The 144,179-nt window shown below is 36.7% G+C and overlaps 3 long non-coding RNA genes across 3 annotated transcripts; 2 read left to right on the top strand and 1 right to left on the bottom strand.

Moving 5' to 3' along the window:
• The first annotated feature begins 19,403 nt into the window (after positions 1 to 19,403).
• Positions 19,404 to 21,579, top strand: LOC127060307 (uncharacterized). The gene is made up of 3 exons (XR_007779196.1): positions 19,404 to 19,928; positions 20,490 to 20,696; positions 21,462 to 21,579. It is a non-coding gene; the product is annotated as an uncharacterized LOC127060307 (long non-coding RNA).
• Positions 21,580 to 47,680: 26,101 nt separating this feature from the next.
• Positions 47,681 to 49,515, bottom strand: LOC127060304 (uncharacterized). The gene is made up of 2 exons (XR_007779193.1): positions 49,110 to 49,515; positions 47,681 to 48,169 (listed from the first exon to the last, which is right to left on the bottom strand). It is a non-coding gene; the product is annotated as an uncharacterized LOC127060304 (long non-coding RNA).
• A 13,584-nt stretch (positions 49,516 to 63,099) lies between these two features.
• LOC127060305 (uncharacterized) lies at positions 63,100 to 94,757 on the top strand. The gene is made up of 4 exons (XR_007779194.1): positions 63,100 to 63,221; positions 90,640 to 90,729; positions 94,131 to 94,217; positions 94,676 to 94,757. It is a non-coding gene; the product is annotated as an uncharacterized LOC127060305 (long non-coding RNA).
• The last annotated feature ends 49,422 nt before the right edge of the window (positions 94,758 to 144,179 follow it).

Here is a 144,179-nt window from a genome sequence, read left to right as displayed (position 1 = left end):
TTGTCTGGGATTCCTGAAAACAATTAGGGAATTCCATACCCTCAAAAGGCAATTTAGCACTTTCACATGAAACCAGCTTATGTGACTGCTTACAGATGATACTTTTGCTTCATTCTACAGTAAAACTTGTCGCAAACATTCTTGCTTTCTTACTATATGCATTGAATGGAACTAAGGAAGTATTTCAATTATTAATAATGGTGAGTAATAAGCTACAGCTTATTTTCCCAGGTCATTTTCCTCTTTTATGTGGTGATGAAGAAGAAGTTTAATTTTGTCACTGTCATTACCAAGACAACAACAACAGAAGAACAGTAAGAAACCTGTCTGTATAATCAATCTGATGTTTTAATATGCATGGGTTGGCACATTTGATTCCAGGGTATAATCTTGAAATAGAACCAAAGCTGTATTTTGCAGGTTTTGAATATTTCAGTCTGATTTAAAACTACAAATCATAAAGTAGTTTTAAAAGCAACAAATTTACTTAAGAAATATTTTAATGGCTAGTAAAAATAAGCAAATTCAGGAAAGCTGTTTAGGTAGCTAGCCCTATTATAAGAATTTAAGGCTAGTCTACAGAGTCTGATGAGATTAATCCCTGAGTAGTAAGAGAGTTGGGTGAGGCAACTGTGTGACCTTTCTCAGTTATTTACCAATGGTATTGGAGATCTGCAGATATCCCAGTCAACTGGAAGCCAGTAGATGTTTTTCATACTTCAAAAAGGGCAGGAGAAGATTCTAATAATTATAGGCCTGCCAGTCTTACTTTGGTGTCTGGTAAAATTACAGAGATGATTATTCTGTGAGGTATTGAAAAACTCATGAAAGACAATGCAGTCATCTGTCAAAGCTGACATGGGTATGTGGAGGGAAAGTCATGCCTTACTAAGTGAGTATCCTATTATGAGTATCCCAAAGTTACCTTCCTCCTGGATGGAGGCAAGATAGCGAACATGTTGTTGAATATTGGGGCTTTTTTCATTTTAACAAAGCTTTTGACACTGTCTCTCACAGTATCCTCCACGACAAAATGTCCAGCACACAGATAGACATACATACACTGCAATGAGTGAACAACTGGCTGAAGGGTTGGGCTAAAAGAGTTTGTAGTAAGTGGAATATCTGGCTAGTAGCCAGATATTATTGGGATTTCTCATGACACAATTTTAGGGGCCCTTTTATTCTCTTCAATGTTTTTATCAATGACCTGAACAAAGGAGTTGAATGCACACTAACTTTGCCAACAGTACAAAATTAAGATAAGCTGTTGATTACCTTCAGGAGAGATCTTGATGGATTAGAGCCTTATGGGCAGGCACCAACCATATGAAATTTAACTAGGACACATGGCAGATTCTGCACCTGGAACAATGTGATCCTGGATATATGCATAGAATGGGGGAACAAGGGCAGGAGTGCAGAAAGGAATACAGGGGTTTTGCTGGACAGAAAACTCAATATGAGCCAACAATGTACCCTGGCAGACAAACAGTCCAATCATATCCTGGAGTGCATGAAGTACAGTTTAGCTAAGCAGTGGAAAGGAGTGATAGTCCCACAATACAGCATTGGTGCAGCCTCAACTCACATCCTGATTGCAGTTTTGAGCCCCAAAATATAAGAAGGATATAGAAATATTGGAATATGTCCGGAGGAAAGCAGCAAATATCATTAAAGGACTAGAGGACAAGACTCAGGAGGAGTGGCTGAGGATATTTAGTTTGTTCGCCTTAGAAAAGAAGAGACTGAGATGTGACCTCATTGCTGTCTGAAACTTCAGAAAGAAGGTGAGTAGAAACAAAGTGCTGATCTTTTATCTCTGGTGTCTATTGAGGCATGTGAGGGAATGGCTTAAGAAACTGTATCAGGGGGATGCATCTATTCACATTGGATATTAGGAATATGCAATTTCCTGAGTAGGTGGATCAATCATTAGCACAATCTGCCCAAGTAAGAGTCCATGGCCCAAAGCTGGTGTTTAGTGTTCAAGATATATGTTTACAATATTCTTTGATATATGTTTTTATCTCTAGTTTTTTTGTGTGGAATCAGGATTTGGACCTGATCTTCTTGTGTCCCTTCCAAATCAGGATAATCTATGATTCTGTTATTCTAATGAGAGTCTACACGCTTCAGGAATTGGTTCTTAACAATTTTTAGTTGTCTCCTTTTTCTCAGCAGGTTTTGTGCTCATAGATGCTGTTGATGTGGGAAAGACTACATAGATTTTCTGATTCCTCTAGGGAAGGAAATCTTACTGTAAATATGCTATCCTCATAAAAGAAGGATTGAGACAGAGGATGAAACACAAAACACCGAGATCTTGATCTGGAAAGTGAGTACATTTTCTTTCTAATAGGCAGAGAGAGAAGAAAGAACAACTTCATCACCTGATGAAAGCCACATCAAAAATATGGAAATAGAAAAGAGATTAATCTAGTTTTCTGTTCTTTCTGACAGGTAATGTGGGTTTTTTTTAATTGATCAGTTTTACTTACAAGATTATTAGTTACTTTCAAGGATTAAACTCTTCCCACATGATGAACATTTAATGGGATAAATAAGTTCATTAATACATTACTGGCCCCATCCCAGGAAATTATATTGGTTATGCTCTATTATAGAATGAACTTTTTTTTTAGTGATGGTAGAAATCTTGAAAATCCTTGCTAAGTTGTAGGTAACAGACACTCAAATAACACAAGATCCACCTAGCCCATGTCTTCACCAGTACAGTGCAGGGGTCCTTTTCACACTCTGATAGGTGTCAGGGACTTGAAACATACAATTTATAGCACAGGAGTTCTGATATGTACTCAATCCAATACTGTAACTTTCCAGAAATTTGCTTGCAGTTTTTACTTAAGTTCAAGACCATTTTTCATTGCTTCTTTATAGAAATATAAATAACCTTAATCTTAAATAATCTATCTGTTGTCATGGGTTTTACATAATTTAAATATGAATAGATCTTTGCATGTTTTATCTTGACTATTATTTAAACATGTTAAATATATTATCTAGCTTTTTCAGTCTTTCCCCCATGTATCATTTCCTCTACCTTCTTCATCATTTCCTCTACCTTCTTCATCAGTTGTGTGACCTTTTTTGCCATTTCCTTCAGATTTGTCAATATCCCTCACTAGTGGAGAGACAGAACTCATTGTAATGGTTTGGGTGTATGTTCTAAGCAGTTACATATCAAAGCATTATGAGTTTGTTGATTTAGGTGTGATGATTTTTGTCATGAAAGGATGGCACAAGGTCATTAAGGCAGACTTTACTGGGCTTTGTGCTAAAAAAAAAAGAGTGAGGTCATCAAGACCTCAGGAACTTGAGCCATTAGAGTTACACAGGCTTAGGTCAGTGATGCATTTACAGTTTTGGAACATGGATCTTTACCTAAACATTCTTAATTAAGGAGGTTAAGCAGCTGTAAATGTTGCTGACTATCAAGTTTATTTCAAACTATATTTTATTTCAATACTTAGGGTATTAAGACATTATTTTTCTGAAATCAAAGACATTTTACCTATTGTATTGCCTATATTCAAACCCAAAATCCTTCTTTGTTCTCTTTTCCTCCGTCCTTTTTTTTTTGGCTGGTAAGTTTGAATTCCCTCCTACAGTTGTGGCAAGGATTCATTTTTGGTGCTGGTTAAAGCACTCAGCTAGGAAGTACTGTCTACACAGAGGTGATTGAAGTTCAGTTTCTTTGGCAGTGAAAATGTTACCACCATTAAATTAGTGGGGACCAGAAGAGAGGCAGGGTAGGAAGCAGAGCAGTTGCCTTGCATTAATTCATTGTATTAATTTGAAGTCATTCAGTAACTACTAAAAAAGTCCTCTGACTCTAGCTACTAATCTCCCTGTATCCAAAGGTTCCCTGTCTATAAGATAGAAAATAATAGTATATTCAAATAATCTAAAAAACATTTTCCTTGCAGAGCTAAAATACGGTTGAATGTTCTTGAGATTTCGAGATACCACTGCAATATGGAATGAGGGATAATTAAGACCCTTCAAGAAATAGTAGGAAGCCTAAAACTCCATGGTTTTATGTGCTGCTCTCTTTCAAATCAGAGTTAATTAACTCTCTACTTTTAATTAATCGTTCACACTTCCATGGGTTTCAAAATTATTCCTTCATGTTACTCTCTCGTTTTATGTATACACACAATCTATGCATGCGTAGAGATGCAAAATCACTTATTTCCTCAATGCTGAAACATAATATCCTGAACTGTTGGTTTGGTTTTTTTTCTTTGTAGCTTATGTTTCCATGGGATCCCATCCCATATTTATATATATATATATATATATATATATATATATATATATATATCTAAAACAGATCAACAGATTCTCATTTGTGAGTTTCATTAACATGACATTAATTCCCTTTTCCAGTTCATTAACAAAGATGTTAACTACTACAATACTTAACATTGATTCCTTTCCATACTATTATTTGTTTCTTCCCATTCAATACAATGCCATTTACTACGAATATTCAGTAACAGACCTTCAAACAAGGTAATACAGGTAAAACAGACAATGCATTTTGATTAAAACAAGATGCTCTGGTCCCTTCTCCTGAAGATTTGAGAACAAGTGGAAATGTCTGCTAGAACTCAAATTACTGCATTTGCAGTTTTGACTAAATGATCTCAGAGCAATTTATGAATGTTCAGTAGCTAGAGTTTCAAAAGAAAGTCAATCTGCTCCTGAAAAGATGCAGGGAAATATTCATTATTAAATAGACAGTCCACTTCTAAATGCAATCTCGCATCCGTACTGTGTCATGCTGTACCATCAGTATCTTTTTTTTCACAAAGCTGTCTAGACATCTGCTAATGTTCTTGGCTTTGATGACAACTTATTGCATATGTGTCCTGTCTCAAAGAAATTGTACTGCCTGAAACTGGCATTTCTTCAGCTTTCTATGCTTCAGATATTGTGTGTGCTCTTGTTTTGAACCTAAATACCCCACTCCTTGATTCTAACCTGTGAACTCTTTGAAATTCAAAACAACAGATGTGCTCTAACTTGTCAGTTTTAATGCTTTGATACCATTTTCCCCTGCGTTTTTCCTCTTGCACCTGTTTCAGCCATAGGACATGGCTCACAGAGGCCTCTCTCTGACAGCCCTTCCCTTCTGTCTACATTGCTTTACTCTCTTGCCCTCCTTCATTCCTGTTTTATTCCCTGCCTTCTCAGCTCTCTTTCTTTTACTTCTGGCCTCTGTGCACTAGGCCTCTCCCCATCATTTTTTGCTTTACTCCCTCCTTTGAAATGGGAGGACAGGAGGCTGGCAAGGTGTGTGTTTCAGAGCAGAGCAGCTGTGAGGCTGCAAATCCTCCTCTCACCTGCTGAGCACCAGATGGTGCCTCAGGAGGAGCTGCCTCGACAGCACAGCAAGAAGACCTGATCCCCTTGCCACTTGCACTTGATTTGCCCAGATACCTTGATGGCTATGGATGAACAGCTGGGCCCAAGAGGGAAAAGGACCCAGGAGGGGCAGCCCTCAGTTTGAGTGGGTAGGCTGGGGCAGTGTAGAACAGCAGCCTGTCTCCTGGTTGCACCACTGCCCTTGTCTGCAGCTTTCTCTGTCGGCTGTATTTGCAAGGACAGGAGTGGATAAACTCCTGCTCTCCCCTTCACTGCCCCTCAACAAGCCAAACAAATTTGCCTGCTGGGTTTAGTTATAAGTCAACCATTTTACAGAGGGATCTGTGTTTGTGTATGCAGTGACAGCAAGGATGTAAAGTGAGCCGCTGTTCTAAAAAGGCTTCCATGAAAACCTCGCAGCATTGTTTGATGCCCTGGAGAGGTTTCTGGTGCTAACATGACTACAGCTCTCTGAGTAATGCCCTCCTTAACAATATTGCCAAGTGTTAATTAAAAAAGAAATGAGAGATAGTTCTTTGACCTGATTGTAGTCCTGCATTAGAATTGAGTTTGCAAAGTGATTTTGAATTTAAAGGGGAAAAAAAAGTGTATAAATCCTCTTGTGTTTTAAAAGGACATTGTAATTCTATATATTATGTATCATGGCCCAAAAATGTCTTGAAAATACAAAAAGAAAGAGAAGGAGAGGTATTATCCCCATGCCAAGCAATACATTTCATTGGATATTAATTTGTGGGCATTAACCCCTTTTAATTGACCTTTGGACATATGATTAGGCAGACAGCGAGCTCTGCTGACCAGCACATATATAATTAGCAAATAGCAAGGTGAGGTAGAACTGGTTTAATCTTACTTCATCCCTGAGACTTTATCACCATTTGGCCTAGTTCCCTTTATCCAGAGATAACAGCTTTATTCGGCAGTGAATTAAAGAAGCAAGTAGCTTTGCATTGTAATATAGGTCAATGAAAACCAGCACATTCGGTGTTGGATTGTTTGACAAGCAAAATGCCTGGAGATTGTTGGGGTGGGAATAAAACAGTTGCAAAGGGCTGTAGAAGATTTTTAGTCTTTAAATAGTGCAAAAAAAAAAAAAAGTCAAAGATTTTAGTTTGAGTCCTTCAGCAGGTCCAGTGGCAGTTCATTTTGCCATCAGGCTAGAAATCAGAATTTAAATTCCAAGTCAGCTGCCAAGGACTTGGAGCAATGTGAAGATTTGGGCAGTGTCGGGGAGATTGCCCCTCATGATAATTTTAAATAAAGTCTCCTATTTGACTCAGGAGTAAAAATCTGCATGAGAAGGAAGGTGAGCCTTTCAATCCTTCAGTTTCCACATGAATAGTAGCACTGGTAAACTTGTCTGAAGAAAGAAAAAGATTATATCTGAGATCATGTCCCCCTATTCAGCTGATCTTTTCAATAAAAACAGCCTGTTTTCTTACCGACAAAATAATCTAAGCATTAGGTTATTAGATTCTTGCTGGTCATCCTGATTTGGTGCTCAGCATATCCAGTAAAGAGCCCAGAACTGATTGAATAACTTCTGTGATTTTCAAGATTTGTAAAGTCACCTCTGCCCATGGAGTATAATGGTATTAACTCATCTGATGCCACACTGGGTTGTTTCAGATGCTCAATCCCATGAAACTAAAAATATTCCAGTGACTCATAAAGCACTTAGCAGGTTTTATTAGAATTTTTTGCTATATCATTTCTTTAAAAGTGGATGGCTGCAGGTATTATTCATGAGCATCAGATAAGGTACAGTGCTACAACTCCCACTCCTACAAGCTTTCTCAGCTTCTATTGCAGCTGTGACTGTCTGTACTCAGTAATCTGTCCCAGACAAGTGTGTTGCAAGTTTTGTTCGGATTTACTAAATATGACACTGTTAACAAACTGATCTGCAGAAGCGTGCCAAAAAATTAGGGAAAGAGCAACTGTAGGTAAAGTAGATTTGGAGGATTTTTCCTTTTTATTTGATTATTCACATAAATAAAAATACATTTCTTTCTGGTATGAGGCTAGAGAAAGGGAAATAGTATATCTTTGATCTGTTGCTGGGACAATCCCATTATTGGGACTTACACCAATGACCATTAAAAAGAACTATCTCTTATCCAATGGGAAAGCATTCTGTGCCTCTCCTCAGAACACTTAGCAATGGGTTGATCACTGACCCAGAGCTTTGCTAGGGAGATTGGATCTAGGACATGTGGCTCTTTGGAGTTTAGTTCTTTACTGACTGTCATCTAGAAAACCACCTTGTGTCCTTGGTTGCAGGAGAGGCAGTGGACCCTCCACAGCCTTGACTGTCTCCTGAAACTCAATGCTTCATGTGTGTATTTGGACATTAAGCATAAACATTGGGTTAAATTACAAGTACAAGCCTTATTGGTGAGTCTGGGTTCATGTGGGAAAACACTTTCTGCATATCCACGTGCTCTGAAGAAAGCGACATCGGCTCCCTAAATTTTATTTGGAGAGCTAAATACCCAAAGTTCTACTGCGTCTGCACAAGCACAATTTATTCTATGGATGGAGATTTAGTGGGGCAGGAGGTGGTCTCTAACTCCACTGAAGTAGCTGTGTAATGGAGCAGACAATGTTCTTCAATTATTCCATGTGCTGTATGGAGGCGGCCCGTGGTTGCATTGAAACTCCTTCAGACTAATTTAACAGAAAAAAAAAAGGGAGGGCCTAAAGCTGCCTTCATGCATCTATGCATGTTTTTAATAGAGAACTAGGCTACAAAAACTGACAGAACAGGAACAACAGAAACAAATTTAGAGTGGAACTTTAATTTGCAATCACACTATTGAGGATGCAAAATCAGAAAAAAATAGCTGTGAAATGTACCCTAGTTAAACAGGAGTAGTAATGCAATTTTTAGAATTCAAGGAAGCTTAGTTATTTTAATTTATTTTCCTATTTCAATAAATTATGATATTTAATTCTGCTAAGTCTGATATGTTAGTGACCTCTGATATTGTAGTGTAACCTTTGGTCCTAAAGATATTAATAAAAAATTTTGAATATACAAAGACATTTTAAATTATTCTGCAAGGAATCAAAATGTACAATAATGCCAATAAAGATTATATTCTTTCAGATTTTACTTCTACTATTGTTTCTGAGAATTGGGGAGCAAAGGAGTGTGTATAAGGAGCTTAGTGTCTATTAGCTGCTAGGAAGATATTAATGATTTTGTTACTAGATTTCAGAATTATGTTCCTCAATCTGAATAAGCAGATAGATTTAGGTAGATAGTTATGATACCACATGCATAATCCAGTGGATTTAGGGAGCTTCTTACATTACCCTGTGTGAATGCAATATAAATACCACTCATCAAAGAGCACAAGTTTAAAAAGATGGCACATGCACATGGTACTAATAGATCTTAATGTGTTTTTTTTCCTCAAAGTAGCACATTTCTGGTTTATATGAAAATGTCACGTAGATAAACTTTAGATTTTGAAATCCTCAGTGATGAAGGAGAATCAAAGAAAACTACCTCAGACTTGCCTTAAAGTGCTAAGAAATGTGTCTGATAATCTGAATTTCTATGTACTTTCTCTTGGAGTCTATCAGATAATGAATGTAACTTCTACAACAATGCAAACAAAAGTAAAATTTGAAATATGGCTTTAGGAAGAAATGTCAACATAATAAGATTAATTACATAAAAATATCATCAACAAGAAAAAAAAAGATTTGATCCTTCCAAACATACCTCCAATTTTTAAAAAAGTTAAAATAATTTTGGACAACTTATCCCTCCCTTTTGCTAACATTCAGGTAAACAAATGACATTTCTGTAAATGATTCCAAGAAAGCAATATTGGACCTACAGATTTTAGTCATAGAACAAAATATATTTCGTGACAGGAGAACTGCCTAAATTCAAGATTCACATTCCAGACTCAGACACATAGAGCTAATCCACACACATTATGGCTCACTTGAGATGCCTTACAGCTTCACACTGCACTTCCTATTTCTACTCCTTGTAAGTCTTTTAAGAACAAGATCATGCAGCCAATTCTTGAAATCTTACAGCCCCTAAAATGAGCAAATTCTTAAGACTGCTTGTATAGGAAAAGTTGGGTACTTCTGTTTGTCCTTCCCATATAGAACTGGTGAGTGTGCAGATTTTAGTCTCCTGTTTTGCACAGCATGAGAGCAAGCAGGGATGTAACCCATCTAATGTTCTGAATCCAGGGTTTGGTCCCCCAAGTCTGGTGCAGATGTGGAGCTTCACACTCTAGTGCATGGAGTGGTGCCTGCCCTGCAGGGGCACAGCCCCCATCCAGTGACACACTGTGGTGTCCATGGTCTGCCTCCTGCCTTCCTTGCTCCTAAAACTTAAGCTCTGAACAGTCCCAAAATAGGGTTGGGTCTCATTAGTGCAATTTAAATCTACCTTTTTTTTCCCCACAGGAAGTTATGCATACAGATTTATTTCCTATGGTTCACCCTCAAAAGACCATAAGTTTCTACACAATTATGCAGATGACTGAATAAAAGGCTTACTTTTATTAGGAAATAAATGCCATTTTACTTCAGTCAGGACATGAGAGGGAAAAGGTAAAGTGATGTGACATAAAAGGACTACAGCCATTGAATGAGAAATTTTGAAATTATGCTGAAAGAAAGAAAGTGCAAAATAGGCCTTGCAATGAAATCCATATTTAACTGGATTAGCTAAGGTTCATAAGCCTAGATTTTTAGAAATTTTGAGTGCTTTCTTTTTGGTGCTCAGCTACCAAATTTTAAATTGGGCTCTGGAAGATGTTTATTTTTTTTTCAAAAACTGTATGCAAAAGAATATTTACAATATTACTTTAGTTCTGTAATACCCCAAATTGTCCCTAAACACCAGGGCTTCACAGATAGCCAAACTGTGCCCACATTTCTCATATATTTTGGCTGCAGGATGTCACTATGGGATTTCTAGATTTCTACATGTATTTCTGCATATAGCTTAATTTAAATCTTGTCCAGGAGTTCAAAATAGAACTGAAAATAAAAGTTTGGTTTATTTTGCCTTCTAAGCAATCTCAGAAAAAATATCAGGAAACACAGAGAAGTTGAGAGTTTTGAATTCAGAGTCCCAGAGGAAGGAAAATTATTTTAGGGTTTATAAACATGTCAAATCCAAGGTATACTGTCATTGCTAAGTGACTCTCCTACACACATTCATTTGGCTCAGAACTGTGAGTGATACTGTTGTTCATGCTATTCATTTGTCTATCAGAAAAAAATAATAAAAAGGGAAAAAATAATGAATGAATAAGGTTAAAGAATAATATGGTGTATGAAAAAGGCACTCATCTTGGCAGAGTAGAAGATAATTGTTGACCTGAGTAGCCAATACTGCTCATTTTTTTTCCAGGTAAACCTTTACTATTTGCCATCCCTTTGATTATAAAGTTCACTGATTCCAATACCACTCTTGGTTGTGCTTCACTCTGTAATATGTCACATTATTTGAGGATGTTCAGCATAGATAATTAGCAGATGACCTTTAAAGTTATCTCTAAAACTCTTCTAATTTATTTTAACAGAAAAAATCTAATAGTGCATGTGTAAGCCACCCATGCATCAAACCCAGTCATCTAAAGTAAATTCCAGTTCACCTTTAAGTATCAAAAGGTTTAAGGCTATTTACAGCTTGGATTTACTAATATTTAGAGAAAAAATATAGTTTAGCAAATCCTGTCTGAAGTTAAAAATCACACAATTCAATGTTGACTTTTAAATGTCATATTGAAGGAAGCTACTCTGGTGGATGAGAGAACAGTATGATGGTTAAAACCATTTTTTAAAGAATCCTTGAGAATCAAGATAGAAAAGTGGTGTATGCTTAAGGCACACATCTTTGTAAATGAGTGTTTTCCTTCCCTTTAACCACAACTTTTGACATGAGTAAATGTCCTGAAAAATTATTTATTTGGATTGCACTGTACATATGCTCTTCATTATTTAAGATCCTCAACATTATGAGGAAAATAAATTTGCTTTGAATATCTTTTTTCAGGAAGTGCTTAATTTTACAGATTTTTCACTTCAGCAAATTGTACTAATATAATGTATAAAAGTAATGTAATTTCTGTTAAAAATAAAAATTAAAAAACACATTGCATTGACCTGTTCTTCCTCTTTTCCTTTCATACATACTGTAATAGCTATCATACAAACATAAATACTCAAAGACTTGAACACATCAACTTGTTCTTATAAACCCTAAATAGCTCAACAAACAGTTACATTTGTTATACCTATTAAAATATATATTATTATTTTATTATTTAAATAATTATTATTATTAAGGACCCAAAGTGAAAGGCTTAAGCTGAAAGACAATTTTTCATGTCAGATACTTTATGTACTTTAGGGAAGATACAGGATGTTGTAAATCATCACAATGTTTGCTAATGAATGTTTGCTCCTTTTTTCATAAAGATAGGTCCAGAGTAGAACAGAGTAGAACAAAAAAATTAAATTGTCCATGGCCCTTCTAATGCCCCCTGGATCTAATATCTTCAGCTTTTTTTTGCACTTACCTAGATCTCAGTTAAGAAGATGAAGCAGTTCTCTATAGCTATGATGTAAAAATAGCAAGGAACTGCTCTAATCTGTTCTGACTGTTACTGAAGACATTATACTGGTGTTATTTGGCCAAAAGTAGCAAGATCCTACGTTACTGGGAGGGCATCTCCCAGTTTGAAGGGTTTTGATTCCTTCAACCTTCTTTAAAGACATGATTGAAATATTATCTGTGTGTGATGTGAAGTACTTGCTTCAAAAACATTGAAAGTCCTGAGACTTTGTAGAAAATATGAGCATATACTCATTTAAGAGATCAGCCATAACTGTCTGAGATTTCTTGCAAAATGTAGATAATTAACTCTTTCTAGATGATGATGATGATGATGGTGATGATGATGATGATGATGATGATGATGATGATGATGATGATGATGATGATAATTCTCTACGATATCTTGGCCTCTGTAATATAGAATAGATAGAACCACCTATCGGTATAACTTTTATCAAGATATCATCTTGCCTTATTGATCTGTTTGACAGGGGACATCATCCAGGAAAAAGAATTTCCTGGCCATACTAACAACTAATAATGTACCAGTTGAATGTGCAGTATAGCTACACACTAGCAAGGTTTCTGCTGGCTTGTCCTCACCAGCTGTGCTTACTTTAAACACTGGGCTTTAGTAAGAACTCAAGAAAAAGCATGTGTTACACATACCTACCACTCTGCTGCCTTAGCTGGATGCCTTAGCTGATGTAATATAAGCTTCTGCAAAATAAGAAAAATTATTTCAACACAGCACTCTAAGATTTGAGTAAAGTATATTCAAATGCTTCATACTTAGACCAGTCCTCCTACTATGCCAGTGATGTCATCTTTAATTTCCTTTCAGAGAACTGACATTTCTGGTTCACAAAGTGCTCAAGACATTCTCAGATCTAAGCAAGTTCTAAAATACATGAGACCAATATAAGCAGTAAGAATAATGCCTGTAAAAACAAATGAGAAGGATTTTAATGAAAACCTCTGCATACATTTCAGCATCTGAGAGCCTTCCTAGGAATTAAATTTACAAAGCAAATTTTCTTTACTCAGTTTTCAAAACAGTTAATTATCAACTAGGAGACCAATGTCTCACCACATGCAAAATGCTAGGAAACTTAGAAAACAACATTAATGCTTTAGATTAAATTTCATAGCTCATTATAATGTGGCTATATTCTGTGGAAGTCATTTACAGTGCTCTTTTTCAGCTGTATAAATATCAGCTGCATTTTGCAGTTTTGGTCTTTTTCTGTTTCACAAAAAGAACAAATTTCATCACAGCAATTCAGAAAGATATTTGTATTTTACTCCATCTTTTCAACTTAAGACCTCGAGAACAGTAGTACCAAATCAAACTTGGAGGGCTGTTTAGTATAGGGTCTTGTATCTATTAGTCTAAAATGGATACTGAAGAATGAGTCTATCCCTTCTATACTCCAGACAGCAATGGCTTAAGAGCTTCTTAACTGGTGATTGTCTGCAGACCATCATCTTTAGCTGACACCAGTGGACCTCTTACCATGCATTTGCTTAATTTTTTTTTCTGAATCCTCCTGTATTTTTCACTGTATCACCTTATTTTTCAATAATAAGGCAAGAAAATTCATAATTTCATTATTAATTGGATGGAAAGAATAATTTTAGTAGTATTAAAATTTTCAGCATCATGGGATTTTTGATGCACTTAATACTGAACAAGAAATGGTAAATACTTGTTTTCTATTCATTCTTTCATTTTGTAATCTCAGTCATCTTTTTACTAAGTAGAAAAGCTCCAGCTTGAGTTCCATTCACAGGAAAGCTTCTCAACATCTCATTTAAAAAGAGGTTGCAATTTTTAGTTCAGCTTGTCAAAATAATTTAAGCCTGACTTCCTAAGAGTTTGCATTTAATTTGTTTCTTCTTCATTCATTACTTTTAGGTACTGCCAAAATTTACAATTTCTAAACAGGTCTCTTCTTTTGGGCATCACCTGCTAGAGTGCCAATAAACTCCACCTATCTTTGTGTTTGTTTCTTTACATTTGGGTAAAAATGGTGGTTTGGGTGTTTTTTTGTCAGGCAGGGATATGCATGAGTGCTGAACAACTGATGTGTTAATTGTAAGGAGCCTAAGTTTCAGCTGCTACTTAGAATGGCATTTTCATTTTAATCTCATTGCCTTACTTGAAGGTAGACAATGCAGTGTGCATTTCTATGTCTTCTTTCATCCAACCAAGATGATGAATTTTACACTCCACACTCACTATGAGAAAATGGTTCTTTAACAGCTACATATGGAACTGCACTGCTTAAAATAAAATCAGGAATTACTAATGTTCTGACATATTTTTTGAGTATTTTCTCTTAGTAAGTGATTTTTTGTTTCAAACACATAGTCTGTGCACTATGCCTCTTCATTATATTTATCTTATTTACTTGGGTAAATAACCAACCATTGGGTAAATAACCAACCTAAAGAACCAAGTTTACAACTGCTATTCCTTTACAGCTTCACTAATTCCCCTTGACACTTTGAAGTCATAACTGCTTTATTAATCAAATTTCTGGCTTTTTAAATCTCTGAACACTTCTTATTTGGGCATGAAAGTTTAATTGATCTTAACTGGATGGCACAATTTGACAGTATAAACTTATTCACTTTAATTAAATAATCATTTTTTTAGTATATCTTGTTCACTAGAACCATATTAAAAAAATGTTCCTGTCAACTGATGTACAAGGTGTATGGAACTTACCCTGTCAGAGCAATCCCAGCCTGGATCACATAACTGCCTTGAAAGTCAGCTTTCTGATGTATCTCCAGACAAAGCTGCCTTCTGGCACTTCAGGAACCTGGAAAGAGTAGGGCTAATGTTGTGCTTTTCCACTCAAGGAAATTCCTGTGGGAGGTGGTTCAAAGGCCAGGGCAAGTAGAAGTAGCTCTTCAACCATGATGTCTGAAGTAGCTCTTCAACCATGATGTCTTCTGTATGGGAAGACATACAGACTGGTGTGTCTCTAAAACACCTACCATGACACACTGAGCACATGTGGGGTGTAACAAGGGGTTTGACTCTTTGCTCCTGTCTTTAATAAATTGCCAAATAACATAATTAGGTCATGAAAGGATCAAGCATATACTTTTGATATTTCACACCATTTTTTTGGAATACCTTTACATGTATGGGGTCCAGGATGTTTTCTCAGTGCATATGGAAAAGTAAGCCTAATTTTGTCTTACAATCTATACTAAAATTTTACAAAATGTACAAGAGTATTCTGTGTTCAAAAGTTGCTTTATGGGAGAAAGAAAGAGTAATTTTCTGGTCATCGGGAGAAACAGAAATTAAAGGTATAATTAATTTCTTCCTTTGCAATTTTTTGAACACGTACAGTAGTTTCTAACATTGTTATTCTAGCCAATAACATGTTGCAGCAAAATGTTTTGTGAAAATAGAGGTAAAGGAATCTGTTTTCTGAGTGTTTTTCCATTATTATTATTATTATTATTATTATTATTATTATTATTATTATCATCATCATCATCATCATCATCATCATCATCATCATCATCATCATCATCTTCATCATCATTATTATGTATTTTACTGTCTCTTATGAGTTTCTGCATAAGTCCTGGACAGGCTGAAGCTAATGAGTCATAGTGCAGGCTTGATTTTCTAACTAATCTTTAAAATGGTTTGTATAGTTTCTGTTCCTAATTGACTACATTTTGTTCATACTTTTGACAAGCAGCAGCTGCCCAGTGTTGCAAAGGCCTAATTTCACAGCAGAGGCATGCAGGCTGAGCACTGGAATGCTGCTGTGGCTGCTTGGTGCTTCTGCCAGAATTCCAGCTATTTACTGACAGCTGAGGTGACTAGGAGTCCACCCCACATGAAAGGGGTCTTATATTTCTTGGAGAAGACAATTTAGCATGTATGTGCACATGTTTTTAATGGTTCTCTTCTGAAAAAGAGAGAACTTACATTGGGTCGGACAGCGTGCAGACTGCACAAATGCATTATTTATGGGTAGTGCTCAGAATGGCTTTTGAGAAACACACAGGCAAGCATGTTACAGGCCCTTAGCAGACCTGACAAAACCAGTGGGAGCTGAAAACAATAGATGGAGAAATGAACAAACAGACAAATGTAGCTTTCAAGATCAAAGGTAAATTAGATAGTTTATTATATGGGTCCTTCCAAAATATTTCTTCACTCTGCTAAGTAAGCCAGTCCAAGCCAGTGGCATTTCCTCCTGTTGCCAAAACCCCTGGAACTACTTTCACAAACATCTCTGGTTTTCAGTCTCTAACATGCACAAAGGGACTCCTCCCATACATCTTTCCCCACTCCCCACCCCACTCTGGACCTCACATCCCATGAAGATAAACTCTCTGTGCCTCTCGAGTTACACCAAGGGCTGTGTTCCATTAGCTACAAAAAGAATGCCACTCTGAACAAAGGTCATACCTGATCTCAGTGAATTTGGATGTTCCAGGCGGCATCAGATGGGACTTTGAGCCACCTGGTCTAGTTGAAGGTATCAAAGCCCATGGCAGGAGGGTTGGACTAGATGGCCTTTAAAGTCTCTTTCAACCCAAACCATTCTATTATTAAAGATATGTCAAAACAGGACATTACTTTTATTGCAGATTAATGAGATTATGTCACTTAATTGCCATGATGAAGGTTTAGGAAGGACAAACCTTCAAAGCTCTAATTTTCTACTAGAATTAATAATACTCAGAATGCTTACAATATCATCAAAGCCCCATTAGGAACTTTTCAATAAAAATGTAGTGCTCCTAAACTCCATAAAACATCTGAAAATCAAGGACACTTCCCCAGTAGTTCATCCACAGCTTTAAGAACAGGTTTCAAGATGTTGTAGAATTCAGCTACTGATTTCTCAGAAAGATAATTAAATAACAGCAACATCCAAAAACTCTTCTTCGTCTTCCCTTCATTTTTGGTGCTACAGAAATTATTTATATTTTTTAAAATTTAGGCCTCAATAAGCCTTCTATAGGCTTATTATTGTCCCTCATATAAAATTGCACTAAGCATAGCTGTTTCTGCTGTGCTTTCTGGGAAATAATGCAATGGAGAAAATGGCTATTGGTTTTGTGATGACAAATTATTGATCACACATGTCTTATGAATCACTTGACACTATGGATTTTTGCTGAGACTATTAAAGGAGCAGCCTCAAGCCCTTTGTGTCCTGTATATACAACACTCTCACATCCAAATTTATGTGCATGCCACTAATGACCACAAAGAGAAAACAAAAACTTAAAAAGACAATTTTGAAGCAGGCAGTTTAAATAAAGGAAATTAGAAAATAATTTTAAATGCTTAAAAACATGCAAAGTGTAGCTAGCCATTCAAAAAGAGAGAATTAGATGAGTGTTCAGAATGTGCATAGTAGTTCTAAACAAGCTTAAGACTTCAGACAAGTAAAAAAGAAATCAGTGGTACTAATGTATATCTTTCATATTTCTTCAGAAATCTTCTAATTTTCAAAATCTTTTCCTTGGATATGGATAGAAATAATTTCCAGCTGTATTGGCACTAAAGAATTGGGCAGGTAGGCTCTTAAGACCTCTCTCCTAAGGCTCAGGTCAGAAAAAACACAGAACTGATTCTAATTTATACTCTTGTCCTCCTGGAAGCTCTTGACTGCCAAACAGCACAGAAAGCAAGTCACTGGCTGCCTCCACACCACCTGAGGTTCTCCAGGTAAGGACACTGATATTCTGACTACAGTCTGTCTAGGTTTATGAGGGGGACTTCCTTCACATTCTCCTTCATCTTCTCATTCAAACTACAGCTCTTAAAATTTAGCTTATAAGTCATGCTATAGAACAATACCATGTGTCAAACTGTTGTATTGTATAAATTATGAGCTTGAGCCTTCTTTTCATGAAGCCACATTTGCAGTTGTTTATAACTTTGCCCAATTTTAACTGTTTATGCTGAACATTTCAGGAATGGGAAATTTTAACAAAACTATTCCAGATATTTCTCACACCATTCAAGAAAGAAAATGTTACCAGTTTCTTCTAGGCAGTAAGGAAATGAGGCTTAGCTCAGGAGAGGGAGCTGTGGAATTCATGTAAAAGGAAGACAATGTAAGATCATTATTTGTTGCTACCCAATTGATTGTTTGATAAAAACCTATCACTGCCTCTTTACTTGCAGAGAAAGAAACAATGACCAGGCATGTGGGAGTCAGTCACTTTACACTTTTGACATCTCTACAAGAGATACTGAAAAGTACTCAACTTTGCATCTCTTGAAAGTCTCACTTCATACAAAATCAGTACTTCCTTCCACTGACTCTCAGAACAGTCTATCTGCATGAAGGACTAAATTGAATATGGAGAAGACTGACAGCAACCAATCTGTAGAAAGCTATGGGGGCTTCTCCTGAGAATTCATTTCATCTGTCCCTTTGGTGTTTTGCCCTCCTGATCTAGAGAAAGAATCAGTAAAAAGTGTTAGACTCAAATTAAGAAAGACCAGATATGATCAAAAGAAAAGGAAGGATATTCAGCTACAGGTAGGGTGTTGGAGACTGATGGAGAAAGGGTAATGCAGTAAAATCATTTGTGCAGAAAGCTGAGTGATGGGAAGAGAACAAGAAAAAGATGTGGAAGTTTCAGAAGAAGGGATCAGAAGGGAAATGTGGTCATGTGCAGAAGATGAAGTCAGAGCCAAAACAAAAAAACAGAGGAGAGAGGGGACTGGAAACCCCAGGGAATAAGGAAATTACATTCTATAGCATCTGTAGGAGTTTGATATCCTCCTCCAGGAAGTCAACTAGCTAACAGAGCAGGGAGGGGGTACAGAGCAAAGACCTGAAAGTATGCTGGAAAATAATTTGTGGAACTGGAGGGCAACAAAAATAAAATCACCAAGAATTTTAGTTGGTTATATGAACATATTTGTTGTGACTGAAGCTTCAAAAACCATCTTGTATTTTCTGCATCTTATATTTTTTGGGAAAGCAAATAGTATAATTTATTCTTTTTATTCTTTCTACTATGTCCACTCCCTCCTTTGAGCAGTTCCTAACTGCTTATAACAAGATTTCAGATGGTTCAAATTGGCTAAGACTCTTTAACATGAGTATGTTTAAACCTTTATGTAAACCTACACTGTTTATAAAGTTTCTTAGAGACTTGGACACAATTGCTGTAATTTGCTGAATATTGAGAGTTATTTTATGGTGAAATTTCACCCTCTCATGATGTTATTAAATTAGTAACAGGCTTCAAAAGAAATTACATGATATCACATGTACAAGATGACAAACCTTAAGTAGAAATAGTTGTGTAGGAGGTTCTCTTTTAAATGGGAATATGCTAGTCTTACCCACCAAAACTACAGAGTACTGGATAATTTTTTGTTATGTTATGCAACATTCTTTCAAACTATAGACATTTGAGAACCAGTTTTCATACACAACTCTTAAGCAAATACTCATAATCTCATCCTGCAAAGAGAAACTCAGCAAAAAATTGTTTAAAATCCATATGCTACATAAGGAAATTTACCTGGAGACATTCTACCCTTTACTGAAAATAGGCTATACAAAGGTGATGTTAAGGTGCACATATTCCTCACATACTGGAAGCTTTAAGAGGGCTCAAAGCTATTAATAATTTCCAATTTGCAGCCCTCTCTTAATGCTACTTCCTTTAACTTTTGGGTTGACTCCCAGGACTTTCAGAAAGTGAATAGACTACCTGTGTGTAAGAGATTTTGGATAAGGCTGCAACTGACTTCATTGTTTGCATTTTTTGGTCTGCATTTCCTGCTAATGTGATTTGAATAAGCCAATTACATTGAAATTTGGTCCATGGTCATGCAAATAAGTTCATGAGTGCGGATCTCTCTCTTCTGTGGATTTAAGTGGTGAGTATAAGGGGTTTGCACAGGATACTGGGGTCATGTTTTGTGTTCTTTTCTAAGGCTCCATTTGCACTACATTGGAGGAAGATTTCAGGAAAATAGGATGTTCAAATAAATAAAGAAAGCCTTTAAAAAATACTGAATTGCTAAAAGTATAGGCTGAATTTTACTTTCTAGATGCAGGCTGCAAACATGAAGTTTAAGCACACATTTAAGATATGAGATCTATAAAAAATGCCTAGGAAATTATCACTGACAGCTTGATGAAAATATTCCCAAATGCCCATTGTATACAGTAAAACACTGATCAAAAGCACTACTGTAAGAGTTATATTATTTAACTGTAACATCTTTTTATCAGTAACATCATGTGCACAATTAAGCTTGATTCACACCAACCAAGAACTGCAGAAGAAAATTATTTCTTTTTCAAGGTCATGGAACTTTCTGCTACTCTTTAAGTGCTAGTGACCTTAAGACAGAATAATTTTTCAGCAAGCACTTCTTCACAGACTGGCACTGACAGCAGTTTTATTTCTGTGTGTTGTTACACTTTCTTCACAGCTCCGAAGTGATTCCAAATGAAGTCAAACAGTTGGGATTTTTTCAGTAAATTATATTCCAAGCAAAGAACAACAATCTCTGTTCTCACTGAGGGAGACATTCCTGAGACACCACAGTAGTGCTCCATGTGCAAATGCTGAATTCCTCAATTAGTCTGTAAACAATGGAGATGTGGGCTAAATGGAAAGATTTGCCAAATTTGCTGAGGTAAGGGTTGCTAGAAACAAACAGGAGTAAATATAAATGCTCTGGTATGTGAACACCTACAACAACAATTATCCACTCCCTCCCAAGTTTAGCAGGTTGAGTTCCCACATTATAATGCCCTTAGTTTTGGGAGAAAGCCAGGTTTCAAATTCTGTTCTAGAGAGGAAAGAAGGAGACCAAACCAATTAGTGTCTGAGATACTGCATTAAGAATTGTACAATGTCATTTTATATAAAGATACACAGTCAAATGCTGCACAACACAAACTTGATCTCATCTTTCAAAGACAAAGCATACCACTGCAACTACCTACACAGATATGTAGGGTGTTGAAATGAGCAGTTTGAGAGTAAAATCATGGACACATTGAAAGAAAATATGAATTTTATTTAAAAAAAACATTTTGAGGAGAGTACAGATATTCATTATACTAGAAAACTTAAAAATAGCATATATACCAAGAAATTAGATTTTTTTTCAAAGTACAGTTATTTAACATTCAGTTATTTTAACTGATCTAAATGGCTGTAATAATGCACCCAAAACAAGATTACTATAATGATCTTTATGATATCATGACAAAACCAGTTCTTCTCCTATACCCTATAAGATTGAAAAACTAGAGGAAAAAAATTCAACAAACTTTTGCAACACTCAATTGTAATCCTTTCAAAATATAAACATCACTTTCCTTTATTTCTAAATGAAAACATATTCTAAGTCTCCAACCTTAATGTAAATCCTTTTCAAATTTCTTTTTGGTAGTTATGAAGTACCCTAGAAAATGTGTGATTACAAAACAAGCTTGTTTTACATAGGAGGATTTCTGACACCATAGTGACAGCAATAACACAAACCTCAAAGTAAGTAGATCATTGTTTATTTTCTCCCTCAGCTTCCTATTTGTGTTCCTTGTGGGAAATTTATGTCATTAAAAGCAGAGCAAGGCATAAGAGGCATAGAACACTAGTGGGAATATTTATTGCATATTCATTCCAAAAAGCATTACAATTATTGTTACCTCAATCATTATTTTACCTAAATAGCAATTTTACTTTTTTTTTTTAATCCAGTGTCTCTTTTTTTTCTAGAATAGCTAATTTTAAGTCTCTTACACACATGTTTTGTGATAGCAAAAAATGAGATTTTCAAGAGGTCTAAACCCAGTGTCTGAGCTGTTACACTCAAAGCCTGAAGCTCCTGGCGAGAGCTCACAGCACTCATACACAAATGCATGTCAGGAGTCCATCCAGCAAAATATCTGTCTGTCCAAATAACTGTGACAAGCAATACCAGCCTTTGAATCAGGACTCTGCTTTCTGTTAAGTATATTTTTATGCGGTAGGAAAATGATCTCAAGATCTTAGGGGAAAAAAAAAAAGATGCTACTGTACTCAGACCTCCCAAGGAGATCAAGGCCCAAGAAGATGACATTTGATCTTGCACATACTTTTCTCCAACTTCCCATGGCCTTCTGCTGCAGGAAGTACTGGTATTCAAATCAGCAGGACTTCACACATGCTCAAAGACAGGCATGTGCACAATGGCTTTCTGATCTTGAGGCCATCCTTTAAATTTTTATTAAATAAGAGAAGCCTGTAATCTGATGTTAAACAGCGGCCCAGACCTCAAGGACTTCTCAGCTTTTAGTTAGTCAGAGACTGTTTGACTGACAACCTTAGGGTTTGGCAAGCCTGATATTTTCAAAAAAACTTCCTGTAAAGTATGTCAAAGCTGATATGTCCTCTGGTTCCACTAAGATGATGGCCCTGAAGGCAAGAGCAGTAAATCAGTTGCAGATTAGAGCCAGGTTCACTTATTTGACATACAAAAGCTGTTCTTAGTATAAATGGCTGGGAAAAATGCATACAAGTATGACAGAACTAAATAAAGTTCTTCCTCAGTAACATTAACTGCAACACAAATTTATCATTAATGTAAGGTGGGCAATACTCCCACTGTATTCCAATTCAACTTTAAATACTCATAAGTCCACAAAATTACTAAACAGCATCCCTTCCCTTCCCGTCCCTTCCCTTCCTTCCCTTCCGCTTCCTTCCCTTCCCTTCCCGTCCCTTCCCTTCCTTCCCTTCCCTTCACTTCCCTTCCCTTCCCGTCCCTTCCCTTCCCTTCCCTTCCCTTCCTTCCCTTCCTTCCCTTCCTTCCCTTCCCTTCCCTCCCTTCCCTTCCCTTCCTTCCCTTCCCTTCCCTTCCCTTCCCTTCCCTTCCCTTCCCTTCCCTTCCCTTCCCTTCCCTGAACTTCCCTTCCCTGAACTTCCCTGCCTTCCCTCCCTGAACTTCCTCCCTGAACTCCCTTCCCTGAACTTCCCTTCCCTGAACTTCCCTGAACTTCCCTGAACTTCCTGAACTTCCCTGAACTTCCCTGAACTTCCTCCTGAACTTCCCTGAACTTCCTTCCTGAACTTCCCTGAACTTCCCTGTATTTTTTTAAATGGTGATAAGAAAACTTTCTCCAATAAGCTACTTGATACTCATGTTTATGACTAAAAATATGCTTAATTAAAGTCAATGTCAAGAATAAGAAATGTTTTTTAGCACTTTGGAGACCAGAAAATATAATTCTATCAAGATGTGAAATACACCATTATTTGTGTATGTATTGGGTAAGATAGCTTGTGCTCCCACACACCTTTTTCCTCTCTTCTGCTATTAGTTTCAAAATCAGTTTAAAGTGGTTTCTGCATCTGAATAAATTGTACCAGAACTGTCATTTGAATAATGCATAGCTTCCTACTGAAACTAAAAATATTTATTTAAATCATGGAACAAGAAAAAAAATAAAGTATTTTAAGTGGCTAGAGGCTGTCCTGCAAATTGCTGGAACTAATTCTTACCCTGACATATACATTTCCAGGTCTTACTTTTCATGTCTAGCACCATACAGACATCTCAGCCTTCCCATGCCCCTACTTCCTAGTCTTGCCACAATGGGAGCACCTGCTCTGATCAGACAGGTTCTGTTTTGAATTCATTCTCCAGTTCACTGCTACACAAGCAAGACAGTACTTCACAACACTGCTTAAACTCATGTGCATTCTGTGTGCCTGTCTCCTTCATTGAAACAAACAAAGGTACATAACAACACATCTCACTTGAATGTGGGAATCCCAACACCTTAGGTGGGCCAGGTGTGGAAATGAGAAGAGGACAAAAAAATATACAAATATTTCATCTGTTCAGGTAAAATCTCTGGGTTCTGAGAGGAGTGTTTCCTCTTGCTCGTGTGCAGGAAACTCCAGCACTTGTTAGGATAGCTTAGAGAAATCCCACAGCTTGTAATTTCAAATCATGAATTTAGAAAAGAAATCTCAGATTCTTGTGCTAGGAAAAAACCCTGGCAGAAAAAAATAAAGACCTCCCTACATATCACACATGACTAGGTCCAACCCCTTGGATGCCCCCTTTCCCTCCCATTTCCTCCTCTCCCCATGGGGATACAGTGCCTGGGACCTCTCCCCTCTGTGCCTGATCTGGCAGGATTACATAGCAAATGGAGGAGGATATGAGAGCTCCACAAACATATGCCTTGCCTGGAAATTTGAATAGACCCTATGAGGCTTATTTCCTCATGAGTGAATTGCAATCAGATCTCAGTTTCATAATTCAAATAACAGCTTATATAACAGGCATGCAGTCTGAGGTGGAGGACTGAGGTTTTACAGTAAGGGGACATGTAATATATTATCAAGAGATCAGCACAGAAATCCCCCCCCCCCTTACTCCACCCCTTTTTTGCAATAAGGTCTCAAACTATCAAAACCTTTCCATTGTTACAACTTCAAGTAACACAATCATTTCACGTTTCTTAACTAATGAACTGCACACCTCTCCTTCCCTTTCTCTCCTCCTTCTCAGAAATGCAATGACATCAGGAGATTATGTTTAGTTCAAACAAGTCAGGGAGATACAAACATTCCTGAAAATATATTAATTCCTTCCTGCTCAACAGATTAGCAGCATTTGATTTGACGTGACTATAAGTTTACACACTTCAAAGAATTTTTAAAGTAATACCTTCTAAAAAAGGAATGAATAAAAAAATGTTCTTGCACATTCCACATGACTAAATGATGGATGGTTTTTTCAGCATTCACAATCTATTTTCATGCCTTGGTGCTAACAGTCGTGAACAAAAATCAACTCCAGTATTGTACCATTAATGGGGAACAGCCTGGCCTCCACCTCACCCTGAAGATAATTATGCTAAAACAATAGCAATGAGCATTCAGCTAACTAGCTATAACAAGGAAAGACTGCTGCTGCCATTCATCAAAAAGGCCATTTGGATAATGAGGAGAGATGGCTACTGACATATTTCAGCAGGGAAGGCCATCCTGCTGGGAATTTCTTTCATAATGCCAAATTCTATCTATTTAAAAAGCAAACATCATGCTCTCTATGGTTTGTTGGGTAATCTTGAGAGCAGAGACAGAAGACATACAGTACTGTCCAAGTTGGAATAAAGAGCTGGAAGACACACTGAAGAAGAAAAGAAAAGAAAATTCTGTAGTGTACGTATAATTGTAATCTTCAGTCTCCAGAAAGGACTAATCCTAATTATGAGCAACATGACTGCTGTCAGTCAGGAAGGGCAAATCCCTTGCTTTCTGTTAGAAGCTACTAATCTGATTATTGATTTACAATTCTGGAGATAGTTAGAGAATGTGCATCTCAAGGAATCTGAACATCCTGACTGGACAGACAGTAAAACAGATGTTTAGAAGTGTTTTGCTTTAACTAAATAAAATAGCAGATAAACCATAGCTTCCAAACATATTTAGACTAGCAAATGATTGTGTGAATAAAACAGAACGAATGTTAACCAATATGTCTGGTTTTGTAAGTAGTGTCTAATATGACAGCCGCTTCATCACAGCAGAGGTCACAGATTGCTTTCTAAAACAACAACAAAAAGGAAGATAAAATAGTGATGGACTTTTCAAGTGAAAAATAGTACAAATGTGTTGTACTGTCTTGTGTTTCCTGTCTGAAGACCATTTTTCCCATTTAAAACTGGTATTTTCTGTGATAGTAAGGAAATATATTTCAATTTGTCTGTAAAAAATATGCTTTAAAAAAAGTGGTTTTCATACAATAAAAGGAAGCAAAGGAAATATGACTCCTGCTTTTCAGTGACTTGCCTGAACAGAGGTGCTTTCCAGAATAACAAACAAGGACCACATTTAAAATTTCTCCTGTGCCATCGATTTTCAGCTGCTGAAGACAATGAAAATCTCAGACAGCACAATTTCAGCCCCTCTGCTTCTAGGATGTCAGGGTCCTCTCTTTCACTAGCTCCTCATACAAGGGTGGATACACTTACTTCCTTAAGAAGTTCATTAACAAATCCATGACTGTATGGCAAAGAAGATATTAAGATGATGGAAAAAGAAAGACTCCTGGAGGAGAAGAAATTCAGTGGGATGTTTCTAAAAGAAATAGTGAGCCCAGATCTAATCGCCATGGGTTTCTTCCACAGTCTTCAGAAGGTATTATAATAAGCTGCTCCATCGTAGTTATTCAGAGTGGGATTTTGGCAACTGTTCCTGGAAGGATCCAGGCTCTATGAGACTTATGGAACTTGGCTTTATTAGGCTAAAACTCATCTCTTGTCATATTCTATTCAATGAACCCACTCAAAAATGACTGTGTTAAAGAAGCATCTATTCTCTTCCATTTCAAAAGAGTCAATTTCAGAGAAGCATTTTGGGATGCTAGAACTTCTAGCTGAAAATTAGAAAACCTTCTGAGGGCAAAATTATTTTTTGGATTGTGCTGGACCTTGGTGTCAACAAGGGTTTGTATTCCTTCCCTAGAATTCAAATAAGCACATGCTTTTCCAGTACTGATAAAATGAGTCATAGAATCATAGAATACCCTGAGCTGGAAGGGACTCAGAAGGATCATCAAAATTCAGCTCCTGACCCTGCACGGGACCATTCCCAAGAATCACACCTTTTATGCCATTACACTGTCAAGAAATAGAGTATTACATGTAAACATGTAAAACATATAAGAAGCAACTAATAATTCTAAAATCTAAAAAACTTTTCATACATGTAACTGTGTTCAGTTGCATTAATTGGACTCTGTCACAGAACTGTGTTTCTACTGAACCTTCTCTGTTCATGCTGGAGTCATTGCAAGAGGCTGATCATAATGTACTTGGTTTCCTCGAGGTGTTGGAAGTCAGGAGAGAACATTAGACAGCAGATTAGTATTAGACAGCAGATTAATAATGTTATACCTTGGGTAAAAACTGTTTATTGAAACCAAGTACAAACAGACTTCTTTTGGCGCAGCATTGGGTTTGCAATGTACATTTCTAAGCTGATGAACTCTGCAAAGACAAGCTGTTAAAACTGTTTACACTGTGTATTCCTTGTACTGATCTATGACTTAGTGCTATGTGAAAAAAGAAGAAATAGAGAAGGAAAGATTATTTGCTTTCTTTGTGCAATACATGATCATGACTAATTTGATACTAGAACTGGAATCAAAGGAGATTAGTAAAAGGTTCCATATCTAATTCTTTCCCACGTTCAGTCTTACCTTGATCTCTGAAATGCTTTCATTCTCTCCTTAGGGCGTGAACACTTGTTATTTACATGTCTGTATTTTTGTAGGAGAGGCAAATGAGGGCAAAAATTCTCAACAACAAAGTTCCACAGTGAAGATAGATAATTTCATATTTCTAGCCATACTGAACTCTGGGAAAATAAAATTCACTGCAGCTATGTGTAAATGGTCACAGAAGTACATATTGTCTCAAAACCCAGGCACACAGCATAGTTTTGCTATGATAAAGTTAACTGTCCCTAATATTTGGAGCCAGTAACAATAACTTTTCCACTGCAATCATGGCCTTTTGGACTTTATAACATTCAAATAGAAAACTAACAAACCCCTCACATTTCTCTGTGCACTAATGACAAAAGAACAGGGTGGTGCCATTTTGGCAGCACTGCTGGATTGCTGACACTGATCTCTGTCATTTTTGGCAAATAATGAATCAACTTGGCCCCTCTGAAAATTTCATGTGAGGTTGGAGATATGCTATTAGTGTAGAGCTAAAAAATACTGCTGTGGTGTTTACAGAAATCCCTCACTCAGATTATTCTATTTGAAGTCAATTAGAAGACTCCTCTGATCTTACTGGCATGGGTTCTCACAGCAAACACTAGACAGTTGTTATCACTAGCACTGAAGAATGCAGCTATCCTGGGAGAATGCAGAGGCTTGTTTTAGGAGCTATTCACTATCTCAGCTGATGCTCATTGCATATATGCCTGTTTTGCAAAGTGAGATCAAAATCATTGCCTCTAACCATTATGCAGACAGGCAAAGGTTGTCAAGGACCTGCCAGTTTTCACAGTACAGTTCACATTTCTGTTGGTCATTGTGGTTCCACACAGTGTTATTCATTTCTAGTGTACCTTCTGAAACATTAACGGTGCCCAACACACCACTGCTTTGAAGAAAGTACCAACTCAAGAACAGAAAGAGAATGCCGACTTTTTAAAATTAATTTTTGTTTTGCTTTTTCTGTTTGCTTTCATTACAACCTCATTTGTGAACTGTTTTCTGTCCACTTTGGTGATACTGAAAAACACCTAACTGTAAAACTCTCACTTATACTAGTCTTCCAAACCAAAACCAGGTTGCACAACATATCTGCATCTCCCTCTCACTATATAAACACAGTAAAATATAATATGCAAAGTCACCACATCCGGCACATGCTTGACAGGCAGAAGAGAACAATATTAAGATGTTACATACCAGAGTGCAGGGAAAATGTATGAGCAAGGAAAATCTGAAAGTATTCTGAGGTAGAGGTGTTATCCTTTGGTTTGCCTTTTCTGTATATTTTGTTCAATGCATTTTCATGCTGCTCCTATTCAAAGCATTTCTCCCCAAACACTAAAGCCACCTTGCCCACACAAGGGAATATCTCCAGCTACAAAGCTTCGACAGGAGATGCACACCTGATGTCACTTCCATTACTTCTGCAAGTATCATGTAACATGAGATCAGATTTGCACTCATTTTCTCATTTTCTTTAGCATTATTATAAGTTAAAGGACGTTCCTTATATATTGGTTTGCTCTTCAGATCAGCAGCTCTGTTGAATATGGCCCTTTCTTTTTACAGTTTTGTCTTCTGCTCCTGAACTCAAAAGAGACTTCTCAGTGGGCAGCAACATCCATGTTGTGGAATCCTGCTCTCAAGGCATTTTGCAAAACATAAAGAGCAAAACCAAAGGGATCAGAGGCAGAGAAGAAAAGGATTTTCAGGTTTTGTAAGCTAGGTATTGGGCTCTTGCCGCTGCCAAGTTTGCATCACATGTATTCTGATTTTATGAAGTGAAAAACAGTGGTTGATTTCAGTCTTAATTCAGTGTTTCCCTTTATAAGCCTAAGATTTATATTCATGATGTTTTCTTAATCTGACTTTTTAAGAACACGCTGCTATGTTTCTTATACAAAACCCCCCCTTTCCTAAATTACTGTGTTTTGAGAGATCAAATAATATACCATGATGTACAGTTCTTTCTACATACCACCAGATATCTCTGAGGAATTACACTGAGACATCCGCCTGGCATTTGAATGTTAAAACAGAAGCAATAATGTTAATAACAAGTCCTGTTAGCTATAGAGCCAAAACGTTTTCACTGATTTTTACGAGCCAAAAAAGCCTTATAATTCAATTTATGTCTCTAGTACACATGTACACATGTGCAGGCATCTAGCATAAAATTTTGCTACTTCAGATAAAGCATTTGTAAAATAGAATTTTATCTGCTGTTATGTCAAAGCCTCAACATCTAATGTGATTGCTGGTAGATAAACAGCTTTCTTTATTGGTTCATCCTTAAATATATTGAGTGATTTTTGTTAATTTCAGAAAATATTGTGCATCTGCTTTCCAAAATTTTCCTCTGCCTTGGTTTCCTCTATCACTGATGATTTCTGGGAATATAGACCAGCACTATAATTTGCATCATGAAGCAAGAACTGACTTTTGATTCGAAAATTCAAATGGAATTTTAAACTGATCTAACATGGCACTCAAATTCATGAAGTGTTCCACATTTTTTGACTGTGTCCCTGGCAGTGGGATGGGAAGAAGATAACCTTTAAGATAATTTTCAGTTCAGGCCATTCTGTGATTCAATTCTGTGATTTTCCTATATAGCAAACATTTTAAAATTTTGATTCAAATTTTAGAAGTCTTTCTGGAAACAAGGAAGATCCTTCCACTTGTAGACTGTATGATCTGCTTTCTGAAGTATCATGTTCAGACAGAAGTCTGTTCATTCATCTGGCTCTGGAGAGCTGAAGGAGCAATGAGATACTTACAGTGACTTATTTTGCTGGAGAATTAATTCAACAGGAAAGGAAGCTTTTTATCTTGCAGTGGACTATTTCAACTGTTGACAAAAAATTTAAAACACTGATGTTTTTAGGACTAATGAGGGGTTTGCTTTTGCATCCATTTATGCATCTGATTGCTGTTAAAATTACTATGTAATTAACTTTAAATAGTAATGAATAAAAAGCAAATATTTAATTTAAACTTCCATTCACAAGCAAAAACAAAGCAGAGCTATGGATAAAACACACCTAACATATCTTCAACAGTTTATAGCAACACAATAAAACTTATTCTCCTACCCAGAGAATATCACTTTCTTGATAAATAAAAATATGTTAAACTTCACAAGACAATCCTGTGAATTCAGAATACAATCTGTTCAATGTTCCTCATCAGACTATGGATAATACATAAATCCTCTATTTCCCAAACCAGAAAAGAAAATACTCCACTTATCTATTTTTACTCTCACTTCTATCTCTTTTTTTGTTCCTTTTGAAAAATGAATATATCCTTTGATTTCTATTCAGTACAAAGGTATTTAATCACCTATTGCTCCTTTGCATATGTTTCTTGTATTTGACAATGTAATCAAGGATTTTTTAAAAAAAGAAAAAGAATAAAAATGTGAGTAAAAATATTGTTTGGGGCTTTTTTTAAGTAATATCATGACTGAATGAAATGAATTTCATCGGACCACTGTCTTCCAGAGTCTGCAAGCAGACTAAAATGGAAGTAATGGGGAACTTTCCTCACAGAATTAACTTTGGAGCTTTGTTATGGAGATTTAAATGCCTCTACTGCTAATTTCTTCACTAATTGTTCTAGAATAAAGAAGTAGAAAGGAAAAAAAGGTGCCTGTTTTACAATTCTTAACTATTTTTAATTCTTTGCTTGCTGACAAACTAGAAAGCATCGTTTGCAATGTCTAATTTCAAAGCTTTTATCAAGTCATAATGGAACAGCTAACAGAGTTTTGCTCCTGTTTCTCCATGGGCACTGATGCTCCCAGGTCTACAGAGAGCTTGTGGATCCATCTATGAAACTAGAAAAGGTGCATTAGACTCCTGTGCTGTGTTTGAAAGACTTGTTCTTTCAGCAATTGGACTAGGACTTATATCAGACAAGATGTGCATGTCTATTTGGAGTCCAGGACTCTCTAGACTGAACACACTAACAAAAGATATGTTTGCCTTTTCACTGGAAATTAAACAACTCAAATATTCTGCTCTGATTCGATCTTTTTGGTTGTTTTTTTTTCTTTCTCTTTATTCATTTCCATAAAAACAGAGGCTACTGTAAAAACAGTAAAAACTTCATCACAGAAGCCAGGGCATCATTTCAACCAGGGAATACACAGGGTCCCTCAAATCCCATTGAGATGTCTGACTGCTCCTTATTTCTGCTGATATCTATCCAACAGAGCATATAACCAACTTAACCAGTTGATTCCTCTGCTGAGACTGTTTTCCTGAATTGCAAGAAAAAAAAATCAGGGAAGAGAGAAGTAAGAAAAAATATTACACATAAAAAAAAAAAAAAATAGATATGCATTGGAAAGAATATAAAAATCAAATTCGAAAATAGCTTATAGGATGGCATCTTTTTTAACTGCTTAACCATTTCTCCTCTCCTTTAAACTGATGTGGATTCTGTTGAGGAATTTAAAAAATCCTAGTTTAACTGCACCATAAAAAAATGAAAGCAACAAGAAAATTAACTGCAGGGTTTTTTTATATTTGATGTAAACATTTCAAATTCCAATCATGTTCTTTAGGACAGCATTTATTATTTAATTGCACATAAAAAATGGCATGAGGTACAGAATAGTAGTGGGAAAAATGGGTACAAAACAAGTGACTCAATGATTTTCAAACTGTTCTTCTAAAACAGAGAATATTTATTCTATATTATTATAGCTATTATGTCATGATTATTATTACATTAATTAGAATATAAAAGTACTATTAAACTGTTGCAAAACTGACATCAGTTGCTAATTCTGTGTCTGTGGTCTGTCAAGAGCTGTGCTGTTTCAGGATACAAAAGCAGGCACTTTTTGCCAGTCCTACCTACAGAACTCCATGTTAGGGGTGTCCGTGGGACAAATTTCCCAGACTAAGCTGTGGGGAAGATGGTAGGGCTGCTGCTGGCAGTGTGGTATGTAGGAAATCAGCTCCCCTTCATTCCCTTGCCAAGGGGGGTTTTAAATTTCCATCCTACATGAATCATACGAGATTGATGTTTTGCTTAACAAAGCCCCTTTGCTTCAGTGACATTTGAAAACTGAGGTATCGTGTACACCCAAGGATAGCAATAGCAACTTAATATTATCTTTTATGTGTCTTCATGCTCAATAAAGTTCAAAAAGTACTTTTTCAAAGATATTACTTTCATATTGCTGGACTAAGGACCATAGGTATGCCCAGGATATTTTTCTAGCCAGTATCAGGACCAAAAGTAACACCCCAGCTTCCAGGCTGACCTGCTGCACTGAGATTGAACAGACAGCCCTTGGAGAACTATCCCCTCTGGGCCATGTGGTGTGCACAAAGATGTTGGATAAACAGTAATCAAAAGGTTTTAATGAGAGTAGGGAAGACTGAAAATTTGTTTTGTGTTGGACTTCTGAATTTCAACAATTGTTTCCAAACTCTGAAAATATTTCATTTTAGTAATGTTTAATGTTTTCTTTTTTTAATTAAAATTTTAAAGTACACTTTTTTCTTGTGTAATGTTTTGCTTTTTAATAGAAACTTAGACATTCCTTAAAAGAAAAAAACAAAATATTTTGTTTCAAGAAGGCTGAAATGGAAATAGATTTAGAGCAGTGATTGTCTATGCTTATTTTTCAATGGAGATGCATGAAAAAGGTAATCCCTTAATAACCTTCAGTTTATAGTGCTGAAGTTTTGCTACTGCAAACACATTCAGGAATCCTATTTTAGACAATAATCAAGATTTGCAAAGCCAGCTGAGGAATGTAGGACTACAAATTTCACGGAAGGCCTACAAGTTTGATGGAAGTCATGCAGCAAAATAGCTCAAAACAACTCTGAGCATTTCAAGAAATGTGTGTGTATTTAAAAACCAGAATTTGCCTCATTGAGTTTAACTAAGGAATGGGCAAGTGACCCTGGATACTGAGTGAGATTGATAAGACAAATAGAGCAGTCAAGAATGACAGAACAATAGGAAAGCTACTTCAGATCCTATTTCAAAATAGATCTACAAAGATTTGATTTTTCAGATCTAAATCAATGATCTGAAGAACTTAGAGATTTCTAATCCCTCTTAAAAGTCAGAAAAGGCAAACAAAAACTCTCACCCTCAACCTCCAACAAGTACACCAGTAATGACCTTTTAAGAACTAATAGCAAAGTCAAAAACCATGAGAAGCTCGTGAGAAAAAAAAAATATGTATAATCAAAACATCAAAGAGAGTGTCACTTCTATTTCCTTCTGGGGAAAATTCAGTTGGATCTTCTCTGACCTCCTTTGTCTGTTTGGATTTTTTTTTTTCCTAGAGTTATGCCAAATTATCTGAAGGTCTTTTCCAGCGTCAGAGACCCTGAAGAGCTGTTAGTCAGAGATGCTGCAGATGTGGCTGGATATTCACTGCTACAAACACAGCTCTCATCAAATTGCGTCACACCGCCCTGAATTCTCAGTCCCCAGCAGTGCATGAAAAGCAAAAAATGTTAGGAAAAAAAGCTAACTGCAATACAATAGACAAATTTATAGCATGTTTGCAGTCATGCCTTTAATTTTGTCCTGGGTAAATTTTAGAAAGTCTTTATTTTTAGAAAGTCTTTATTGGCCAAGTGGTTTTAATGCCTAAATTATGGCCAAAAGAGGTGAAATTTGATTCATTGTTAGAAAGGCAGAGTCACAACATCGCTGGTTGTTCATAAATCCATTAAGCTCCTATACAGAATCCTGCTCTGAAAAGTGCATTTCCCAAGTGTGACAGTCTGCTTGTTTATACTCTCCCAAGTATCTCTGCCAGGTACATTACTGAGTCAATACGTTGAGAAACAGGAAAAGATTTTTAAAGGTTCCTATCTACGCAAACGTCTAATATGTCATAAAGCACCTCATGAAACAACTGCTAAACAAATGATCTCTGCAAAGTCAGTGCAGTGTTTGCATAGCAGGTCACTGCATTTTAGTAGAATTCTCACAGCTCTGACGTGCATGCAGTCAGAGAAAGAAGTTCCCATAAGAGATTATCACAGGAAAAAGACTCATTCATGTATGCAATTGTTTGTTATCAATATACAACATGTACTCTAATTTATTTTGACTTGTTGGATTTGATTCACTGCTTTTGTATGTTTGCTTTAAACTGGATAATCAAATCTGGCTGTGTATGACCTGAACTTTTTGCCTCTATGAAAGTGTGCATTGACCATTTAGTGGCATGTCTCCAAAGGGAAGTACACACCTTTCTCATCAATGTGACCCTTTCACCTTTCTTCTCCTTTCTCAGAGCAACAACGGAAAATTTCTTCGGAAGGCTCAACAGGTAATGCACCCTCCTCTAGTCAGACTAGAGAAAAAGATATTTATTAGGACATTTGCCTCTTTGCCTAGACAAACATAGTGTATACAATCATGCTCAGGGTCTGTCTCTCCCTACCTAGGTAGATGATAAAGTTAGTGATACACTATGGAGGGTAAAGGTCTGAAGACAAATAATTTCTTTCAACTATGAAGATAAATGGCATGGGGAGTCTAAATGGATCAGAACTGCCAATAGGCATGTTTGAGTGAAAGGCTCAGGTGCAAGACTAGAGTTAAATACAACAAAATCTTCATAAATGTCCTAATTGAGGTGTCTGTCCCACCTGTTAAACTTGGTGGCCTAAAAGGCAGAGTTTTGTAGGAGACCACACTTCATTGCTGCCGTTTCTCACAGGATCACTGTGAGCTGTTGGTTTGGTAACAATTGTAGGAGTCTTATTCGTGGATTGGAAAATTTTACCCTGGAAGGATGCTCAATATATTAGTTGCAAGAGAGACAAACTTCTCCTTTTGGCATCCTGATTCAGGGAAAGTGGTGCAGAGGACACCACCTGGTCTCTAAAAATACTGTGGCTGTAGCAAAATATGGCCTCTTGAATATGCTATTTATTTTCTAAAGCTTTTTCAGGAGGCATTGAGGAAGAATCCTTCCTGCATTCTTTCTGGAGCTCTGACTGAAGGGTAGCAAGCCTGAGCAGAGTCTCTATTACGGCAAGCTTAGTCATTAGGATGGAGTCAGCAGCAAAACTCTCTCAGCAGGTTCTGTAATCTCATTGCAGGATCTGGATGGAAGTGGCTAAACCTGCTGCATGGCGGGGAGAAACTTCCTACCTGCCTCTGTGGGTCACCTTTGTCTTGGCTTTACCTCACCAGGGTGTGAAGTGCACAGACAACACAAATCACCAGCTGCAGGCCAGATGTCACTCAGGCAGCCTTTGATGTGAAAGTGTCACAAGACAGCTCATGCCTGGGAGGAATCAAACCTGCATGAGTGAGTTAACTGGAACCGTGCCGAGAGACCATCATGGTGGCTGTGATAACAATTCACACTCATTTTAAAGACACCTTGTCCCACTTTCCCTTCTCTGTAAGACAGGAATACTTGTAAAGGCTTCTGTATTCCTCACAGAGCTATTGTTAGAAATTGATCATTTCTGACATCACAGTACACAGAAGAATTAACATTGTAAAAGAACTGAGCATAATTTTAAATGCACTTTTTGTGTTATAATCTACATACATCCACACAACACCATTACTGAGCATGTATATCCACTTGCCAACAAACCAGTTCTTGCAAACATGTACCACTGTACCCTGGATGATACAGTGTTCAGAAACCCCATGGAGATAGCAGCTGCATAAATTCTATCAGAAGATGCTGTTGTGTTCCAAAGCATTATCAACTTCCTCTGCCAAAGCTGGAGAAACATATGAAATGTAGAATTACATTATTTTGTGTTTCTACATTTTCACTGAAAATAAGATGAGTTCAATTCCCATTCCTGAAATAAATGCAACAAATAAATGCTTTGTTTTATTATCCTTTATGATTCTTGACTATTTATTGCAACTAACCTTAAGGGGTATTTTTGCTGTTTTTTGAATTTTTTTTTCACTTGTTTGGATAATATAGAAAGGTTTTGGATTTTTTTTCTTGCCAGACAGTGGTTGTTATGAAAGTAGGTGGGTGAACTGGTGGTAATTAATAGCTTATACTTATAAAACATTTTTCATCAATAGTTATTCTTATTTTTTTCCAGAATTTTGCCAGATTTTCTGTTGTCTCCATTTTACATATGAACCGAAATATTTTTCAGGACTAAATGTAGGAGAACAAGTAAATAATGTGTATCCTAAATATCCTGCAGAAGTGTAAGCAGATGAAAAAAAACAAAACCAAACAATCAAGCCACACTACAGATATTGCTCGCCATTTCATTGATTCACATTTAAAACCTGAGACTTTCAAAAGTGATTTCCTTTGCCATGAAAGGAAATTACTGTTGTCGTTTTCCCCCTTTGATACATTTTTGAGGGACCATCCCCGAGTGTGTGACTACCACGGCACTACTTTGAAGAGCCTGGTGCCGCTCGGTCCCGGCCCAAGAGTCGCTGTCCGTGTGCGCGCCTCTGCGCGGGCTCTCTGCCCACGCCACCCCTTACACAACAGCAACACCCATTCCTCAGTTTCGTGCTGCTCATTAGACAACACGCTCCTGTCAGGTGGCAGTGTGTTTTGGCTCCTGCACACACAGCTGTTTTTACTACTCAGGGTATTTGAATGCTTACTCCACCCATCTGTTTAATGAGACCTGTAATCAGCTTCAATTCCAATAGGTCATTAACACCTCACCCACAGCAATATGAAGCCAAAATTGGACAGGTTTGTTATGCCTGTTACAGCATGCAGTGGCGATACTTTCTGCAGGTTTTAAAATGTCTTTATTATAATTCATGTTAGTAATAACTATGAGCCATTCTCCTTGCTACAGCAGCAACAAAAATAATAACTCTTCTGGTCTTTTTCCTGTGTGATTATGCTTTGAAGTCTATATCTTTTTCCAAACTCTTGAATTTCATTTTATAAGTTTATCAAGCAAATAAACACTATCATGAAGGAGTCTCAACATTTTGGTCCTTATAAGAGAAAAATGCAAAAGATTAATAAATATATGGGAACTACATCTGGCTCAGTTTGGCTCATTAAGCCCCACTTAGTAACTGGTGGAAAAAAAGGTGTCATACCTATTCTTGTAATCATCTGACAGTACCTTAATTTCCATGACAAAATACTGAGCTGGATGTAACCTGTATGGCCTTTCTCTTGTTCTTAAAGGACAAGAAATAGTTGTTACTTAACATCTGAATTCCACCTGCTAAATGCACCTTAGTATAGGATGTAGCACCAGGGAGTTGGCATTTCCAGAGTGGAGAGTGGGTATGTGAATGACACACCTTCATTCTTGTCTCTCATTTTCTTTTTCCATTCTGGGAATAAAGATGAGGCTATTAGTATGGTATCTGCTTACGAAATGGGAGGAACATGACAGAGTCAAAAGGGCAGGGTGTGGAGAAGGAGAAGATATATATCCCAAAAAGTGACCTGTGCAGTAAACTGGGAAATCACTGTTTCTTTACATTGAAAAGTTTTAGTATATTTTAATTAACTTCAGCATACCTAGGCATTTTGTAGTGAACTGCTGCTGTTACATGCTATACAGACTGAGTCTGTAAATAAGGGTGAGTATTAGAAAATGCTTTGAGTTTAACAATGGGCAGAGAAACAGCACTGCACACTCCAAGCCCAGCCCCATGCCCAGGACATCTCCCTCACCTGTATGCTCCACCTCTGTATTTTACTGGCAGATTATACAATACTTGTATATAGCTATACTCAGAAAGTGACTAAGATCTATAATTAAGGGATAAGAATGGGTTCTCTTTCAGTGGTTTTTCATCCTGACTTCATATCTGTTCACTAGCCTGATCTGGAATCAGAACTAGCTGAAAGAGCTGGAACCCAGCAAGAAAAAGTGAGCTGATTTCCAGCAGCTGAACACGTGGCTCTTTTCCTCTAAGGAAAAAAATAATATATATTACATAGATTGATATAGATGGTTTTGAAAGTTGGCCAACATAAGGCATTCATGTGCAAAAGTTTGTTGGGTTTCTTTGTTGGTATGTAGGGTGCAGAACAGGAACATAGATATTCAGTCCAATTGGAGTTTGGCAATTGTCAGTATGACAAAATCTAGGATTAATTTTGGTCCTTATTTCAGATACCTTAGTGAAAAAACCAAGGACAGAAAGAGAAGATGGAGCTCCACCTCTCCCTCCCAGACATTTTCTCTGTGTCACAGCTCAGCTGGTCTGCAGGGAACATACAGAACTTTCTGACTTCTCTGGCTAAGCCTGTAACTCACCTCAGTGCTCAGTCTCCATTGCTCTCTAAATCGTTTCCCAAGCTCTAAATTCATTTCATAATAGGGACAAAGAATTATTCCTGGAAGTATAAAGAGAAAAGTAGGCCAAGACACAGACTTACTTTGATGATCTCCCTTTAGCACTTTTGTGTAGTTGTAATTGAACTGTCCTTTTTAAAAGTGTGCCCTGTATTTTTATTTTTAAATTTTTTTTGGTGACAAGTCAGCTTGGAAATGAAATGCATTATGTCATTCAATTTTTCTGCAGATTTGCAGCTGTAATTAATTATTTCATTGCACTTCAGGTTCTTTAGAGCCCATAACAAATGGTCTGTCCTTGGAAATATAATGAGGAGGTGAATGGGGTAGAGTTCACTTAATTTCTGCTACATACATTGTAAAGACATATATAAACTTCAAGGTAATCATATAGGTAATTTTCACCAATGAAACATGAATTTACTTGCCTAGTGGTACCGGGCAGGATTTTCTATGTTACTCACATACAAAAGCAAGCAAATAAGTTGATAAAAACTATGGATTTGGAAGAATTGGGAGGATATGGGTCTTGGAACTCCACAATATTTTCATCTGCAGATTCTAACAAAATGGTTTATGGTTTTGACTGAGCTTTACAGACATTGTTACAGTAGAACTGTAATCAGTATAATAAAAAAAGTCATCAGTGGAGAATCCACATCACCTGCAGCATTCTTAGCTTCCTTCTTGGGGACCTAAGGTTGTTTAATGGAATGTTTTTAATTAGAAAAAAAAGCCCCAAACTATTTACCAATTTAATTTGTTAATCCCATAATTAAATAAAAAGAGAACATTGTGTTTTTATATTAATCATGTAAGGCTGGATACAGTTTGTTGTTTCATGACTTTAGCTCTTCCTTCAAGTTCCCAGACAGCACTTCAGAGAGAAAATCCAGGCCTTGAGTTTAGTACTTCAGCTGCCACAAAAATAAGTGTAGGTTATGTGACTCAAAAAGATGATGTACGATCATCATTTTAAACGATGCAGATAGTTTTTGCACTGTTTGAAATGTCCCATTGGCAAGACTAGACTAGTATAACCATACAGAGAGGCAATGGTCCAAAAATACTAATCAGCAAAGGCAGAAAATTTGCTTAATTTGGGTGCAGATGGCTTGGGTTTACATGATGCTGCCAAGCTATTTTTATCATTGTAGTCTAGGTCTTGGCCAAAAGTTAGGAACAAAATCTAAGCACATATAAACTTTAATGATCTTTTAGATCTGAGCAAAACACAAGCTTTGTTGACCTTTCCACATCTGAGTTCTGAAGCTATCAATTTTATGGTATTTTAAAACCATTGCATAAGTTTGTACCTGTAAATAGCACTTGGGAAAATAAGCAAAAGTCCAGTCAGCTCTAAGGATAATCTTAACAGATTTTTTTCCTGTTATATTTCCAGTAGGAAAAAAAAAAAAAAGAAAAAAAAAAAAAAGGAGAAGAAGAAGAAAAGGAGAAGTGTAACCATATACCATTAATGATAAACAACAAGGTGTGGTCCTAATTTCCTAATTTGTGTGGAAGAATGATGGCTTGTTTGTAGTGAAGATCTGTCTCTTAGTTTAAAACTTCAGTTAGAAATTACATTGATGGTTAGTCAGAAGGTGCCTTGGTTTATAACAATGGTATAACAATGGTTCAGGGTAATCTGTCTGTTCTACTGATGGATTCTCTTCTGGTTTGGTGACTATTCTATTGTATCTGTATGAAAAGGCTGAACATTTGAGTGTCAAGTTTGCCTGTTTCCTGTGATATTACTTTGAGTTCATCTTGATCTGAAAAAGTACAGGATTGGCCCCAAGCATAATTAAAAACTTAAATTTGCATGGTTCTCTATGACATGGAACCCTGTGAAAAAAGTGTTCAGTGTGTCAGAACCAGTCCTTTGTTTTGAGACAGGGAGGCATCTAAGCAATAGGACAGTGACTTTGACAGCTCAGCAGGGCTGGGCAGTAGCTATGCCCTAAGAGAACTCCATGCATTTTTTAGCAGGTAAGGCTGTTTTGTGAGAGGGGGAAGAAATGCATTACAAAAAATAGTAAATATTTTTAAATGTCCTGCCAAATTCCTGGTGACCAAAACAGAGATGGCAGTTGGACTAGCTGGTCAATGGGGGTCCCTTCCAACTGAAATATTCTATTCTGTTCTATTAAGAAACTAAAATCTGACTGTGATCCACAATGTACACACATCTTGCTCTAACTGTTAACACATCTTTCATATATGTGCAATTCTGTGAATGGGTGAGGTGCAACTGTTAAAGTATTTTTGGATTTATAATAGAAAACGGCTTTAAAAAGCATGAAACTGAAAGTTGCAAAATTTTACTTCAGATGCACAAGTTAGAAGGTCTCATGAGATGGTTATGAATATATAGCATGCATAAATAACAGGTTAAGGTCCAGAACTTGTTCAGATGGGTTTTTATCTCTTTAACAGCATCTTATTACATGAATAGGGGCTGGAGTCACTAGGGCTACTCTAATCTTTAATGGTTTTATGCCATATGATAATGAAACTACCAGCATGCTTCAGAGCACCACTTTCATCTTGTGTTCATTGTCTGTATATATATTGTTGTCCAGTACAGATATCAAAGTTTTGCCCTTTTGCCATACCCTTTTTAAAAACGATGAGACACTTCCAGAGGAAAAAGACAACTCACTTTGAATTAAGATAATGGAGTATGACTCCCATTATAGGAATAACCTCTTTCATCCTTCTTGTGATCTTGTGATCACAGGGTACAGTGATGATGACAGGGGAGGGAATGCACAGAGATTGCACTCATGTGGGAGAAATGCAGCACTCTGTGTTAAAAGACCTTCTCTAAACAGTGCTCCAGTATCTCTGAGGAGAGCAGGGCTCATTCAGAATGCAAATCTAGCAGACACACCCGGCGGTACAGCCGCTTCTCTGAGAACCGAGCACAAGTGTTTACTTTTTTTTTTCTCTGCTCTGAGGAGTAATTTATAACAACAATATTCATCCTGTCTAAGCAGTCTCTGGCACCAGAGTATGCATATCAGCAATTGTAATACAGTCATTCACTATTGGCACTTCAGGCCAATAAAGTTTATTTCACTTGGAGTGCTGACATGGCTGTCTGCAAACAAGGCTCTGAGAGCTAAGACAGCTGGAATGTCATTAAAGAATATTGACTCTCCCTCTTCTTTTTTATCTGTTTCCCTTTGGTGGAACTTTAGGGCATTTAAGAATGCTAGTTGCCTCCCAAAATATGAAAGCAAAACAGGTAAAATCAATTTTTGTATGTTCCTTCATGTGTATTGTAAGTAACATAAATTAGTGAAGAAGATTAAACCATGAAACAGATTTGGGGAAGAATAAAAAGGTGCCCAGATGTGCCCAGATGGTTACACCAGAGTTTTCATGAGGGCTTTTTGTGAATTTAAAACTGGCTGCATAGGGAGGGGCTGACTATTAATAATTTAGCACCTTTGGCAGGATCAATATGACTAATTTGTTATGTCTGCAGAGCTAATTCCTATTCCTTTGTGAACTGAAGCCTTGAAAAATTGAAGTAACAATTTAAAAGGAAAAGCACTTATAGGGATTAAGGGGAACTGATTGATTCTGGTTTAATTTTTAAAAGAATTAATAACCTAAAATTAGGGTGTTCTTTTACAGTGTAGTAAGTGAAACTTGAAGAACTTCCTACTTCACTGTCTTACTGCTAGAGGGGGTTTCTGAAAATTAAGCTTCACAAATGCTGCACATTTCAGTTATTTAAAAAACATCCCTGCAGTAGCAACACCCCTCTGGTTTGGTTCTGGGACAGCTCATAGGAAGAGTTCCAAACACTCCCAGAGTTTAATACAGACAGGAATGTAGGAAACTGAGTTCTAGGAAAAAGGGAGGGAGTTTGATAGAAACTGGTCCTTGTCTCCCTTTCTTGCTTGAACTATTCAAGTAATTAAACAAAGTTCATGCCACAGTAATTGGATGTGTCCTTCACAGAGGTTTCTGTGCTGGCACAGATGCCACAGAGAGAGCCCTGAAGAATAAATGTCACAGGTAAAGTTTCATAAGGAGAGAAAGCTGCCACACCCTCTCACTCAGGGAGAGGTGAAGGACCAAATCCATGGTTTGGAACTACCAGACCCTGCTACCAGTCTGCTATCCATCTGCTCCATCTACTGCCTCAAGCACTCACCTATGCTCAGCTCAGAGTCTTTGGTGAGAACTTTCCCCAGCTGACAACCTGTGTATCAGCAGTCCTCTCCCTGGTGACAGCCATCCCAGTCACAGGCAGGCTCCTTCTCATTGATCCCCATTTTCATGACCTTTGAATTAGCATTTCACACCTCCAGGTCATTCCCTGTGGGACAGAATGCCTGTCTCCCTGCTCTTGTTGTGGATGCATCGTCTGCTACATAATAATGGGAGAGCACTTCTCTACAGCGTGGATTAAAAGGAAAGACAGAAATAGACTAGTTTATGAAGAATGAGAACAAAACACACACACACACACAAAAAAGACATGGAACAATTGGATCACACTCAAAAGGAAATTTCCAAGAGAAATTAATGGTGAAATTAACCTCTTGTAACGTTTACAGCCATTAAATACAGAACAGAATATTATATTTGGCTCTAGGAAACAGAAAAGAACTATTACCCAAATGACAGTTTATAGAGTGTCCTAGAGTGGCTTCTGTTTCACACAAAGGAGAAACAAAGCTGAAGAATTCTTGAAAAACCTTTAAAGAATTCTACCAAGTAGTTATACTATACAATGCAGGGAAATTAACACTTAAAACTGCTTGAAGAAATGCTAGTAGGGACTTGCACTACTCGGAGCAAAGAAAGCTGCATTATGCTGCCATAATTAAAGATTTAAGTCATCAGGCACTGGTAAAGGACTGTGAAGCACAAAATATTTCAATGTTTCAGTGTTAACACCTGAACCCTGGAAGGAAGGTTACACTAGGAGCAGTCTCTATTAAAAGGTTCAACAAGCTTTTTTTTTTTTTTTTTTTTTTCCAGAAGGCTGGTTTCTGGGTGGGAGGGAAGGGGTTGGTTGTTTTTTGGTTTAATAATTGGTCAATTTGTAGAGAAGACTGGACATTTGGGCCCTTTTCTAATGTTTTATGCACTTTATTTGCTTGCAAGTACATCACTAGCACAAACATGTACATATATACATGTTCTTAAAAGCAGTAAAACCTGTTACAGCTAAAAGTCTCCTGGCTTTGGCTTATGAAGTGTCCAGAATAAGACTCTGTAGATTGGCACAGTTATGTTCTTTTCTATGCAAAAGTAGCAAGTATGTAAGTTATTAGAAATATGGGAACAGCCCCTGCAAAATAATGCCATTTTCAAAGTACATCAAGTAATTTTACTTCTAATTGCTGTGACAGTGGGTTTAATAGGTTTCCTAAATAAAGGAAAATAAATGAAAATAATTTTTTATAATAGTGCAAAATGATGTGGTTTTACACAAGGATAACCATGAGCCTCAGATTATTAATAAGAATAAACAATGCATAAGTATGCACTTAATTTACTCCTTTGAATACATGTGCTAGATATAGAAGCATTCTGCTTTTCACATACACCTTGAAATTGTATAAAATTGTATAAACAATAACACTGTGCAAGGCAATAGGGAGTCTAGGCCCTGTATGCACAGTGGAGAACAATAATTTGAATTTAGGCTAAGGGTAAATGAGAAGCCTTTCTTTGACAGAAGTAAGAGAACAGATGTTGATGGAGAATCCTGTCCAATGTGTCTTCTAATGAATGAACAGCAATTATCAGAAATAATAGAATTTTTTCTTCAGCATTACTTTAGAGGTTTTCTTATATACTCCCTGAATATTCTTTATTATTTGTGGTTCTTATTAAAGATTATATATTGTTTGATCAAATTCTTAAATGATTAAATGAAGAGATTGACATGAAAAACATGACAGCTTTCTAGACTTTCTAAAATTAAGAGCTAATTTTGTTCAAATTGTTTGCCTTCCAGGATTGCCCTTACATTTCAGACAATTAATTCTGAAATTGCAACACCCTTTCACAATGTTTCTACCTTTTATTCTGTTCTCCATTGCAAAAGTAAAATGTAATAACTTCAACCTTCAAAACATTTGCCTAGAATTTTTCTTGTCTGAAGCACCAAGTAGCAAATTAGGACTATGACTGTCAGGTCAACTAAAAAGACAAATTTCATGCTGAGTTCTTCTCAACAGTACTACATTAACAATTTTTTTTCCTAATTAAAGGGCCTCAGCTGATCTAGTACTTCCAGAACCCCACCATGGAGATTTTAGTTTTTTTAGAAAAATTGATTACAGCAAATAAATTTACCAGCAGAAACACACTGATTACTAACAGAACCTGACAACATCCCAAAGCCCTTGTGTTCCAAACAGAGAAAACGAAAAGCCTGAAAAAAACTACTGGAAAAATTATTTCTGGCTACATCTAAAACAAAATACAACTTTCAGCATGCTGAAAAAGTCATAAAAAATCTTCTTCAAGACTTTCCAATGGCTGCTGTTTGTCAAAAGTAAAAAAAGCCCAACTGCATGATGTCCCAAATTCCTGGTGAATCCAGCTTTTGTTTGTTTTTCTATGAAATGTATCAGAACAGCCTCTGGATTGTAGTGTTTCTGGAAACTTTGTTTTGACAGATCTAGTCTACATGTATAATTAGGAAAATCAAGATGAGCCCGTGGGGGTTTTTATGCAGTGTATTGAAAATGGGCATAACCAAGTTACAAAAGCTACTGAAAAAGTTGTACCTGCATGTACTCAAAACGGGAGTAAATAATCAGTTACCTGTTGTAATTTTTTTTTTTTTCCTTGAAAATACAATACTGTTTTAGTTTGCTCAGGAGTTTTTACAGGTTTTCTTGAAAGGAAAATTACTGAATAACGAGAAACTACAAAGGCTTGAAGATGAGCCATGAAGTGCACATTTTAAAAGTGCAGGTTCAGTATGACCTCATTGCCTTGTAGTTCTGGTGGCTTATTCGTACCTTTTAGATAAGAAGTTACTCCCAAGTCTGTCTGTAACTTGAAGACAAAGTGCCTCTCTCACCCCATAATATAACAGGAGTGGTGCAGGAAGCTGTGAGAGGCTGTAAAAAAGAGGCAGCAGAGACAACTCTGTAACCCCTGGAAATAAAACAACCAGAGCCTTGCAGAGCTGCTGTAATCTCTTATGTGAGCTATTTCTGGAGGTCCCATTCCTCTTGGTTGTGGATACACCTCTTGTGACAGAGACACATGAAGAATTTCCTGTGCAGCTCATAGGACCTGTCAAGTTGCACACTCCTCTCAGAAGAATCTCTGTGCAACGCCAAATTGTTTTTAGCTATGTTTCATTTTACCTCTTAGGAAAGGCCAACAGCAGACTGTGAGCCAATTTTGCTTTGTACTCTGCTGTGTGAGTAACTATGTTGAGGCACAATGTATTTATCCTGGTAGAAAAAAGAAAATACTAATTACCAGAAAGACTTAATTGCAGTTCTTTTAAATCAATATAAAACATTTAAATTATGTGTATTATCTCTACCTCGCAGAATCCTTTCTCTTCAGTCTATTTTCTTAGCTTTTTCAATTAGTGTAACAGATCAGATCAATAGATTAGTTTCCATATATAAAATCAGCAAAGCAGGGTCTTCTAAATTGCACTACTAAAGAACAGGCCTTTTCAGCTCATTAGACCAATTCCAGAAAATTTTATTTGATTCACGGGCTTTATAATTTTTTTTCTCAGATGACAGAATTTTCCTCTATCAAATTTAGCTTAATAGTAGGTTATTTAGAGATAAGTAAAGAAACAATTTTCAGCTTTCCACCAGAGACTGATAAGCTAATTTGTCTCACTTAGCTCTGAGAGTGCTGAGAATATCTTCACACTTTCTAAGGCTCTGGATTGAGCCATTAAAGCAAAGTCTCATGCTGAGTGAAATCCCAGCACTGAGCTTTAAGGGAGCACAGAAAATACACTGTAAAAGGGGAAAGAAATTAGTTTCTCTAATCTTCGACCTGCCATGGCTTTAGATCCACTGTCTCCTGATAAGGGAGGGAGCTGATTACTGTATCCAGGAACACTGGCCAGTCTTTGTCCATTCATTCCTTGTCCTGTAAATCTGGGTAAGAAATGAGAAGATGCTAGTCCTACACATTGTAGTTAATTTTGCTTTTTGCCCATTGTAGTTTTATTCCCTTAGTAACTTGCAAATCATTTCATGTCCTACAGCAATCCCACACAGTATGGAATGTAATGCATCCACAAGGAAGGAACATTTTTCACCATAAAATGATTGTTCTCGATAGAAATCTCCATTTGTAAAAATACCCTGTTCAGGAAGGATACATAATTTGTGAAAGAAGGAAGCCTTTTTCAGTAATAGAACCTTGGAAAATGTCTCTAATTCTCTTGAAGGCAGATCATTTAATCTAACTAACTGTTGCTGCAGAGCTGTGGAAAAGCAAGTATTTCTGGGTAACTTGACCAGAGGGAAAACAATTAGGCTACATTACTGAACTGTAGTAATATGTTTTTTTGGCAGCAGGCCTTCCTCTGTGGTTACTGCCACATATAATGTACCCTCTTTAAGGACTAGAGGCTGGAAAAACAAACAATTCAGAAGTGTACTGCACTAAGTCCCACACACTGAGTACATGTTCAAAAACTGTATTTCAGTGGTGGACTCATAGCTTGCTTTACCTCATTTCACATGTACTCAGACCTGCTGGTTCAGACACTTTTATATTAAGAAAGAATTGGGTTGAATTTTCAAAGCTCAATTAAATCATTACTGAATTCCCCTAATTCATTGTCAAAATGATGGAAGGAGAAGCAGTGAGGAAGTGTGACAAAAAGAGTAGTGAAAAAAGCAGGTATTATGGCTGCATGAGACACACACACTTGTATCTTATAAATACTCCTTCTATGCCTAAATGTACATGAAATGCTGTTAGAACTTTATTAAGACAGAAGCAGCTATTGCTCAGAGTTTAGAATAAACACCTTTAAGATTGCCTACTCTAATTCAACCTTTTTGTATATTTACATTATGGCATTAATCATAATTACATGACTATGTGCTCTTATTTTTAAGGCTATTTATTGCTTAATGCAAATGAAAGGAGATGGTTACTCATTTGGGAAAATGACTAGAACTGTGGCTTGGGTTAACCAAGTGTAGTTATGAGTGCAAAAGACCAATGGCTCAGGTTTTTTCTACTTCAAAGAATCCTTATCCTACACGTAAGCAGAATAATAATTTTAAAGTGAATATTTCCTACGCTGTTCAATACTAGAGATGAGTACTTGATCACGACACAAACATTCCTAAATTTGCTTCTACAACACCCCTATTAACCAAGGCTATTTTAACCTCCAATTAGCAAATGCAAGACAGGTTAGAGGAAAAGGGATCAAAGGTCAGAACGTCCACACTAGTTTAAGGTGCCAGCTTGTGACACTTATTCCATTTTCCCAAGAAGCTGATCTTCATGTTTTTCAAGTTCAGGTTCCAGTAAGTTCAGCTGTAGCTCTGACTGTAGAGAATTTCTCATAGGTCCAATTGTCGCATGCTGAAAATGTAGAACACAAGAACATGCAATTAGTGATGACCCCAGAAAAGTTTTGTGTTGCATGTCTTGCTTAAGATGGTAACAACGAGAGAACTGAAATTCCTCAGAACCATATTCAAAGATTTGAATCAGGAAATCCTCACTTTTCCATTTGATGTTCCATTTTAGTTACAAGCAAACTCTTATTACTAAGGCCTGATTCACTCTTTGAGTATGCCTCTTATGCACTAAATGCATGAGGATTCTTGGGGAAATGATCAAATCACTAAAGACTGTTTCATAGTGCTTATGTATAAGCAGGCTGAGTTAATATTATCCTAACAATTTTATCTTGGAATTTTGAATCTTCTGAATACCTTAAGTTTGGGGTTTGCTTTCTTTCTTTTATGTAGGTACATACCATGTATCCATGTATATGTTTTGTGTGTGCATGTGTGACTTTGTGACTTCTTTCAGCTGTGACCTGAAAACAGAGACACTCCCTCTCTGGGCATCACAGTGTCCTGAGCATGGATTGTGGTCTGGAACTAAAGGAGTAACTAAAACATGGCAGTTGCAGGTTTTAAGGCTCTGTGTACAAGAGATAAGTAAAAAATGTCACCCACATAAGTGCTTCTACTAGCAGATAGAAGAAATTTGCTTATAGAAGAAATTTGGAATTAAAATCAAGGGTCCATCCTGGACTCTAGCAGAAGCTTCTGTTTGCTCCATCCATGAGTCAGATCTTTGTCCCCCTCCAAGCATCCTGTTGCCATTTCAGCAACCTGGTTTCTTGTTCCTCCCTGTTTTCTTCTTTACCCTTAGAGCCAACATGGCTCATTTGCTCTTTCCTTGAGTCTTTTGAAACTGCTGAAACAAAAGCAACAAAATCTCCTCTGGTTTACTCTCCCTACAACCTCCTTTTCACAGACTGGTTTTCCCATAATACTTGATCCCTTACCTTCTACCTAAGTTTTCCAAGCAATCCTGCTTCCAGCCTGCTGTATCATGTGGCAGTTTTATCCTTCACCTCAGCAAGCTGTCCAATCATTCTTTCCTTGTCATTCTGTTTCATCAAACCAAATACCATTTTCTCCCCTGCTCCCTTGATTCATGCTATTTTTCTTGTCAGACCAACCTATATGTTGTCTCTCCTCCAGCTTTTGGATGCAATCGCCCACTCACCAGACTCCAGTCTCATTCTTCACTGCAAACCTCATGTAGTTTTGTTTCCCTCAGGCATCCAGTCTCATGCTTGATTAGTCCAATTTTCTGTTTTCTGACTGTTGATCCCAATTCTCCTCCTTCCCAATCCTATTGTTGCTTGTACTTATTAATTATTGCAATCTTATTCCTCCCTCACTCTTCTGCATTTTCCTTTATACTCCTTGAAGAAGAGCCTGAGAGAGGGCCAGGGGCAGATAAATCAGACTACACAGGATGGGCAGGTTCTCTGTCTGTGGTTGTGGTGGTAGGCTCAGTATTCCTGCTAAGACATTCACATAGGTATGATCATACACAGGTATTCTGGATAATAAGTCAAAGCAGGCTCTACCAAACCCAGATGCAGGAGGCAGGACTGCTGTCCACACATAAATGTACTTACGTGGAGAAGAGTCTTGCACAAGGAAAACACAAATGTATGAATAATTGGCTCTTCCTGTGCTATATGACAGATTAAGTATGTAGAAATCCAGATGAGGATGCAAGTACAATGTAACATGTAAGCATCTTGACTTCTGTGAAAAAGGAGGGTAAAAAAGCTTGCAGGTCTCAGAAATGCTTAGTGGTGTTGTGCCAATACATGGCTAGAGCATACAGGAGTCAGACTTGTCTGTCAGAGTGCAAGTGTGTAAGAGCTCTACCCTGCACTCTGGGCTTAGTCCATGGTCGTTCTCTGAATAGAAATTGTGCTGGAGCTCCTGAACAGAAGATCTGCCAGCACCGAGGTTCCTGAGATTATAACAGTGACACGAAGACCAAACTGTCAAATGCTAAACAGGTCCAAGGTCAGATAAAAGCAACTATTTATGGCTTTTCTGAGTTTTCCCATTTGACCTGTAAAGTCCAGACAGATTTAAAACCTAGGCAAATCTGTGCAGCCTTTCCTGCAGGTGGCAAAAGGAACATCCCTGATGGAAAGACCTTTTCCTTTTCCTTCAAAAACCTTTTACTTTATTTCAAAGGAAGCATTTATCTTATTTAATATGAACAAAGAAATATATTTTCTCAAGCTTCATTTTCAGAAGTATCCAAATCATTCTGACTTAAAATATATACAAAAATAATGTAATTTGGCCTAAGAAAGACAATCAGCTTTTGAAACGTCAGCTCAATTATTTAAAACACAACAAAATTATAGGTTGCAGACTGCAACAACTTATAATGGGAATCTTAATAAAAGACAGTGTTACCACTTCCACCTCTAGCACTGAAACTAATTTAGTGTGTTATTTTCCTAGAGGGTGTTTTACCTATTTTGCAACTGTTTCTACCTTTGTTTGGTTTTCTAGCTTTTATCACCACTGAAGAAAAAAAACAATAAACAACAATCAGAAACAGCTTACTGTTTACATTCGGATTTCAGTCACAAACAGGTCCATAGTTACTGAAAGCTGGGCTGTAAAATATTAGGTAGAAACAGCTGCCCATCTGCATGGCTGCAGAAGGGATTACCCTTTACAGAACAGATTGATCTTGGGACTCTCTTTTAGTAAATCAAGCCACACAGAAATTCATCCGTAGCAAGAATCTGCAACATCAGCAAATTCTTTTTTTTTTTTTTTTCATATATGAAATTTTGGGCTATAGAGGAGGTACAAAATGTTTCAATTTAATTTCTTCTCTTCTAAAATATTTTAAAAGAATTTTAAATGCTCCTGAAATATCTTTCAATAATCTGCTTCCCAGTTCTTGTCTGCAAAGGGATGGCACAGCTCGAGCCTTTTCATGACTCACCAAATTTCCCCCCATAGTTCCTCACCCCAGCACAGCTTGTGTTTCAGCAAAAACAGTTGTAAATCTCCTGTAAAACTTTTCAAAAGGCTGTCTTGCCAGCCTGCTGTTTCCATTATCATGCTCCTGTTCAAACCTTGACATGGCCTGGGTTATGGGACCTGGTCAAACTCTAACAGCTGGATGTAAAACAGCAGAGAGTGGAAAATCAAACAGTAGGAAAGATCTGAAGAACTCTGGGAAGATACAGGTGGCAGAGCTCTCACAAGCTGATAACCTTGGAAGGTTCTTTACTCTCTGTCTGTCTAACACCCCTTTTATCAATTTAGCTCAGGGATTAAATACATTGTTTTGGAAAAATCAAGTCAAAATGAGATGGAAAATAAACCAATGACATTTGGAAGATTAGAACACATTTAAATGGTAGACTTTTTGTCTGCCTAATTTAAATACCTGCTTTCCCTCTCAAAATATATGTGTATACACACATGAACATATATACATACATGAATATGCACGTTCTATTTTGTTTATGGAAACCCTCATTTGCACACTGATAGCATAGTCAATTATTTCCAGTGAAAATTGTTTGAATTTTTTTTCCTCTCAATTGTACCTATTTGCATGCGATATCAAACCTCACAATATTTAATTTAGTACTCCTCCAAATACTCCTTAAAGGGTGGGACTACTCCTGTGCCTGGAGAGCTAAAGAACAGAGAGCTACAGTCTAAGTGATTACGAGAATGTCTCCAATACAATAGGAACTGAAATAGGATGAACAAGCACTTCAAACAGCTCCTGGCTTTTGATATTACAATAAGGGCACAATGAAATGTCTCTTTTAACTTAAATATGAGTAGATGTAACTTAAAAATTAATATTCCAGAAGTTAAAATCTTATGATTCAAAGTGATTCCTAAGGCTTCACTTTTGAAAGATTTAAATTGCAATAAATGAGTTGACATCTTTGCAAAACCCTCTGAAAATATACAAATCTTTTAAAGAATCCTTTTGTTCTTTTGAAGACAGACTTTTTTTTTTCCAGTTGCATCCCCAGGTTCTCCAGCTCCTTCAAAATTCAGCTCCTATTCTCTTCAGTGAAAGTTCATTATTTTAAGACTGGATCTAATTGTTGCTGTGCAAGTCCATACCAATGACACAATGAATGAATACAGTGTTCAAAATGTATTTTATTGATGCTGAGAACATCAGATAAAAACATTAAACCTTGTTATTGCTGAAAAGGCCAAACAGCCACAGGAAAAACAGGAATAAAAAGGAAATGAGGATGATAGGTGTTTGAAAATATTTTCCCACCTTATGCCTGAAATATATATTCTTTCCTGCCATGCCCAAAGGTTTCAATTACCTTACATAGGAGGTTGTAGGTGTTGTCCATTGTTACCTTTTTAAAAACTCCAGAAGCTTACAGCTCTGCAAAGTTCTTGGGAGGTGTGTTTTGTACTATTAACAGGTGCCTGTGGACATTCTTCTGTTCTGTCATAAGGGACTCTGGTCAAATCTGCCACATCTGAGAACATTTTCAGAACTCTTTTTGTCTGAAAGCTCTTTACCCAGACTTCAAGCTTTTTGCTTTGATTTTTCACCAGAGGGCAAATAAAGTGCAGAGAGTCAATGAGAACCACAGCATTCTTAGAGGCTGGGACCTAAATGCCTCCATAGAGGGACCAGCCTGAAAATTAAATAATCTTTTGCCAACAGATGGTCTTTCATGTGATAGATGAAACAAATGGATAAAGGAAGATGGCAAAATTAAGAAAGGGGCTAGCTCTCTTAAATTAATTGTAAGGCATATGGTACATTTCTCTTTACATTGCTCTCAAATGTATTAAAACACTCATGGAAATAAATTTTTAAAAATATCAAAGAAAAATGCCACTGTACATTTGTTTTTCTTTGACTTTTTTTCTGTCAGAATCCAATTTACTTGCACTTTTAATGTGCTATAAAAGTACACTGTTATTTCTATGCATATTTTTTGTACTCTTCTCCCACCATAAGACATCTACACAGTGTTTATTGAATACTTTCTATTTATTATATTCTGAATGAGGAAGTTCAGAAGTCCTATTCTTTCATCCTACATGATCACACTAGCTAGTCTCAGCCAGCTTCTCAATAAAAGCCCAAAGTGGGGTTATCCATCCTATGTGAAGTTATGCAGTTATCACTGCTGTCACCTGTCTTGTTCAGTGTGCACATGGGGTTGGGTGGGTAATTAGAATGAAAATCTGTACAGCATTGACACAGATCAATGTTCCTTTCTCAGCAAAACAGCAAACCCAGATGGCACTATGTCTTTGCCTTCACAGTGTCTGGGTGCAACTGAAACTTGGCACTCAGATCAGATAAAAGAGAGATAATTAATGGGGACAGGAGGGGGAGGAGGTGGGCAGTAAAAAGAAATGTCAGGAACTGTGTTTCCTCATATAATCATAACCAAAGCTCATCTTTCTCAAATAAATTCATAGTATAGAGCTCTGCTGTACAACTTATTATAATTAGTTCTTCCAGTACTTGGGTGTTGAACACTTCTTCCACCTATGGCCAGAATTACTCTTTATAAAGCATAGTTTTTTGCAAGATAGGAGAAAACCCCAACCAAACAGCAAACAAGCACAGGGTATTTCATAAGTGCTTCAGCATGTGGCATGCTGATTCAATTCTGTACATATTCAGGATGTGTCTACCCGAGAGGCAACTCTTTAGTGCAAGTGTTAGGGCAGCAGTTCATTTTAAATATATGGCAAGAGCAATGCCCACACAGCAGACAGCCAAGTGCTTGGTTAGGATGCCATGGGAGGTGATTCCTCCATGTCCCATCATATCTCAAGGGTTGAGGTGATAGATGGACAGCATGCTAGTCACCAGAAAATGTGTGTTCCTTTTTAACATTGCTCACTATCAATTTCCCAGAGGAAGATTTTACACAGTGTAAGCAATGGAGACATAAAAAATATCCTTCTCTCATATGGCACATATTAAAAAATAGTGACCTCATTATTAAAAATTAAATGTTTAAATATATTTATACATAAAATATAAATTATTAATGTATTAAAAAATAGTGACCTCATTCCTCAGGCTATTCTGAAGTGGTTAAACCCAGAGAGCTTCAGTTATCAAGTCAAGGCTTTTGAACCACTAGTCTTTCTATCCAGCAGCACTTACTCCTTCAGACTCAACACTGTTGTAATGCCATCACACAATTTGTATCCCACTATCTTGGGACTGTCATGGGCTGACAGACTCCTGTCTGCTCCAGCTGTAATGTTTATAAGTACCTTGAGTGAACCATTAGCCTGTGATGCAGCCTGTATTGTCCTCATGCCTATGAAGCAGGGAGCAGTTCTCATATCTATCTCAAAAGGTCTTCAGGGAAAGGAGTCTGAAGCAAGGACTTTCAGAAACACTTTCTACCACACAAATTATGAGACAACTCTGAACTTCACCAATTCATACTGTGTCACTTATCAGACAAAATTTATGCAGTTGATATTTAGAGAGAAGGATAACTTCAAAAAATACAATAAATGTGCTGATCCTCTATCATTCTGCTCTTGAAATAGTTAAAAGAAAATCAGTGTGCACTAACCTCAGATGGAGGGCAAAATTAAAATATACCAGTAAAAAATACATTTTTTTATACCTACATACTACTACACCTTTTTTCTACATCACTTTTCAAGTTAATTATCTCTCTCCTAGACCATTAATAAGCAAAAGGGAATAAGCATCATCAGCAGGAATATTTTTTCTGCTTTCTCTGACTTTGGCTAAATGTATGTTTATTATGTAGAAGCAGTAGAGCATGTTAATTTCTCTTGAACAAAATGACAATCAGCAAAGAAGAAGAGGAAAACATGGATAATGATGTGCATGAATCTGCTTATTAATGCTCTGTGTGGAGGCATGCACAAGCAGCATTTCTGGTAGCCCTGTGTGAAAGTTACTGTTGGTGCACACAAATTAGTGGTACAGAGCACTTTAAATTTCAATAATTGACTACAAGGTCTACGTCTGCAGTCCCTCCTGGGAGTTCATGAGGACATGCATCTGGTACAATGTTAATCATATTTGTTCTGACACACAGCAGTGCACTATTTCCCCTGGCAGATTACTTTCTACTACCCAATATAAAAATGGCTGACATCTTCAAAATGCTAATGAGAGATATATCAATTTTTTTAAGAGCTTGGATGGCTTCCAAGCATTTTTAAATGTACTCAACAGATTGTGAAATACATTCAGTATATGGTTATAAATGCAATATGTTAACTTTCTTTGTTGTTATATGCCTTGTAATCTACACTGGCAGAGATTAAATATGACTGGATAAGTGAGTTCCAGTGAGAAGTGGAACACTCTACAGCAAATTCAATCCTAAGAGCTGCAATATTGTCTTTTCTAAGTTTGATGTTATGAACAAAGTAAAACTACTTAGTAAAAATAGCTTTTTGTTAGAAAGAGATAATTGAATGACTTCCTAGATAGTGAATGTGTTGAGAAAGTGTGCATCCCCCAGAATAAGGTTTAATTATTACATAGAACTCCAGGAAGTGGTTTTGGAGTTTTTGTTTGTCTGGGGGTTTTGGGGGTGTTTTTTGGGGGGTTTTTTGTTTTGGTTGGTTGGGTTGTTGTTGCTGTTGTTGTTTTTAATAATTTCAACAGTAATGATGAAAGCATCACAACAGTAGAATAAATGCATACATGGCAGAAGAAACATTAGTTTTAGCAAAAGTGAAAGGTAACTGTTAAAACACCACTAAATGCTTAGCCAATGCAATAATTTTGAGGTACATCAAAAAGTAATAATTGTGTCCACAAAAGTGTGCAGTAAACTAAAGAATTGGCTCATGAAATTATCCTGTAGTACATAATAAATAGTTAAATTAGTTTCCTATTGCAATCATAGTGAATAACAGTTTTTCTAAGCGGTGTAGACTGAATTAAGACTGTATAATGTAATTTCTTAGATGGTATGCATTCATTCTGAAAAAGCACCAGTTATAGGCAAAAAAATTTGGCTTTATTTCTAAAGGATCAGATGTACATCTCAAGACCCTGACCTGCAAACATTTCTACAGTTAGGAATAGAGTTGTGGTTTTTATACCCTAAGCTTTTCTGATGGTCTCTCAGGGCCTTCTGCATCAGTAACATCCTCAGAGGACAGAAATTAGTGTCAGCACTTCAGCCACCACAGTTTATAACCCAGCATATAAGCTCAAATGTACCTTCAGTAATGCCTTCAGCTATAGCTTCTGGCTGCACTCTGGCCCTGCTGTGGTGTGGACATGTTTTATTGATCCTGATGTGGGAGCAGGAAGTTAAGGGTGGATAAAGCTTCACTCGTCTTGGTAGGAGCTAGGGAAACTCCTATCAGCACATCAATCTTTCAAATCTGTTGGTCGGGGTAGACTGAAATCACAGTTCTCTGAAACAACCATTTCTTAGCTTGGCCAGAGATGCTTCAGCAGTTTTATGAAGACTTATTTTAATAAACAAAACCCGGTGAATGTGTTTTTCTAGAGTAAAGGAGGTGAGGAAGGGCATCTTCCTAAGGCATGCAGATGCTTTAGGTCTCAGTAGCACAAGATCAGTGACTTGTTATGAAGCTGTCACACTGAGAGCAATCTCTTTGCCCTTGTGATACTGGGACACAGAAATCACCTTGCTGCATAAAGAGAAACACTACAAATGGCCTATAAATAGATTTTGATAAGCAATAAAGAGGACAAAAAACATACAAGACTGATAGAATATGTAAAGCTAAGAAGAGGATGGTGGGGACGCATACCAAATGCATAGACTTCTCTTGGAAATGCATGAAATTTTTGCTATGCCCACAGTATAAATTGGTCAGGGATGTTCCAACACTTTGCTAGAACCTCAGTTTAGATTTGCAGTCCAGAAACCTTGAAGCTGAATCCAGACATTAATGGACTGTTCCATCCCCAGAAAGCAAACAATACATGTCCATATTTGAGAAAGACTGATTAAAATAGATTGATTTACAGTAGACAAAGACCAAGCCTGCTATAAAGACTTTTTTATGTGCTCACCTTAAGAGTAAATGACCATGTAAATAACCCAAGACTCCAGTTCACTGAGAAGTCCTATGACACACATTTTGTTCTTCTTTTCAATAATATCTAGATTTCAGGCAAATATTGATACCCAGCCACTGAAGAAATTTTAAAATACCATGCAGAATACCAAGTTCTGTGAAAAGCTGAAGAAATCTGAGGCAAAATCAAACAAAATGCTCTTCAAGAAGCACCTCTATTTTACATCATAGAGTGTGTTCATGATTCTGATAAGAATTTTTACATGATTCTAATGTGTGATAACACTAATAAAAATGTGATATTACCTTATATAACAATAAAAAATTAATTTGGTTTAGTAACAGGATTATAACTTATCCTGTGTATTAATTTCCACTAATACAGAGCTGGTGTTTATTGTACAATTAATTTTTTTAATAAGTTTTATTATTTTTATTTTCCCTGGGCACGTTAGACCAAATAACCAAGGGATTATAAAACATTTATGGCAAATATCACTTTGCCATTGCATTGTACAGTTGTGGCCACTGAAGGTTGTCATGGTTTGACCCCGGCCATCAACTCAGGAGCGTGCAGGTGATTCACTTACTTCCTTCCACTTGCTGGTGGGATGGGAAAGAGAGTCTGAAAGGTGAAAATAACAAAACTCATGGGTTGAGAAAAAGACATTTTGATAGGTAAAGAAAAGTCATATGTGCAAGAAAAGCAAAACAAGGTATTAATTAATTTTCCATGGGCAGGCAGGTGTTCAGCAGGGCCTCATCACATGTAATGGTTACTTGGGAAGATAAACGCCATCAGTTTGAATACAACCCCCTTCTTCTTCCCACAGCTGTATTCCTAGCATGATGCCATTTGTTCTGGAAAATCCCTTGGGTCAGTTGGGGCTAGCTGTCCTTGCTGTGTTCCCTCCCAACTCCTTGTGCCCCTCCAGTCCACTTGATGGTAGAGTGGTGTGAGAAACAGAAAAGGCCTTCGCACTTTGCAAGTGCTGCTCAGCAACAATGAAAACATCCTTGTGTTACCAACACTGTTTCCAGCTCAATCCAAAGCATAGACCCACACTAGCTACTGTGAAACATTTTCTCTGCTCTACTCCAAACCATCACAGGGCTGTAGCACACTTGGTAGAAGGGTGCCAGGAGAAGAGCAAATATAAACTGTTGGAAAAGTAACAGGTAGCTGTTGACCCTCTCGCTAAGTTCAACTAATTTGCTGATAACTTGTTCTTAAACTCTGTACCTGCTGAAAATAAAGCACTGCCTTGTTGCAGCTGTGAGATAGACAAATTGCTGCAGAGAACAAACGAAGTCCGATAAGGGAACTCAGTTGAACCCATGGTCAGCTGATTACCTGTGGTGGGACCTCTTTCAGTTCATAGCAGTTTTGGCACATGGGTAAAGTACTGGAGCATGAGAAATGGTTATCCTACAAGCTGGGTGGACATTTTTGCAGTAGATACATTATTTAGTAAAAGTCGTCTTCTCTGCACTGAATAAATTATTTTAAATAACTTGATTATATACAAATGTACCTAATCAAATACTGCTAATTAAGTAATGTATTTGAAGAATAGTACCAAACATTAATTGAACAATTTGCTAAGGATCACTTTTCCAGACATTTAAGCAATTTGTGCTCTGGTCATGCAAAAACTGGTCTCTAATGATAGCACCTATATTTATGTGAATTCCAACTAAAATTAATAAGACTGAGATTATATCTGTACTACTGTAGTAAAAGAAGATTGCATCTCTTCTCTTTCACTAATGAAATTTAGTACTACCAAACACACTTAGTCTGTGTGACAAGAAAATCTCTTGCAAACTACTGTAGTCCTGAACTCTGCTGCTTCATTCACCTTGGCCAAGTATGGTTTTAACAAGGTAGAATTGCAATATCACATACACCTTCTATATAATTTATACATTAATGATTAGTGAGTTCCATGTGTAGAACACATATTTTTATCATATTTTTGAGTCATTGTTAGGATATAGGGCTTCAAGCTGTTAGTAGAAATACATGCTGCTGGAGACAGGCAGTGATATCAAAGCAGTGCCTTTAGTCCTTTGAGTGAGATGCAGGCATCCTAATCTTGTGGGGTTCAGAGCATTCCTTACTGTGTCAGTCATCGAGGCCTCCAAGGAGAAGGAAACTGTGGAAGAATGCTTATAACCATGTGGATGAGCATGTGACACGATGGGAAATGAAGCAGTGGAACAAAACATGAGTTATCAGTGCTTCTTGAATGGGCTTTACTCTTGCTTTTATGCCTGGGGGTCCCTCCTGGACAGCACTAAATAAATAAAGAGAAAATAGAATGTAAAGTTAAGCAAAAGCTTAAACTATAAGGCTGGGCAGAAGTCGGTGTTTATTCACCTGTTTTTTCTTTTGTTGTCCTCATCTTCAAAGACTTGATATTTTGTGGGGGATTTATTTGACCATTGGACAGAGGTGTGGCACACAGTTAACATGACAGCAACTTGAGTGCAGGACACCTAAAGTTGGTAGAGATTCAGTGTGTCAACAGAAAGATCAAAAAAATGGGGTATTAATTCAGTGGCTTCAACACACTCTACAAGGGATGCTAATATTAATATCTCAGTTTTACAAATTGAGAAAATGAAACAAAAAATGTACCAGTTTGACCATCTTATGCTACTATCTGCCATTGTAACATCAGATAAAGATTCAATTTCAAGATTCCTAGCCCATGATTTTATCAATATTTTTCAAAGGAAAATATTGTGGAAATCACATTTTGGAGAGCAAAGCTCAAATCAGATCTTTCCTTCACCCTTTGCTTGAGAGAAATGAAAATTTCACTTTGCAAAGTTAGTGGTCATTTGAAAAAAATACAGGATATTCTGATTTGCCAAGTTTTTTCTATTCAAGTTTCTCAATTCTCCACAGATAGTTGAAGTCTGCAGGGAGGTCTTCTACTCATTGCAGTTTCTGTGTCCACAGGAAGAGTTTAAAGAAAGTTCATGTCAGAAGGTTTTTTACAGTTACTTATAATACATTTCAGGCAGGAACTTCTGGTTCAGCATCCAGTTCAGATCAAACAGACTTTCTATTTGAATCTGAATCTCTCACCTAGCAGGTGAGAGATACAAACTTTAATGACCCTGCTTTTTAGAAAGGGTAGTGTCCTTGCATGATATAGAAACTATTAAAAAGATCAGAGAAGAGTGACTTCAACATGCTTGTTTTAAACAGGAAAGGAAATTGAGTTTTCCTGCTAAAATCAGAAAATGTCAAATTCCACAGAGTTCAAAAATTATTTCAGAATAAAGGAAAAGTATCTGCATTCCACAAACCATATGGGAAAAATATGAAAATTCACTAGAGGTTTGTTCCTTTTCAAAATACCATGAAAACCTCTATTGACACATAAAGGACAATTTTTTGACAGCACTGACTGCCTACCCAATGCCTATAGATTTTCTAGATTTATCTACATTTGAAAGTAAAAATAGTGACACCTCTTATCCTGAACTGCCACAGAAGTAAACAAATTCTTTGAGTATTCACAAAGATTCACTGCTTCATTGTTTTAAAGTCATTTTCTTCATTCTCATCTATTAAGGTATTAAGACATTAAAATCACCACCACACTTAGGTAATACTGGAGAAGGAAGAAAACAAGTCTGTCTCAAACTTCTCAGCTGAGCTGCAGGAGCCTTTGCTGCTGCTCCACAGTGTCTGTGCTAGCGTGACTCTCTGGGAGCCATGACTGATCACTCAATTAACATTTCTTGTTCTTGCTGCTGCACCAGACAGTCCCAGATGTTTCATGAATAAAATAATCATAGTGTCCCTGAGAGTGTCAATTTTTATTTATCACTTCTCTTTCAGCTGAGAAGAGCAATCTCCTAGAGTTCATCCCAACTCCTTTAAAGCTGGTCTGTCCACATTTCTGTCCTGTAGGATACCCAAAACCATAGGATACAACATTCAAAGATTTGTTCATTTCAAGGTCATACCAATGAAAGAACAGATTTGCATCCAAGAGACAATTTGAAATTTATATTTTAACAGTGGTCAAACCCTAAAAAAAGTCAAGTACTTGATTCCACTAGTTACTCTCTCATCCTTTTCAGGATTCAGACCCCTGTACCTGAAGAATGCTGAGTAGCCAAAGAAATGTACAAACTCCTCTCAAGGGTCCTGAGTCTGAGCTGGAGATTTCATTTCTGCTCTCTATTTTACTCAATATTTCCCTTTCATAACAGACTAACTTGAAATAAGTTCAGTGTGATCCCAGCTAAAATATCCTGAAGAAGGCTGGTACAAAGTACTAAACTATGTTCTTCCAAATAAATCATACTCATCAGAAGAGATTCATGTCCTGCCATTAATTATGTCGTTACTTTTACATTTATAAGAATTTTTTGTCAGATTTCTGTGTCTGACTTGATGCAAATTCCAGAGAGAACTGTTATATCATATTATTTCAACATTCCTGATATGATGCCATGGATTTTATTTGGCATGTTATTTTCTCTTTCCAAAGAATTTAAAAGAATCAAAACAAGATAAAACAGCAATAGCCAGGAAACCACTTTATTGAATAATAAAGAGGTCTAAGTGGGACAGAACATAGAAATTCAGAATAAATGAAATGTAAGTGGTCAGGATGAAGATGAGAAGGAAAGAAAATGAAAAAATGTCTGACACCATATTTAAAATAGAACGCTATTCTTCTAACAGAGTTTGAGAAGAAATTTTAAAGTTGCCATTCACAAAAGGAGGAGTTGTCAGTAGTGGTGTGAAAAGCTCCTGACTGGAAAAAAATTAAGTGCCTATATGATAAGCCTGTAAGATAAGCTTTACTGTTGTATTTGAGGAGGGGTGGAAAGTGTTAGGAAAAGCTTTCCACTTACAGGACTGTTTATTCTCAACTTTGGTTCTCTAATTTAAATGTCACAGTTGAAGGTTTTTATCTCTACCTGTGTGAAAAGTGCAGGCAGGCATTTCACTTAATCTTCAGCTTGTTTCTGTGCAATGATTAACCTGGGTAAAACTTTAAATAGCTATTGATCATTCCATTACCTAAGCACCTAATGGAGCAGAGGTTAGATTTATGAAAAAGTAACAAAGTTTTGCCTGGTTTTAACCTCTAGATTCTGTTCTCTGAATACATTGTCTCAGATCTACAAATGTGTATGAACTTTTTGTCCCTGAAGTCAAGGATATTACTTGCTTACTTAACATCAAATATATATTTAAGTGTTTTGATAGATAAATCTCATACCTAGTATAGCACAATCAAGCTTACATAAAGTTAGTGTTAAACTTTATCTTAATTTATAATTCCTATGGTTAAGAATTTATAATTCCTATAGAGGAATTTAACTTTCACATCACAATAGAGACATTTTTTTAAATGTTTCTTGTAGATTGCCACCTTTCAGCTTCTCTCTTTTGATCAGGTATGTGTTTTAGTGAGGCAGATGATGTTTGAAGAGCAAAAAGTACACAGGAAACATAAACCAAAAACTTGCATTAGAAAAACTTGCACTTCTTCTGCATCATTAAACTGTGAGGTTCACAGTTATAGTGTGAGTGTTCACAGACATAGTGTGAGGATATTCCTATTGCTGTAATATTATTTATTTTTTCTAAGTATGCTACTGGGAACTCCTACTTTCCTTTATATTTAGTGAATAAGACCAAGTTTTATAAGCAGACATCTAAGAATACCTGGAAAATATTAGTTTCTTCTCACTTGATAGAAATCAAGACAGAATGATTTGCTCATGTCTAATCACCTTTATCACCCTTGAAACTAAACAAGAGTTCACTCGAGAGCATCCCATCATCTTTCTACAGTGATCATTTATTTAATTACAGGTAACAGTGGAAGGGATAAAGCAGTCCTCAGTGTTTATGACTGCAGAAGACTGTACCTTCTTGCTGATATATTTGAGCCAATATAATTCAGTCCTTATACTAGCTCAAATAACAAATGGGTCACTCCACTGCTGAAGAAGAGACCTAGAACATACTAAGATTTAAGGTATGATATGTTTTTCCCTGAGAGTAGAATTGCTACATGCTAACCTTTCTCAGGGAAAATTGAGAAATGATAATCTAGTTAAATAGGATTTGGTTTTCCTCTCTTTTTTATAATCAATATATTCAAAACACTTTCTAAGCTAATATTCCTAATGTTGCCGTACTTTAATCATATTTTACACAGGAATAGATATAGCTGTAGCTATTAAGGTTCTCTTTCTCTCTGAAAGGCCTATCCTATAAAACTGCTTCACTGAGTAAAGATAAAACAGTAGGGTACTGGCTTCTCATCCTAATTTTAGTAATGACATTTTACACTACAGAAATAATATCTACAGCACACAGGCAGTGGTTTAGATGGGCAGGTTTCAACTTAATGCTCTTCTTAAAAAGTGAGCTTGGGAACATCCTAAAATCCAAACCTTTTCTACTTCAATCAACCTACATTGCCACAAACCCCCTATATTTTATTTAGTGTAATAATGGAGGAACTGACTTAAAGAGATCCATTTCATGTTCTATCCAAGAACTTTATCAAAGTTTAATAATACAAAAAAATGTGTTTTGTTGCATGTATCATAACTTCTACCTTCCATCATTCTAGCTCTCTCTGTTCTTGCAAAGCCAGGACATCACTGGAAGTACAAAGTTTGTAAGATTGATTTCTGCTTGTGATACTTTCCTAAAGGGATTACCAGTCCTTGATTTAAAAGAAATTAAGAATATTTTAACAAGATTTCATTTAAATCAGCATTGAGAATTCAGGAATGAATTCAAATCAGCATTCAGATTATTTACTGCATTGAGAAGATGTGAGGGGGGTAAATTGGAGGGAGAGAAGGAATCCCCACAACAGTATTCTAGAATATTAAATATGTGTATTCCAACCTGCAGGATATCTGCCATTCTTTTTAATCTGTTTGGATCTTAAGTTAGAGTTCATCTGTTACTGAAGTTGTTGTTTTCAATAGACATTCTATCAGTATTATAATTTGGATTTATCCATTGCTCATTGTTTAATTGACTTGCAGGTTTTGAAAAATGCTGCAAATATATTGTAACTGCACTTTCCTAAGTGCAATATCAGCCATGACAGCATGAAATATAGCAATGTTACTGTTGGAATTGCCAGTACTTATACTTTTAAATATGAAGACTTATATGTTAAAATACTGAAAATACATTTCCCTTTTGATTTTAACTTGATATGAAGAAAAATACTAATTGTCTAAATATACTTTTTACCAAGCATAAATTATGAAAACCAAACATAGCTGTTACCTGTTGCTGCTGGGTTTGGGTGTTTGAGTTGTCTTTGGAGTCTTTTTTTAGTTTAAGCCACTTATAAATTGTATTATGATTATCCTAAAAATCCTCAATAGGAGAAAAAATATATCTATTCAAATGGCTCCTCTATACTAGAAACTTAGGTTTGCTCTCTCTTGCCTGCTGGATGCATATGCCAGCTATGTCTTATCTCTCAGGCAGCAAACTCCTTGGAGCAGGAACTCTTGTCCTCTCCTTTCAGGGGCCTACACAATGCAAAACTACTTGATTTAGCCTCCACATGTTCCTGCAGTATACATTGTTTATAGTAATGTTCAGCTGTCAGAAATAGGCCATTAAGGTAATTTTTATTTTACACATAGCTTTGGGAAAGACATGAAATTATCCGATTTGTGACAGCTCAACACAGTATTTAGGTGTCATTTGTTTCTCATTTTAAGGAAGGCATTGATACATAAAGTGCTAGGGATTTTTGAAAGGATGAAGCAAAATATGTGCCAGACAATCTGACTAGTGATCACATGACAGGTGATCTATGCTGGTACCACCTCAGCAGCCCCAGCTCCAATATTTGCTGCTGTAAGCACCAGCTGAGCTCTAGATCTATAAAGTGATCTGAGCTTGCACTACACACTTAGCTTCTAAACGTCTTCTCCCTTCCTGATATTGGAAAACTATTTAGATTTTCCCCTTCTCTATGGACTTGCATTTTAACAAGAACGTTTTGCTTCTTCCATTGTGGTGTTATGAAATGGTCTTTTACTCAGTTCTCATCGAGGTGGGAAACCTTTTTCAATAAAGCAGGTTTCATGCTTCAGTAAGACAACTCATATGCCTGAAGTACTGAAATTTTTTGCAGAATGCAGATACTAGTTATGAAATTATAGTTTTTTTCCTTCATCTTTTTGGACTACAAAAGCTCAACTAGTAAGGAACATTAATTCTTTCAGCTATCAAATCTCCAAAGGTTTTCTTGTATGAACCATTTCCACATACTTGTTTCACGAGACCTGAATGCACTAAATCTTTTGGCATGTGTCATACATTTACAATAAATTTGCAAAAGATGTGCCATTATCTGTGCACAGAGAGAGAGAGAGAGATTTTTTAGAGAGAGTAGCAATATTTTGAATCCTGTAGAATCAGTCAAGAATTAATTTCATGTACATGAGTGATGCTACTAACTAATCAGCTTGTATTTGTTTATGATCAGATCTCTCTAGAATATCAATCTGCCATAGCTCATCCTAATGGGAGATATAAAAATTAACATAAGCACTCAAAAACTTTGAATGTATACAGAAATTACTTTGAAATTAAAACAAACAGCAAGATTTGCATTTCTGTATCTGGTCACAGAACTAGCAATTATTCTTCAAAGCCATTAGCAGAATACCCAAACCAAGGAAAAAAATTTGTACCACCTTTGACATTGATTGTCTTATTTTTGGAAAGTCAGCACAGGACTGCTCATTTACCTCAGAACAAAGTCTAGGACAGATGTACCATTTGGCTTAGGGAAAAAAACAAAATTATATGAGTCAAATATTTATTAGTGAACATATATGCAAAGGTAATGATGCAAAAAGCCACACATAATCTTCATTATTTGTCTGCTAGATGCAAAGAAGCCGTATTTATGACTCTATACTGAACACCTTTCTTTCCTCAAAGTAATGTCAAACTGCTTCCTGTTCATGGTAAGTCTCTGAAAGGCAAAGAAAAAGGAGAGGTGGTAGTCTCCATTTACATACAGCAGCATTGAACTGCAAGCTGTGGATCACAGAGTCAGAATGATTTGAGTTGGAGAGGAACTGAAAGATCATCTTGGTCCAGCCCTCCAGTCCTGAGCAAGGACACCTTTCAGCAGACCCAGTTGCTCAAAGCCCATCCAGCCTGGCCTTGAGCACTGCTGGACTGCAGAGCACACAGCTTCTCTGGGCAACCTGTTCCAGTGCCTTGCCACCCTCACAGCAAAGAATTTAGTCCTGATATCTAATCTAAACCTCTCCTCTTTAGCTTGAAGTCATTACTCCTTGTCCTGTCCCTACATGCCCTTGTAAAAAGTCCTTTTGCACCTTTCTGGATGACTCTTTAGGTACTGGAAGATTATTATTTCTATCATCACTCTTTATGGATGCTTGTGGCAACTGAACAGAAGGAAAAGGAAAGGATGTGTTCTCCCTCTGTCTCATTCCTTCCTACAACACCTACCAAATCACCTGACCAGAGCAATGAATTGGATGGAGTACATTCCTATCAGGTTTGCAGCTGGCAGCAAATTGAGGGGAGCTGCCAATGTACTTGAGGTCATGGCTGCCATCCAGAGGGGCCTTCTGGAGGAATAGGCTCAGAGCAGCCTAATGAATTCAAGGACAAATGCAAATCCTTGTACCTTTTTAGCTGTGAAGAGGCCCTTGAAACAGTACAGACAAGGATGGGGGACAGATTTGTAGAACAGCCCCTGGAAATCCTGGCAGACCTTGAGCTGGGTGTGAGACAAGAGAGCCTGCTCTGGCAGTGAAGGCAGCCAACAGCATCCCAGACTTTGTGACACAGCCCGTCAATTATACAAGTGATTATCTCCATGTGCACATAACTTGCTGGGCTGTCTTGAGCTCCTGCCCAATTTGGGCCTTCCAGTAGGGAAGACACAAATATACTGGACTGAGTTTGCACATATTATTGGCAGGGCAACACTTGCCTTGTCAGGAGAGGCTGAGGGAAGCTGCTTCTTCCTCCTGGAGTAGAGATGACTTCAAGAGAAGACAGCAGTCCTCAACACCTACAGGGAGGGCACAAAGAAGGTGAAGGTCAAAGGGGCAGGACAAGAGACAAGAGGCACTGTCTGAAATAAGCATATGGCCAGATAGAAGAAAAAAACTGTATCATGATGTGAACGTGGTTACTTATTTCCAGGGCCAAATTAACCAAGCCCTGAGTAATCTGTCTGCCCTTTCAACTTGTTCTGCTCTGAGCAGGAGGCTGAACATGACATCTCCTGAGGTCCCTTCAACCTGACCCATCCTATGAGCAGCATCAACCAACAGGGCTTACCTGACTGAGAATGGTTTTCACCAAGGAAAGACTTTGTGGTCTTTGGGAGAAATTGGAGTGTATACATTTTTGTTGTTTGTGGGTTTGTTTTTTGCTTTGTTTTGGTTTTTTTTTGTTGTTTTTTCTGGTTTTTTTGGGGGGGGTTGGTTTTTTGTTGTTGTTGGGTTTTATTTTGTTTGTTTCTTTGGGTTTTTTTGGCTTTTTTTTTTTTTTTTGATTCTTGTGTTTTTCCGCCACAAATCAAACACCTCTTCTCAGTAGAAAACAGAAGTTTGCTGAGATTAAGTGGAATACTGTGTCCCAGATTTTTTGCCCCAGAACAGGGATGATAAGTATCCATGCATGTCTCTGAAGCCAGCAGCTGGAGACTGCTTCCCAGGCCAAAAGTTCACACACTCATATAGGAAATAGAAAGGTATGGGAAACAAATTTGTAAATTTGGCTGGTGATCTTGGTGCAGTGTGGCACAGTAGCCGCTATTTGAACAATTTTCATTATTAGAAGAAAGACCTGCAAGCTGCACATACTGGATTTAGGGAGTCCTGTTGCTATATCAAATTGCATGCCTATCCACATCATAAACATGTTTTTTTTAATTCTGAGTCATAACTGAACTTCCAGCGTATTCTCTGAATGTGTATTACTTTATTCTTAGATGTAATATTCAAAAATTTTGAACAATTCCTTCTTAGTCATATGATTTTGGCCTTGAAAAAGAAATTTTATTCTCTCCCTATCCCTATTTGTCAAAAAAATGCATTACAGTTTAAACATGTTTCTTATTATAACACTTAGTTTAGCTACTTTTTATAGGGAGAGCTAATCCACCAACCTATGCAAGGCTATTTGTGTGCAATGTGGGTACATAGGCTTAAAGTAAATTTATTTATTAGTTTGATTGCATGAGGAATTTAGTATATATCACTTCTGCACAGGAAATCACTTAGCTTACAGAATTTGCACACATGTTTTCAATAAACAAAGATGTCTAGTTGTTTATTATGATGATATTCTATCCACCTCAAACATACAAAGCAAATTTCTGGAAAGCTGGAAGTGAAGACTGCTTGGGGTTTTTTTGTTTGGTTGGTTTTTTGCAAGTGCAGCAGCACTGAATCACAAAAAAACCTGATTTGCATATATAGAGAAGGTAATCAGATGGGTGTTGCCTCAAATGACATCAGCATTGGGTTGTGCATCATAAATGGGATGATTAAATGATGTCTGTAAGGTAATGAAGCAATATGTAACAGGTTAGCAGAAACATTGTAATGACTGACCTAACACTGGGGTAGACATGAAGGTAAGTCAGGATGCATTTAGGGGTGGCATGTGACATGATGCTATTATTAAAAGTCATTTACAAGCTTTATTAGTCTTTTTTTCCAGAAGCTACTTTTGAGCTTAAACAAAAATTTGAGTCTGATGCAGAAATTTCTGGGCAAATGTATCATCTGTCTTACACAAGTGGTCATATTATTTAGCTAGAATGGTCCCTTCTGGCCTGAAAATCTGCAACCTTACAAATGCATTGTAATTAACCTAATGAGTTGCTTTAGGTGTATATGGTAGTATGAAGCCAGGCTACGTGTAAGCATGCAGATAGATGATGACCATAAGTGCGTGTCACCTTCACAGGAGTCTGGACATTACTCTGTTGTGCCATAACAAATGGCAATTTTTGAGCTTTGAGGCAAATGTTTCCAACCCATTTGGGTTCCCATCCCTTGAACCTAAATGTGTAGTAGTCATTCACAGCTTCTAGTGAAATTGGGAGATGCAGAAACTTAGCAGACATCAGGCAGACATGAAAATCAGGCTCATAAAAATCAGTAGGTATTTATTTCCAGAGATAAAGTTGAATGATAATCTCATAATTAAATTAAAAATCCTATCCAGTGTAGGTCTGGTTTATGGTACACATAAAATTTAATGAACATTAAGCAATTGACCTATTTTACTTAGTTCTGCTGGTATCTTATACAAAGAATTTGTGCTTTTGGAGGCGTTTATGGCCAAGCAAACAGAGCATAGAGAGCATGCAGACTTTAGCTGCTTGGTTATTCTAATGGCCTCATGCAGTGATAAACTTATTTCATTGCAGTTTATTCACAGGTAAGTTGGTCAGACATACATTATCTTATTTTCAGATAGAAATACTCTGTATGGTCTTGATTACTGTACTGAGGGCTAATCAGATGACAGCAGTCTAGGCCAATGTAGTGTTGCTTCCCCAGGCCTTTTAGAAAACATCTGATAGCTTGTGAAATATTTAAACAGCTTAATTAAATAAAGCACACATTTAACTGTGTTAAAATTGGAGCATTCTTTCTTTAACGAGTTTTTTGCAGAGGATGCTAGAATCATCATTTTCATTTTATTTTAACATTTGAAATAGTTTGAAATATGAGTTCACATTTTTTTTACAGTGTGAACAGTTGTTACAAATGTTGTTTGCCTCAGAACTTATCTGAAATAAACGTGGCTCAAGAAGCAATGAACATATTTATTTATGCTAGTTTACCCTGTTTTCACTGTACTGAAACTTTTATTATCCTAATGGGTTTTACTGCTTAATTGTAATTTCTATTATTTATTGCAGCTAGTAACACACTTACTCATATCATCCTGTTCTTCAATTTGATCTGTGGATTGAATTTTTCCCTGTTGTAGAACAGGGCTGCATTTTGATGCTTTTCAGACAGTTGATGTGGGGCAGAGAGTAAGAAGGAAAAGGTTCTAACTTTTCCTGAGCAGGACATTTAAGTAGCTGCTTGAAGTTAATTCCCATTCTAAGTGGCTTACCCAGAAGTTATTAGCTTAAATATATGATTCAAGATAAGCTTTTACATGTGTGATGAACTGAGTCAATGTTTTGAAGACTTGGAACTGAATTTGTTAATGCACTATATAGACATAACAATGTATTTTTGCAAGATACATTTATTAAATGAGATAAGCTGAATTGTAAGTAAATGGTCTTCTATATTGCCATGTCAAATCTGAAAAGATAGAGACACAAACTAGTCACAGAGAAATATAATGTTCCTGAAAAAGACTGAATTTTCTTATGTGTTTATTGAGCTCTCCATTTTGGAAAGCAACTCAATTTCCCATTAAAACGTAGTTAATCTTTCAGATAGGAAAAGTACCTGGTAGGTACCCAGGTAGGGAGGACAAGTATCATCCCTAAAGGAAATAATTTTAAGCATAATATTACAATCTGATCTATAACTATGAGGTCCCTTTGGCATTAACATTTCAGGAACTGAAGAGTAGTTTTGAAAGGGCACTATTAAGTAACAAGGATTAAAGTCTTCTTTGTTTTTTAATTAGTAGCCATAATGCAAAACATGGGTTAGTTCTATCCTTTAGACTCAATTCCCCTACTATAACAGATTCATGAGGTGTTGCTCTAATGAAGTCAGAAGATTTATTCTTCATGTACACAAAAAGAGAAGAATTAAGTCCTATGGTGTAACACAGACCTTCAGTATCTTAAGTTTAATATTTTATTTTACTTTGGTATGCTTAAATGTATTACCACTTCATTCTAGCTCCTCTTCAGCACATAATTCCTGTATAAAAGAAATGTTCTTTCCTCAGGATTCTATCAGAAAGACTATCATAGCAGGAAACTGAGGACTTATGCAAGCATAGACAAATGGATGAGTGGATAAACATTTTATACTTTCAAGTAAGATTAAATGGGTACCCCATTGTTTCACAGGTTGCTAATATCATGCTACAGTCTCTTTTAGAAAGGCATGGGAAGCACTTATTGATTTTTACTGCAGAACTGCAATTACTGCTAGTCTGCTTTTTGTATCCTGCAGGATGTTGTGCAAATGATTTCATTGCACATAGCCCATTCATTTCTAATGATGGCTTCAGTTGAGATTCGAATGTTTTCCACTACATTCTTTCTTTTTTTACATAGATATGGAATAACACTCAACATAAAGCAAGCAGAATATAAATTTCAAGCCATTATTTTTTATTTGCACAAACTTGCTAAGTGGAAGCAATCACTTAATATTTTCTTACCAAATTAAAAAAAAAAATAGGTCAGCACTCACCTCTGCAAATCTGATACAATCTATATTTATTTTAGACTGGAAAGTGATTTTTCATGGGGTGCTAATCTTCTGCTACATAATAGTATGTGAAAATGTGCTCCAGACTGTGAACTTGTGTTTCTCTTAACAGATGCCCCACTGAATTCTGTCACATTTAGTATCTCAAGGACATATTGTCAGCTTTTCTCAGGGAAAATAATATCCTGTTCCATGAGCTGTCCTCTTCATATCTATAGACATGCTATTGAATATAGTAGGTGAATATAGCAATGAGAATTCTCTATGTCCAATGATCATAATTTATTTCTGCACTGAGAATTTTAAAAATAACGTAAGACCTCTTTTTTTTTCACCCTAGGTGTTAGTGTATCTTTGTTTCAAACCCAAATAGTATGTGCTATTATAACCATAGGAAAATGCTGATTTATAAGAGATTTCACTGCATCTGGCTAAATCACTGCACAGAGTCCCCCATAACATCTCTAAAACTGGAAAAGAAAAATTACAATTCAACTAATTCAACTAATTCTTTGTATCATGGACACTACTGTGAGTAGATTTATCTGAACTTGGCTGCTTGGCCTAAGGACAGAAGTTAAGATGATGAAAAGAGTAATATTCACCCTGACTCACAAAATCTAAGACTACGCTTTGCCCTTTTTATACCTAGACTTGGCTTTTCACTCCTGTTCCAATTTATGTACACCAAACAAAATGGATTAAGCCAGATGAAAAATTCTCAAGTGCTTGATAACAATATGTGGGGCATAATTTGTTACAGGATTTGTATAGCAAAGACTCCAAAGGTGACTTCAGAGCATTTTGACCAGCCTTCTGGTCCAGTTAATGTTAGGAGAAGTCTATATTCCCACAAGGTCATAGGTGACCTGCTGGCTAATTTAGGCATCTAAGCCAGAGGCATAAAGTTATACAAATGTAAATATTCCCCCATGCTGCTTCAGTCACTTGCATGATCCATAAATTCTACTCTCAACATATGGAGACAGAATAGAAATCTGATGTAGTGTTACCTACTGTCATAAAATCTGCACCATTTCATTCATCACACTCCTCTTCTTTCTATTTTTGTGTAGTCTATTCTACTCCATTCTATTCTATTTATGTTTATTTTATATAGTACACATACAAAAACAATTAATGCAAATCTTAAATACTTTTACATATAAATACTTAGAACCATATATTATACAGTTACTTATATTCTTATGTATTGCAATATATTCTGCACGCTCACATACCTCCCCCTAAATGTATGTTTTGGGTTTGATGTTCCAGCCCTAGAGGATACATCTGCAGAATTATATTTCAATTTTCTAATTTCACCCCTCCTTCCACTGAGAAGTTATGTTACAGGGGAATGGAGAGATAGAAAAACACTGTGACTTCAAAATGAAAAGCATCTTTTTCTGCTGATTAACACCTCATATAACACAGAAAACTTTATTAACAGAAAATATATCTTATATATTCCCTTAAAGGAGGTTAAGTCTTTGGTGGATAGAGAAGAGAAGGAACAGGATAAAAAAGAAATTATATGTATGAAATGCACGACTCCTTTTAAACTGCATGTATTAAGACCAGATGAGAAAGTAGAAGGCAGCATCCAATTGAGGAAATGAATTAGGGAATGACAAAGTGAAATGACTATACTGCAATAAACAAAGAACAGAGGCAGGAAGTGAATGAAGCATCAATGAAAATAGTGCTAAGGTAAATGGATGCCCCATTACTGAGGATGCTTACAGATGCAATCTCTCAAGATGACATTCTCCAGAGCAATCTTGCCTCCAGTAATAACAGCCAGGCAGTCCTTAGCAGAACTGTTTGGATTAGAACCCCTTTCTTTGTCAAGGCCTCAGCGTTTTCCCAGTTTTCTTGAGTGGTAAAGCAGCAGTGGAAAGCCCATATGATAGACAGACCCTTTTTATGTCCAGGACACAAGATATTAAGGAGCTCTGTGTCTTTTGAGGCTGACATACACAGAGAAAAGACATATAAAAGTGTAAGGAAGACATTGTTGTCACATTTTCAAGCAGTAGAAGTGTCCCTTATGCCAGTGTAAGAGCAATGGACCAGGCAAAGAAAATGGAATAGGGTATGCCAAGCTATTGTTTGGCTAGAGAGACAGCTGTTAAATCTAAGGGAGAGCAAATGAGCAAGAAAGGTACTTAGCATAAAACACACAGGCTCTGTCTGAAATTTCTGAAGAATGTGTTAGCCTGGATGCTGATTGTGAACAGCCTGTTTTACTAGAGTGGTCTTGGTAAACAAACACCCTCCCCTGAAAAGTGAGTCTTGACAGCACAATAGGTGGTACACCAAGATATTAATTCTTGGTATGTTTGGACCATCAGACAGTAAATGTTGAGCAAATGGATCCAGAGTATTCCTAACTGTAGACTGCCAAGTTGCCCCTCAAAGGACATCTCTTACAAATATGCTTGAAAGAATCAACACAACAACAAAAAACTTGTTGGCATTATAAATGTAGACTATGTTGCACTAACATATCTTTTGAAATATTTCTCTTCTGTTTCTTACATACAGCACAGACTAGAAAGCATGTCCCAATATTCAAGCAGTCCTGTGTTTTTATAGGCAGGAATTGAAGGGTTGAAAATGGAAATAAATTATTTTTAAAGGAAGTAAATCTCAAATTCTGAGCAATACTATCTCCAACACAGATTTCATTTCTCTAGTTTAAATTCTTCCTCAGGAAAATTCCCAGAGAATTTCTTAGTTGTCAAATTAAGAAATGTAATAAAGAGGCAAATGACCCAGTATGCTTTATTATTTTAATTTTTAAAAAATATTTATATTTCCAAAATTTTATGGTGCAAGAAGAGAAAAAGAATCATGTCTGGGTTTTAGAAATGATAACCAGTGTTTCCAAACTTTAATTTATATTTTGTAGGCCACTGTCAAACCAAAGCTATACTGACAACCTTCTACTTCAAGGAAATGTGGATTTTTTGCTAATGATGTGACGTTCTTTAGTGCCAGAGTCACAAACTGATCTAACCACAATAATGATCTCTGGAAAGCAAAAAGTTGTTGATACTGGCTTCTTGAAAATTTCATAGGCCCTCAAGGCTTTGCCTGGAGGTTAAGCCCTTGAGTGAGATGCAATCACTTCCTATTCCTCCAACCTTCCTGGTCAAAGCCATGCTTCTGTGTGGTGTTTATCAATTTATGCATCTGATTGGCAAGAACCAGATCTATATTTTTAAGGAGATTCAAAATTTATTCTGAATTATATTAAACTGGATTATGGCAGATGTTGCCTCCAACATAAACAGTGTGAAAAGGGGGAAAGGATTCCAGCCTTGAGCCTCCTGGGACAGACCTCCTCAGCTGAGCTCTCTGCCTGGTGTCAGCCCTACAACAACTTAGCAAAAGTCAGGATGAGATCAGATTAAAGTTGCAGAGCCTGACATTGGAAACCTGCACAGTGGGAAGTAGGTTCCACTGCAAAGGAATGTAGGAGCCTGAATTTTTCCATGGGATGCTGTAGACTCAGAACAGTCCTGCATCGAAGTAGTGAAGATGTGAAGAAAGTTTGGGCTTGAATCAGGACTCAGCCTTCTTCATGTAGCTCTTTGTGGAGCAGCTAAAGCCATCTGTATTCCCATAAATCATTTCAGATGTGTTCTCTTCCTAAACATGAAACATTTAGCAGCTGCTGCCACTATTGATGACCTCCTCTAAAATAATGTTAAGCAACAATATTAGCTTTGTTATATGGCAATACTGGATTAGTTCATTACAAGACTGTATTTTTGCCATATAGGATAAGACCAGGGATTAATATTATTTTCTTTGCTGTAAGGAAATATGCAAAATTATTATTTCATAATAAAATTTATCTGTTTTTTAATACACACACCTTTTTTGTTTGTTTAAATGATAACTTCCCATCTGCAAGTAATCAGTCTCAGCACTTTCCTTTTTTTGTTATTTTCATGGTTAATTTCACTTAACAAATATTTATCTTCAATTAACCACTACAGACTGAGTCCTTGACAAAATGAGGCAACAACAATCTTGACCCCCTCTTGAAAGAAGGTTCCTCTCAGTATGACGCAAATCTTGGCCTCTTCATCAGCACTTGCAAAACAGTTGACTCATAAACCTGACTCTTCCCATACCTGTTCCTCATAAGAGGACAAGTTTCATTCTCCCCAATAAAAGTCAAGGGAAAGAAAATAAAGCACAAGTCCTAACACTACAGTGAAAAGAAAGACTGCTAAAAGGAGTGTGAAGCCTGAAGTTTCTCTGTTTCCTCTGTACTGATGATGTACTCCATTTTCATTCCATTTACTTCACAGAATTGCAGAATATTCTGAGTTTGGAGGGACTGGACTATAAGCATCATCCAGTCCAACTATATAATGGGCCATACAGGAATTGAACCCACAATCTTGGCAACCCTGTTCTAACCTTCTATGCTACTCTTTTCAGACTTGTTGCTTTGTGAAAGTATTATTAACTCTTAAACAGATTTCAAGAATTCTGCCAAAGAGAACCTAAGTTTTTGGTGAAAATATTTCTACCATCAATTCTTGACCTTTTCACATGTATATAACATGCTCTGGGGTGGATTCAGGTTACCCACATGGGGCCAAGCCTGTGGCCATTTAGTAGCCTTTCTCACAAAAAGAAAGAGAATGTCAAAAAACTGATATCACTTTAAAAAGGCACCTGGGAAATCCACCTACATTCAAGGTAATTCCTTATTTTTTCCCCATTTGTTTTCACTGTTCAGACTAGCAGAATTCCCTCACATAACCTCAGGTTGATTTCAGTATTTTATTTTCAGGGTGGAGCACTACTATGATTATTTTCGGTAAAGTGCTGTACAGTGAGATTGTGAAAGAGAGGGTGAGAGTACTCAGCTGTGTAACTCTGGCACAATGAGCAGTTTCAAGGGATCAGAATCTTTGCTATGATTTAGGGTGAGTCATGTTGGAAATTATCCAAATTACATAGAAATCTTCCTTTCCCCCCTAAATCCATTCATTTCCTAAGCACTGGGTACAGACCGTTGAAGTTCAGGCTCTTGCCTGTAAGCCACATGGAAGGCAGGTCAAGAAGCAGGGTCCTGCCTGCAACACTTTTCCTTGAAAACAAGAAATATCAGTTCCTCCTTATTTCCAGGATATTTGAGGTGGTATAAGTTAATGAACTGACTTCCTAAACATCTGGGACTTTGAAGACTAAACTTATTCAGCATAACCACAAAATATTCCTATTGTACACATTGGATACTGTGGTGTGACTTATGCCTCAATAGAAATCTACAAAAACTTAACAAGAAAAATTGTTGAGCAGATATGTTTTCACTTTTTTTTCTCTCTCAATAAAACATCACAAGTTCCCACTACTTACAGGCTGGGGCAGCTGCATATCACTCCAGTAAGTTACTCTGGATCATCAGATTTTGTCAACACATATACGTGTCCTGGTTGCCAGCAGTAGAATTCAAGCAGAAGATGTTAAATCCTAGGAAGAAATTAACATGTCAAGAAAAGAAAAAACCAAACTCCTAAATAGATCAACAACAACAACAACTAAACCAACCAATCAAGCAAACAAAAAGCCCCAGAGAAAAACAAGGGAAGGGTTTATAGATCAACCATTAACAAAATCCATATTATTACTGGCTGGTAAAATGAGCATCATTTTTGAGAAGCCAAACCACTGCCCTACAAAAAAAACTGCTGGGCACATTCTATGGAGAATATTAGAAAAAACATCAAATGGCCATTTGATCTAGCAGCACTTAAAGGGAAAGAAAAAAATAATGTTGGAACAGATTGTGCTGTCTCAGTATATATGAACTTCAATGCTATTATTTGTGGCATCAGTGCAGCAAGGTACCTAAACTGCTGTACAACTAATACTAAGAAAGGTTAATATCATGGCTTGGATGTCCTCAGCATTGTGAATTACAAGATCTTTATTTGAAGTGTGCTATTAAACAATATTTCTGAATATTCACTTTCCAATTACATTCACTTTCCATCTTGACTTTTTTGCAAACTAAGTAGCACTTCATCTTGTAGGAAGTCTTGTCAAAAGGGGGTTTTACTTATAAGCCACTGTAATTAAGATAAATAAATGTTGGCTTTCCCTAACAGAGAAAATGTTCCACTCTATGCCGTCCCTTCCTATTTTCTCTTAGAATCACATGCTAATCAAGAGTGCCTATAGTTCAGCACTTCAACTGATTGCAGTCTCAGTATTTAAAACCAGATCTTCCACCTGCCAGCTTGTTTACCTGAATGATTTGTTCACATTATTGCACTGCTTGTACTTAACTGTTTTGTGGGGAGCTTGCTGTTGATAACACAAACTTCATATAACCATCTATCACTGTCATGTTCCAAAGCAATTTAAATAAATGAATGTAGCCATGGGTTAGATTGCACTGTGCACCCAGCCTGGTTATAGAACAATTGAACTCACTCTGAAAGAGAACCGATAAAGATTTGATTAACTTTTGGTAGCAGATGTCCACCTGTATTTCAACTTGAAGTAGAGAAAAAATAGTTGGAAAACACTAAACCTAAGGTCTCCCTCATCAACCACCAACATTTCAAGTTAAATATATATTAGTAAGTGTTTTCTAGCTCCTGATGTACATTTTCAAAATCATTAAATGGCCTGGGGCTTATAATACGTTAATGTAAGTATTACAATTATTTTTTTTCAAAAGCATTTCTACTTGTACAAGCTATAGTAATTTTAAAGGATTGTTTTTATGCTATTTAGAGTGCATTTTCTTCACTTGCACTGACAAGTAAAAAAATTCTTGCAAAATGTTAAAATTCCAGTTTGCAATGGAGTACATTTTCCATATGAAGTGTGCAAAATCACTTTCTCTTTCACAAGATCCTACAATACAGATCTTCTCTGGGTTCTGGAATCTGCAGCAATTTCTAACATTGGTGGTTCTAATCTCCAGGATCCCTTACTTTCTTCTTCTTCATAGAGATATGAAATTTGAATTTGTCTTACAGAAAGTAATCTTTGTTCCTTGCCACATGATTCTCTTGGCTGCAATGCTCTGCAGATGTATTTCTACAAAGAAGAAGAATGATGAACTTTATTCAGGCAATCTGATAGGAAAGTAACTATGATGAAAAGAACATGAAAATTTAAAGGAAATAAAGAAAAAACAAAGAACAATTCTGCCTCCTTACTTTACAGGTCTGCCAGTCTTTGGCAACTTAAGGTGCTGCTGAAGAGAAGGTGCCATGATGTCTATTAGACCTGGCCACTGCAGACAGTCTGTGTAATTAGCCACTGCAGTGTTTGTATCCCTGCTGCTTTCATTCTGTTCCTTGTTCCAGATTTCTTAGAGAGATATTTCCCACTATTTAGCACAGTTAGGAGTAGCCATGGTCCTTTGCAGCAATTCAATAAGAGGTTATCATGGAAGGCCAGGCCACAAAGGCACTCAAGCAAAAATAAGGTATTAAGCCTCTAACTACAACCTGCACAAGTCAGCATGGAAAACAAAATCTTTTATTCCCAGTAGAAGACTTTGGAGTTTGTTTGGTTTTTTTCCATACAGCTGCAAATTTTACTAGGGAAAAAATGTCTGAATTTATAAACTGTCCTAGTGACAGAAAGAGGAAGAGAAAAAAAAGGTGAGGGATTTATAGGGATTTTTCAAAAAGGGAGTTCAGACTGGAAAGGGAGTAGTCACAAACTTCCTCATCTCAAGAAGGCTTGATGCTACCAAAAGAGAGAAAAAAAATGTTGCACACTTCTAGAAAAAAAAAAAAAAACCAACAAACTAAAAATGCACAACTTGTTTAAAAATAATTGGAATAGATTGTGATCTTTCAGCAATTTTCTTTCATGTGACACATTTCATAAACATTGTTTTTTTCTTTGACCTTTGACAAGCAGAAGTGGATTTTCTTCTTCCTTACCTGTCTCATGTGCACACACATATATACATACACATATGTACACACACATACATCTGTAGTGAAATGTAATAAACTACCATTGCTTTCAGCATAAATTAGATGAAGTGGGATAAAACAAAAACAGTATCTGCTGAGGTAGACTTTACCTGTGCTCATTAACAGAGAATTTTAAAAGCAAGTACTTGATGAGTATCTCTGAAATAACTACAATCAATTACTATCCAGAAAATTTAGCAGTGATGCAATGCTTTACTAAAACAGTCACATGCCTGGTTTTAAATACCTTCATAGACCTGCAGAGTAAAGCCCTGTGTCCCACTTCATACTCCATTCCCCACGTGAGTGCTCCCAGTACTGCATGGCCTCTCACGTTGCTGACGTCAATCGTACACGTTTGCACATCCAAAAGTTTTGGTGGGCAGATCAGTTCACAGGCCAGTTATTTCATTCCATCAGTGGAAGCAGTGTTACATAAGAAAGCAGAGTATAAATGTTAGACAAAGGTTGCCCAAATATACAGAGCTTTAATCCACTGAAATGTTACCCTGACAGAAAGCATCAAAAGAAGACATCCACTGTAGAGAAAAACCAGTGATGTTCTTCACAGAGGTGATCAATACATTAAGAGCACTAAGTGTGGAGTTGCAAGAAATCTAAATTACTAAATGACCAAGGGGCTTGCAGAGATTCCCAGAAGTTGTCTTTCAGGTCCCCACTGACTGGATCCTACTCTGCAAGTATCTGTTCTGCTGTTCACAGTGAAGGGCCCATGATTTTCAGGTGAATTATAATGTTTACAACCTCTTGCTAAGGGTTTGCACAGTCTGTACCCAGTTTCATTTATTCTGACCCAGGAAATGCTGTGAACTGAGAGGAGAACAATTAAAGCATTAATTGCCAAATCAGTTTAAGTTATCACTTCAAGCTGTTCCAGAGGTCAGGGCTAGCAGTGTGCTCTCGCAGTGGTGGAGGCTTAACAGCACACCGGGCTGTATCAACAGGAGGATAGCCAACACATGAAGGAAAATGATCATCCCATATCACCTGGCACTTTTTAGGCTACATCTGGATCCTTGCATCCAGTTTTAGGCCCCCAGGACAACAAGGATGCTGATAAAGTGGAGTGAGTTCAGCATAAGGTGACCAGGATGGGGGGGCTGGAGCAACTGGCTGGTGAGGGGCTGTGCTTGTCCAGCCTGGGGCAGGATGGGACTGACCAGTACCCAAGGGCACCGAGGAGATGAAGCCAGAATCTGCTCAGTGGAGGAGGAGAGAAGGACATAGACCAAGCCTAGAGGGGTTCCAGACAGATATAAGGAGATGTTTTCAACTGCAAGGATAACTAAGCATTGAAACAGGTTGTGCAGAAAGGCCAGGAAATCTCCACCTTTGTCAGAGCTGGCAAAGTCCTGAGCAGCCTGATCTACTTTCTGTTTTGCCCCTCTGAAGCAAGGGCACCCTAGGTCCCTTCTAAACTGAATCACTCTGTCATTTGGCAGTCCAAATCCAACAGAGAATAGAGTGGGTTAAGTAAGAAGGACAGTGCCTACAGCAAATGATAGATGGAAGGACAGAAACAGGCAGGTTTAAAAACAACATTATTGCTTTGAACAGTGCTTTTATAATCCTTAACTTGTTGTCTTTTTTATTCATTCTGAATGAATGACCAAAGAAAATACTTCAGTGCTAGTGTTAAGAACTAAAGGTTTTTTATTTTCTTCTTCAAGACAGAGGTTTGAGGACTTGAGATGAGGGTTTTTTTTGTAGTAGGAGGTTAATATTATTCAGAAATATTAAATTACCAGGATAACTCACATTTAAAGCTATTAAAGAAATCCAGTGGAGCCACAGTATAATACTAAATGAATTAGTTTGGTTTTGTTTTAAATAGATTAACAAAGGCAATATTAAAACCAGGACAGTTGAGTAAAGATGGAAAACAGGTGGTTACCTGTTATTTTACCTTCCAAGCAAAATCTCTGGTGAAACTACATACAGTCCAAGTTTTAAATTAACTTCTAGTGTTACACTCTGTGTTACACTCTGTCCTTCTTCTGCATGGCTGAAAGATGCAATTGTTTTCTGTGGTTTATTTCTCCCTGGCATATTTCTCACTAGCTCATTCCTTCTTACTTTTAGTTGGCTTCCTGGTTCATAATTCACAAATCATCTGCATTTAAAGACCACCACCATTTGAAGCATTATATCCTCTGGTCTTTAAGCTGCTAAATTTCTTCTCTCCTCTACTCCAAAGGTAGACAGGAGGATTTGTTTATTTTGTTTCCAAAATAATAGTAACTATGAATAGGATAAGATGAGGCCTTCAGTGATACTGAATGTATATTAATTTAGAAATGACTGAAAAGTCCAGCTAGTCTAGAAAAGGAGCTAAAATTCATCAGTTTAGCATATAGGTGGGATCCAAGCAAATGTGGGGTAAACATAATAGGCTTGTACTGCCCTTTTAGAATAAGTTATTTAGTGTGTTAATGTTTTGATCTTCATTAGATGAAGCTATAATGGTTATTGGTACCAAATACAATAACTCTTCTAATTAATCTGAATCTTGTGGCCAGATCATGAAGCAACAAACAGTACAAAAGCAGCAGCAAGGGTGTATGAGCACATTAAAATAAAGATGCAATAAGCATTGCCACCTTAGGTGCAATGGCCAAATAACATGAAAATAGAGCTGGCAGCACCATTGCATAAATACCTGCATGGGATAGAAATTTAAGCATGTAACCAAGAAACTCCAGTGTACGATTTCATAATATGCTAACATTCTGCACCTTCAGCCTGATCAGAAACCAGTGGCAGCACCTCCCAGCTGCTATTGTTATCTTATTTCAGCTATATTCAAAAAGGCATAGTCAGACTTTGGCTTGCATAAAATAGCCATACCCTGTTTCAGTTTCAGTAGAGAAACAGAGTAGAGTTTGCTCAGGGGAAACTGTTCTCACCTGCTGAGACTGGCATGGAGGAACACTGGCAAGCAGAACTGGAGGAGGGAAGCACTTGCACAATACTAGGAGCAGGAACCTCACTGGGCTATTTTGGCTCTGAAATGTTGTACTTGTTGTACATAGTATAAATGTATACTATGTATACTGCATATAAATATGCAGTATATGGTATAAGTTACAACTCCATTCTGACTAAGCCATCTGGCAGACAAACAGTTTTTGTGAATACTAAATTCAGAGAAAAGTTAGAGAGGTCACATATTTGTTAGAATTTTTTCTTGCACCTAATGAAACAACAGAAGTTAAAAGTATTTAAATATAAAGGAAACCACACCCACAAGTCATTTTAAAGGGAGAAACAAGTATTTTGGAGATATAATTAAAAAAAAAATCAACCTGTATTTCTGTATATCAGGAACGCACAGAATATTCACTTGCAACAGCTACTGTTGCTTCTCTGATTTGAAACATGTGCAGAAGGGTGAGAATTTTTAAATCTGGCATGTTTTGTTGTTAGTTTCTTTTCCTTATTCCCTGCAGTGAGTTTTATTACCAGGTGAGCTCTTCTGTCAGGATCTCAGCTCCATTTAGCAGGTTTCTACATGTTTCAGAACTTGAAAGACTCACCCAACGTATCATCAGTGTTCCCATCATCAGTCACGTTGACACTGGCTTAGTCCCAAATCAAACATGAATGTCTTTTTTCCTTCTTACTTTTTTTTTTAAGTTTCTGTAAAAGAGATTAGTCAATAAAGTGTAAAAAAAAAAAACCCCAAAACTAAAAAACAAACCTAAAAAAACCCCAAAACAACAAAAGCCAAAAAACCCCACTTCACTTTAAAATAGTAGGTAAATACATTATTTCCATCTTAACTCTTTAAAGTTCACAAAGGAATAAATATCTAAAAGAAGTAAGTAGGAGATGCATCAGAAGCAGAACAATGTGGGTTTTTTGGATAACAGTTTAAACCAAATAAAGGCATGTAGTTCAGATCACTGGTAGTGATTAAATGTATGTGGTTACTCACCAATGTCTTCTTACTGGCCTCAATTCAGCAAAGCACTACACATGACTAATTAGGAATATGAGCATGGAAATAGGATTTAAACTTTAGAACAACCATATTGGGCAGTTACAGCATCTTACTAAATAAGGGCTTGGAGCCTTAGCTAGCTACTTTATTCATGTAGTGTTTTAGTCTCCATTTGTGGGAAATGTCATCCCTTCAATCTCATGATTTGTTTTTTTCTCTTGTGCTCTTGTATTCCACATGGCAGGGTTTTCATTTCCTCCTACATGCTGGGGAAGAATTTGAAAGCAGAAGACAGTCAATATGTATTTGGTTAATTTCTATGCTTATATTTGACACATATAGCAATACACTACTTCATTGTTTATACAATTTGGTTATTTCTCACAGAGTTTGGTACAGCCTTGTGAAAGCATGCATTTTTTTCTAAGTGCCTCAGTACCGGATTTGAGGGCTAGAAATGAGAGGAACAATACTGTACAACCACAGACTTCTGAGAAAAAAAAATACACTGCATTAAAATGGCATTCTATAGCTGCTTATTGTTTCTAAATAATTTCCAGATGAAATCTGAAAACAGGGAGATGGTTTCCCTAACTCCCAACGCTGCAGACACAATGTGGGAGAGTCATGCAAGAGTTATATAACTAATTAAAACCAAATTAATTTAGTCAAAACCATTAGACACTCATTACTCATGCAGCTGCATGATCTTTTCAGCTCACCTTTATCCTCTCCCCCCAGCTCTAGTGGTTACACCCACCTCTTGTTTCTGAAAATAGAGAGTTTTTTAGGAAAGGAAATGCATCTGTGTGTGTACCAGCATATTACCTGTCTTGATCTAGATCAGGCACAACTTTAATGCAAATAAAAACATGAGTGGAAAAAGACAAATATGAACAAAGTACATAGGTAACTTGCTATTTTTTGGACATTATTCAAGACAACTAATTTGAATCTTCTCAGCCACTCATTTGGTAGAGAAATATTTTCCTAGAACTTGTGGTCAACCATAGTTTCTCTCCAGTCAGAAAAAAAAAGAACCTATTAATATGATGTAAATTTTCACCTTGAACAGGTGGATAAAGATATTTTATTCAGCCAAGAAGTCAATTTCTGAAATCAGACACCTTCGAAACTGGGTGAGGTTTTTTACAGAGCATTGAGAAACTTCATATTGCTTCAGAACTTTGAAGATTAGTTTTATTGCAATGAAAGCCAGAGGGTTTACAAGTGAACATTAAGAACAGGCAACATTTATTATTAAGAATAAATTTTGCAGACGCTGTACATAATTTCTACTTTGGGATTATTATTTAATGACATGACGGAAAGAAAGACTTTGCTTTTATTTGTATGGTGTTCTCTCTTAGAATGGATGCTCAAGGCAAAAATCTCACTTGTAATGCAAGTTGTGCCAAGTAGGGAAAAGAACACAGGCAGCTCCTTCCTTTTCCTCATGCACCCATACAGGTTTGGGGCAGGATGGTGCCACACGTACTGAGAGACTTGAGGAGCGAAGGGGTGACCTGCAGCACCTAAGTGAAATTAAAAATGTGGGTCACTGTACTGGTTTGCAGGGAAGGACCCCTCTCACGCCTCCCTCCCTCCCTCCTTCCCCCTCAAAATGCCTTTGGGCATCTGCCCAAGGCTGTGTCTATGCCACAATAGAGGGACATGATGGAAACCCTAGGAAGGGAGACCTCAGCCGAAAGCACATCAGGACATTCCCAGGTTTGTGGCCCCGGACACACTACAGGTGCAATAGTTTATGCTGTATCCAGGGCACTAAAGATTGCCAGAAAAACATTTTAAAAGAAATAGCTAATACTATCCCAAAGAAATGCCCATGCTAACCTAGAACAGAAAACAGAAGACCAGGAAATATGGAACCAGGGTGCCTGGCTTTGTGGTGTACAAACTTGCAAATTGGAAAGGGTCAACATCTGAGAACTGAGAAGGTCAGATTCTAGCTGCGGCTTTGCCACCTCCAGGCATAAGTTTGCCTTTATGCTGCCAGCTCAGAAGTCTGTGCATGATATTCCCAGAAAGCTTCAGGAAACTTTGGAAAGATGGAGATACATTTGTCAGTGCAAACTCACATGCATGTGGCACTTGGGGATATGTTTTACTGGTGAATGGCAATGCTGGTTTAATGGTAGGCCATGGTGAGCTTAGAGGTCTTTTCCAGCCTTAATGATTCTATGGTCCTATAAAGAACATGTTGAGCATTGTTTTAAGTACTTATGTCATGAAAATCAAACAAAATCTGGATTCATTGAACTTAAAAAAATCATTATGATCAAAAACGGTTGTGTTTGTTCTGTGAAGAACAAACATAATTATTTAACAGAAAGTGCAACCTGAACTTCGGCTGTATTTACTTAACTTTTTCTGCAACACTTTTCTGAACCCTTTGATAGACACAAAAATTAACCCTGTTATGATCACAATTACTCAAATTACTATTTTGTCTGAGATATAACACAATTCCTCCTCTCTGTCAGAAAACTTCCAATTTGGAAAACTCTCCTATCAAGGTCTGAAAAATTGTATAAAAATTAAAGCTGCTAAGTGAAAGCTGAGACTTATCTGTGTAATAAAGATCTGCATAACAAAGCATTCAAAGTCATTAGGGATATTCTGACAAGGTATGGAATTGGTAAAGAGGCATGAATAGCAGAACATCCTTACTCACCTCAGTGCCTAAAAGGAATGAGGGAACATAAGGTCTGCATTTGCAAACAAATTTTGTAGCCAAAAAGCCAGTGGGATGCTGGAGCAAGACCCCTATAAGACCAATTATACCTCTCATTTGAAAAGGGATTCTGAGAAGAGGAAATAATTTCCTATGTATGTTACCCACATTCACCTAAATTTTCATGTTTGTGGAAAATAGAGGAAAGATACAAAAAAGATCACAGGGTCTTTCAGCTGTTATGAAGGAGCTGCTGTTGCTGAAATACGACCCCAATTGTCATATTCAAGAGAAAAGAAACTGAAAATCATAACATATCAAAAATGAAGAATTATCTTCTTAATCTCCTTGTAATTTCTTCATAACAAAATAAGTCTGCCCTTGTAAAAAAATATTATTAAAAATAGCAAGAGGAGAAAGAAAAGAGAGAAGTGATAGTTCTTTCTTTTCATTGGTAAGAGGGGAAATCATTTCACAGAGAGAAATCACTTCATGTTAATATGACTATACAAGTGTACAACTGGTATGAACAAAACCTCAGTCTGGCCCTGTAAATCAAGCTGAGACTGTTTATATTTACCCTATTTGCTTGGAACATTTCTCTTTCAGAGTTTTTAACTTCCTCAGCACTCAAGGCACTCCAGAAAATTGGGCTTGTCTGTAAGAAGTATACAGAAAATTTGTTTAAAAGTGAGATTTGAGGAATAGCAAATGTCCAAATGAAAAGTTTGAACTTATGAAGCCTTTGCCCAGATTTTATTTGACAATTTTGATGCTAGTGAGTAGTAGCAAAATACCAAAGACAGTAAACTGATGTGGTGTTATTCTCTGGGTAACTCAGAGGGGAGATGAGCCCTTACCAAAATTATTGTCACTGACACCAATGATGGATCTCTAAACTAAATCACAGACGAAAATAGGGCCTTGAGCAAAAAATATTGCTCTTTTTCTTAGTTTTCATTTTTGTTGTGGGAGCATTGTAAACATCAAAATGGACCAAGCAAAGACATGAAATGGAAGATTATTGTTCCCAACAACCAATCTCAGCATAAGAGTGAGGATAACTGGTCAGTGATGCTTCTCTGATTTTTGATATGTCACCGTTCGTGCACAATGTTTTATGCATCCCACATGCTTTACTGGGTCCACATTGTAATAGTACTGTAATGTTCTTTTTTGGAGGGAAAAAAAGATAAATTTGGGGGAAAAAATCCCTTCTGCAGGAGCAGTGACACCAACAATGGAAATGCCATCAGGGTCTATGATTTCATGGATCTCCTCTTTAAACACATAACCATCTTAAGGAAACAGGGAAAGTGGAACAGAGCAGAAAAATCCCTGCACTCATGAAACTGAACCTCCGGATTTCAGCCATCAACTTAACTTTAGGATCTGCAAGCCAAATAACACCACTCAAAATTTGACTCATGGAATGATATCCCTATATGACCATGGAAACATTTTGGACACTGTTTGTGATGGGTATGAAATGCTTATGAGTTTATGAGTTTCCACCCCTTTTACCCCACAGTTTCAGTGCCCTACTGTGTCATGTGTATTATACAATAGATAGAAAAATAATTGGAAAATTAAGAGTTTGTCTGAGTACACTGTGTTGGATGACATCAAGAAGCAATTTTCAATGTAATGAATCATTGTAATTCCATTAACCTCTCTGTGTTCTAGGATTTTGAAAATGACAGGTCTTTAAGAACTTCATAGCCACTTTTACACATGTAAATTACAGTTGTTTCTTGGTTGTTTTTACCTGGTTTAAATATCACAAACTGTCAAAATTGCTATCTCCCTCTGCTACTAGTTCTTCCAGAAAACTATAAGTAATTTTACTTTCATTTGTGGTTATGAAAATTAAACATGATAAACTAATTTGAGATCTTTGCTGCACTGTATTTATAAGCCCATATTTATATTTTTTATTATGTGATGAGACTGTTCATTTAATCCAAATCCCTTTGAAGGCCCCAAGCCAAACTTTTAAGTGTTGATGAGAATATTTCCTGATTATAGGTAAGGATCTTGTTCTCTAGACTCTTTTTGCTGCCAGTTCAGAGACTTGACAATGGTTCTTCACCTTTAAAATTTTAGCATGTGTCTACTTTTTAATTATCATAGAAGAAACAGAAAACCCCAAAATAAATCAGGTTATGTACAATTAAGCCATTGGGAGGAACTCAAATTAAACCTTAAGGGGCAGTAATGGTTTTCCTCAATACTTTAAAAATAATCATTGCCCAGACACCAACATATAGAACATCTAACTTATAAAATCTCTCACTTTTCATCTTCTTAAAAGCTATTACAGAAGAGGTCTTTCCTCAGAATACCTAACACCAGGTTTTGACTGATTGTATTTAATATATGAGGGGTCATTTTCATATCTAGGACAAGAAAGCTTGGATGTAAATATGATCTTCAGCAAACTATATGGAATATATAGATATATGGAATTTATTTATATTATGGAAGAATTAAATAGTATATCCATAGGCCTTTCTGCATTGAACTTTTTGTGTACACATAGACACATATATTGGCCTGAGTCTTTAAAACCAGAGTTGAGCTGGATGCAGTTGGACACCTTCTGGTCCAATTCAGGAATTATGATGGCTAAGTAAGTTTCCTGGGACAAGACAAAGGGCAGAAGCCACATGGAATGGAGGGAATACTTATATGGAAATCATAATGTGGAAATTTACTTGAAGAGCACTTAAAACAAATACATCTTCTGAGAAGCTTCAGTGCTCTGGCTTTGCTTAAAAGCAAAATTTTGCAGAGCAGTAAAGGGACAGAGAAAGATGTGCTCAGTAAGTGCTGCCTCTTCACCCTGGGCTGATTTGCCCACAGCCCCTGACACCTCTGATCTGATCTGATGGTGGGGCTATTACACAAACACTTCTTTGCTCCTGCCAAGTGAACAGACCAGGCTTGTAAACCCCTTACTCAGCATCACAGCTGTGACAGCTGCCTTGACCAACTCTTCTCAGCCTGGGCTACTGAGGCACAGGGAGCTGAACATGCCTGAAGGGAGTGTTTCTAGGACAGCCTCGTGGTTTCAAGCTTCCTGCAGTGGTTATTGCAACCAAGCCACATGTTTACTGTGAGCCCATCCACCATAACAGCGGCTTTTCAAAATTGTTTATACCTCTGGTTTACACAACATTCTGCATCAGTGAGTATCACCATTTAGTCAGGCATTGTGTGGGGGGAAAAAAGCGTTTTTTTATGTTTTATTCTTGCTCATTTAGTCCTGGTTATAAAGGATTACAATACAGATCTGAAACCGATGCTGAATGGGAGGCCAGCAACCTCTCCGAGAAATGAAGGACTGAAGGTGGTTATGATCATTATTCCAGTGAGATATCCAAAGGTCTGTTTGTGGTCTTACATTTATTTGGACAATTCAGACACTTAATTAGAGAATCTGATAGCCTATCCATCCACTGAAAACACAAAGCAGAAAACTTTAGAAAATGTTTACACCAATTTCCATTTACTCCAATTTCCTCTTTAGAAATTTCTTTGCATTTATATAAATGTGACAGTTTGTCAGACTTTGTACCTGAATGAAATAAACAATCAAGTGAGGGCACTTCTGTTGGCATATTTATGCTACCATTATTCAGCTAGGATAGTGATGTTGCTTAGTGCAGTGATTTTTAATGTGCCAAGTTACTTAGTTATGCTGGCATAAATTTAACATATAGACTAGGCTTTGCTTTTATTTCTTTCTTCTTTTGTTTTGCTTCATTTAGCTCACATTCCCTCTTAATTTACCTAAACCAAACTAAAATAAGCCTTATGTACACTGAAAAAAAAAAAAAAGTATTTTTACTGGTTTAATTAGCCAGTTTCAAAAACAAGTGCTAGCTTAAACAAAGATAGATCCTTTTAAAGCACACAGCAAAACATCCAAAATAATTACAATAGGGATAACTTTGTAAAATGTGCCATGAACACATGAACATAGTATAGAAGAACCACTAAGCTTGGAAGAAATGTGGGGAAGTCAATTTTATGGGAGGTTGTTTGTTGTCATTATATGTTAAGCACATTAAAGAAATCTAAAAATTGAAGCAGTGCAGTGAGTCAGGTCTGGAGAGGTGCTGACATTAGACATCAGGACTGCAGGCCATACAGAGAGCGTGCTGCCACAGGAGGGATCAGTGGAACAGGACGTGCCGGGGGAAGGGCTGAGGCTTGACAAACTCATATTCCTCTTCTTGCATATCTATCAGCGGCAGCTTTTGAACCTGTTTTTGCTGAGTGCAAAGATATTCCCAGTCAGGCCTTAACACTGTACCATTATCTCTTTTAAGGACTCATCTCCACTCCCACTGTTTTCTTCTACAATGCCGGACTTGCTGCTGTAATTACTGTAACAGCTGTCTGTGTCACAAGTGGTTTCTGTAAGTTTGCATAGCATTTATCCAAAATGAGGCTTTGGTACTTCTTGGGGTCATTAATACATCACAAGCAAAGAACATAATCAAATGTTTATGTGGTATTCCTTTCCATGTTAAATTTTATTTTATTTCATTTTTATTAGATTTTTGAGCCTCAATTTATAGCTTTAGTAAGATCACTCCAACATCTTTCTGGAGGGTAGCAGCTTTTGGACCTCTTGTGAAGGGCAGCTAGGGACAAAGCGATGTCTGACCCAGAGAACTCTGACTATGACTGCAGACCAGAGGGATATGTGAAGAACTTAGGTTAACTCTAAGTATTGACAGAATTAGATAAAATTTCTATTTATGTACTCTAAGATTTTTTTCCCCTAGTACACATTATTTCAGCATGGCAAAACAAACTCTGCAGTTTTGTAGGGCAGTCAAATAATAAGGAAATTTTTCTTGGTTTTTGTTCTTCAAGAATGGCTGTTCAGACTTCTGTCACAGACTGCTTCTTCCATATCTGCCCAGTAAAAAGACAGGGCTTTTCAACAGTGTCAGAGATTTAGGAAGTTTCTATAAATATTAGGGATTATATTTCTATAGTAAAATTACCTATCTCTGTAATTAACAAAACTCATTTAAACCAAATGCGTGTACTTTTGCCCTGAAAAATAAAGTACTTCTTTAGTTCTTTCTTTTCTCCCCAAGTTAGCTGAGATACTTCCATGAGTTAATGACTTAGTGTTGCTGTTACAGAAACTGAATTGCTTGCCCTTCAAGCACCTTGAAGCACACAAACAGCTATTAGCTTGCGTTAGTCATTAGCAACACACCGGTCTAGGCCCTTGGTGCTGCACTGAAATAGATATATTGGGACATTATTATGTGCTTTGAATTCCACTGATTTAGCTAAGTCTATGGAAATTGAAGATTACTTGTCATACCATGTATATTTGGTAACCTTTGGCTTTTATGAATTAATGAAAAAAGAATGAAAAGACTCTATTTTTTCTTCAAACATAAGAAATCTCTGCTCTATGCCCACAATATTAGGCATACATGCAGCATGCAAAATACCTCTACTATTATTTATGACCTTCAGAAAAGCTGATACAACAGCATATATTCAGAGTCAAGTACAAAACCACCCCATTTCTATTGGACTCCTTTGACAGAAGAATTATAAACATAATGACTATGTACACACTTGATAAGGATACCATTATGCCATTTATACTAATATATGGTTATATCAGCATAAACACTGCTTTCAACATATACAGAGCACAAGACACACCTACAAAAATCTTGTAAATAAGACTTTTACCAATGCACAGCTGCCAGCACTGTAGGGTTTGCAGGGTATGTGTGCTTTGCTGTTTCCTGTCCTTTCCTGTCCTTCCCTGTTCCATGTCATTGATCCAAGAGGTACTGAGGCACAGAGTGTGCCATAGGTCAGTACCTCAGAGTTAAACACCTGCTTTAAAGTACAGATGGGTCCCAGACTGGTTCTCAGACCTGAAAGCAAATACAGGGAAGGGGCTTTCACTTCTCACAGTTTCTTTCCATTTTCCCTTGAAGTTTTGAAGTACTTTTTTGAAAGTCGTAGCTCATTTTTCCTCTGCTGTGTTTTTCTTGTCAGAAACACAGAACTGTGTGATTAATACTATTTTTTTTTAATTCCTTTTAGAGAAGGAGTTAAACTTGTGAATATTTGCAGAATACCGTGTCCATCCTATTGACCTTCAGTATTACAAAGAAGATTGATAAACTAAACGGGGGAAAAAAAGGAAAATCTGCACATGTTATAGGCATTCAAAGCCAGTTACATATATCTATCTGGTTATCATGACCCAAGAGATGAGGAAATGGACTTATACCATGGGGTACATCTGAATAAAATACCTGCTAGTGCAATTTTTTGTTGTTGTTCTTAGGACTATTATTTCACTATGTACTAGTTTTATAATACTTTCCCTGACTAACATTATCTTCAAGACTTGCTTTGCTTTTCTCAGCTGTAAATATTTATTACTAAATCTGTAGTGGGTATGTCAATTTGCTTCATTACAATTTATTTTATTTAGCTCCATCTAGTAAATATATAACAATTTATAACACTCTTTATTGGATAGCAAAATAATGAGCAACTAAATTGAAACTAATGCATTTTGACATGTATCAGCACTTACAAAAGATTGCTATTGAACTTCAATTATGTTAATTTAAAAGGTTTAGGAGATCCTGCTAGTACTGATTACACACCATAATATTTATTGTCATAGCTCTTGTGCTTCTCCACACTCATGTTTAGTATGGTAGGGATAAGAACGCTGGTGACTGGCATCTCAGGGGAAGCAAGGTGGTGTATAAGTGCATGTACTTATGTACACAGAAGTGCTCACAGTATGAAAAGTTATCTCAGAGTTTTACTCAGTCCTTTCTGGATGTAGTCACTGACCTCCTTTGTCTTCCATTAAGCAATTCCTGTTATCCCCTTTGTCATCATCAGCAGCCTCTTCAGAATGGAAAATCTACGGAAACTTATTCTCCTTTGCCTGCTCCTAATGACCACCCTCAGCAATGATGGGTTTGTGAAGAACATGTAAAGCCATTTATTTATTGGTTTTTATATACTTTCAAGGATAGTGAGAAACTGCCTAAATCCTTTCTAATAGAGCATGCAACCTGTTAAGGTTGCATCAAATCTTAAGAAAGCTTAAGTTAACCAAAACTTGCTTTTGAATTATCTAGTTTAGAGAACAGCACATGGCTACTGTGAAAGCCTTTAGTCATAAAAAGGGAAAACTGGCTTGTTGGAACTCCCATAGAATAGATGTAATTAGATGCATTGCTAAACTGATTGGAAGCTACAGCATTTGTAGATAATATATTTCCTCAGCTCAGTGCCTAAACTCAGAAGGGCAGGAGACAAAGCTGTTTAACTACACTTAATTTTTTATGCCATTCTTCACCAAGAATTATTATGATAAAATATATTTTCTAAGGGAATGAAAAATAGTCAGCCCTTCCTCTAAAGGTATCAGGAAAGTAAGAGCATCTATAAACTCCTTTCAATAAGTTGCCAAGGCCAAATAAGACATTGCTGCACTAGGGGTGGAAGAATAAATAAATAAATAAACAAATAAATAAACCCTGAGTAAAAAATATTTGTTACCAAATGCTGATTCTGAAAGTTGGAGAAAAATGCAATAACCCAAGCAAGCACATATTTTTACTTCTGTCTAAGCCTAGAGGTCATACTAAATAGAGTAGCATTTTCAAAAAAATTTTTACAGTACATGGAAAGAAATGTTTCAGCATGAGGAAACCTTTTTACTAATGTTATTTCAGCCAAAAACTAAAGAAATTAGATACATTTTTGAACTCAAGAATGTTTTTTAATATTACTAAAGGTTTTCTGAGCCAAAAGCTTGTATGTTTTTGAAGTATCTGTTGCTATGAGAAGAGGCTTTATGTCTTCATAAAAGATATGCTCGATGGTAAGTTGGAAACATCTTGGCTACAATCCTTCTGTTACAACTTGCCTATGAAGTTACTTCTTAAAATCTAGAAGCTTCAACAGTCTCAGGGGTTCACTGAAGATAATATTTTAAGTGTTATATATTTATGCTTAAACATTGGATTCAATATTTCTTCAGCAATATTTACAATGAAATGATTTTTATAAATATGTTGTTGGTTTAAGTTACTTTAAAAAAAAAAAGAAAAAAAATTAGTCTTTCTGCCACAAAACTGTGAAAACTAAATTAGTCTAATATATTCTTATTTTCACTTAAGATAAATTTCACTTGTATGTTTTTCTTATCAAAATGGAAGCATTTTGTTTGTTGCTCTAATTCTTCAAAGTATTTTAGTGTTGGAATGTAGTTGTAAAATGTGCCCTGATCATCCTCCATCTATTTCAATATTTGTTTTTGCTCCTTCTTTCTTGACACAGGTTCCTGAAACATTTGACTGGGAGAACATCTGTGTTGATATTATTAGGAAGAGGAAGATATTTCACTTCTTATACCACAAATTTCTAGTGAAAAAATAAAATTAGTAGCTGAAAAGCTCCAGATAATACTGTTTGTAGTCTGCTTGCTTCAGTTTATGTCTCAGTGTCTTATGGTTGTGAGAAGGGAGAAGGGATAGATTGGCAGTCACTAGAACAGGCCCATGGAGCTTGTGACATTGCACTCACCAAAGAGCTGACTCTGCCAAATCCAGTCCAAAGGAATCATCTGCTGTCATAAAGCATATTTTCCTAACATACTCAGAATTACAAATTCTAGGACTGAATACTTTGTTTCTATGAATTTCTGGATACAGCCATTTGAAACAATGGGTTTTGGTCCATTGAAACTCAAAGTTCTTAAAAGGGTGGAATAAGAAAATATTTGAGGTTTGTTTTCTTTTTTTAGCTTTGGTGATTTTAAATGGATAAATTAGTAATTAATTTTTCCCAATTGCTTTCATTTTAAGAACATTTTGAGCATATTTGAAAGCAAATTGTTGTTTCAAATTACTGAAATCAAGTATATGGAATTACCTTTTTAGTTCCTGGAAAAATAGGCTCAAAATGCTGTGTTGGTTCTGGTCAATCATCATGTGTCCATTTGGGTGACAAAACAAAAAAAAAAAGGTAGAAGAAAAAGATTTCTAAGTTATACATTAGTCAGGAATACTAATAGAGTCTGTGAGCTTACAAGAAATCGAGACATTTGCTCCAGATATTCATCTGCTAAGACCTTGGGCATTAGGATTGAGAATTGACCAGGTCAAAATACATTCTTGCTCTTCCCTTGATCAGTTCCCAATAGAAGTGTCTTACATTATTTATTATTAAAATATAGAAAAAATGCAAGGTAATAAAAAACTTTTGTTGGTGTAGTTATTGACCATATTTATCTGGGACTATGAAGTTATAGTAATGTCAGCTTTGGTAAATATGAATTGAAATAGGATGAGGATGTGGATTTTTTTCTTCTTTGTTATCTTTAGTTACATAAATATCTCTGTGTTTTTGGAAGAAACAACTAACAACTCACTACACCTCTCTTTCTGGATGCAGAGGAGAAACCTTCACCATGTGGAAGATATCCTATTAGCATCAGAAAGGATGTTCTCACAGAAAATTCCAACCAGTTCCATATGTTTCCTCATAAGAAAGAGTTCTGTTTACAAAACCATTTTTCATGTATTTCTAAAATCAGTGTGTAAGTAATATTTCACTGCAGCTAGGACATATGCAGAGCAAAGTTCATAAGCAAACCAACAAGCCTTGTATTTCATTAGATCAACAAGTATTGATGAAAAGTTTTCACAAGGCTTCAGACACAATTCATACTTCAAGCCCCAAAAAATACCTGCAGGAAGAGGATAACCACAGCATAATCTTGTATAACCACAGTTTTGCTTTATTTTCCTTCTATTATGCTAAGTAGTCTTATCTAAAGCATTATTTCTATTTATAAGCTTTTCTGTGTTTTATCTTTCAGTGAGACAACTTGTGTTAGTACTTCATAATGAAAATCTACTCTTAATCATTAATTCAGGAGAAAATATTAATAATTTACATCATGTATTTCTTCTACAGAATTAAGTACAGTTTAAAGTAATTAATCTTAATCATTTTGTTTATGAAATTTTCTTTATGATGACAATTCTTCATGCTTCTGCCCAGAAGCAAAGCAAAAAAAACCAAACTAAACAATCAAAAAACCACATTTTAATGTCTTAATAAATAAATAGAATATTTGTTTATTTCATTTTCTTATTCCACGGTCTTTTTAGTAACTGCCTTCCAAAAAGTCTGTAATTTAAGAAAGAAAAAATGATAAAGAAATCCATATTTCATTACCTTACAATTTTCACTCAATATTTTTGTCCTTTTTTACATAGATACCATTTTCTCGTTTTCTAAACTTAAAAATCTTCATACATGCATTACATTATATATGTTACAGAAGTTGGTACAATGTTAATTTGAAGCATGACTAGTGTCAAAGTTGTGTACAAACATTTTCACAGGTAATTTTTTTCAGTTTCATTCCATTTTCTTAAGCTGGTATATAACAATATGTTGGTAGATATGATTAGAACTGCAGTGTTTAGAACTGCAGATATGATTAGAACTATAGTGAGGTTCTTGCTTATGTGATTATATTAGCAGCAATGACAAAAATAACTGGCCTTATACTGGTAATTGTCACCCTGGCCCATATTGGACTTCATATTGGGAATAATATTATTTTTTTTACTATTATTTAATATTTAACTCTGGTTAAGAGCAGCCCTCCTCTTCTACGCTGGGTATTTACATAGGTTTATGGAATGTGGCTAGGGTGCTCAGTGCCTTACAACATTGAATCCAAATATTCTGCAGCAGTCACAGCTCCCTGAGGTTCAAAGAGCCAGCCTCATTTCTAATATGCAAAGTACATGGCTAGTGAACAGAAAATTATGGACAAAATAGGGGTAACACTTTTGAGAGTGTGGACAGAGCCAAAGGGCTGCAGGCTGTTGGTATCCTCTTCAAGCAAACAGTCAGCTGAACTCCAAACATAACCAGGCACACATCCTAACCTGGACTATGGGATTCAGATCTCAAAATATACAAAAAATTTTGTAGTTCTCTTGGAGAAGTCCTTCAAACAAGGCCCAAACTAAATCTAGTTCCCAAATATCACAGTGGGAAATGAAACTAAGACAATGCTCTATGTGTCCTACGGGATTTATGTTCAAAAGCCTGACAATCTCTTGAGAGCAGATTCATCCTTTGCAGTGTAAGGGAGTTTTTCTCTCTAGAAGTTGTCCACAAGGAAAACATCTTCCATCTCTGACAACTGCTATCACTTCACTGAAATAATTGCAGCTATGCTGTTCTGCAGCAGTCAAAAGTTTGGCTATTTATACCTGATGTAAAGTAGTGCATATATGTATGCAGCTCTCTTAGGGCCTTATGAAGTACATTCTTTTGCATTTTGCATCCACAGGGACAAAGAAAATTTGTTAATTGCTTCTATTTTAATTGGGCTGTCTCACCGAGGGATACAAAGGGATGGGTTCTTTCTAGAGGAGAAAGCTGAGCAGTAACAGACACTGATGTCAAAGCCAGGTGGATGCAGTGACTGTGGTGCTGAGCAGCTGTAAGTGTTTGCCACCAGCCCAGCACCCCTCTGACACACATTGACTGAATGACTGAATGTGGGTTAACAGGAATTGGGATAAACAGGAATAATGGAATCATTGCAGAATTTCTGTTCCCTGCTTTGCAAATAAGTGTCTTGGTTTCACTTCTGTCTGCCACAAGAGGCAAGTGGCTTTCATTGATATCACATGTCTATTTCCATACTGGCAGGGTACTTGTGCAGCTCCCTCAATAATGTTCAGAGAGTTTAAATTGTTGATAAACAAATTCCCTAATGCCTTTCTTAATAGCTTCTGAAACAGTTTTTTTTATGTAATGGAGATAAACAATTAAGTGTAATTCTCTGATATCAGAATATCTCCATGGTTTTGGAAAGTTAGAGCAATTTCTTCAGAGTTCCCAATTTTCCTATGCAGGGTGTGGTATTGAATTCAGCAGTTCTTTTACTGGCCAGGACTGAAGCACCTTAATCCTCTGCAATACTTAATAAGTGCTGTTGTTTTGGTTTTTTTTGATTCTTTTGTTTCAGTTGTTTTTTTTTGGTTTTTTGGTTGGTTTATCTTTGTGTTGTTTTTTTTTTTCTCTCTATGCACCTTCAGTTCTCTTTCTAGATACTTGAATGGTTTTTGTATTCTTTACATTTTACAGTTCTGTGATCTGAGTGCTTATTCAATGTGATCAAGGTGATCATCATGTTAGGTAAAGATTTTCATTGGTTGATTTAGGTAGAGAAGAGCAAAGAATTTAGCAGACTTTTCTATTTAGCATTACTCACTGAAGCAGAAACACAGTCTTCTCACAGGATACAGCAAAAGTTCAGGGCTATGCAGGAGCTCTTTCTTCTCTCTCCCAGTGTGACAAATGTCATAAACTGTCACCCAAATCTTATCAAGCATGAGAGAGAAGATTGTAATATTTTTTTGACTATTTATCTTTAGATAAAGCTTGTACTTGTTTTTATATTTTTGTTTTGTTTTTTTCATGATAAAAAAGTGAAAACCTGTAGAGATTTAAATATAACAATATTTCCACCATAAATAGAAAATCTATTAGATTTACCTTCAGGCTGTGGAGTTCATTTTCTACTGTGAAAACTCACTGGTTTTGGAAAATGTCTCTAATTAAAAAAAAAAAATAATAAAGTGCAGCTTGTGACATTGCAACACTCAAAATTCTTTAAATAGAAGTATGTAGGATGATTTCCATTATGAAGACACTTGTATTTTTTGCCATCGTCACAATTAGTATCTTGCCATTTTGTACAATAAAATTGGAGAAAGAACAGGATGAGCTAGCTCTGTTCAAGTTCCAAAAGCATACAGAAACAGAAAATGTAGATCAACTTCTTATAATTTTATATACATAGCTGTCATGTTAAGTCACTCTACTGCAAAGCAGTAAATTACCAAAGCATATTATGTCAGAACTTGAAATCTATAATACATTGCTCCTGATGCTCTAGACCCCCTAAGGCAATATTACAGTCTGCAGTTTCTAGCACAGATATTTACTCTGCAATAAAGTGGTAATAGCAAAAGCTCACAAAGTCTTTTGCTCTTTGGCTTCCTGGAGTTTGGCAGGCTGTTGATCCACCTGACACAATTAATCCCAACAACTAGACAATGGAACAACAACAACACATGAACTTTTTCTGAGAACCACTTTATCATATGTTACATAAAAATATTCAAGGGCTGGGGAATGGTTGGACTGAAAGTTCAGTTCATGATTGTTTACAATACAGCAAACTTTAGTCTAAACGGAGACTGTGAATAGCTTTGCCATCTGTTGTTTAAAAAAACAGAAAGAAAGAAAAAAAGAAGAGAAAAATGAGTTCCATTTGCTTCAAACAGCTATGGGGTGGTCAAGCTAGAATACTTGGCACAAGAGATGTTTAGACTTGAAAAGGAGTTTACATCTGGTCTCTGCTCACAGCTTATTTAACACATCTGTAGCTGCCTTTGTTATCCCAAGCCCTGAAATCTATTTCTGCCATTCCTCTTTGGGCTTGCTGCAGCTAGTCCTGGCTACCAAGAGCAGGGATATGAAGCTGCCCTGGACTGTCTGGGGCTGTGGCAAGCAATCCAGGCCAGGAGCTTCTGCAAGTACAGCTTCCCCTGCAGACACAGGCTGCCAGAGCTCACCCAGCTGCTGAGGCAGACATCCCTGCTCCCAGGGAAAACAGTGGCAGGGAGCAGGACCCCTGCATACAGAGTAGGAACCAAGTTCTTGAGGTAAACTCTCTTTTTTAACTCATAGGGCTACACTGGCATTTTACACTGTGGATGGTGTTTGGATTTTCAACAGAAGCAATTTTGGGCACCAATGACCTAGAAGAAGGTGATCTGTAGTTCCCACTGTCATCAGAAGTCCTTAACTTGGCTGTGTCAACCCATCTGACACCACAGCTGGAGAGGTTTCAGTGGTGGCAGAGCCTACGCACGCAGAGTCACAGTTTGGCCTTAGGAGGGTTGATAGCACATCATTTGCTTTGGTTCTGGAAGAAACCCCAGAACTGGGGTTTGGACTTTTGGACGGGAAGACATAAGTAGAACCAAGGTAGATATTTTTGGCTGTTGAAAAAGCTTCCTGTGGACTCCTGTCTGAAACCAACAGTTTGAAAATCTCCATGCAAAAGGTCTGAATATTTTCACAGATTTTCAGATGTACGTGTGTTAGTGAGTCATATCTACACTCAAGGAGAGCCAATGCTGCTTGTCTTCCATTGTACATCATTATTATTATTATTATTATACTATCAGAACATAGAGAGAATTCAATATCATATAAATATATAGAATATAGTGAGCATTCAATATCATATAAAGTTACTAGAATACATAATGCACAAACCTTCCAAAATTAGCTATCCTTAAATTTATCTGGCTTTCAGCTAACTTTGAAGTGTATAAAAATTGAAAATTCAATGAGGCAAAATGTGTCGGAGATACTTTCTGAAGGTTTTTTTATGTAAATCACCAGACTATTCTAAACAGACTTTTTCCCCAGGTGATAGGTACAATAAAGACAAATTTTCATTTATCAAATAATTCAAGCATAATATAATAAAAGTTACAACTTAAAGTTTAAACTTTTCATCGTATTTTACAAATCTAAAAAAACAGGATACTTATTAAAAATAGCAAATTATTTGTACTTTGACCAAATATTGAATTTTTGCCATATAGAAGTTTCCAGAAATGAAAACTATGTTCAGTATTTTCCTGCCATGAACCTTTTCCCTCCCTCCTCCCCTCCTTTTTATATTCACTTACTGGCCTGCTTGGCTATGGTCTAGACTGAAAATGAAATCAAATTATACATGAAGATACAGGTCAACATTTCTAGCTCATTCTTTTTAAGGAAGGATTCTTATGTTTAATTCAGATAAGGTTTGGCAAAGTTTCTCTGTTTCTCAGCTGAAATAAATAAACTGTCAAAATTTATCAAGGTTAGACCAAAACTAGCAATCCTGGGCAACAAATACTGAAGAGTTTGAGGGTGGTGTGTTTGTACTGCTATTCCTGGGAAGTCAGATCATGCTGTTATAGTTCCTTCCCTCCCACATCTCTGGCAGGGTACATCCATACCTGCTGTGTGGATAGTAAAGGTGATTGTGTGAGAACCCCTAAATGTGGTGCAATTCATGCCTGGCTAAAACCCCCTACTTTGCTGTAATCCTCTTGCAACTGTTGAACATGAAATTGAATGGAGCTACAGCTACTTTCCTCATGTCTTACTTTAAAATATTTTGATCTTGAGGATGGACTGTTCCACAGTATCACACATTCATGGGATCATTTTGATTGGAAAAGACCTTAAGACCATTGAGTCCAACTCAAAGCTAACACTGCCAAGGAAGAACTAAACAGAAACCCTGCAAAAGGTTGCCAGTGCAAAGAGCAAAGTACAATAGGATTGCTGCAGTTGTCCAGGCTCTGGAGCAGGTCTCTGAGCCAAGAAAATAGAGGGACTGCCTCTTGCCTTTTGCCCCTCTAAGGCAAAACCAGAATTTAGGCTTAGACGGGGGCTTCAAGTAAAATTCAACTCTCATCTACAACAAGGAATCTGAAGGCAATGAGTTAAACACCTTTATATGCAAACTTGACCCATAAATTAAACTAGGCTTGTCTTTTTAGATTATTAGTAAAATAGATTATTCTGCATTTACTGATAAAAAACACTCTTATCCAATATTCAGTGCTGTTAGAACCTGGGATAAAAATAGCTCTGAAACCCAGGTGGGCCAAGGATTTTCTTATTGCACTCTTTTGCTGCATAAGGTCTATGTAAGGTGTTTTGCTGCATAAGGACTAAGTAAGGTGTTCCACAAACTTTTAACCACTATCCTGTTTATTTAAAACATTTCATTCTTTTCTTATATAATTTATAGGTTATATATGAAAAGAAGAATTATCTCACCCTTTTCTACACCTTTTTGACAGTTTGAGTAGGACTTGAGGGATGTCTTAGCTTCAAATGGAAAATATTTGCTGAAAAATCTGTTGAATAATTAGGAGATACACAGAATTTTACCTATCAGCTGGTGTAAAAAGTCATTAATCCATTACAGTCATTCCAGATTTCTGGTGTTAAGAGTAAACTGAAAAATTGCCCTAACTTAAAAAAAAAAAAAAAAAAGTTAAATGTAGCTTGATTTTAAAACTTGCTGCTCTTTTGAAGTTGTTATATTTGCCTGTGCCAAAAAGAGAAAAATTTAAATACCTGGAACTTTCTTCCTATTTTCATGTGTCTTATCCAGGAAGACAAATTCCTCAAATCATTGTGTAACCTATGTAGCATCTATTGAATGCAATCACTACCTGCAACAAAGCTTTGGCTGGGACACAAAAATTTCTTACCCTTGGGATGAGGGGTCAGCCATTTACACACAGATTGTGAGTAGATTTGCCAACGCTGAACCTCACCCAAGATCTCCAACATATGTTTTACATTTCCTAGTCAGATTGAGGATTGTGTTGTTGGGTGCCTTATATTTTCCTTTCCAACTGGAACAGACAGTCACAGGATAAGAGAAGAGATGCCTTGGAATATTATTAACCTCTATCTGTCACTGCCTAGCAAGTGATTGTTCTTAAAATACCTTTTTTTGAAAACTATTTTTCAACTTTCATCTAATTATAGAATTCATACATGTGAGAAGGTGTTTCTATTACTTTTACAGGGATTTTTTTCTATTGCTTGGTATTTATTTAAGCTTGAAATTTATTTTTACCTCCAAAACCTTTTTTTTTCCTATATAACCACCGAATTTTTGTATTGTTATTCTGTAATTACCTGTGCTCATGCAGCTCAACCAGCTCTATTTTTAATGCTTACTAAGAGAAATCAAACATAGTGCTTTTCAGATGACATTTTGCTTCAGAGCTTTCCTAGCTTTTTGGAGAATTTTAAGTCAATGCATTTCTGGCAACAGCTCTATCATTGGACAAATTTATGAAATAATTCAGGCAGTGGTCCCAGTGAGAGAAAATGGTGCTATCCTATGATATGAAATCAATGCTTCTGCAGGACTATTATGTTTTGCAGAATCATGAAAAAAATGTATGAAGGTCATCTAGTCCATCTGCTTGATTTGATCTGCTTTCACCTATGGCAATTCTGGCAGATGTTTGTCTAACCTTTTTGTAAAGGTATCCATTATCATCCACAGAAAATGGTTCTTTATTTCTCCAGTAGAAGTGTATGTCCATTTCTATGCATGAGCACACACAAAGGTGTGTTGGGTGAAACTTTGAGCCTCTGGATCCCTCATATGTCATAGCTAATTTTTAGAAAATTTTTTCTATGAAAGCAGCAACACTTTAAAAACCAAAATTCTGACAGATGGTCATTTTATCTGTGTGACAAAAGCAGTGGTCAATAGCTGTATGTTCGGGAAAGAATTAATAAAACAAAATGGAAAAAAATTTCTCCAAAAAGAAATAAGAAAAGAAAGCAAGACTGGTATAAAATGTTCTCTTTTTTTTCTTTAGTTTATTAGTGATGTCTGTGTTGGCCAGATAGAATGGGATAGATTCTCATTTGGATTAAGTTGTGTTGCTCAATGCATTTAAAATTACTCACATAACTGCCTCAACATTTAGGTCTACATAGAAAGAGAAAAATTTGTTTGATATGTTATGTTTCACAGATCATGTTTTGAAATATTTTTCATTGAAATTCAACATATTCATTTATAAAGATGAGCAGTATACATATTAGTACTGAGTACTGTGTTCTTTATCTCTTTACAAACAATTTCGTGTCATGGTTGACTGATAGAGAAATACCAGGCAAACTAAGCAGAGGAAGAGCACCAATAAAAGCAATTATTCCTGTCAAAGCAAGTGGGATTGCTTCCAGTTATTCATAGTTTAGATTCAATCAGTGCATGTCTAATTTAAAGTCAGACCTTTCCATCCTGTGTTGTGCTTCTGGATTTTGATTCCCTTTATCAGTTGTGATCATGACAGTGTAAAGACACTGAAGATCATGCCTTACTTAAAACAGACATTTAGTTCTGATTTGTGTTTGCTTGCTACTCTGCAAAAGTGACCACTCACAGAAGTCTCTCGAGGGAAATGAAATACAGTTACAGCCTGCATACTGGTCTCATATTAAGCCAAGAGACTTAAATCAAAAATATTTAATGGAAGACAAGTACAACGAGCCTAATGGGTTATAGAAAATTTATCTACAACCCTATCTAGAAAAACCCTACTGTTTATTTCAGTGTATCACAAATCCAGTTGATTGAAACCTACAGCAAGTTCCTGTTAATTTGGAAATTTATTTAACCAGAGTATAATTGTGGGTAATGCAAAGCTGGGTGGCTGTGGCTGGCCTGAAATTTGTTGTCAGCAGGAAGAAGATTAATTTCATTTACTGTCTTTGTCATGTCTCACTGGCTTCCTGTCTTTTTAGCTTGTTACCCCCAGTGGGCTGCTGCTGTCACTCTCAATTCACTTTCTACTCAGTTATTTGTTATCTGATGGATCTGTCTACACGTTTTCCCAATACCACATTTTTCCCATCCTGAACTGCAACCATTATCACAAAGTCCACACTATGAAAGAAAACTTACACTGAACTTAAAAAATTAAGAAAGAAATAAAGAATTACATTTGTACGATTCTACAACAATGCTCCTGTCCAAGTACTCTGGCTGCCTGAGGAAAATTGCCTTTTTCCCTGTATTTTTTTCCATGTAAATGAAAGAAGCAGTGATAAAGTATGAAAGCATGTATTTATAGGTTCCAGACCTTACGTCTCAGTCCCTGCATCTGTGAGGAGGCCCAAGAATAACAGGAGTACTCCACAGTGTTCAGAATAATATGGTACATAGACGAGGAATTGTTAAGAGTATGTTTGGAGTATTTTAGTTCATTTGCAAAGTGTTCTGGAATCTGAGAACATAGAGCGTTCTGCCAGCAGTGCTGAGTTTTAACAGGATTGCCCTGTAAGGGGACGTCCATATTTCAAAATGTTTATCATATGTGTACGTACTTGTGCCTGTGGACATGCTGTTTCAACTACATTATCTCTGCCTGACCTGATATAACAGATCTCTCTTTAATGCAGCTCTGCAGATGCTTAGGGACAATAAGGGAGGACCAGGGTCAGACTGCCTTGCTCCTTCCACAGGGGACAAAGAAAAATCTATTCTACCATTTTATAGCCTCTGGCTGCATATAGGGTATGTTTAAGTACTTTGCTAAATTGTCCTTAACAGTTGGGATAAATGAAATCTCTACCATGCCAAGTGAGTGACAAAAGGCTATTCTCAGTGGCTATTCTTACAATAAGGTTCTTAACTCTATAGTTTCTCCTGAAGCTAAGAAAATTTTACAACAGAGAATGACCTTTTAATATGCTTAGAAATCATACAGGTTTTGTTATAGAAGTAACTTCCCAAAATTACACAGGAACAAAAGTTATGTAATCAGACATGTCCCTGCCTTGTCATACCCTGCTTTGGTGTAGGACAGAGGCTGTTCACCAAGGCCAGTTTGGTGAAAGACTCCAACACTATAGGCTACTTTTAAGGCCAGAAGAGACAGACATCTGAAACAGGCATCCCTGAGAAATCTTGAAATTGCCTCCAGGAGATGTCTTCCTCACTGTTGACAACAGCATCGGTCTGTTAATTCTTTTCAGTTTTATGTACCTCCAGTGCTGACCAGCTATGTGACATTGATTTCAGGTGTGTTTGTGATTAGATTTATTTCAGATTGCCAGAAGATGAGAAACAGTTGAATGATCATATTGAGGTCTAAACCTGGGCAGTAAACGTAACAGTGAGAGAATATGAAAAATGGGTAGGGGTATAATAATGTTTTCCCATGACCTTCCAATTTTCAGTAATTTGTGTCTCAGGGAAATACAAAATGACCAACAGTTTAAAATTCTTTAAAATCAGTTCTAAAAAGCACTGTGTGTGAGACCACTTTCTGATCTGCCAGCCTTCCTTCTAACAGTGTAAAATTTTCATTTGGGGGTGTGCCCACAGATATATCCTGACAGGACTAAAAGAAAAGCACTTGGATTATCATAGAATCATATCATAGAACAGTTGGAAGGGACCTTAGACATCACCTAGTTCCAAAATCCCTTACATGGCTAGGAGCATCTTCCACTAGACCTTGTTGGTCAAAATCCCATCAAGTCTGTCCAGTGCCCCACTGGATGGCATCCATTCCCTCCTTGGCATCCCTTCCCTCCTTTGCACAAGTCCAGGCAGATGACATAAGTGGCTTTTCTCTTTTCCACCAACACTGTAACCACACTGAAGAAGGCCAGCCAAATTTGTCAGGCACAATTTGCCCTTGATGAAGCCACATTGGCTCTCACAAGTCACCTCCTTCTTTCCATGTGCCTAAGCATAATTTCCATGGTAATCTACTTTGTCTTGCCAGCAGAGACATGAAACTCACTCGCCTGAAGTTCCCCAGGTCTTCCTGTTTTGTTTGGGTTTTTTTGTTTTTGTTTTTTGTGGTTTTTTAATGGGGTTTATGTTTCCCCTTTTCTAGAAAGGAACATCTTTGCTGGATTCAACTTCTCAAATGCGGTGGATAGTGGCTTAACCACTTAATCTGGCAGGTCCCTTACGACCCACAAATGCATCTTATCAGGTCCCATGCATTATGATGGATGCAAACTCAGTGAATCACTTGCTTTGCAGGAAGAAATAAAAAACATATAATCCAAGTGAAGAGTTCAGATCATGCTTTAACTGTTGCATAGGATGCTCATCTCCAAACTTAGTCATTACCTACAGTAAGCAGAGTGCTATGCCAGGAACATTTCTAAAGAGAAAGTTACTTAACACTGCTAAAATGCAAAGGAAAGTTCTCTCCCCACTCCTGGAGTGAGGGAAATGGGAGTGGGGAAAGCCCTTGGACTAATTCTGGAATGTGAGCTTGCAACACACAGCCATTTACAGCTGTGGCAAAAACCCCCTAGCACTACTCTCATAAATTTTTTGCTGTTACCCAAATCAGCTGGAAATTTTCTGCCTGAAAGTTGAGTTTTACTGTTCTTTAAAAACTAAAAAATGAACCTCTGGTACCGCTTCAAATAAAAGACAGATGTTTTCTATTACATCAAAGTGGTAGCTTTACTACCGTGAAAAAATGCTAGCTTACTTTTTAAAAACTTTAGATACATTTATCAAAGAGAAACAGATGCTACAACTAATTTGCTTTGTAGGTGAGGTATGGTTCATGCAGTGCCTTTTTCAACATGCACCAAGTACGTAAGTACATTCTCAAAGTATCCTGGATGGTGAGGGTAGCTAACAACAGCAAACAAATGGAAAAGGAGATCATTTTTCAGGCAAAAGAATATATAAGGAACTATAAAAACTAAAGCATTAATTTTTAAACTAAAGTAGGGAAGCTTAGAGAAAGAGCATAGTTTGAAATAATTTGACAAATCTGGAGACTGTAATAAATTTTGAAATTGGGGTGTGCCCTTTTCTTTCCATAGCTTAATACAAAAGAGTCAATGTTGATAATATTACAGAATATTGCCCTGTGACCAGACCTAACAGTTATGAGTTTTAATGCACTATTCAGTTTCACTTTTGTAATCTCTGTAATGACTCTAGGTGCCATTCATGCTGTTAACCCACACACAAACCAACCACAATGTTTTTTCAAAATAGAGTTGAGAGACTGTCTTTGTTTTGCAGAGTTTGGGCAACCAAGAAAACGCATATCTTTCCAGTATTTTTCTACAACTGTCTATTAATTTGTTTGCCACTTTCAGTTGCCATCAACAACATCATTGTTCAGCAGAGTAGAGGAGCATAGGGTGGTAGCTGTTTCCTGAAGCTGTATTTTCATCACACTTGATGCAAACATGTACAGGAATCTCTGATCCTATACAGATGAAGGTTTCATGTTCAACAATCTTCTTATTCTAGTTTATGTCACCCCATAATAGTTTTCTTTTTTTTTCCTGCTGTATTTACTACAGGCAAGAAGAAATGAAATAAAGTATTGTTGTAGAAAAGTTTTTGTTAAATCTGTACTGTTTGACATATGAGAAAAATGTATCTTGGAGTAACAGAATTATTTTTTAAATAACTGTTAGGGAATAGGAAAAAATAATCTACAATATCCACAATGACATCTAAAGAGTGAATTTAATTTATTACACATACTTTTCCCATATGAAAATCAGGCTCTTTCATAGTAGCCAAGTTCTGAGAAGGACTTATGAAAGGACTGATCTCAGCTGAATAGCTAGAGTTATTTTCATACAAGGAGTCACTCAAGCACAATGTATTTATATATATATGTTTATAAATCATTTTGGGCAGGCTTCATTACCTTCCAACTGGAGAACCAAATTACTAGCAATAAAACATTACACAGGACTAAAACATTATACTATATGGATGGCAAACACCACCTTTATTACAAAATGACATTTTAGAATGCTTTAAAGCATTTGCATTTTTATTGTGACTGCTTGTTGTAGCCTTTCATCTATAAAACCAATTTCCTTGGACACCATCAAGCCTTTTTCTAGAAGTGTCATCACATACTCCAAAACCTATTAAACTTTTTTTATTTTAATGTCTTGAACTGCAAAATTTTGTGGATGACAAATCTGATATTGCTGGGAAATTCCAAGGCTAGAGGTGAATATAAAATCCCAGTGAAAACCTGGATATGTCTTCTTTCCCAGAATGGGAACCTGCACTGGCAGAGTAAAGAAATAAGACATGAATTTTCCATCTTGAACCTTAGGATGGCATATCACTGACATGTAGTTTGGGGCTGCCACTGTTTGAGGAAATAAGGGGAAGACATTTTTTGCCAACACATTTAAAAATATATATGTCTAATTAGGAATTTGGGAATTTGTTTACAACCACATAAAAGAGTAATAAAGGAAGAGTATGAATGTAGTAAGTAATGCATAGAATAACAAGAAAATTATATATAGCACAATACCAAGATTTATCTTATTTAAATTGCTAACATAAAATTGTATAAAGGTGATACTACTATCCTGCCTTTTCTCAAATCAGAGACATCTAAATTTAATGTAAAAAACCACATTCTAGGTTGTTTGGGTTTGTTTGCTTGGTTGGATTTTCTTCTTACTAAGAAGTATAGGCAATAATTTGCTAATAAAAATGTAAATTGAAAAGTCCAGTGTAAGAGAATTCACAGATAACAAAATAATATTTTCTGAATCTCTTCTTTTTCCATTTTCATGTCATGAGTGCAATGACAATGGAAACTAGGAAAACATTTGTGATCATGATGTTGTTTGGCCCTGGGCAAGTCAGTCAACCTCTCCATTTCTGTATGCTCAACAGTGGAACAGAGATAATAAAGCTGTATATATACTGTAAATCCCTGAGAGCTGGATTACAGCATCCTGCAGAAATACTTTTAGAAGGGATTAAAAAGCTTTGCAATGTGGCCCTGACACCTCTCAAGTATTGCAAGAAGTGCTGTGCCTCAGAGTTGGCTGTAACACCTGCATTAAAAATCTGCAGTGCCAGGTAGTGAGGTTTACCAATTGAGTATGGTATCAAGGAAAAGAGTCAAGACCTTTCTACTCATCTATAGAAAGGGTAGTTACACATCTGAATTAAGGTCATGCAGTTTACCCTGATTCCCCTTTTTTTCACTTTCTGTACCTGTCCTCACATGAGAACCCTGGCATCAAGTGGATGTGCCCTAACCTTGGGATCCTTTACCCAGTGCTTTCCCCCAGAATTCCTTTACCACACTTCATTCTTCCTCACCTCACCTCTCCTTTTTCTTTGTGGCTTTCAGAACTCGTAGAAAGAGCAGTGCAGAGCCATCATGCCAAGGATAAGGCTCATCTTCTTATATGTGTCTTAGAATATGCTGATTACCTTTATGAATTTTGCATGAAGAACTTAATTTAAATGAAAAATACAATTACCTTCTCTCACAAAATTGTTGTGAGTATTAAATAGTTAATGACCACTAGGCTTTGTTAAGTATCATTTTGCAATTTTGATTTCTCAATTCTAAAGTGTTATTCTAGCAGGTATTGCATCTAATTATCTGTCACCCCTGTCTGGAGCAAAGGTCATGTATTTTCACTGGACTACTATTGCAGAATCTTCTGTGTCTCACAGCAAGGTTGTTACCTAATTTGGGATGAAACGATTAAACATTAAATGTTCTTTTCAGATCCCTTTGCAGACTTCAAGATTTGAAGCCAAGATATATTTTTGTATGAGACTCTTTTTAAAAGAAATCATTTGAACTTCGAATGAAATTCTGGAATTCATGTGACCAATAACTGGTAATATTATGTGACCAATACTGGTAGTAATACCAGACTGGTATTACTACCACCTTGACATCAGTGCACTTTTTTCCATAGGAACTTAAGCTTTCTTTTTAGGAACAGCAAACTGTTTAATAAAGCAGATGTTTTCATTAAAGATGCTAAAGAGCAGGAGCAGGAAAGAAAATGCTTGCATTATGTCAATGAGCACAATATCCTTTGCAACTTTTATCTTCTTTAATTGAGTAAGAACTTTCTTCCCACATTAGACCTTGCTCAGACATTTTTCACTGCTAAAAGTTTTATTATTAAAAACAAAGATTGGCACTACCTGCACAATATAAATTAAGACCAAATTCAATCCTAGGAATATCTTGAACAATTGTCCATTTCTCAGAATTACAAAAATAGAGAATCTATTTACAAACCTATAAATTTCAAATTTAAAATCTTGATTCCTTGCATCTTAGTGTATTATAAGAATTCTATTACTAAATTACATGCTGAGGAATATATTTAGCAAGTTACTTAAGAAAAAAAGTAGAGGAAAACAGAATGAATATGAGAAGAAATGGGATCCTAATAATCAACATCCTGTAATCTAATTGCAAAATAATCTGACCTAAGACAACTGGAATAAGCTGTACAAAAGCTTTTTACTAATGTATAATTAGTTAAAAAATTATTTCTTGTTTAGTCTATACTACAAATATTTTTCTCTCTTAATTTAGGAAACAAGGTTTTTTTCAAAAGGGTATTTCTGAATTTAAAATCATACTTCATGGTGTCTGAATCATATGTACTCAATCTTTCATTTCAAATTTTTTCATGGGCACTGTTTGAAAATTCTATTTGTAAATATAAACATAATTCAAAACATTATTCTGGTAGAAGAATAATCAAGGGTGAACACCCAGGAGCCTGGAGAATGAAATCACTGAATGGCAGAAACCAAGAAGGGCTTGAATTAATCTGCAGTAAGAATCCTCATTCTCCTGTGGAGAAAACCAGTTCCAAATCTGAACCTGGCTTCTAAAACCATCTCTCACTTTTGTACTGGACAAAATACATTTTAAAAAATCGGATGAGTACTATCCCTAAGCACTGATGGCAAGGACATTTGGCTTCCTTGCTGGGGCACAGCAGTGGTCTAACCCCACCTTACTGGCCTCAGGACTCCATGTGAGGTGCTGAGCTGTGAGGTTTGGATGGGAGGGTCCCTCTGGACCCAACAGAGCCATCTCGGCCTTTTGTTGCTCCAGAGTGGTAGAGACATGCCCTCACACATTTCAAGTGTAGATTGTTTTGGGCCCTCTCCTTTAAACACATCACAGCACCTGGATCTTGTATCGTAGTCTGATCTGCAATTAATAAAAAGTGCAACTGAAAGATAGGAATTCTGCGTCTCACTTCCATTTGTTCTCCAGATTTTCAGAAGTCCCAGGCAGATGTTTTCATTTAACATAAGAAAGATGTGCAAAAAGTAAAAATCAGTGTGTTTGCAAGAAGAATGTAGAACACTGTGTTGATTGAATGTTTTGAGCTACCTTTCATACACTGTTCAGTTGTCATCTCACCAGTAATTTATTTTAAAACAGTCATCACACGGAACTCTTCAAATCAAGTCAACAACACTACCCAGAGTATCAATGACTAATATGTGGTATTTAAACAGTGCTTGTCCTCTTCAAAGCATTTTACAAATACTGATTCATGGTCTACTGAAGAATAGGAAAATTTTGGGTGGACTATATTAATGTATTATCTTTGAATTAATTAAGATTTATAGTGTCAGTCTTGCTCTTGACACAATTCTGGGTACTTTTGTTGGAATTTGCCTAGGAAATTTGTCTTCACCCACTTTATTTGCCCATCTTCCTGGAAGGTGTTAGTTTAAATCTGAAATGCTTATGTCTGGAGTAGCATAGGTTTTTATTCTATGTTTTTTGTTTTTATCTCTTTGATACAGATCTGCTTTGCAGGTTTTGAACCCACAACTGAAAGCAAAAACAGACAAATATGTGTTTGGGCAATATAAAATTATCCTTCACACAGCTGATTAGCAACAGCCCTGGTGATGGGGCCTCACCCTGTGCAGCTCTCCAGGGGCAACAACAGCTCCAAACTGGGAACACGAGTAAGGGCTGAGGGCAGGTGGGAAGAAGCTCGTGTGCAAAGAGTTCACAAGGAAAACTTCCAGGTTACAAATACTGCAGAAGAGCAAGGAAAATCACAGAGCCATAAGAATGAACTGTGCTTCTCAATTATTACCTGGAAACACAGCGGAATAAAAGATTACCAGAAAGCTTTTACCACCTGCTGTAGCCATTTTGTGCTGTTCTTGAGACAGAGAATTGCTGTGGAGAGGTCCCAGGAAAAACTCTTTGGTGTGAATAACAGCCAAGGACACTGTTCTTTCAGGAGCTCTCAGAAATTCCCAGGAGAATAAACCAAGTAGGCCAATTTTTAGGTTTTGGGATGGGTTTTTTCTGTGTCTGATCTCTATCCATCTTAACCCTGATAAAATGTCTAAAGCTCCTGCTCTGATGCAGGCTGAATTTTCCTACGGCTGACTTAAATTTCCTTTCTTATATTAGATTTCTGGAAGATAGATTGACCAGATGGGAAAATGCTCTCATCTATTTCCTATCCACTCACAGATCCTCTCTTTTCTTTGACATTCCCTCCTGTTGTTGAACATGTGTCACATGTAGACAGTGATCTGAGGAAACATTGCTTTACTGCAATCTCCACTTGTTTGAGCCAAGATAGACAATCTTATTTCTGTACCTCTTTTACCTATGTGTCAAGAGCCTTTATCTGCCTTTTTTTTTTTAATTTCATGTCCCCTAGTTTTATAGACTAAATGAACTCAGTTGATTGATAACTTTAGAATAGCCACCACTAATGGCCCAAGAAGAGGTGCTTTTTCTTTTCGTAGTAGAGCTGCACTGCATCTCAAATGTTTTGTAACTATTTGTCAAAATCTACATAAATTAATCTTATAAATAGATGGTGTTATCCTGGCCTTATTGTTCTTAAAAAAAAAAAAAAATTCCAGTATTTTAATGCAGAATTTTCACTTAAGTAGTGTACCTCTGGCTTGCCTATGTGGTGGATTGATATTGCAGTGCATCATCTAAAATATTTTGCTATTCCCAATGATGAAAATGAAACAGTCACCTGGCAACTGAAAGGACAGACTTCAAAAATAAGATACCAGGTAGGAGGCAATAGTAGCTTTATAAACATATGTAGGCAGAGTACAGGTTTCCTTAGGAATAAACATAGATCATATCTTTTCTTTGGCATTCCCTTTTGTCATAGAGACTATCCTTATAAAGATACACAGCAATATAAAGGAATTAAATTTCTGCCTGACCAATTCAGGATTCAACTCATTACTGCAGGTTGTTTTAAAAAAATATGGGATATGTCAGCTAAAAAGTATACAAAGATTTAAAAAAATAAAAATAAAAAAAACAAAAGAGAAAGTTTTTCTGAGCATTGGTCTACATTTTTTAACAGTATATTAAACAGTTGGGTTTTTTCTAAATTTTACAAGCACTTGCTTTAACACAGAATATAAGACAGACAGTTTGTAAGGAAATACTGTTTTTCAGTATCATACTATGTCTTTTTCCTTCAGATGGAGAATTGCCTGTTTAATGCTTCTGCAGAATCTGGTATACATTAATTTTTCTAGCTTCTGCCCTTCTGCCCTTTATGATACAAAATCATGAGATTTTTTTTTTAAGCCTTGCTTCAGAAAGTTAAAAAAACCAGGCATAGTCTTTTTCTGAAATCTTCCCATCACAGTTGAACACCAAGCAAGTGGCAGGCAGTCATTAGAGCAGCACTCTTTTCCTGATTCTTTGAGTGAACCTGTTGGAAATTTCACAATGGCATTCAGTTGCCAAATATCAGCATGGACATTCTTTTTCTTTGTGGTTGTTACAAGGTTTAGTAATCATTGCAAAAGATTTATACCTACACTTATCCTGAAACAATCTGTTGCTCCACTCCAAACATGCAATACATGTGCTATTTCTTATACTTACTTTTTTTATCTCCCACTGTTAACTAATCAATCTAACCAAATAGATTGAAGATTTTTTTTTTTTTTACATCAGTTGAGTTTCTTTCTTCCTAGTCTTTCACATAACTGAGACAACAGGTAACTATAAGCAACCTTCAAACATCTCTTAACTAACTAAATTTTTATATACCTGCCAGCTACTGTCAGTTCCAACAAAGGCAATCATTCTTTTTTAGCACAGAAAATAAAAAAAAAAAGGAAAAATATTCATTATACCGCAGTGTAGTTCAAAAGTCCAAATGAATTTTTAAAGTGCTTAACATTTAATTAAAGTTTAGCTGATAGCTCGATGGTCTGATCTGAGTACTTGCTCTAGCCTTGAGTCTTCATCATGCATACGTGTTTAGGAGATACCAGGAAAATAAATATGCAAAGGCTTTGTGCTCTTTCTTCATTGTTACTTCCTGGCAACAGTCCCGTTCCTGTGGCAAGATCCTACACCTACTCCTCTCGTCAATGGACCTACAACACTTTAGACACAAGACAGTTTCTTTTCCATCACACCTTTCATGGTACAAAAATGCCAAAAGTCCATCTGTGGAATGAAAAAAAGAAGATAGTAGAGAGAAGGGAAAGAAATTGTATGCAGATTTGACTTGAAATCTTACTCTACAGAGAGTAAGATTTTCCTGTTGGAAGTTACTACATTACTACCTGAAGGGCTTCTTACTCTCAGTACTCTGTGTAGAGAGAGCTGATTACAATATTAGCTCTCATTTAAACATTTCATTCGGGTGGGTAAAATCAAGATGAATCAGAGCTTTGGAACTGATATTTTCTATTGCTTATGTTGTAAAACAAGCTTTGGAAACACTATTGGTGTTCTCTCCTCTGACAAGCTCCACCTTCAAAAATGCTTGGGCCTCAGCTCCTAATGGCTCCAAACCAGTGTTTTCCAAATTTTTCAAAGATTTTCCAAGTATGGATTTTTAACACATCCACCAGTTTATATGATGAAGTTTTCTCCAAAAAAAATTAATCCCTCCAGTTAATGAACCAGTTTGAGTTTCTCTGAAGGTGCAATCTAAGCACTAAATGTATGACCTTGTGTTGCTAAGTTGATTTGTTTGTAATACAGCAAATACTTATAAGACAACTGGATACAAGGCAGAAGTCTGTATATGTATATAAAGTTTCATTTAGGTAACAAAATTCTGAATTATTATTAGAATTTTTTCTGTCTGTGCTAGCCTTTAAAATAAAAACGTTAAGCTGGGAATGTTTTTCTTGGAAAGAAACCAACCCACCAAACACCCAAAGAGTCCCCCCCCACTTCTTTCCCCCAGAGGGCTGTCTACAGACATTGTTATAATTCAACATAACCTTCAGAGGACTGAAGTGCCAGAGCAGCCTTGAGGAAGATCGCGGTGTTCCCTGCCCCGAGCGCCTTGGCAGCGCTGCCGGCCCAGCGCGGCTCCGAGCGGCTCTGCACGGCAGGGGAGCTGCCATCGCCCTGAGCAGCACCTGCCTGGCCACCAACAATGGCTCGTCACCCTGCTCGCTGCTCCCTTCGTGTATACACACACACTAAAATAATAGAAACTCTGCTTCGGTGCCAGCCCAGACGTGTGTTTCTAAAGGTCAGCTTAATTCATCAGAAATAGTTGAAAATATGCCAGTTGAAAAGATGCTTTTCCACTGGGTCTTTTTTCTCTTGTGAACAAATGTTTCCTAATGTTAAATACCTACATAAAGGGCAAGTTCTCTCTACAGAACTGCACAGTGCCTATATTACTGATACTGGGCTCTCACCTCTCACCTAGACTTTTCTGCTGCACTGGAGTAATAGTTCAAATATAAAGCTCAATACACTTCATGAGGGACTGGGGAGATTTGTCTCTTTTCTCACCAACAGAAACTTGGAAATAAATGGTGGTATGGCCTCCTTTATCACAACATAATGCTAGTGTTTTAGCAACATCCAGAATACCAACAGTCTGTCACACTGTCTAGCACATAGATGCCATGGAAGTACAAAGGGGATTTGGAGATCTAAGATGAGCACTGGTTGGTGAGGTGCTATGTACAGGAGGACACAGGCTGGAGCATCTTATTTTGACTCAAGGCTCACACCAATGCACTAAAACTTTGCCTCTGTGTGAGAGAAAGGTAATACACCACAGGCATGGGGGGACAATCAGCACAAACTAGTTAGGAGTTAGAAATCTCATCTGCTTGGCAGGCTGCCCAAGACTCTGGTTAACTCAGAAAAGGGAAGAAGCCAGAGGGACTTCAAAGCTGTTTCTGGGAAAAACATAGCAATGATGACAACAACAGCAATATGAGCAGGAACTACATATGTATTTACACATTCTTGTATATATTATATAACAGTGCACTACAAACACATTCATTTGTAAAGACAAAGGAATTCCTTAATTTTTAATCATTTACTTAATGGAATGTTTCTGACAAATCAATAGTATCTGCATGATTTTCCTGGAAATCTGTTTGTTGGGGTGTTTTTTTCAGGAAGGTGGAGCACTAACTGAAAGAAAAAGAAAGAAAAATTTATCTTTAATAAAAAGTGGCTATTATTTGTTATCATTGTATTGTTAATTTTTTTGCAATTACCAGAGTTTTAAAAGAAGTAGATATACATAAGAGATGTGAGGACAAGCAGCAGAACACAGGAAATAACTTTGGTAATAAGAATAAATCTGAATCTTATGGTTAGGTCTGAAAGGGGTTAAAAGAAAGGGGTCACAGTACCATTTTTCTAATAAGTAAATATGCTAGAATATCAACTACAGAAAACCATTAGATTTAGGTGCCATTTAACTACACAGGTTACCAAAAGCTAAAATGAGTCACCCATTGCTTAAGATTTCTGTATTCTTGTTTGCAAACAGGGCAGTTAAAAAGAAATTTCTTTCTGAGCAATAGAAATACCTGAAGATAGTACACAGAAGCAATCACAGATTCAACTCCTGAAAACAACTTTTTGTATGCACTAAAGTAACCACTTTAGGAAAGGTGGTGCGGGATGGTTCTACCAGTCTTCAGGTGAGTCTAACGATGCAACTAAGCACCTGTTCTCCTCCCAGCTCTTTCCAGCTCCTCACCTCTGTGCCTCCAGGCCCTGCTCTGCTCTGCAGAACAGTCATGCCTTGCAGACACTGCTTCTCCTAAGCTCCAGCACTATTGCATGCAGCACTTCTGGGACCAGCAGCATGAGAGCAGACACACCACACAGGGACCCTGCCTCTATCAAGGGCACTCAAAGGAATTTTGGCATACATATAGGTTTCACAAGAATAAGCTTTGGTGTATCAGCATAACTTCTCAAGGTATTTAGATAATTGGCTATTCATAAAAGCCATTTCATGAGCAGAAATAGAGGATGGTCCTTCCCTGTCTGGGATACCAACATCCTTTAGTGATGAGTTGGCCATAGGACTCCCAACACAGCAATTCAAAACCTGGACTGAAAATTATTATGAGCAGGTTTTAGTTTCATTGCCTTCTATGATTCTTTAGCATAACTATTCACATGTCTATTTATACTCGTGAACATGTCCTGGAATAACTTTGCCACTATACTACAACATCCCCATTGTAAATACTTTCCAGCAGGAACAAGAGAAGCCAGTTTCTCAGCCAAGAAACCAGACTTCAGCAGGAAGTGATCTCAGTAGGCATATCCTTCATTTCTGGAGTTATTTGCTTGAGCCAAAAGTCCAATGAGGACACATCTAAGCATACAAACTAGTGTAAAGAAAATGTGCTACAAATTAAAAGGAAATCAGTCAACAGAGGACTTACAAAGTACATTAGGCTCTCTTTCTTTTGTCAGCAATGCACACTTCTGCAATTAAAATAGCAATATTTTCTAATTAACAAATTGAAATGATAAAGCATTATTTATCTCTAAAAGTCTTTCAGATGTTCTAGTGTGATCTAAACACATATGTGGATTAAGGGGTGTGTTAAAAAAAAAGTCTGTCTTCAGATGAAGTTTGGAAAATCTTGTACAATAGTGTGAAGCACAGTAACATACACACTGAGTTCTTGCCAGGATGCAGAGATCTTTCCTTTGCATGTTCCTTATGTTTGAGACAGTATGCAAAAGGTAAGTTACAAAGACATTAGACAGCGATGACTGCAAACCTCAGAACATGTAAATATCTTACTGATTTGTGACTGCTCCTTTTGCTTTTTTGCTAATATTAGATGACAGTTTATGAATCACGGCTTCATAAGTATCTGACAGTTTTTAAAGCATTTTTTTAAAACACCAGGATTACAATTATTTTTCCATAGGATACCTACTTACCTAGTAGTTATGATGGAAAAATACTTCAAATATTGTAATTGATACTTTGTGGTTTCTATCACTCAGTATGGAGCCCTGTATTTCCTGTACATCATGTACCTTGTAATACATTATTATCTATTTCTTTGTGATTTTTTTTTTGTACTGTGTATAATGCCTGAATATACTGGAGATGGTCATGAGCACTCTTGACATCATCTCTGTGAGATTTACTGGTGTTATTATTTCCACATCTCAGGGACAAGAGTACTATTGTTAAGAGTCCAATATATGCCCAAGGAAAGTGTTTATCTTCATCTAGCTTTCACCTTGTCCTTTACCCTAATCTCCTTGTCATTTCTACACTTCCTTTAGCTTTTCACACCCATGTGAGAAATCAACAACTGTTGATTTCACACATTGGTGCATCCTCCCTTTGTAGGCAGCAATACAGGAAACAAAGGACAAGTTCATATCTATTTTCCAGTACCTAATATGAAAATAGTTCCTGACAGCTGAAAGGGGCACCTCTAAGGAAAATTCTGCTCACATCTTCCAGTCCTGGATTTTTACAGGCCAAGTTCAAATTAAATATGCAGATAGTTTCTGAACATCAATAGTCTCTGTTGCGAATGGGGCTCTAATGAGACACTTGAGATTTAAGAAGGTTCACAATTTGGCCAAATATCCACAGGTGTCACATCAAAAGTATTTCTGACATCAGAATGACCTCACTGTATTTTTTGACAGAAGCTATAACTCAGTGCAATACTTATTGACATTGGCAATTAGATGAGGTTTACCCCTCCTCAAAAAGCCCCACACAAATCACATTTGATTGAAATTTGTTCCCCCTTCCATCACTAGTGTAATTACATGGGAGGCAACATTTTAGTTCAAACAGTTAAAGTTTGGCAGACATGCAAGCACATGAAATTCTAGAGTTGAAATTATTGAACAACTTTATATTGCTTCTGTGTGCATTCTCCATAAGAAAGTGGCTAACACAAAAAAACTAGAAAAAGCATTAAAAAGTGACAGGAAAAAAATTGTCTCATAATTTTAGAGGAAATAAGTCAGAAGAAAGTGAAGAAATTAATGATTATCTTTTATGGAAGTCTTTGAAGAGAATACAATTCTCAGTTGGAACATATTGATTTTAAATTTATTTTCTATCTAAATTTTCCTATATCATTATAATATAATACTTCACTCTTAGAGACTTGTATGAAACATGTATGTCCTTCTTTGAGTACATTTCATGCTTAATAGATTAGACATAATTGTGTGAACACATTTAATCATTTAAACTCTTAAATGAACAATGATTCATTCTAAATAATAACATATATATATATAACTAACTTCCAAAACTGCCAAGGAATAGGACAGGAAAAGAACAAAAATGTATTTTACTAATTTTCAACACAACTTTCTTTTTTTATATATTTAAGGAGCAGCAAATATTTTATTAAAAAATCAGCAAAGAAGATTGGCAGAGTGTATCACAATACTGAACTGTGACATCAGAACTTGTTTCCTGCTGAGTAACAGACACTTCTTGAGTGTTAAGATTTATGCAAATGAATTTCTTTTGTCTTTATTAATTTAATCCAGGTTCTTAGTGATGGTGAAATAATATGTTAAACTGTTTGTTCCCCCAGAACTTCCAATCCAAAACATTTTAACGGTTACTCAAATCTTACAAGAATCTATTGAGAGCAGAAACCAAAAGGGTTTTTCAATCTCTCATGCAATATTTCTGATAGCTTTTTTTACCCATAATCAATATTGAACAGCTGTGTACATCAGTAGTGAGAAATCTGTTAATTAATTATATGAATATAATAAGAATATTTCCTCCTGGCATTTAGCTCCAATGATTAGAATCAAGCAGCAAAAAATAGGAATGAGTAGGGAAAGGGGAGAAAATACTTTCCAGAAAGCAAGAAATAATGCTTTGAGATTTGTACATATTCTGGAAGATTAAAATAAAATAGGAAAAAGATAAACAAAGAAAACAAAGCTAAATGGTCCTGCAATCCTTCTTATTCAAATGGCTCTTCAAGGAAATTTAATTATGTCCTTTTTTTGCCTGTTCAAGGGCTTAGGGCTTGACTACACTGCAAACTAAGATATTTTTACAAAATCAGGAGTCATAGCTGTACTAGTTTAAGCTATGATAGTAGCTATGATAATGCAGATAGCAACAGGACTGAAGAGGAGACATTTGTTTCAGAAAAGTCTATATAGAACTGCCAAGAGCTATAAGGAAACGTCCATGTATTTTTCTGCTGCTGAAGTTTGTGGCTTTTATTATCAATTAAGTAAATTAAAACCAGCACAGATATCATTCTCTTCTGTTCACTGCACAGATGTACAAAAGCAGGAGTACACAGCCCTGAGTATGACAACTCATTTCAGCTGCAGTGCTTCCATCTATCTCCCCTCCTTCTCAAAGGCTCACCAGATACTAGCCAGGACCAACAGCAGATTTAAAGCTCTGGCAAGCTGCTTTCTAATGCCATTTTCCTGGAAAATTATGGTCTCTACTCCAGCACACAACCAAATTGCAAGTGTAACTCTCACATGACATTCATCAGTCCCAGCAGTCCCATAGGACTCAACAGACCAACAGGCTGAAGAAAGATGGTGTCCAAACTCAAGGGGCTATTCCCAGAATAATTAATCTTTCACAGTGCCACTTCCTCTTCAGTGATTAAAATTCTGTTGAGAAAGAAAGTGGTCAGGAAAAAAGTCAAAATACTGTTCAAATAGCAACATGCCACCTCTGGCTACTCTTATTTCCAGAAACTGTACAAATGGAAAGATGTGTTGCCTTCACATAAATATAGGCACATGTATGGGCAGTAGATCAAAGCCCAGTGTTTTCATATGTGACACATCCAATCAAGAGGGGAAAAAAAAGTATCATCGTGGTCTTCAGGAGCCTGCACTGGAGTTAAGGAGGCCTGCTCTGGCAAGAGAGTTGGCCTGTTGTGCTCTAAGTCTGCCCAGAATTGTTGCTTTGAAGAGTTTGAAGGCTGTTCATAGAGCATAACATTTTGGAAGGAAATTTTGGAAGGAAATCAACACTTCATTCCCTATTTAGCTATTACTATATATAATGATATATTTTCACTTCACAATATATATACTCATTATTTTCATTAAATAAAATCATATCCATTCAGAAATCTATTTGTACAATTTTAAATTTTCCTATTAACTTCAGATGTTAAAAAAGTCTATCTTCACTAAGCTATTACACAGTAAAGTCTGCCTTTTCTACACATAGTAACTTGCTAAACAACAGAGGAAATATTTAGTACATGAATTAAACATATATACAGGCAGAAAAGGATATTAGAGAGGAAAACAGGATTAGAATCTGGAAGAAATCAGTAATCTGAACTAACTAAAATTTAAATACATACGAGTAAGAAAATGTCAGGAACAAATATCAAACAACAGAAAAAATTAATTCCCAAAAATTAGATTTCTGGTAGCTAAATAAAAATTAGGGGGAAAAAGGAAAAAAAAAACCCACCCAAATTTACTTCCCATGGAAATGCATATGAGATCCCTTAAAGTTTAAGTATACATATGGGATAAATTTATTGAAAAGGTTTTGAAACCAAAATAAACAAAGACACAGGGTATGGATGAGACCCTTGTAGAAGAATGCCTAACTTTTAACTCTTCCCCAAAGAATTTTGGGATGTTGATACTAATACTCAGATCTTAGAATGAGGTCATATGTTTCTATACAAGCAACTAGTCTTTCTGCAGATTTAAGTGGAATATCAGAGCACTGTCTATGCAGAAGTTTACATTTGCTCTAAATTAGATGTGGCACCACTAAGAATCATGACACATTTGTAACCAGCAATAAATTTATAGCAGTCATAGGGTCTCTCTTTCCCCAGTTGCACTTGTAAATATTTCCTTTGGCAGTAGGCTGTGAAAGAAGCCATACTCAGTATTCATGATGAAGTCATACTATACAGAAAAATATCATAGGAGAAAAAGTGAATAAATCATCATTCCTGTACAAATAAAAATAAATAAATAGATAATAAATAATAGATTCACAATTATATACAAAGCAGGTTGCATCTAAACCAAGTATATATTTATGTAAATCTTGCAGACAAAACTGAAATTTAAACTTGTAAGAGCAAGGTTGTCACCATAATTTATGGTTTTCCCAGATAAAGATCTAATTTTTAGCGAAAACAGGTCACTCATTGTTTGGATGGAAACCAGTTGTTACTCATTATTATGCTGGTTATGACTCAAAGAGGAAAATCCTTCTCCAGACAAAATTCAATGATATGGGTGGAGCTCTCCTTTGCATTTTTGGTTTGTTTGAACTCAGTACTCAAAGTTAAACTTGGGGGATATGAATCCACATGAAATGAAAATGTTCATGTGTACTTCTTTTAAACCAATTTACTAAGATTACACAGTCTTTTCTATAAAGCCCCAAAAGAGAAAATTATTTCAAAAATGTCCAAAATTCAGAGTAGAGATGAGACATCTGCAATAAAATTTCTGGAATGCTCAAAAGTAATTCCACAAATCAGAGAATACTGTAATCCAATAAGAGGTATTAATTTGCTCTAAAATACAGGATGTCTCTAGCTTAACTCAATCCACATACTGCATACAGAAGAGATACTTTACAGAGCTGGCAGTGAAGCTAAGTAAAATCCTAGCTTTAGGAAGATATTTTGGAAGTTGAAGCCGTTGTCCAGGTGAAAATGATAGCTATGTCCAATCAATCCTACAGCACGTCCTCTTCAGAAATACAGCCCTTGCAATTCCTTCATGAACCTGAGTGCATATTGGTCAATCACTCACATGATGTTTTATAGCAATAATATAATTTTAAACCCACCTGAAGTCTATGAAAGTTGACATTTCAGTTCAGATTTTAACTGAACTTTGGTTCAGCACATGAAACATTCTCAAAGTGTGAGAACAGGTTTTCCTATGGGGGAAAATGAACAAAAGGGTTCCAATTTGCCCACTGGCCACCTGGCCCTTGGAGCTCTCATGGGCTTTCTAAGGACCAGGTAAGCATGAAGGGTTTCTAAGTGCAGCTGTGGAAATCATGTCACCAGCACAAGCTGTCTTGCTCCACATGGCTGGTTCTGTTCAGTTATATAAGTTGCTAATGTCACTTTAATGTCCTTGATTTTGTGCATTAGGCCTAGACTTTTTTTTTCCTTTTTTTTTTTTTTTTTAATCCAGTAAGGAAAAGTTTTTAATTGCAACAATCTACTATTTTTTCCCTAATCACTTCAAGCAATAAGTTCTGAAGTTTTTGAGTAAGTCTACATAAAGCTAACCTTTCTGGTCCTTAACAGATGCCTTGAATTACTGAATGCAGCATGTAAATTACTTGAAATATTCTATGAACATGTTTAAATACCACCAGGGGTACACAAGTAACAGAACACATTCCGTGCCTGGAGCAAGCATCTCAAGAAGTTTCAGAGTGCAACTGCTCTATGTCTTTCCATGATGATGTGAAGCATAACCATTTGTCAGTGAAAATGTACATCAAACCATCGCCAATCTGTGAAGATAGCTTAGAAGCAAATAACCCTCAGACTTTTAGGTCTTAACTTGGATAGATGAGAGTAAAATAGATGCCATAAATATGAATTTTCATACAGGTCAAAAGTAATCTCCAATTCAAGAAAATTCCTAAAAAGCAGTGGATTTGGGAGATTTTTAAGATGGAGCAGCATAGTTGTGTGAGAAACAGTTGATTATTTTGATTAGATAAATTGGCGTCTAAGACTGATCTTCACATGAAGAGAATATGATTAGAAGACACCATTGGTCTGTAGTATTTTTCTGTCTTCATTCTCCCTTTATTTCACATGGAAAATACATATATGTACATCCTTACTTATTTTGCATCACTATCTGAATATTTATATGTTTATTAACATATAGAAGTTTTTTGCTTTGACTTTACTTAATTTCACTTAATTTTCCTCCTTCCCACTGTGTCTGTATCTTGCCTTTTGCCATTCCTTATGACTTCTGCATTTCTGACCATTTTCTCCTCTCTTCTGGCTACTCATTTCATAGACTTGTTCAGTCATTATCAGTCTTTTTTTCCACATGCAGATACATCTGGGTGTCTTCTGTTTCAGCATCTGGATCCAGTAAACTCACTGCACATTTCTCTTCTCTCTGTGTGAGATCAGAGACAGCCCCTGATGGCAGTAAAAAAAAAAAAAAAAAAGAAAGGAAAAAATAAAAACAAAACCCAAGAATGTTCCAGGCTACTAGGCATCATTTTTTATTGTCTTTCCCCAGAAGGTGTCTATTCATTTGGGTGTGATTAAAAAAGATAGGTTCTCCTGGGCAGTAATGACAGATCCTTGTTTAGGGTTTTGCATCCTCAGTGGCAGCTAACTGACCTATGTAGAGATCATTACACACAGGTACTCACAACAATGAGTATTTCCAAATTTTACTGCATTTAAGTCACAGGTGCTTACAAGATTGCATTAGTCTATGGAAGCTAATTTCACCAGCATTGTCCAATGGATATCACTCTAAAGGGAGTAGAATGTCCCACCAGAGCAACATTTTCACAACACTGTTTGTTTAATCTAACAGTGAGCTACAACTGGTCATCAAAAGGCAAAGATATTTTTGTTCCTCCTAAAGTATACCTCACAAAACTCTGTGATGGGTCAGTTTTGTGGTACTGAACTAACCAAAAAAACTTTTTTTTTTTTTTTTTTGGAGCACCAGCTTCCAGAGGCACCAGGGATCTGATTGATCATACTCCCAATTGCTCAGCCTGGCAAATGGATTGTGCCACTACAGACAGGAAGGTTCAGGCACAGGCAAGATGACAAGTGACTGTGGTCACATCCTGATGGGTGCTGATAATTAAGTCATTGAGGAAGGCATTTTCAAGTTATGCAAATAATGGCAAAAATATTTTCCACTGAAGTATTCATTAAATATCCCAAATTTCACCAACATAAAACTCTAGCAAGTAAAATATCTAACACTGAAGATGTTATCCATTACATGTATTATACCTATTATACAGAACTGGAAAATGTAGGATATTTCATCAAACAATTAATAATATTTCATCAAAAATAACATATTTTTCTAAATAAACACAGTGCAACCAGAGTCAGTATATTAATTTGTAAAGTAAATAATTAATTTTGTCTTGCTTTAGAATATTAACAAAACCTAGTTGAAATAAAAATTTGGTTTATGTTTTCTTTTACTTTATTAGACTCAGGAAAGTCAACCTCTACACTTACTCTACTTTTACTCATGTTCACTTCTCAAGCTATAAACTCCAGGTCCAAACCAGATTCAAAAGAGAAGAGACCTGGCATTTTCATCTAATTTTTATAACAAGGTAACTAAAAAGGGATAGGAAAGAAAAGCAATGTATTATTTGGGCAGCTTGGTCCTGGTGTCCTTTGTTATTTTTCACATTTACTTAGCACAAAAACCTGACAAAATATGAAAGTAACAGTTGTTTTTAAAGGTAAACTCCTTTACCATTTGGTCAAGACCTTAGATCCCAAACTGCAAACATGCAATACTTTTATTAAAAGCAGAACATGCAATCAAGGGACATTCAAGTTTTACAAACTGAGTATGGTTACAACCATTTAAAAACTGGATCTAAAAGAAGTCATGAACATCATTAGATCCTCCATCCAAGCATTAAACAAAACAGGAAGTTAAAATACAGCATTCTTGATATTTTCCAGGTATAAGAACAAGTGCAAGAAAAAAGATTTCTAACAGACATTATAAACTATTCCCATCAAATATTTTAGGTCAAAAAAAAAGAGAAAAGGGGGAAAACAGAATCATCTATCATTTTTTAGCAAGGCAGTTACTCAGTGAATATAAACATTACAGAGACTGATCTCTCAAAGGCTTTTTTTAATTTTCTTTTTACCCAGGTGAGTAAGGCTAAAACTTTAATATTTTTTTTATTGAAAAGAACAATTTTCTGTAATCAAAGGAAAGAACAACACAGAAGCTCTTCTTATAAATATTTTCTATTTGTTTTATTTATTTATTTGTAAAATTTCATTCTCTTGTGAAAAAGCATGTGCATTTCAATTAAACTAATATCCAGCTTAAGAAAGGTACTTCAGCCGAAACCATGTTGAAACCAGAAAACTGTAGTTTCCTTGTCAAAAGCAATTAAAAAAGGAATCCTTATTATTTGTCTACAGGACACAGTGACTGCACAAAAGCCAAGAGTCTACTAACATTGCTCAACATTGAAGTTCCCAAGAGTTAATAAAAGTCTTGCACAGGTTTGGTTCTCAAAATACAACAAATACTAAAGGTCATCTTCTCAGGTAACAGCGTGATTGTAAATGACAAATGACATGAATGAAGCAGAAAGTTCTTCCTCACTTGGAAAAATTCCCTGTCAGATTTACATTTTGTGTTACCAAACTTTGCGTTACCAACTGAGTTTCAGTCTGAATGCTCCTTTTAAAAGCAGAGAGCACTAAAGCTTTGGTATTTACTCACTACAAGAGAGCAACAAGCATAGAAACACAAGGTCTCTTGGGTTGGAACAAACCTTTAAGACTATCAAGTCCCACCATTGACCCAGCACTGCCAAGGCCACTGCCAAACCATGTCCCTCAATGCCACATCTGCATGGCTTTCAAATACCCCCAGGATCTGTCTGGTAGGCACTTGACTCTCCACAGGTCTTATCCATTTATAGTTGCACTCAATTCTAATGTCTTCAACAAATGTTTGACTGCAACACATTTCTTAACCTAGGCTTTGAAAGTTTTAGTACAACTCCTATATTATAATTTTTCCTACTGATTTTAATAAAGTTTCAGATGGCTTCTGTCTTCATAACCATATTCTTTTCTACAATACTTTAACCATTATCAGCCAACTACCACAAATTAAAGGATGTAATATCAGATCAAGCATCCTAAATTAGTCAGTTGCAAAACCACTTTGCAGTACAGAACCTGAGTCAGTTTTACCATTTGTCAAATCATTTTGCAGTTCTTAGTAAGGTCACCTACTCCATGTGGAAAAAGATGGATTTTAACAGAAATTCTTGCCAACTGTAAATATACTTCAAAGGAAGGAGACAGGAAGATGGCTCCACTAAATTATAAATTTAGAACATAATCGTATTTTAAAGGTTTTTAAACATTTTCATTTTTAATAAGCAGTGAAATTCTCTACCTATGACCTTAAGTATCAGCAGGAGGAGCTGGGGGTTGGGTAAGGAACAAGTGGGTTAAAACAGAAGTTCAGCATTAACTTTGTATAACCCAGGGACAATGGCTGAAGCCCATGTTAATCACCTTTTTTTTCCTTATTATTGCTCTCAAAGTGATGAACTTCCCATAACACCATAGATCAGTGAATGTGTGTAATCCTCCCACTCCCAAAAGGCCACATGAGTTCTGTCTTGGCACTTTATGAAGGCTTTCTTCCTTTAATTTCAAAACTAACAGTACTTTTATTGGGGGCATAGCTGAAAATTTTCACTCTTGCAAGCCATAACATAGTACAAAACACTGATGAATGGAAAACAAACAAACAAACAAACAAAACCCACAAAAACCTAAAAGGAGAGCAGCTGCCTAAATTTAGTAATCTACACATATTTTTCTAACAGTTAATCAGACCAATAAATTTTGTGTTAAAATGTGTTTAAAATTATTGATCAAAAAACAGATCAGCCTCTTCTAACCTTTAGAGTAGTCATATTCCATCAAACAATACATTACACAGTTCAATTTGTGATATAATAATTGGTCGGAATATCTATCCATGCATCAAGACATAAGAGAAAAAAGAATCCCCTTTCACTTAATGAATGCATCACTAGGTGCTGCATATCATAACTTACCCCTTCATTCATCAACATACCTGCCACTTATTGGAAAGAATTGGGCAGAGAAGAAGTAAAAATTGTCTTAAGGAATTTATTTAAAGAGTTTGAATACTGCCACATGCATGGAAAAAGTTAGGAAAAAGAATAGACTTCCAATAACTGCTGGATAAAAGGGGATGCTGCTGGGGATGCTGCAACCCTCCCACAACCCCTTTGGCCAGTGTGGCTGCAGTTCTGGGGTTTACAGTCTCTCTTACATGCAATGGCTTCTTTATAAACCACAAACAGTCAGTTTTGCCCTGCCTGAAAAGCAGGATTTCTGGCATCTGCTGGGCAATGCTGTCTGAAAGAGCCCTTTCTGCAGGCCAGATCACCAGTGCCATTCACCAGTTCTGTAAAGTCTGGGTGTTTCTTAACCCCTCTATGCCCCAACCCTTCATTTCATTTCAGCCCTACCACCTTCCAGAAGGGATTTGGCTGTGCTAGAGTCAAAACCAAACTGTGGTTTTCAACTTTGTGCTCAAACTAACAGAGAAAAGGATTTATATTAAAAAAATTACTTTTACTTAGGGTTTTTTAAAAATACCAATTTGGGGTGAGAGTTCAGAAATATGATAAAGGCATTCTATAGCTAAATGGATGTTAATATTGTTATTTATTAGATTTCTGAAACCACTGTCAGGTAGGCTGATGAAAAATAAGTCTGAGACGTAGTGGTGAACATCAGCTTTTGACTCCTTTGTGTGAGAAAGGTTCATATGGGCAAATGTGCAAAGTACTGGAAATCTCTAAATAGTAGATCTGAAAAGGGGTTCAGAGAGACTGGGTGAAAGGTAAAGAAGTTTGCCAGGTTAATTTACAGTGAGGACATTCTTGCACTGGAACACAGGGAGCAGAGCTGCAGAATCCTACATGGACAATATTTACTTTAGCCAGTGCAGGTGACATGGTGCTGGGCAGTGTTACACCTCTACTGTCTGCTCTTTCTGAAGATGTCACCTAGGCAACTTCATCACAGGAACCTCATAACCAAGTGCCACAGTAAATAATGTCAGGTTAGTTTATATAATACACATAGCAATGGATGCCTGCTAAGCAGTCAGATAGAAAAATCTGCTGACTGACACAGCTCTCTCTTCATGTTCAAACACCCCTGCACAAATGAAAGTTTTCACAAATTGTTACAGTACTGACTCTGGAAGGATTTTCACATTAGAAAATTGTGGAATGTCCAAACAAACAAACAAACAAACAAGCAAACAAACAAATCTTGAGCCTTTTTCACACAGCTCAGACACAGAATAAAAAAGCCAACAATCTGATATTTTCTGAAAGTCAGAAATCAGTCATGTTTCATGGAGATTCTGCATCCAGATACATGTTATTACCTACACAATGAGAACATTAACAGACAGAACTGAGCTCAAAGCATACTGGCATTTTAGGCAGTTTGCCAATGACCAGGAACTGCAGAAAACAGAAGGAAAAAATCAAAGTAATAATATTTTACTAGGATTCTATGAAAAAAAAGCTCCTGAAAGCAGTGAATCCACAATGATATAGGCTCTCAGAAATTGAGAAGGAAGGCACGAAGCCAATAATGTACAAATGGGAAATAATGACATAGCTGAGTAAATTATTGAAATCCTTTTAGTAAGTCAGATGAACAATCAATGGCACACTACAGAAAGTCTCTCTAGTAATACATATGACTGCTTAAAGACCAGTCAAAAAGAGCAAAGCAAAAGCAGGTCAAAGCAATTATGAGAATTATCTCTCTGCTGTCACATACTACAAGTTCATCCACACTCAGGATCTTTTAAGAGGTGCAGAATTCTAAGGGAATTGTGGTGAGAGAATTGTTTGCATGTTGCAGTGGTATTGAAGTACTGATTATGCCTATTAAAATCTACAAAAGTTAGTGAAAAGCTGTAAATCAAATACATTTTGTGAATGTATTTCCTGGAAATATAACACAAGTGAGGGAATAATAATTAATTTTGTAGAAGCTATTCTCTAAAACTTCTTGAAATCTAAGATTCCTTCTGTTTGGTTCCTTGAGGGGACAACCACTGCCCACTGCTTCACCATACTTCTATGGAGTGGGATGACAAACATGGTCACTTTGCTCTGCAGAATTCTACACAGCCTGGCTTACGAGCAGCCCTCAAGCTGCAGAACATGATTCTCTTTTGTGTTGATTTTGATGAACATCCTCACCTATATATAACTTTTAATATATTTTTTCTCATTTCATGATAATTATAAATGGCTGTAAAGGTGTGTAGGTGTTCTTTGAAATACTCTGTCACTGCACTATTCTTTTTGACTTATTACTACACTTACTACCATTTTTTACACATTGAATGAATCCTGATAGAAAAGAAGTTGTGTTGAAAGGTACATACAACCAGCCATAATGGGAGGCAGAACTTGCTTGAGCTTTATTTTTTGCTTGCTTTTTGCCATTCTGCTATTCTAAATTATGACTATTTTATCAGCTTCTCACCTGTGAAACTTCAAGATGTTTGTTTGGTGGTGTACCCCAAGTACTGATTTTTCTGACATCGGAAAACTCCTACTTCTGTCATTCCCCAGTGTGACATCAGTTTATGTTGCTCTTGGGCCTGTTCTGTCATGCCTGGGGGTATGCAGAACTAGCAGCAATAAGATTATTTAAGCAGTGATAATATAAATCCTATTGTGTTACAGTAAATTGATTTTTTTATGCTTATTGCTTTATCTTTTCTCAATGTAACCTTTCTCCTTAAAAATCAAAAATAGCTCATCCGTAACCACAGAAGACAAGCTGAACTTTCCCACTGAGAGAGAGTTTTCAGTTCAGCCTGCAAAGAGCAAACCACATATTCCAAGAATGCATTCCCTTGCCTCTGCTATTTTAAGTGCACCTTAGGAAGCTATAATAATTACTGTGCTCATCAGCTGTAGTAATTGTAGGGAAGAATGTTCATATCAAACAGAGTTTGCACTGCTATGGCAACACAGCCAGTAATAACAGTGTGGACCATTTTAGAATGGGGATCCCCAGTCAGAGATCTGAAGCACTTGCAGGTGCAAAGGATTTTTACATGTGCCAGAAATCCTCCTCTAACAGCAAAAACCACAACAATCTGAAGGGAAAGAAACAAATGCAAACCAAAATCAATGAAACACCAAACCATGAAGTCTGTAAGGGCCTATACTAATACTGCCTTGCTTTGCTGTTTGAACATCGCTTCTGGAATCAGAATAATTGACAAATAAAATAGCCTGTGACTGATAGAAATACCTCTTTCACCTTTCTGGCAGTGTGCTGCAGCCTAAAAAAATGTGTAAATTTATAATGCAACGTGGATGCTAAATTTAATCACATTCACACCCTCTTTAAGGATCCTTCATGTTACAAGAGCTACAAAAGAAACTTAGACTTATCTGCTTGTAGAAGTTATTCCAAAATAAAACAAAGGCCAATTTTAATGTGCAGTGGCTACTCTGAAGTAGATCCCTGTGTGGGAACTCTTTTTCTGCAGAAAATTCCCTTTGCTCTTCTTTCAAACTTACCTTAATCCACTTGAGATAACCAGAAAAAAGTCTATCTTTGCAAGCTATTCTAATCAATTTCCCAACACAGCTTTTTACTGTAAGTGCAATCAAACCAAGTGATTCAAAGTACTGGTTTTAATGGTCTATTCTACAGCTAGGACTTCCAGGAATAATGAAAATTTGCACTATGAGAAATAACATAGAAGTAGCAAAAGTCAGTTTTCAGAAACAGGCAGCCAGTTTTTGCTCATTTGGGAATGAAGGCCACAGCATGACTTCATTATGAAAGAGTTATCCCTGGATGCAAATTTTCTATCATGGTTATTTTTACAGAGTGTAAAAAGTGTGGTTATGTGTTGGAATCCTTCCACAGCAGCCCATTAACTAGCCAGCCTTGCCTGCACCTGGATTTTTACTTCCCCACTTGTCCTACAGCTACTGTTTCCTCAGTCATGACAATCACAGGCACACTCTGTAACACAACTGTGTGATTTAATATCCATGTATTCTGGTTAGTCTCTTTTTTACTTTAGTGGATTACTTTAATGGTCTGGTTTTGATCACAGCCTAAAAACAGGCTGAATTTATAAAACTAGGTAACTGGTAACCTTGGCCAAGATGGATGTGTTAAGACCATGGGAACTAACTACTGTTGACAGGATCCTCCTCGGTCTTCCCCAAGAAAATCTTTACTGTTAGTGAGGAGTCAATTACAAAGTATAAGCAGAAAAATGGATCCAACAGATTGAGACTAGAAGGTTTTGCCTTTTATGTTTGCACCTAAATGCCATTCTGTCACCCCAGCCAAAACAAGGGAAGTGATCACAGTGCCCTTAGGAAATGGGCACAAACCCAAAGTATTGCAAAGACAGCCTGCTCTCTCTTTTTTTAATTTCAAGTTTTAGTTCATCCGAATTTCATGAACATGAAGTTAGGGCCAAAAGCACTCGGGGCATTTTGGATATGAGCTGCACTGCTGACTGTTCACACCAGCAGAGCTCTGGGAAAGCCCCAGCCCCAGCAGAGCTTCTGAACAATATTTCAGAGCTCTAGGCTTCACTCAGAAGCCTGTAACAGCACAATGCTTTCTTCCTATATTGCAACCTACAAACACGTGGCTCACCGTAGCCATCTCATGCTATACACTCCACAGACCACAGGAAATTAGCCATGTTTCCATGCTGCTCACATTCTGACAATACTATGGGTAAGGACAGAATTATGGATAAGGACAAGAGGAATAAACCCACACCGACTTCACAATTTATGAATTCATGTCACAATTGGTTCTAGTTCTTGATAAATTACCCTAGAATGAGAACTGGATGTTAAAGGCTTGATTTCACTGAATATTTGGCTTCTAAGACTACTGGGTCAGTTTGTCAGCTTTGTACCTCTAGATTCTGATGATTCAAAGAAATGTGGCTTTCTATCCAGTACAGATTTCCTACTACAAAGGAGATCCAAGTGGGAAAGCAGAACTGGCCCTAGCTATACCAGACAAACATATATACATACCTGAGCATTCCAGCATATTGACTGTTCTGGGGAAGGTGGAGGCCTGTTGCAAATCTTTGGTCCTTGAGAGATTAGTGTCATAAAAAGTCCAAAGCAGTCAGTAAAATGCTTGGATCTGCAGTGCAGCTGATCCAGAAATGGTCTTGATCACCTTAAGGAATGAAAAATCTGCAAACAGACCTCTTTTAGTCACCAACCAGGAGAAGACAGAGATCACATCATCAGGTCCATCTAGTTCAAGATAATTGAAAGTTCTTCAAAAGCCCTCAGGATTTTAATTTAAGAGAAAAAAAGAATCTTATTATAGTATGCTAGATTACTTTAGCCATGGAAAGATAGTTGCTATTCTGGTATTGACTGAGTTCCTAGAATAAATTCTTAAGTTTGGCTTTTGCTTCACGTTATTCTTTAAACTGAAGAGAGAGATACAGATGATTGGATTGAGTCTCAGCCTAAGCATGAAAAAGAACTTTTAGAAAAAAGAGGGACTCACAGAGACTATAATATGTCACTGTTACCTTGTCAGGTGGAAAAGAAAAAGATCTACCTATATTTCTATTTACACTCTCAAATTAAGAATAACATAAACTGAACCATAAGCAAATTTTTGGCCTTGAAAAGTCAAATTGAACACTAAGTATTTATTTTTTTTAATTACTGATTGTTTAGCCTCACTTATTGCTCATAAAAAATAATTTATACTTTTTCTCCCATTAATATAAAACTATATAAATTTTATTAATATAAAATTTAGACACATTCTTCAAGAAACCAAGACAGTTATTTTGTCTTTATCCCTTCCTTTTTTTCTTTTTTAAACCCCAAAAAAGATTTTCAAGATTTTATTGACTTGAAAACCACTAACTTACTAACTAACAGGTCGATGTGATTCAACGTAGAAAAAGCTTTGCCTCCCATCTAAGTCTGTTCTATTCAGGATACATGGTTTAACACTTTACTTCTAAATTCCTCACAGCATGGATAGCCAGCCATGTGTCCCTGCATACCCTTTTATATCATTACTAATGTGGTTCTGTGGACTGTGTATGCTGTTCTTGAAGTTAAGACCTGTGCATTTCAGGTCAGTAATCTTAGTTTTTTCTAGGTTTTCCATTACTTGCTCCAAAGTAACATTACCAGATAGAACTATTCAGTTTCCACTATCAGGAGTGGAAGAATTTTTTTTTTTAACTTCATCTTCCTTCCTTGATTCATCAAATCTAATTTTTCTACAAGTATGGCTTTAGGAAGGAATTTTCTTTTTCTGTTTACATGTTTCTGAGAAAAAATTTGCCTACATGTTCAAAATTTGAGCAAGTAAAAATCATTCCACCAGAGAATTCAAAATTCAAATTAGAAGACTTTACTTTTTATTTGTTTTTCCCCATGCAGCTTTAAGCAAGTAATCTTAGTTTTTATTTTTAGAGAAAAAAAACTCCTCGGTAGCGTTCAGTGTTCATGTTTTTCTTGTCCTTCTTCTGCTCACACTTTGCCTGAGCAGATTAAAATAACCCATACATAGGTTTCAATGCTGTGTTGCTCTCTAATAATTCATTAAATTCTCTGGTTAACTGAGTCTTTTTTTTTTTTCTCAAAATGTGTGAGAATGAAGAATTTGCAACCACAAAAATGTCATTCAAATAGGCAGATAAGCATAAGAAGACAACAAAGCATGAGTACATAACATCAGATATTTAATACAAAAAAACGAAGATTAAGTCAAAATTATTTTAAGAAAAATTTTTAGGGAGCAGAAATAAATACAGTTAGTGTTACTGAGGACATCATTAGGTGTAAGCACGTTACATAAATGTTAGTCTGTAGTGTCTGTGCAGGTATTTAACTGTGATTAGCAATTTCCAGGAAATGTCTCCTCAGCCTCTCTGAGCTGGTGGCTGTCTCTCTCCTGAGTGGCCTCATTAGCCCCATGGGAGAGAGGCCAGGCCAAAGTGCCCTCTTTGTCCCAGAATGTGTCACCTCTCACGTTCTCCAGTTCTTGGTTGTTGGGAACAGTTGCACCTGCGAGCCAAGGCGGGGACCCTGAATGACTGCAGCTGCAAAACCGCGAGCACTTGCTGCTTCAAAGGGCACTGGGCACCCACGAGTCCTTTCCCTGGAGCCAACAGGAGGCCAACATCCAAAATGACCATCACAGGCATCATTGCATCTTCTAGGGTGTGACCAGCACAGCTCTGGCAGGGCTGACAAATACATGCTGGAACAAAAAAGAGGCATGGGAACATACGGTGTGATGATGAAATCCCAACTGTGTGCAAGTCAGTTGTCAGAATTCAAGTGATTCAGAGGTGGAATATTGCCCCTTGTTATTAATCAGTGTATTTTTAACGTGAGTACATAGGCATGCATATGTGTACCTATACACATGCATATTCATTATGTACCTGAAGCCATAGTTTGCATTCACTGAGAATGTTTTATAATTAAAGTGTTTGCATAATTAAAGTTCTTTCTTGCAGAAATATTTTCTATCATGGTGCAGTAAATGACAAAATAGGAAAAAAGGAGGCAGAGTTGGCTTATCTTTGAATGATATAAACATTATTTGATGCTTTGTAGAATCCATTTATGGCAGATTTAAAAGCTTGCTCTATTTGAAATGTGCAAATATAAAAAATTTAATCTAACCATGTTCCTACTTTAGGCACTATATGTTAGTAACTTTTTATTTCAGTGCCAATGCTTAATTAGGAGAGCCATTAAAAATCCCTGATATTTATCAAATGAAAAAAAATCCAGTGCAAATACCTTTTTAAATTATTATAGTATTTACAGACATGATAGAGATAATAAAGTCAAACATAAAAATTAATAAGACTATGAAATGAACCAAGCCTATTCTATACAAGTAAAAATAGAAGGTTATTTACAAAATTGGCAAACATAATTGATGAGGACAGCATCTGCATTAAAGGCTGATTTAATTTTACTTTTGTAGTATTAATTTAAGATTTTACCTCCTAATCATGTCATTGGTCTGGGCACAGCTTGGTAGAGTGCTTTGTGACATGCATGTGATGTGCTTTGATTATAATCCCAGACCTAACTGGGTGGCCTTGGGCAATTGACTCCTGAACTTGTTTTTTTCACTGTCAGTAGTGTGTAGGGGAAGTAAAGTCTTTGTTGTTTAGAGGTTTCTTTACTGCTAAAATGGCAATGTTCATCCTTATCTGTTATGTATAGATGCCACAAGGATTTGGCAGCTAATATGTGCAAACTGCTTCTTGTAAATATTAAAAGTAGACAGTTATGTGCTATTTATTTGGTTTTACAGTTATATAAATTATTTTATTTATAAAAAGGGAAGTAGAAAATAATATGCGGTGTTTTTGAAAAGGAGGTCTTCTCATGTTCCATAATCGTGGTATGGTGGGAATTGGTCAAAGCAGATGATTTTAAAACTGCAAGAGTGTATGCACTAATAACTATGCTATGCATGATGTAAGCTGGGTTTTTCTAATCACATCTCCATTTATTACAATTTTTAAAGCAGAAAGAACAAGAGCCTTCATAATGGAAGGAAATATCAGCGACTAGTAATTATGAACAAAAATAACAAATACTTTTCTCAGTTAGGGACCAAGATGTGAAACAATCATTAATTTGTATGGTTTTGGAAGAATGGTTTCTGGTAAGTCACACGTGTGTTGTGCTGTCAAGCTAAAGGGAACAGATCCAAGTTTTAAGAAGAATTTGTTTCATCTTGTAGCTGGAGCATTTACAAATATTGCCATGCCATTTTCTCACTGGAGCTCCCCTGTCAACTTCACAGCTAATGCACATGAACAGTAAATCACCTGCATCACTCCAAATGATCCTTCCAAACTATTTTTAGTTTAGATACCTGATATTACACTGCATGGGATAAAAACCCTCATAGTCTTGGTTATCTGTGGAGATTTTAGTAGCAGAGAAGTGGAACAAAGAGCTTCACTCTGACCAGTTAAACTACTGCAAAGGGTTGGCAGTTGATTGCATTCCAAAATCTTGCATCTACAAGAAACTACAAGAAGACTGCAAAGAGGGAGAAAATAATTATTTCTGAAACAAAAATGTAGTTAGTTGCAAATCACTAAAAGTGATGCTTCTAAGGAAGAGCAAGAAAATATCCCAGTCAGACTTTGACTTTGATAATCTTATGGGTTTCACAGACCTTTGAATTTTCTGAGTGACAACAGTGAGATCTCTCAGATGAAGAGATGGTTCTGGACCAAGTGGCTTTTGGCATGGGAAGCAGAAGAATGAGAGAGGAAGAACAGATCTGGCAAAAGAACCAGCAGAGGAAACTTATTCCTGCTGTTCTTCCTCCTGCAATTGTGGCCTGGGAATCATGGCTGGTTTGCTGCTGCTGATCTTGTATACTACCAAGTTTGGTCTTAGAATAAATTTTTTGCATATTGCAAAATAATACTAACTATCTGTCAAACCTGCTGTCCCAAAATTTTAAAAACCTGTGAAGAAATAGAAACATTCAGCTAAAACGAATCTCTTAGAAGTAATCAACATTTAGGGGTGATGAAAAACTTATAAATGACCCTTGATCTTAGATAAATTGTCCACGTTCTGAAATTATTACACACTGAAAATTTGTATAATGTCTCTCTATTGGGCAGATAGATTAACAGAGTTTATATAAATTAAGCAGGTGATCGAACATATTACTGTAGCTATTTTTGTAGATTTATGTTATTCTGCAAAGTGATGCATGAGTAGTTATTTGTTATTAATGATGACACAGATATTTCTGTGTGTACATGTTAGACATAATGTTTTAGTCTTGGGAAATTTTTATTTTCACGGGGAAGACTCCATCAGCCCATTTGAAACATCTTCTGGAAACAGTCTTCAATAGAAAAAGTTACAGAGTTCAGGACTGAGTGATGACTCTGCCAGGCTCTGCGTGGTACATGCCAGGTGCTGGAGGGAGGCCCTCTCTGATGGACACTGTTCTACCACCTCCAGGAGCTCTGGGGGACAGCTGGGGCCAGAGGGAGGCTGATGGAGCTGTTTGCAGGCTGGGTGTGCTCACAGGGCCCAATGGCACCCCAGGGCTTTCTTCCACTACCAGTATTAAAGAAGCACATTTGGTGTTTTATGGAGGCAGCCCTTGCAGACCTGCTGTCTCTGTGGTAAGCGTCTCTGAAAGTTTACTCAGCACTTCCAGCCTGTTTATGTTCTGGTTCTCACAATCATTTACTCAATAAATACAGTCATAGACTAACAAATCTACTGCTTAGTCATATTTCTTCAGCAACTGAATAAAAAGTTTTGGTTTTTTTTCCAAAAGGTAATATTTTCAGAAGTTCCATAACTCCCACTCCTGTCCCACTCTTTACCATCAGCCAGGAATATTAAATAGGTCCTAGCAGAGACCTTTCAAGTTCTAGTGGAATCAGAAATACTCTGTGGTTCAGTTTCTGTTGTTGAACATCTCAGATGTGTGTTTCTGAAAAATTACTAACTAGATAGAAATCTTTAAAATAAAAGCAATTATGCCCCCAGTTAGCTTCCCTGAAATCTAAATAGTCTGTAAACTTCATTCAGAGCCATAGACTTGTCTTTGAGATTGAAAAAAAATTGGACTTTGCAAAAATTTCAATTTCCTTACATCACCAAACACTGTGATTACTCCTATCAGGACCACTGTCTTACATGTAAAGTGTGTGCTGGAGCTGGGAGGTCATTTTAAAAATCTCAGGTAAATGCCATGGTTTAACCCCAGTGGCATATAAATACTGTGCAACAATTTGCACATTATCCCCTCTCCACTTGTGGGGAGAAGAATTGAAGAAAAAAAAAATAATGGCATGGGGTGAGATAAAAACAGCATAATAACTGAAATAAAGTAAAATATTAAACTAATAGTAACATTAATTATACTAATAGCAATAACAATAACAACAGAAATAACTGAGAAAAAAAAAATGATATAACAGAGAAACAATTCCTCATCAGCTGCTGATGGATGAACAGTGTTCCCAAGCAGCAACTGGCAGCTTCCATGGGCCAGCTTCCCTCAGTATGTGTAGTGGTAATCATGCTCTGTAGTATGAGATATCCCTTTGGCCAGCTTAGACCATGCTCTCTCCTGGCTGCTTGTGCACCTGCTCCCTGGCAGGGAATGAGACACTTGATTTGAATGAATACTCCTTAGTAATAAGTCAAACATCAATGTGTTATGGACTTTATTCTCATACTAAATCCAAAATACAGCACTGTACCAGAGACTAGGAAGAAAACTCCTAGCCAGAAGCAGGACAGTAAAGAACTGAGATTTTGTGGCATTAAAAAATACAAATTTCTTTAAAGATGGGAAGACTTATTAAAGGTGTACCCAGAGTTTGTAGGCTTCTTGTCAGTATTTCTTCCATACAGGCAATGGCACCCTGACAGTGTCCATCCTACCACCCCTGTGTGGAGGGGCAGACACATCCACTGCTGACTGGTGCTTTCACCTGCTCTCTCTGCTGCTTTCTGCAGCACCAGCTGTACTTCTAACACTGACAGCTCAAGTCAATGCTTCCAGTTAGGTTGGGTGGATGGAAATGTCTCTGCTCTCATTCAGGAAGGGACTTTGCAAGAAGTTTATAGAACAGCATGATCAGATCAGCAGGGGAAAACAACAGGCACAGGTTCCCCCACATAAGTTGTGAAGATTTATACTTGAAGGTGGTTCTGCTCTGCTCCTTCCCACTGAGTGTCCATTAGTTGCTGCAGTTCAGAGCGTTCATCCTGGAGCACATCTCTGAAGTTATTTTCATTCATCAGGCTGCCAGAGCACAGTGGGCACAGGCAGTTTTGATGGTTCACCTCAAAAACACATTTCAAAATCGAAGAAAAACACTAACACGGATGCACCCATATGACTCAATTCTTCTTCCCTAATATACAACAAGATTTTTTTTAAAAAATGGAAATCTATCCCTCCCAAAGCCTCTTTAATTTTACTCCCTCGTTTTCATCTCCTGTTTTTTCAGAGCTGTTTGACTACAGGAGAATTTGGGCTTTTTTTAATGCACAACTTCCCTCTGTATATTATGTAAGTCTTGTATCTCCTTTCTTTTCTCAGTAGATACATTTGTCTGCACAGTTATCACCCGACTGCATAATGCTTTGGCAGAACAACTGCTGTGTCCAAGCTTCCTGTATTAAATCAGCATTTCTGAGGGTGAAGGCTAGAGGTTGTAAAAAAGGAGGTGGTGTTCAACAGAGGGTGGCACCTATATAAAATATGCTTTGGGGTTTTTTACTAAGGAGACACAAACAGAATTAAACTTGTTTTTGTTAAGTGTGAGAACAGCGAATGAAAAAAAAGCATTTCATACATACTTGAACAAAAATTTATTTCATTTTACTTTAATTGCTATACAGTCAATGCTTAAATTTTACAATCCTTAGTCACAAAGGACTAAATTTAAGGTCATGCTGCAGGCAAGACTCGTTCCAAAACTAAAGTGGCAAAATACATACAGCATTTTGTACTCATCCCCTATGCATTATTTGAATCTCTTCCTGGAAACCTTGGCCAAGTCTCAGTCATTCTGCAGCTGGACATTTGCACTGGGTGGTGAGGTGAGCCAGGTGCTGTGTTAGCAGCATCCCACTCCTGTATGTCTGTACTGAACACCCAAACCCATAGGCTACAGCAGCTGAAACTCCCTACTCATCTCCAAAATCCTTGAACTAGCTTTAGCAATGTTGTAAGTTTTATTTTGGAGATTGAGCTTTTACCTTCTAGGGGTTCTGCTCACAGGAACTACAGGTCTGTCCTGATAAGGACATTGCTCAGGATTTTCTCAATTATCTGTACAGTTTTGGTGGGCCATGCTCACTGGCATAGTTACAATTACAGAGGATTTATAAAGGGAAATAGATTTATTTGCAGATTTTTTAAAATTATTATTTATTTTCTAGATTTTCTCCAAAGCATATTTTGTCAAAATAACTCTCCTGCCACTATTGGCCTGAGTGTTTCTGTATGTCCCTTGACTGAATGCTTGTAAATTTTCAAACAGAAAAGCAGATATTTTTTATTGAATATTAATTCTTTTTTTAAATTGAAAATATATTAGAAGACTTTCAGTGCCTTTCTTCTTATAAAAAGTCTGAAGACTCTGCCAATTACAAAGCACTTAAACTACATACTCTATCAAGCAGTTTGGGTTTTTTTTCCCCATAAAATTCAGGAGGCTGAATTAAGGCTGTAGAGATGAAATGCTGGGTTTTGTGGGTGTTTGCCTATACAGTAACATTGTAGATTGAAAGTATGCATCTTTTTTTTATATGATAAAACTTAAAAATTCAATGTATGCTTTAAAATATTGCTAGTTGAATTCATCAGAAAAATGTTCTTCCTGGCATGGAAAAACCAGAAAAGGTCCTCCTCATTGGGTAGCTAAGAATATTCAAGGTGTCTGGAAACACTTGATGGAAGAGGAGAGAAGTAAACCTTTGGGATGGAAAACATTTATTCTTCATTGTATGGCCAGCACTTTTATTTTGTACTCCATGATGGTCTTACACTATCATGAATTTTTAAGCCTTCCCTCATCAGGGTCACAGGAGGGAAATTGCAACACATTCAGACCATTGCAGCATTTGCCTGGAAAATCACTTTGCCTCTAGCAGGGACCAAATTACAGGGGACCATTAAGTATGAAAATTCTGGTACTCATCCAGTGTTGAGCTTTTCTGAGTATGCACCTTCATGGCAGCAACAGTAAGTCTGTCAGGATGCCCACTGAAGGTTTTCTGCCAGTTCTTCAACAAAACACTCTGTTCATAGCAACACATTACCAGCAAGGATACTGTGAGCTAAATTCAGATATGGGCATTTCAGTCTCCAAAACTTGGCTTAATTATGCCCCAGGAACCTGCAAGGATCTAACAGGAGTCTTTAAAGAGATACACTGACTTGGCTGAGTCTTCTCTGACTATGTCAATTCATACCACTGTCACAGACATCAGCCAGATTTTCAGAACCCTTATTTTGCTGTTTCCTTCTGGTGGTAGATGTTTACAGAGCACAAAGAAAAGAAAGAAAAGGAACTGGAGGACTCTGGACTGGAGTTTGGAACCCAGTGTCCTGCTCCAGACCTTCTCCTGACAAGTTTCAAGCCTGATGCACACACACAGTGTTGTTGTAAGAGTTTGTTCAGGTTCCCGAGAAGAGAAAGAGATCTTTGGGAAAGACTAAATTTTGGAGGAAGGGAAAAGACATTTATGGAGACAGAATACCTTTTCACCTGTGGCTTGATGGCAGATAATAACACTTTTTGCCAAGAAAACCAAGCACTTGTATACACAATACTTTAGATGTGTTTAATAGGAGCAGCAATGGGGAAGGTTACAACTGCCTATCAGTACTGCTTAGACATTAGACAGTCTTGTTCTTGTGCTTCTCAGAAAACCACTGGGTAGCTGTGTGCCCTATCATTATTAGCCTAAACTAAAAGAGCAACTTTCTGTCATATCAAAGTGGGGTTCCAAGTGTCAAAGACTATAAAAAGATACCCAAAATTCTTAGTTCTGAGTGGTTTTATTGCTAATTTGTCTACATCTAGGGAGTTTTTCCAAATTAAGACAAGAGTTACAGTAAGGTTTGGCTTTTCACAGGAGAAAAATCATTAACAAGGCAGTAAATGGTGAATAACCCAGTGACTGATTTCAATGTAGCCCATGGACATATGACATTAGTAAAGATCATAATCTTTAGAAAGAATGGCCTGGTTTAGTATCTAATCTGGTAAGGGCATCTGCCCACACTAAGCTCACAGCAAGAATATGGCTACAGAGAAGAGTGACTCACTTTGCATTCAATAGGAATGGACCCCATCAGCACAAGATAAAAGCAAGTTGTGTTCCTCACCCTCCTAAGCCCCTTTGAATATCCCAGCCACTGTTTTATTCTGCCAGATGGGTTGATGACAAGTAGCAATCAGAAACTCTCTGGCTCAGTGCTATTAAAATCATTACTGGAGAAATTTGGGAAAAAAGCATTCTTTTCTTCATCAGCATTCTTTCATTGCATTAAAATATTCTGTCTTTTATGAGCTGAGTCATAACAAGCTGAGATGTATTTACTACTTAGACAATTTTTAAACATTATAGTGTACTTGCTCCGAATATTACTACCACGAGCAAGACAATTGACATTTTCAACTTTAATATGAAT

Source organism: Serinus canaria, chromosome 1A (assembly GCF_022539315.1).
Source record: "Serinus canaria isolate serCan28SL12 chromosome 1A, serCan2020, whole genome shotgun sequence".
NCBI classification, from domain to species: domain Eukaryota; kingdom Metazoa; phylum Chordata; class Aves; order Passeriformes; family Fringillidae; genus Serinus; species Serinus canaria.
This window is presented reverse-complemented; position numbering and strand designations above follow the sequence as displayed.